Genomic DNA, 144179 nt, shown 5'->3' with positions numbered 1-144179 from the left:
GAGAGCTGTCAACAAATCCAAGCAGCAAAAGGGATTCTGCTGATAGAACTAATCTCACGAACGCATAATGGTACAGAATCAGATATGGCTGTAAAATATACATTTCAATCAGGAGAGACAATTGAATGAAGCAAAAAGAATTCTTTATTATACAGATGATACTGATTAAGTCTTGTCAAAAGTCTTAGAATCTACATTGAGATTTCATAATTGAGGGACATCAGTCCTAAGCAGCAGCAAGATGAATCCCCCCATGGAGTGCAGACACTGGTGCTGGTGGTGGCTGATGACTTCTGCTGAGGCTGATAAGGCTGATGAGATTGATGAAGTGATGTACTGATGAATCTGCGAAGAATGAGCGGTGATAGGGAGGTGGTGGGGCACGCATAATGGCAGCATGAAAACACCGAGGCAGAGAGGGAGAAAACTATTTAAAGAGACTGCTGCAAGATGATAGGCTGACAATGAAGGTGTGTCACCACGCTATTGGTTAGATGTGACCAGCTGATGTGAACAGCTGACGTTTCAATTGATGCCCCCCTGGCAATGACAGCGAGGAAATTATGAATGAGCAAGCATGAGGGATGGGGATGACAGATGGTTGAGAATTAAAGCTACAGACCTGAGCATACAAAAGATAGTCCTGACTGAACTTTCACTGAAGCTCCATTAGAACTTAAACAAAACAACATATCAAAGCTTCAGTCACATAAAGATGAGGTTAGGATGGTCTCACAATTCCAGTCAGTCAGATTATGTTAATTTTGCAACATTTTCCTAATCCTGAAATATTCCTGTACACCAGAAAAGTCAGGTAGGAGGTCGGGGTGGATGGATGAGCGTACAAAGCTCAACACCTGGGATCACATCCTGCGTCCCACATGTTACTTGCGTAAAAAACAGTTCAGCAAATCCTGATGACAGTTGAGATTGCTCAAGTTAATGTTGAGCTGTGCGAGTCTGAGGTGTGTCATTTTTTGCAAAAGATTAACACTTTGCCCAGAGCTAGCAAGCTAACAACTGTAAATTATTCTGACAGCGTAGAGGAGTGGATGTCATGTCTATTTACAACATTCTCTTACACCACGCACCAAAAACAGATGCACGCAAATACACAAGACACTCACACCCAACCCGATTCAAATGAGGTGAGAACCACTTTATGCAAAGTTTACCTGTATGCTACAACAGTAAGTGACAGAAACTGTTTTAGTGTGAGGGTGTCAGACAGAAATGACAACAGTGTTGGAACAGTGGATGACAGTTGACTCAAGCTTATTGCACTCGTAGTTATTACTGCTGCGGAAAAGACATGTTGATAACTCCAGTGGGGCAGTGCAATGCAAGGCAGAATGGAGCTTGTCTGATTTATTCAGAAGGCCATATGTGAGGCAGATTAAAGTACCAAAACCCCAGATTAAAAGACTGTCATCCTAGCTATAGCCAAGCCCTAATGAACAAAATGTGACAGCTTCTCTTTTTAAAGAAATTGAGTAATATGTTCCAAGCCCCTTGACTTGTCATCAGATATGCATGATACAAAGGTTAATGGTTTCAGGGAAGATTTCTAGTGAGAAAAGGAACCAGGGATTGTAGTCATAGGGGGATTTAAAGTAGTTAAATTAATTTTTGGAACCCCCTACTAAGGTCTATGGAGCAAGGATTAACCAAAATGGCTTCCTTGAGGAAGTGACAAGGGGAGGGCTGTAGTTTGTTTGCTGCTTTGGCTAAGCCCATAATATGTTCACAGTGGTTGTCAGTGTTGAAGACTCACAGGGGTTTTGCAAATCACTACCTGTTGTGCTTAAACACAGTGAGACATATTGAATATGGCTCACAAACTTGAGTGAATTAAGCTGCTGTGTCACTTAGAGGGTTCCTCAAAGCTTCAACGCAGTCCTCTGTTCCTGTGGATGAGCACTGAACCTGAGCCAAATGGTGAAAATCACCCTTTAAAAGTTCCTCCAAAATAGAACAGCAAAACCAAAACCACTTGACTGTAATATATTGCTAAAATAAAGTGAGAAAATGAATACTGAATGTTAATTGGTAGTCTGCCTACATTAGGGAAATAAGTGAAGATAGACAGTGAAAAACAAAAGATCTGTGTGTGCTGCCCACGTGTAATTGAAGAAATGGATGTGTTACGATTTAATTGCTGGGGATCTTTATCCATGCATAGATAATAAGATCATCCATGGTTCGCATTACATACGTCACTTTGATGTCAGTATCGCTACTGAATCGTATCAAAGCATGCCATCTTTCACAATAGCAATATCTCCCATCTATCTAAGCTGCTTTGAAGTTGCACCACATGCCCTGTCTCACTGATACCATCACACCGAGCTGTTGCTGCTTTTTTAACAGCTGTCATGTTCCCTTCAACCCTGTTTTCTGTGACTCCCCGAACCATCACTTAGACCATGGCCTACAGTGAATGTAGCATATAACACGTCAATGGAGGCACAACATGGGACACATATCATGCTATGGCTATAAACTACCAGATGGCCCATCTTTTAGAAAGTGACATGAACGTCTACTCAATGGAATATCAATGGAATATCTCTCAGGACAGGGTATAATCAATAATGCTCATTTAATTCAAAACAAGTCACTTTCTGATTAGAAAGTCATAATTTCTGTGGACAGGTGTCTCAACCTCTAACTCAGTTATTTCTGAGGTCCAAACAGAATCATAAACCTGTGCTTTCCTGCTATGACATGTCAAAATGTCTGCAGTGAAAAAAAGATGTTTTATGCTGGACTGAGAGGAAATTGAAACTCAAAGTACTCACTCTGGTGTTAAACATCAAAGTCAGTTGATTCATCGGGCAATCAGAAAAAACATTTCAGACTGCAAGAAGCTTTTACTCTACTGGCTGACCTGCAACCTATACAGAAGTAGCAAGCTGGTCCTAGATGGGAAGATCAAGACCACACACAGTGTGATGCAGTGACTAACAAGATGAATTAGGATGTGTTTTACTTAAGAAAAGGCATCTTGCAAAGAAGTTACAGTTGTAATTGTGCACAGCTCATGAAAAAGCAACTGTTGTTCAGTTGTGGAACTATAAGGTAAGAGGAGCAAATAGAGAACAGATGCCCAAACAGCAATCAAAGCTGAATGAAGAATTCAGTTTAGTTAGTCTAAGTGTCAACAATGACAATCACCAGCAAGTCATTACCTTGGCAGCTAGACTTCATAGCAAACTATTAACTTAGTTAGCAATTCCATTTCATTTCATGTTCTTCTTGAAATCCCATCTTGCAGTCAACAAAAAGAAATTGTCACTCAGTAACACTTCACACTTAATAGTTCTTTATAGGTGTTGGGGACACATTTGTGGAAACCCAGTTAAGCAGCCAAATTACCAGTTTTATTTTAAAAAGTGTTAATGAAAATATGTTTTTGTCAAACATGATTTCCACTTTCTTCTGAATGAGGCAGGACCCCAGAATCACATTTCGTGCTACCCAAAATACAAACAGTGGTGACAACCTAGGTGTGTCTACTACCTTCTCCACTTGCCTCACCTACATCTAGTATCAGTGAGTAATGTCATATCTTCTCATACATGAATGTGTTGCATGTTGGCAGCAATAGTAATGGTGATGGTGATGACAGAGTAACTGCAAAAGTATGAGAGGAAAAGGACAGTCATGCATTTTACTTAAGACAGAATTTCTTATAATTGAATTTCATTTTGGGTCACTGAGGCTGTACCGAGACATTAGATTTATGCTGCTTCTGTGTTGGATTTCTTCATGTGAGAAAATTATGAGACTAGAAAGACGGCTTTGCTCTTTGATATCAAGGGAATGACACCGAAGCCTGACGTTTACCATTGATGTTACAGACAACAGAAGATATGTTGGTTTTTTTTCCATTAAACTCTATTATTGATACACCCACAAGTTTTTGACATGACATCACTTTATGTTTGGTTATTCTTCTTAGTGGAAAAAAAAACAACATTAGATAACAAAATAGACCTATAATTTGAGGGTACTTTGCCAACAGCTGTATTTTACCAGTGCCAAAATGTTTCACAGCAGATTGTTCATTTAGACTGCATCAGGACAGGGCAGATGAGATGTGTGTGTGTGTGTGTGTCTGTGTGTGTGTGTGTGTGTGTGTGTGTTTGTGTGTGTTTCCATAGTGTGTCTTGGCTGGCAGGAGGAGTTGCGTAACACTAACACAAGCAGGCGGAGGTGCCCAGCTGGGAGCACAAAAGGATTAGGAGAAACTCACCCTACAGAGATCTGGGTTAATTAAAACTGTTTTGGTGAGCTTGGTGACCTACCCAGCGAGATGCACAGAGATGCCGGCTCCATCTGTTTATGCAACGATAAAGCTGCAGTCCACAGTCAATGACTCGGCTCAGAGCATCGGCGTACAGTTAATACACACTGGATTGTACTGTTTTGGCAACAGTTTTACATCATGCAGTTAAGCCTTGCTCCTGTATAGTGTGATCAGCATATTGCATGGGGTTTTCCTCATCAGAGTCAGGATCTAAGGTTAGAGGGTGCTGAATGTTGACAGATTGTAAAGCTCTTGAGGCAAATTAGTGGTTATAGGCTACATAAATAACTAACAAATGAAAAATACTTTATTATTAATAAATAATAATGAATAACATTGACTTGACTTGACATTAAGTACAGAAGTGTTTGTGGCATGAAGAGATAGCTTACGTGTGGATTGCATTTAGACATAGGTGATACATACCTAGTGGGGTAGGTATATACTGATATACTACTAATGAAGGAAATATCTGCCTCTTGAGATGCTAAAAATCCCCTATATACACCAGCTAGTTCATTTTTGTTTGTCGCTTTGTGCTGGGCAAGTAGCATAGAGGGGTTTATCAGCTGCCTGCTGTAGGAAACTACGCTGATGAGAGCTGTGAGACTAAACCAAGTGAGCAGTGAGAGTAAACCAAAACAGAACAGTTGCAGTCGGTAAATTCAAAACAGTGAACTAATAAACTCAACAAAGCTGAGGAGAACTGCAGAGTGATCATTTTTTGTGGGTTTGTCTCTACTATGAGTGACCCCATAACATTATTCAATTTTATTCATTCAGATAAAAATATTGATTATAGCAGCCTTAAGACCCTGCACACCCACACAGGTGTTTCAGTTTCTGGCTAATTAGACCTCTACTCAGTTTGATGTTGGGCAGAGCTGTGCTGGTAATTATGTGTTATCCACAAACTCAATATACTGATAAGAATGATCTATATAAGATAAGAGTGTGAGAGACGTCAATCAGTCACACACCCATACAGTCCTGAGAAGAGCGCAAAAAATGAAAATGAAAACACCTGGTGTTAAAGTAATGTATCAAAGTATTCATTATGCAGAGTTATTATATAAACTACTAATTGTTGATGCCTTATAATTAAGTGACATTTTAACCTTTTACTCTCACTATCCCACTGATGATATGAATATGTAATAAATGTACTGAGACTCTTGTCTTTTGAGTCACTATGGCCATATTATTGAATTTTCAATTTAAACATTACCATAGCATGTATTGATATTTACTTAATTTTGATTTTAAGTACTTTGTGATACTGTTTAAAGGGTGTTATATAAACAAAAGACTGTTCTGTTATAAAAAATAATCCAGGTACAATGAGCAGCAGAGAGTACAATTAAGACTTTACAAATATGGTATCGCCATTCCTTCAAAGCAAGTCCAACAAAGTAATACATTATTGAAAACTTAATTTGCAAAAATCATTGCAAAGATTCATCTATCAAAACTTGTATTATTTATAATACAATTTGTTTTTTATAATATATTATATATAATTCCACCAAAAAGAAGGTGAGTGTGGTAATGACTGTGTGAATGTTAGCTGTTTGGGGTTGCTAATTTTAACTATACTGATGGGTAGTTAACAGCATTACTTTGCAGTATAAGCTCATTGTGTTTTATATGTAAAATCCTGATCTGCAAAATAACTAGTACAATATCCCCCTATGAAATGTAAATGTGGATTTGATGTATAAAATTGAAATACTTAAGTAATGTACAAGTACATCAAAATTGTACTTAAGTAAAGTGCTTGAGTAAATGTAATTAGCTTCTTTGTGCACTCCCTTGAAATTGAGTAAAAATAGAGAAAGAAAATGGATTGATACGTGGGAAGTAAAGAATATGCTCTTTGAGGAATGAGGTTATGATTATGGAAGGTATTAGGGATGAAATGTGGTTGGCCTTTTATATGATGAAAAGAAGGTTTATTTATCTAAATCTGTCGATGCTTGCAACATTCGAGAATAGAAATATGATGGATCTTGTATTCCGCCCTAGCTGAATTTCCACTTTAGAAGCAGGCTTAGGCATATATCTGCTGGATCTCTCTCTCTCTCTCTCTCTCTCTCACTCTCTCTCTCACATAAACACGTTCCCACCTTGCATCATTTTCCCTATGTCCTTCAGGTTCGCTTGCTCCTTTCTATGCTGCTCTGCTACCTCTCCTTTCTCACGTATATCCTCCTCCCTGTCAGTTGGCCTCCCTCTCTCTTCCTTCGCAGCACTCAGTGTTCTCTCACACACATTCTCTCTGTCTCTTTCTGTTTCTCTCTCTGATCTCTAGCCTCCTGAGCATGTCTTGGAGGCGGATTGGCCACAGCCAGCCAAGCAGCTGTGTGTTGTTGGTCTTATGCCACCACAGAGGCGCTTTGGCTAACCCGCTATCTATTTGTTTAGAGGAATTAAAGGATGCACTCTCTCCAGGGACCTCTGGCCTCCGAGTCACCAGAAGGGGCCCATATCAGAAATCGCATTCAGTAAACACACACGCAGACAGAAGTAGATAGACAGAGTTGGCCTCACATAGAGGAAAAACTGATAATCCATCACTGATCTTTGGAAGGATCACCACATCTGATTCCCCACCACTGACCACTGCATCATGTCACGGGACAGGGGTGGGGTTACAGATGTGGGCTTTAGAGGTAGTTCTCACGGGTGTCATTATACTTACTACTTGACTGCTTTCATTTTTTTCTCTATGTGCTCATGGGGGAGCACAGGAATGATTCAATATCCATTCTGCCACGCAGTGTGCACTGCACGTTAATGCAATCCATTTTCTATTTTCTCCAAGCGCTTTTAGTTACGTTGCAGTGGGGAAATTGGTTTCCCTTCAAGCTGAATCATAGACTGTATATGCATATGTATAACATGTCATGACATAAATATGATTTGTGTAAACTTAAGTGGGTGAAAAAAGTAGTTCTGTGCCATATTTGTAGCTAAATGAGAAAAATGAAAGTGGCAATCAGATACCTAATATGCTTTGACGAGGCTATGGGCTTGAAAATTGTCTCACCACTTTTCCCCACTTTAACTTAGATGGCTCTTTTGAAGGCGTGCAATGTTTGTTTGTTATTTTCAATGGACTAAAGCTCGCATCTGTAATGAAAGGTATAAAACTTGCTCAGTGGGAGGGGAGGACATAATTTTCTCCTGTCCGTTCACCTTGACAATCACATTCAATGGGCTAAGCAATCAGCATACAGGCATGTTATTTGCTTCTCCCATGCTGTGAGCCATGTATGCATTGCCTGCTCAGCTGCTGGTGGGCAATGAGCTGAGAGCACACAGGGTGATATCTGCTTGCCTGCCAGCAATTCTTTTGGGAATTGCATCACTTGGAGACTAGCGAAGGTGAGATTTAATTCAGACAAAAGACTAGCAGAAACAACAGTTGTATCCTCAAGAGTTCTCTAAAATTTAGCCAGCCAATGTGACAAAAACATGTTGGAAAATAAAGCTGCATTTTACATGTAGGGCAGAGGGTAATAGAAAACATAGCTACAACTAATTAGCTGTTGCCTTTTTCTTTCCAGAAACTATGAACATTCAATACAGGATCCTGTTTCTTACATAAACTAGAACCCAAGGCTCCGGTGAAGTAGGCTAGTGCAAAACTTTCTTTTCACCACTTGACAGTTCACTAGAAGTAATTATGTTGTATATTGGTAGAAAAGAAACAGCCATCTATATCCATACAGCTGGAGAGAAAGGGTGAGACAGAGTGCTCGGCACTGACTAATCATTATTGATGGAGATTCACTTTCACTTAGCAACCGGATGGCTGGCTGACTGCTGATGCTCAGAAGGGGAGGACTGAACGTGAACTGCTATTGGCTGGTTTTCACGGCCTATTGAACCAATCAAGGTGACAGTGTGAATGCCTGCTACTGGGTGCCACCAAAACCTTTGCAGAGTCTTGGGTGAAATTTGGTCCAGTTCCACTTCAGTCATATTCCCCACACTTCAAAGCGGGGGGTGTTTGACTAAAGTGCTGAGCTTAAACTCTGTTATATCAGCATTAAACCACTCCAAGGTGAAGTGACTAACCATCACAGCACTGGACATTGCTCATTTTTAGGCATTCCTATTGTGTTCCTTCAAACATCTCAGTGTTTTTATTTTTTACCTCACAAGTTCCATAAGTTTGTCTCTGCTCTTATTGCCAAAAGGAAAAGCCAATCTCCACCCAGAAAGCATGTGCATAAATCATGTGGATGTATTTACAGTGATGTATTCTCTTGCTTGTGTTATGTTCACGCTTCACAGGATTCTAGTGTGCAGCAAACTCGTGAATATTCATGACTTATTCTATATTTGATCTTTATTAACCCCGTTAGCTGTATGTACAATGCTAAAAAATTCACTCTCCTCTCCCCAATTTGCTCACACATAACTATGCACGCTCATATTGTTCATGCAATTATTCTTATGCAGAATGTTTCTGTTTTTGACTGTATTTTTGTGTATTTATGTGTTTGCCTCTGCTCCCATCACACTGGGTACAACATGTGCCTTGACTGTCAGACACTTTTTGTTCACCTGTTGTATGCATACTGTGATAGCCAGTGTGCGTGCTTTGCCAACATCAGCGTGCTAGTTTGCATGTGTGTGCAGGCCTGTGTATTCTCTGTGCACCAGAGCATGATAGCATGTACCAATTCTAGTCATGCCTCAGTCACTGGAACATCCTTGCTTTGAGTCATCCATATGGGTGAGACACCCACTGTGGTAGGTCCAGAGTCCAAGTTGAAACTACTGTACAGGCTTTATGCATGCAAGGTACAGTACTGCAGCCAGCATGTCGCATGCAATAAAGATCCTTCCACACGATATAACATTCAGCCCAGAGTCAGCAAATTCAATGTTTGAGAGAGAGAGAATAATAGAGGACAATGTATGGTAACCTTAACTTCTTGAAATCTATTGCATTGGGCAGCAAGGCAGTATCATTTCATCATTGAATAGGATTACATCAAAATTACATCATAATGGGAAATTCTATTTTGAATATTTGTGATAATACAACTTATTTTGTATTTTTGTAGATATTATGATGGATATCAATACTTAATGTTTCTTGTGCTTGCTGTGATATCAGTTTTACTGGTATCCCCTAGCCACACCTACTGTGTGAATTTTAAATTTCATAGACAGTAAATCAGTATTCATAAAAAAATATATTGTAAGGGTATGTGGCCCCAGAAAACATTCACTTTCTTGCCGTTGATGCCATTCACTGTAAATATGCAGCTAGAGACAGCAGCCATTTAGCTTAACTTGACGTAAAGACTGGAAACAAGAGGAAACAGCTAGCCTGCCTTTTGTGGTAACCAACCAGCACCCCTAAAGCTCATCATTTAACACATTACATAACTGTTTACTCCGAGCAGAAATTTTAAACTAACAAATTGTCGTTTTACAGAGAGGTTTTGTCCTGGACTGTTTCTTGGTCAGGATCACTAACCTCCTGGAGTCTGGTTGCCTGGCAACCGGCTGGTTCCATATATTTCTAGTCTTTATGCTAAACTAAGCTAACCAGCTGCTGGGTGCAGCTACCGTGCAGACATGATGGTGGTATCAATCCTCTCATTTAACTCAAAGTAAGAACAGGAATAAGAATATTTCCCAAAATGCCCAATATTCCTTTAACATCTGCACACTTCTACATACTACCTTTTTCCAAAAGATAATTGTAGCATTTATACAGAACATTAGGGTTGAGGTACTGCACATTTAAACATGTTTTTGAGCTGTTAACTAAATTATCTGACTGTACTGTGATGAAACACATCAATGGTGGTGTTAATATTGACATTGACACCAAATTTGACATTTCATGGACTGAAAATGGCTCAACACACCACCTACTGTTTTAAATCGGTATGAACCTTGCATGGCCAATGCTGACATAGAGACGACTGTTTGGGACTTATCTACGTCATGAAATTTACATTTAAAAAAAGAACGTTAACGCCCACCTCCCCCAGCCCCCAACCTTTAGTGTGAGTTTGTGAAACTGCACTCATTTTAAAATATATGCTGATCGAAACACATCATTCACAGGAGTTTACGCTATTTTTTGCTAGACTCGCTAACCTTGCACCTTTATTACATTTTCTACCAAGATGTATATTCCTACCTACTTGGTATTTTTTCAATTTTGGCACAGTGGTTTGGACTTGTTCTTTTGATGACTGTAGAAGCACCGCCGGACTGCATTCATTCCCTTCAGACCCTCACATGGCTCAGCAGATGGCAGGATGGTCCCTCGATAGCAACACCACTGCTGTACATTTGCAATTTGCATTTTTCACGAGAGTGCTATTCCTTTTTTGTCACATCATGACAGCTCACTTTTTGGGAGCTGTCATGATGTCCATATTTATATACAGTCAGTGGTGTGACCTGATGGGACGTATTATAGCTGATGCTAATGATACAGTAAACTATCTGAAATCTGTAATGTTAGCTAATGTTATTGTCTTGCTAACTATCCAAAATTTGTATGCTGACAAACGCACATATTGTAATAATGTACAGCAGTCCCTGCCAACAACAGTATGTGTTCATAATTCTGTTCATTCTATACTGTTAACATTGTCATAATTTTACCCTCTAATTAACATTATGCAAGCAAACACTGACATTGTCATTATAACATTACAATATGCAAAATGCTGTTACTGTGCCCATTTCATGAATGGTCCAATAACAACATACTCTGGTTTCCAGACCTGTGTTTTTAGAGAGGTTGTCAGATGTCAGACTGCCTGTGAGAGTAACTTTGGAGTGAAAGAGACTGCATGTCAAACTTGTCCAGTAGGTCTGCAATATGCCACTGTACAAGCGAATGTGAAGCCCTACAGGAGAAGTAAGGGTGAGTGCCTACTTTGCTGTTTTGATTACATTTATCAGTGTGATTTCCTCTGTTTCAAAGTGGTATATGTGTCACTGGTCATTTCTATTAATTTCTCTGATATTGCTGAACATTTGTGTGAATAAAAGGATGTGTATAGCTTTAGTTACATGTTGGTTGAACCCTATTCTGTATCTGTACATTTGTGCCAACACTTGATGTGTATAATTGAGTTGTTGTGTGCACCTGTGTTGCCAATAGAAATTCATCAGAAATTGATGTATTAGACACAGACATTGTGTATAATTTATGTATTGTTTATCTAACAGCCACTCGGGCCAGGAGCCGAAACAAAAGTGTTGCATGTGACACCAGTTCTTTGGATGCTGCTCCATGGCAACCTCCAGCATCATCAACCCCAGTGAAAAGGCCCAGGCGTGAAGTGTGTGAAGATGACTCAAGCTTCTGTCCTGGGGTTACTGAAAGTACCATTGATGGTGAAACCAATTCCTGTTTTATTGCATTATAGATATCAACCAAATGTATGCCTTTGTCATCTTTAAATTTAAGATGAATGGCACACCTATTGCATCAGATTGGTTTGATTTAATGTACACAATTGTTTCATCTTTTTTTTCCATCTTCTCATTCATAGTACATCAGTTGAGACTAAGTCTCTCAAGATGAAGTTCATTGTATATGAAGACAACCTAATGCAACTTTTTCAGTGTTGTCCTCTATACACCAGAAGTTGCATTGTCAGCACAAGGACTGCTGGTTCCCTGCTGCATGTTGACCAGAGCTGCCCCAACTGAATATTCATTCCAATGGGATATCCAGCCCTCTGTGAATAGGTTCCCAGCTGGAAACCTTCAGCTCGCTGCAGCTGTGATGTTCACAGGATCCTCATCTCTGAAGGTCTCACAGGTGAGTAATGGGTATGAATACAAAAAATTATTTTAGCCTCATAATTTACTTCAGAAATTAAATTCTGCTCAGCTCATTAGACTCAAAAATGTGGGCTTAGTGAATGCAGAAGTGTTTTGAGAATGAAGTGAGACAATTCCATGCTTCATGCCTGAAATTGCAAACTGATCAGGCTAACTAATGCACTTTTACTGGAAAGTGTACTGTAATCACTTTAAACGATAAGGCACGATACATTGCTCACCTTATAACATTCACCATACTGATAAAAGTTAACAAAATAATTGATTCCTTGTTACAGCACCTAGAAAATGAATGAATACAGTAATCAGGAATTATGAATATACCTGATATTTTAGATATATGTGTAAAGTTACTGTCGTGATCCACAGCATAATTTATCTTCTTTTTAGTTCATAAAGGGATTCAACATTCAAGGAGTCAGTCAGTCAACTTAACATAAACATCAGAGAAACCTGCCCCTCCCTACCATCAACTGGCAGTGGAAGAAAGATCAAACTGACCTGTTCTAAGGCTCAGTGGGGATGTGGTTCTTGGTGGTGATATGAGAGCAGACACACCAGGTAAGTATTTATGTGATGGTGTGGTGTGTTACAGGAAATTATTATCTAACTCATTTACTGAAAACAGTAGCAAAGAAATGTTACGTACATTTCTGTTTTTAAAATTCAGGATATTGTGCTAAGATGGGCAATTACACTATTATGGACTTCAAGGCCATCAAAATACTGGACATCCAATTGGTGCAGGTAAGGCCAAAAGTTATTTTTGTAACATTGCTCACAATTGGTTATGGTTGTATAATACCTTCACTGCATTTTTTTCCTCCTTACCTTATAATGTAATGATATTATACATTTTTTTATTATACAGAGAAATGAGGTCAGAAACAGCCTGCAAATGGAAAAAGAAGACTTTGAGCAAAGCCTTAAATTCCCTGAATGCAACGGTGTAGCCATCAAGACCGTCGTAAGTAACAGACATACTGTGGTGCAAGAAGTTCATGAGAGAGGCCAGTCCTCACGTTATTCACTGTTATATCTTCTTCTTCTTAGTTATATCTATCTTCTTCATCTTGTATCCCAAGTACAAGCATGGAGATTACACTATGTGTCCTCTCAAGACCAGTCTCACCCCTGGTAACTTATTTTTGATAAATATCAGTGCTGCATGAATTTTATGGGTGGGTAAATTTTGTTATTTCCATGTTTTGTTAGAAAACTACTGTAGGTTATGTCAACACTCTCCTTGATCTGTTATTTGATCATGTTGTGGAAGGGCCTGATCCATATCAGGAACTGCTGAAGCCTACAACGGTGCTAGAGGATCTGTGTACCCAGTTTATCAGACTGGACAGTGGCTAGCTGCTAGTTAGCATGACAAGCATCGTTAGCATAGTAGTGCTGTGCTGTGTGCTGAGATAAGGTATAGCTGCAATGTTTCCAGTTTGACAGCATCATTCTGGGTGCTGTCGAATTCTGGCTCCCACCAATCCCCCCTTCCTCGGCCCCTCCCCTCCCACCCTCTTAGCCCCTTGCCACTTTTTAGCATTTTTCAAAATTATGCAGTGGGCTGAGTTAGGTTCAGACCTACCCTAAGTTACACTTTAAAGTGATACTTCACAAAGCATCAGAAGGGGGCTACAAAAAGCTTGTATTTTGCTCCTTCATTTAAAACAGCATCAGCTTGATTTATGTTATTTACATTGGATTCCAATGGTGGACTCCAACACATCCATAGAAATTTCTAAACCCACTCAGCATAATCCACTTTTACTCTATCCAGCTATGTCCTCTGTATATGCCAAGAAATTATCATTTTCCCACTAGCATGACTTTGGCGCTTCAACAGGGGCGATTACGATATGTCTTTAGCCATATTTTTGTCATAACTGCAACACACTGATGACTGCAACACACTGAATACTGATAGAGGAAAGTGAATTGAATTATGCTGAATTATGCTGGGGGCCTGGTTTGAGGGAACCCCGGCATTTCACACCTTCAAGCATCTTTAATTAGTGATGGCTGGTCAACAAACATCTCCCATAATGCTGCAAAACCTCAAACCCCCACCACCAGCATGACTTGCTACCCCCACCTCTGAGTCACAGGTAGCAACAATCTCAATTTACCTTTCCACTCCTGGTGGGCTAACTGCTTTCAGTGTGTTGCCAAATTAAGGACCTGGGAATTACTCTTGGCTTGGAATAATGATGAGCCAGCCTCTATCAGGACAAGGAAGTGTGTTTATAATGAGATCGTAAACATATGCTCGTGCCAGCGCAGCAGCTACCCATCAGCTTAATTGGCTCAATGTGGAATCTCGCCTCTTGTTGGTCCTCTCCAGGGGAGGAGGAGTATGTGGAGGAGGAAAATGCGGAGGTGTGTTGTGACATTAGTGTGACGTTAGGCTGGAAAGCGTTTTTTATCACTGAAAACATACAAATACAAGTGTAGAGACATCCCCACATACAGTAGATAATCCTGTATGATCCATACATGTAAGTATGGGGATTTGCAGACAAAGACACACATACACACAAACACATACACATTGCACTAACCAGAGAAGGCATTAAGACTACCAGATACAGTAATTGGCACCTGCACAGACAATATTGAGGGCAAACAGACCCATTGTGCATTGTACTTGCCTTTGTGAATCAATGTAATTGCTAAGCCAAGTGGGGTACAAAATATAATGAATTGGCCCAACAATTGACATATTATGATTTATGCATGTTTCTTAGCGTAATCAGTCTTGCTGAAGCTGGATTTGGTCCAGAGGGGAAGAGAATGAGCAGAGGTTAAATTGTGCTAACCTCTGTCTGCTTAGGAGCTAGTGGGAACAATTTGGTAGCCTGGAATAATATAAATGTCATTAATCATCACTGCTCATCACATACACGGAGACACACATGTACACTGGCACACAGGCATGCAAACACTATCTGTCCATCTATCCACAACAAGATGCTTAAATATCCATGAATGAGACAGAGGAAATCACATTTCCATGCTGACTGACTCAACTGTGTGAAAAAGATGGAAATATTAAACTTATAGAAATTGTTTATCAGCCATTCCAACATCCAATGCTAACATGTGTTATACTTGAGATATATGATACAAATTTTGATGTAAAATCAAAAAATAAAAAATAAATCACTCATTATTTGACACTTTTTTGTAATGTCACACTCCTATATCTGGTGAGCTTATGTCCATGTAATTAATGAGAATTATGGTGCCAAAAACTGAGAAGAAAATTAGAATTTACTCTCAGCCTGACAAATTAAAAATTCCAACTTATGCTGTCAGCAGATGGACCCTTTGCACCTTCATTGTTCATCTCTGGCAAGCTGTCCACTCTCTTGGTTTGCTTGGTGCCCACATATTCCCTGTCCTCTGCTATACCCATACAGCCTGGGTAATCACACGTGACAATGCTATATGCACAGTACAGTATAGACAGATTATGAATGTTAACATGTCATAGCTCCCTTGCAGTGGCACTTATAAGAGGCTAGCTCGACTAATATGTAGCTTCCAGCCATCCATATAGAATGAAAGCTCATTACAAGCCGAAAAGCCACCACCTGCTAGTATTGACAGAGATGTGATGAGTCTGAACCTCTAAGCACAATCTAAATTGTTAACTGCCTGCAAATGTGCCATGACGTTTTATTGCACATAAGCATGGATTTGGTTAATCTGACAGCATTTTTTTAATAAACTGGGCTAGAAATATATGCAATTTGGGCAGATGTGTTTATCAATTACAATTAGTGGTTAATTATTCATCAGGAGATTGTACCACAGAGATTTGTGTGTTGAGTGTGTGAAAGGATTTTCCTTTCTAAATGAAAAAAAGCATAAAAAACAATAAAAAACACAGTCTGTGAAATTACTGTATCATCGATTTTCTCTACCCTTCAATGTGTAAACATTAAATTGCTAAATGAACTACTGCAATAGTTGATAGGTTTAGTCACGAGAGCTGTAAATTCAATATAATGGCAATTTAGTGTGCTGCAGATGTAACCAACCATGAAGACTTGCCCTACTTGCTTTTCTGATACAGATATTATGTGTGACTATTTTCATGATATGTTTACACCATTTTACTGTATATGCTTATGTGAGCATGGAATTTAAAGTTCCAATAGGATGAAAAGCGATTTATGGCGATTTTATTAACAACACATTTTCTTGCACTTTCATATTCAGATCTTGTTACTTTTACTGTTACCTCCTGGAAAAAAAAGAAAATACTATTTTCCCTGCCAGGAGGTACAAATAAAACTTAGAACCAATAGAACAATCTCACATTTTTGTACAATGCTGCTCCTACACCCCTCCCTTCATATACAGTAAAACCTCCTCTCTCTCAGTTCTCGCATTGGTTTACACTTTGTCTCAAAATGACATTTCATTGAAATTTTAAAGTCCAACTGAAAAATAAATAGCTTTTTTTTTTTTACTGCAGCATACACATTTGCTCTGTAAATCACTTCTCTTGTATTCTCTTTTGAGAAAAAATCTGAAATACAAAGGGAGAACTTTATATTTTAAATTCTCTGGTTTCATGATTGTGCCCCCTAGTTTTTCATTAATTGAATAAATTAATAATTGGATAAAATGCCCTTCCGTAATCCACTTATGTAGCTGTACACCTTGTTTTGATACAGCAAATCAAATCTTGAATAAAGCAATAATGTGGTGTTCGATCACAGGCAGGCAGGCACACTAAGCCTGATAGCATCCTGCTACACAACAAAAGACTCTGAACAACCCACTTTAGCTTTCCTACTAAAGTCTTATCTAACTTACAAACATGAACACACATATCTTGTCCTGCATCTTAGCTTGTTGAACGAGCCACCAAACAAACATTCACCAGGGAAAAGTGCACCACTAAAGTCAGTTAGCAGGCTAGATAGCTAATAAGCTGCTCAGTTGCAGCACATTAAACAGCATGTAAACATACCTGCAAATGTTACATCAGTCAAATCATACAACACAGCAGTTTGTTTACTTTGTCTCTGTTCCTAATGGTCTAACACCAGCACTCAGGCAGCCTGCCAGCTACTGCCAAACAAAATAGACACTCTCCTCCAGTCTGCTGAGACAAAAAGGAGCATTTCTGATATTTCCCCAAAGACCTTTTTTCTTCATTTTAATGACTCAAAACTATTCCCATTATATTAAGAGAACATGTTGACATTGTTTTTTTAATTAGAAAAAGGTGTGGTTAAATGGGATTTCAGTTGGACTAAACTTTGAAGAGAATGCCAAACATATGAGACTTTACTGTCACAAGAGACAATATGAATGCAGAACTTAGGACATAAAAAAGGTGGCTGTATGGCTGTGTAATGAATAGGTAAATGAACAAGCTTGTTGTTTGCTTGTTGTTATAATGCATTTAGCTTGTGTCCAGTAATCACCCTGCTGTCAATGCCAATAAGGGAACAACTTCTACAACTAGCTGATAACTAATCAGATGTGGTAACAACATTATGTTGATACAAGCTACCAAACAAACAGAAGAAACTTGATTTGATGCACCAATGGTGAAATGAACAGCTCCCAGTCAAAAAGAGCACAGTAATGAAGTGTGTACTCAGTTCATTTGAAAGAGAGCCAAGTCATATGTTTAGAAACAACCAGCTGTTCACAGCTGCTGTTGCCCAAGAGCTTTGGACCTATAATATGCCTGTTAGAAAGTGTGTCACATTACCTGATTGGTTGGTTCATGTATTTTACAGATTCCATAAAGACATGAGAGCAGACTCAGATGCGTTTTTTGCATTTTTGATACGGTTCTTAATGCTGACATCCAATCCATTAAACGCACTACCCATTCTCACACTCTCAGTAGCCACTCTGCGGACAACTTCTCCTCTGTCTTTGAAGACTTTAGTAAAGATATGACTTTCCCTGTCCAGACCAATGACTAGCCTGCTCGATTAACAACCTCTGTTTATCAACCTTAAATTCGGTTGCTCCTTTTAAAAACAAATTGATTTGTACTGTCAACTTATCCCCTTGGATGACCAATAACATACATTGTCTAAAAAGACAGAAGGGTTGAGCGTAGGTAAAAAAAACACTAAGCTGGATTTTCACTTTAGGTACATGAAGGAACAAATTTCATCTTTTAATCAGAAAATGAATGAACTGCCAGTTTTTCTAACCTGATTCACTGTAATAACAAAAAATCCTAGAGCTTTGTTTAACACAATCAATAGATTGGTGAACCCTGCCCCTATCCCTGTACCAGTCTTTTCAGATGACAACTGTGAAATGTTTCTATCATATTTTGTGGATAAGGTCACTGACATAAGGTCTAAGATATTGCCTGTACACCTGGGGTTGACTGTCTAGCCTATGTTCCTCCATTGAGCCAGTTTGCATCCCCAAATGTGTTCCACCTCTAATCCTCTTGACATTGTTCCAACCTCTCTTTTTAAAGATGTTTCAGCTCCTTAGGCCCAATCATACTCTTCATTGTGAATAGCTCCCTTAGCTCTGGCTGTGTGCCTGATTACATTGAAAATGCTATTATTCAGCCAATCTTGAAAAAACAAGCCATGGCCCATTACTTCCCAGAAACTATAGACCTATATCCAAACTTCCTTTCATTTCTGAAGTCTTGAAGAAAGTAGTTTGTAAGCAACTCCTACATATCCTGGACAACAATGATATATTTGATAAGCAACAACCCTCTACCTACATAACAGATAAGGCAAACATGTCTTATATCATGGAGTTACAGGGAGAATGCCTTGGCTGTGTGGGATAGCCAGTCACCTGTTAGCTCTCTTACTTTAGCTTTGCCTCTGAAATGAGAAAAGTTTTTGACCACCCTGTAAATGGTAGCAATGCTAAATGCCTCCTGTTACTATGTCAGGGTTCCTGCAGCATAGCTGAATATTTAGTTGAGTTTAGGACCATAGCTGCAGATTTGGGTTGAAATGATGCTTCACCTCAGGGGGTGTTTCTCAATGGGCTATGTGATTCAGTTAAAGATGAGTTAGCGGCTAGGGATGACTCAGGCAGTTTAGCCGCTTTAATCTCCCTAGCCATTAAGTTGGATAATCATTCATGAGCGCCATAGAGAGAAAGTTAGCCGTCCTCCGTCTTTAGCCTTCTCTTGCATATCCCCTCCACTTCTCGTGAGAACTAGCCCTGGTTCTTCCCCAAGCCTCTGTGCACTTTCTAGTTCTCCTGTCTCCCTCTCCCCAGCTGAGAAACCCATGCAACTGGCTAGAGCCCGCCTCTCATTGGCTGAACGCCTCCAGAGGATGAAAGCGGGTTTGTGCACTGAGGCTAAGCCCGCCATTTCCTAGCCTCCTGCCCCCTTAGGCCAGAAGAGGAGGTTCATCAGTAAAAGTGGTTTTGTCCTCATACCCCCTTGGTCCTCTGTCAAACCTTGTTAAAACTTTGTAATCCCTTCATCAATTGGTCCACCAATAAAGTTCAGAGCTGGAGCTCTTTTTGTCATTCATCTTACCTAAAATCTGCCCTAGCCCCAGCAGAGGCTGCTGGTCCCTCATTGGACCTGTCATCTGTTCCTTCTGTTTACCATGACCTGGGAGAAGCTTTTAGTAAGCAGCAAGCTCTCTCTTTGCCCCCACATCGCTCGATTGCATCATTGATCTGCTCCCAGGAGGTCCCCTGCCTTCAACAACGTGTGCTAAAATTGTCTATCACACATTTTTAAGGCTGTATTTTTTTTGTAAGTAAAAATCGTAACAAACTTTTAAACACTTATTACACTGCTTTTTGAGCAGCTTTCTCTGGATGAAAGGTCTCTTTTACTTTTGATAGGACTAGTAGGGCAAATAGTATAGGCTTATTTTTTACATTAGTTAAAATTTGTTTAAACAAACTGTTTTTCATTTACATTTTGCTAATTTGCATTTACATTTCACAGCAAGATGGCCTACTTTATAAACATAAAAATATAATAAAATGGAAATAAAGTGTATAAAGTAAAGTATGGAAGGAGGTCCAAGATGGCTGGATTTGAGGAGCCACAAGTAAGCAGACTGGGCATGGATGAGATGTTTGCCCTGATATTGGCAACCTTGTCTATAAAATATTTATATACTGACTTTTGTTCGAAGTTTGGCTTGCAGGATGTCTGTTCCACCAATTTTTGGAAGCTTCCTCAGAGAGGGAAGGTTCCTCCTGTGGCTCTCCCTCCACATCTTAGTGGCAGCAGTAATGAGCTCCTTGCATTCCTCTGACCTTCTCGGTGGCACATTTACAGTAATGTGAAGAAGTGCAGAGAGCATATCATTCTTGATATGATGACTCCTTAGGCATGTCTTGCATCTTTTGACTGCACTTGCTCCTCTCTCTACCACTGCATTTGAAAGTGGCTGACATAGGCAAACTGTTGTCATTGCAACAATGAAATGGAAATTCACATTCAGAACAGGTTTTTCCCCAAAAACCCCAAATATGCTGTTGGTGAAATGCCCTCCCCTTTAAGGATGCTAGTTGGCAGCTCCCAATCTGCCAGCAGATATTCGAAGTTCTTCCATTCAGTGGCTTGGTCCTCATCCATCTTCAGCTGTTCAGACAGAACTCCTATGCATTGGTCTCCATAATCCAAAATATTAGAATCTGTGGGCTTAGGGAGGCAAGTTGGATTAAATGCTGAGAAAGCCTGGAGCACACAGCCGGCCTCCTAGAACCTATTGTCCAGCATATTCTCTATTGCGAAAGTGTAATTATGCACCAACGTTTCCAGGAACTTGGATACTTGAGGGTCACTTTCACACTGGAGCTACAGGTCAGCATACTTGCCACCAGAACAAGTATGCTCAGTCAGGTCACTGATAATGTCAGTTTTCTCTGATCTAGTTTGGCTTTAATAGAGTCATGGGTAGGCTTGAGACATGTATTGCAGCTGTGGTTTTTTGAGACAGTTTTGATGGGTTATTCAGATGAGGCAGGACTTTGTTTAACATATGCAGTACACCCAAACTTTGTATTGTTCATCCACTAGAGAAGGTCTGATGGAGTTGCATCCTTTTCTTTTAATTGCCTGAGAGTCCGTGGCAGAGAAACCAGATTTTGGCTTACACTTGCCACAGCTTAATTCAATTCAATTTTATTCATACACACACCAAATCACAACAAAAGTTATCTCAGGACATCTCAGTTTCGGTCATGCTCTTGCCAGCTTCAAGCTCTAGCATCCTGGAGGCTTTGCAAGACTTGACAAATGCCACTGAGTGCTTACTCCAGCCAGTTCCACAATTGCCTTAATGTGACCTCAATCGCTTCTATGTACTTCACAAGGTCATTTGTGTCCCCGCATGCTAGTGCTAGCCTATGATTAATACAGTGACTTCTTATCATAAGAGGCACCTACTCCTCCCTTTGAACCTGTCACTTCACTGGCACCATCAGATCCAAAACCACACAAATTCTCCAGTGGTAGGCCACATACATGTAACGCTTCAAGTATGACAGTAGTGATTGTTTTCACATTAGCGGAGTCATTTTGCTTGAGAATGTCTTTAACTTCAAGGAAGTCAAAATGAAATTCTCCATGGGCATCGGCATAACCAACATATATGAGAAGTTGCTCCATGACTGCAGAGTCAGTGACTTCATTGACAAGGATGCTATAATACTTTGCTTCCTGAATCTTACCAATCAGCTTCTCTTTAATCAGCTGCCTCAGCAGCAGTCTCATGCTTTGTTGGCTCTGGCTCCTTTGTTTAAAAGGTTTCATGTGTGTCAGTCCCAAATCTTCCTCAAGTTCAAGCAGAGGACCCAGATTGCGGTTGGCTGTATGTCGTGTATGTCACTGTATCTCTCACCCCTTTAGCTGTTTTGGTATTTAGCAGCCAGAGAGGACTTCCTTCTAACTCCTTTGAAATGTTTCTGTGTGCATACTGGATGCTTTGTTTGAAATTGATGGAGGCTGACTGATTATCTGCTTATTATACTTGCTAGATGAATTATGAATTCTGCATAACAGGCAGAACATACATCTTTCCTTCTATGTATATATTAGCCACCAAAGCTCTGTGTCATCTGAAAAAGAAATGCCTTTTTCTGTGAGCCAGCTATGTTTAAAACTTGTCTTTCCTTTCCCTTCTTTTATTTGTGATTGTTCTGTTACAGAGAGTGAGGAACATGTACTAGAACAAGTATAAATGAATGAACAGCATGCCTTTTCACATCCTCAGGAAAGTATTCCTGTAATAACTGCATGGCTACAGATGCAGGGACTGTTTCCTGACTCTGAGTCTGTGGGGTCCGACCTTCCATAGCACCAAGTGGCTTAGTGGATTCTTGTTTTTGTGTCTTTCTCTTTCTCAGTGGACCTCTCTTCCTCTCTCTCTTTGGATCTACCTGGGACTGTGTCTCTTTCTTTCTCTGTGGGCCTCCTTCGTTCTGTGTCTGCCTTTTTCTCAGGGGAGATCCCTGGTTGGTTCTAAAATTTTCTCCCTCCTCATACTCTATAAACACAAAGAAAATGGTCTGTCTGTGTGCATGTATAGCTATCTAGCTATCAAGTTGAATGGATAGAAATAGACTGAATTAAACAAAAATATTAAATAAGATATTGTAATATGGATGCCATTATTAAGTTAAAAGGTAAGCAATATATTTTTTGTTATCATTTTGTATGAATTGACCAACAGGGTTCCTAAAGGAAGACAGAGTCCTCTGAGTTGGGCTTGGTGGTGCTCTTTTCCTTTTACATGACATAGGCTTCTCTGTAATATGATAAAAGAATGAAGATGATAATACATGCAGTGAGAGGGATGAAGCAGCAGACTTCTGTGGGCCTACATCAACGTTTGATTTTGACTGACATTGTTATTGTCATTCCCACACGATAACCCCGGGAAAGAATTTACTTCACACTTGATCAGACTATAACCTAAGGGGTGCGACTTCTAAATTGGTAATATGAACATGGCTGTTGAAACTTTAAAGCCATCACATCCCTCCTTACATACTGTAATTGGCAATATAATGAAGGGTGTTTTCTTTCCTTGAAATTTTCATAGATTACGCTAAATCAAAGACTACACAGTGCATAGATAATTCCAAGTGCATTTCCAAATGGTTTGAGGCTATTTTCCTGCATAGTTTGCGCTATTGAACACAAACATTCATGGTTAGAAAACCTGTTTTGTCAATTAAATGTATATCAAACCTTGGAGTGCTATATCTCGCTTCGGTCAGAACAAGACTAGGTCAAAACCTAGTATATGGCTGGTATATGTATGGTCAGTATATGAAATTGTGGCCAATTTGTTACAGGGATAATCAGTGATTTATAATGTGAATTCCTGGATATTAAATGTTCATCTGCAATTTTCTGTAGTGGTCCCAGTAATATTTGCTAGTAAAATGTACTGAAGTACCATATCACATGACATGGTTAAGCTCCATAACAAATGAACCTGGTAATTAAAACCGGTAAAAACTCTGAATAATTCAGTGTTTCTCCAATGCTCTACGGTGGACACAGGACATCCAGAGGGGCTGTGAGCTGAGCTGTTTATTCATATTATACCTTTCAGTGGCATTACTGACATTAAAAGCAATATAAAGTAGACGGGCAAGACAAACGAGTTCTAAGACAACACTCCACGTCAATCAATCAGCATGATACAATCAGTGTGAAAAGCAGCTCACAATAACAAAAAGCCATGTGTCTATTTTGTTTGCTTGAAAGATTCAGAAAACCATTTGGGCTTAAGTTGGCAAACCCCACAAATTTGTGGCCTCATTACCTGTCCTGCCTACTCCTTGTGTGACTGACAAACACATACACACAAACAAGCAGTGAATGACAGTTTAGCTTTCACTTGATGACTCCTCCTCATGACTCCGCTCAGTTGGAGGCAAGGCACTTTACATCAATAGGGTGAGAAGCAACTAGCTATTAAAAAAAAAAAAAAAAACAGCAAGAAAGTAGACAACTGGAAATGTTTAAATGTGCAGCCTCCGGCAGCCAGCACTTATGGAAAACTCTGAACCACTCCAGGAAGCCACCATCTTCTACAAACTCAACCTCAGAAAACCCTACCACCTGGTCCGAATCAAGGAAAGTTGCCTTCAATACCCCTCTTGGCCACTTTAAGTATTTAGTCATGCCCTTTGAATTAACCAGTGCCCCCACTGTCTTCCATGCTTTTGTCAGCAACATCTTTCATGATCTTCTGAACCAGTTGCTTTTTGTTTATCTAGATATTCTTATCTTCTCCCAGAACATGGAGGAACACATCCAGCATGTGAAGCAAGTTCTCCAAAGACTACTTGAGAGCAAACTGTCAGAGCTGAAAAATGTGAATTCCATGTCAACTCTGTTGGGTTTCTAGGATATATCATTGAGAGTGGGCAGGTGAAGATGGATACAGGAAGTGGCAGAGTGGCCCATACCCATATTCCTGAAACAACTCCAGTGGTTTCTGGGTTTCGCTAACTTTTACAGAAGGGGACTATAGCTGTGTGGTTGCGCTCCTTACCCAACTCACCTCTTCAGCTAGCCCCTTTTCCTGGCCCCTGCAGCCAGTACTGCCTTCACTGAGCTAAAGAGACACTTTACATCAGCACGTGTCCTCATCCAACTAGATCCTTCATGTCAGTTAATCGTGGAGGTTGATGCTTCAGATACAAGGGTTGGAGCTGTACTTTCCCAGCGTTCAGCTTCTCAACAGAAACTCCATCCGTGTGCATTGCTTTCCCACCAATTGTCCCCCACTGAGTGAAACTATGGTGTTGGAAACAGGAACCTGCTCACAGTCAAGCTCGCACTGGAGGAATGGAGATACTGGCTGGAGGGAGCAGAACACCCATTTATTGTTTGGACAGATCACAAGAACCTTGCCTACATCCAGACCGTCAAACGACACAATTCCGCTCAAGCCCATTGGGTGCTGTCAGTGTAGAGTAGATGAGAGATTTATTTTTTACATATGGGTTGACTAAAACTACAAAAAGTTAGTGAACTATGTGACTTTACCATTAGCTACCAAGTAATGGACCAGGTGACTTCTAAGTCAAAGTTATTGCTCTTTGCTAACTCTCAAAAACATCGATCTGTTAGCTAAACAGGTCAAATATAACCAGGAACCATTGTTTTAATGTTAGCTACACTAACTTAGAGCTCAAAGGTAACATTTAGTAACATTATAACAAAGTTATTAATATCATCCTAACATTTGACTGCTAGGCCATAATATTGAATCTATTTAGGATTTCTACATAAAAGATATTAGCCATTCAGAATACCAAACTCATTTCTTACATATTCAGTTCAGGCAAAATATCAAAAATAAAATCATTGTATGCAGTATAAATGTACAATTATCAGATTATTTTCATGATTGAAAGTATGATTTGTTCTTTTAGAGCTATAATAATCAAAATTCTACCAGAATATTTGTTTTTTTGGTTCATTCTGGGCAGGCACAGTTGTCTTGCTCTATTTACTTTGAATAAAAAACAGTATTGGTGTATTGGTAGAAAAATACAAGGATTATAAAGACCATAGGTGTCAATTACAACATGTTTAAAACTGGACCCAGGCTGCCATATTGTTCCGGCTCAGAATGGCAAGTCATTATGACATGTCACATCTAGTGTTTTATATCTATGGTCCCAAGCTAAACCCCCAAGCTTACATCGTCCCTCATCCACCTGTCCTTCTCAGTTCAACTCTGCTAACCACCATCCTGCTCAGCTAAGCTCTGCCATCCGCCATCACCTTTCTACCTTCTGCTTTGCTGGCCATCCTCATTCCCCTTTATTTCTACAATAAACTCTTTTTATATTACAATATATATTACAATTCCATTGTCTGTGTCTGCCTTTACCAATTGTGACAAGAATTGTTTTAAACATATATTTGGGCAGATATTTGGGGTAAACTTAAATGCACAATATGTAATTTCTGCTGCTAGGGTTCTCTCAATCAAAACATTGTGAATTAGCATGGGATCATGGGAGTTGTTGTCTTCATTGTTAAACAACCAGCTTCTCCAGGAAAGGATTACTTCAGTGTTCATCATTCAGGATGTTTTTACCGGGAACCGAGTCCACCTGACAGTCCAACACTGTCCGGTGGACACAGGATGTCCAGTAGGGGCTGCGAGCCAAACTGCTGTTAACATTTGTTCAGCTTGTTTCTCTGACAACTTAAGATACAGATGTTCAGCAGGTCTTTACCAGGAGCTGAATTATCCACAGAGGTCTCCTCCTCTCCAAAACAAACACACACGGATTAACGCTGGTAAAACCACTCAATAAAGCAGTTTCACGTTAAAAATCAGTGTTTCTCTGACACTGTTCAGCAGATACAGGATGTTAGGAGGGGCTGTTAGCCAAGCTGCTGCTAACGTTTGCTCAGCTTGTTTCTCTGTAAACTTAAGATCTAGATGTCTGATGACTAAAATCCTTCATCCAGTTAAAAGATACAGTTAAAAACGACCAAGATCTAAAAACTTTATGGTGGGCAACCACAATGGCAACGTATTATCTTGTAGGTGTGTACTCTTTTGTAGATGCCATTGTCACAGACAACCACAATGCTGTCGAGGTATTATCTTGTATGTGTATACTCTTTGGTAGATGCCACTGTGCCAGACAACCACAACGCTGGCGCCTGCATCTGATGTGCGTATACTCTTTGGTAGAGGGGCATGATGCCATTGACAGGCGACCAAATGAAACGGGCCATTACCTTGATTAAAATTACGGATTTCTCTGGGTTTGAAAATTGTTGGAAACTAGACTAGTTGTTTTTAGACATTTTAATGCTGAATAGTTACATATTATAGCTTTCAGCAAAAAAGTCGGAGAACATCTGTGCCAAAACATTTTGAAATGTCACATGTCTGTAAAACACCTGTGCCTCTGGCCTGTTGGACGCACACAAGGGGGGGAAGAGTGGGAGTTGTTGGATCGACATCCATTAAGTGCTTGTGTGTGTGCAGGGTTTTTTATTTTTTCGATCACCATTTCATTTGTCAGTCAGAAACTTAATTGGCTAGCCACTGATGGTGGCTGGGAGGTGGGGCGCTGTGTCTTAATCAATTCGAAATGGCCAAATCGTTGCTCTCATGCTTCTGCCATTGTCCTCTGGACCACAGGAGCCCTTCTGCCTGACTCATTAGACAGAGCGAGAGGGATTGTGGGAGTTTGTTTGACGAAGGAAAGGACAGAGGGATGGATGGGGGAAAGTGGAGTTACATGCTGAAGGTTTCAGGGGGAGGAAGGGAAGATATAAAGATGAGAGATGAAAAATACAGAAAAAGAAGTGGAGGAAGGAGGATGATTATTATAATGAGACCAAGATGATGAAAGGAAGGGAAGGGAGGAATGACCAGAGGCTGAAGTCAAGTTTTGATAGAGAGGGAGAATATTGCAGTAGTGGCCACATGTAATCTGACACACAATGATGCATATCACATGGTAGCAAATGCGCAATTTTGTGAGTTAATCAGTTTAGTTATAATGTTGTAATGTATCTGTAATATAGATAGATTTGATCACATTTTACTGGGGCAATTAAAAAGACAAGAAAAATTTCCTTGCCCCATAGCAAAGGAAATGAACAATTCATCTGCAGGGACAGAGCAGATTGCTGATAAATACCAATGACTCAATTAGTTTGTAAAATTACAATTGTACTCTATTTAACATTTATGGTTTTCAAAACTCACTTTTCAGCAGTCTCTGTTCTGGCTTGGAAGACAAACTGCACACATCTACCTACATAACTCAACTACACTGCGTTTCTCTCTAGCCAAAAAACACAAAAACAAAGCAAGATACTTGGGTATGTTTACATCATGTTACCTCCTCACTAGATGTTTTGTTGGCCCTAATTAGGCAGCTAACGCATGTCTAGTAGAATCACTATTTCTTTATTTCTCTGATGTGAAAACATGACTATACTGTGCATGTCCATAACAGGATTTATAGTTTAGTCACGTAGTTTGGGCTGTGTAGGTACCTCCAAACTTGAGTCTAGAGAGTAACACTGGAATAATTATAGACTAATTCTGTGTTTAAATTAATACATTGCTAAATTAAAAGCAGAAATTATATTTGCATTGTATCAATACATTAAAAACTCAAATATAATATGCAGTAATAACAAGGTAATCACATTTGCCAATTGATATTTCTATTTCCTTATTCTGTTTTATCCATGTTATCCATCCAGTCACTTTGGTCCAGATTGAAATATTTAAATATCCTATCAAAATTTTACAGATATTAACAGCCCCCTAAGGATTAATCCGACTGACTTTGGTGATCTCCTGACTATTCCTCTGGAGGTTCACCTTTGGTATTGAGGAAAATGTCGCATCAATTATTGGTGGGATTTCTATGAAATTCGGTACAGTCATTCATGTTGTCCTCAGGATGAATTGCAATCATGTTGGGAATACATTGCTTTGGTTTAATCAAATTCCTGTAAAACTGACATTCCCTACATCTGCCTCAGCTATGCTTTGTGTTTAGTGCTAATTAGCAATTAAAATCATGCTAACACGCGAAACTAAGAAGGTGAACATGGTTAACATTACACCTGCTTAACATCAGCATGGTAACATTGTCATTGTGAGCATGTTAGCATGTTATTGCTAAATTAATTGTGAAAACATTTTTATATTTTCCATTTACTATTTTGTCCATTTACTAATTTAAGGGTACCCTGTGGAGTTTTGTGGTAAACAAACAGCTATGTTTAAATCCAGAGAGTCAGAAAATGATGTTAACATCAGCCAGCAGTCTTCTTCTCCCCCACCTTTTGCTGGGCCCTTCTACATTTCTTGGCATTAGTTACCACCACCCCCAACTGGTAATCAGTGGATTAGTGTGAAAATGTTGCCCCCCTGCTTGTGCACATGTACACAGAACGCTAAAAACAAGCACTCATTCATCAAAACATTGCTCCATATAGCCTTTCTGATGGAGTGAAACTTCACAGGGTACATTTATCATTTGATATATATACATTTATTTATAAATTGATTAATCAAAAGTTAACACTGGACTGTTTCTTATGGTCCCATGACTCTCCAGCTGTATTGATGTTTCTGAAATTCTTGCTGGTCAATAAAGCTTCATAAATGTCACATATTACTAAATGCCACAAATAATCTAATGGAAGAAGCCCATTCTTTGCAGCCAGCCTGCTACACTTCGATCTTAGCTCAAGCCAGGTGAGCTGGGACTAACTCTTGTGCAAAGACAGAATTTCTTGATGCTACATTACTTGAGACTGTTAAAGCTGATTACAGGCATACCTGACATGCTGAAAATGCCATCAATGTGTCAAGAACAGGCCACAGACGAATACTTTAAGAACATGGAAGTAATGATGAAAATTGGCCCCAGGCTACCCTGTAGGCAGGAACATCAGACGCTGCATCTACAGTATCTCTCCCATCTCGTTTATCTATTGAGATGGGAGAAGGGCAGAATGGTGTCAGGAGAAAGGAGTGGGGGGGCTTCTCTTGGATCAACAGTGATTGACTGACTCATATGTGACTTATTGCTTGGATGGTTAATTAATGGGAAAATTGAATAATTGATTTCTGGAGTAATTGGTTCATACATTTATTAATGATGTGATGTTTTTTCAACCACCATGGAGTGAAGAATGTTAACCAAAACTACATGAGAAAAGCATTTGTAATCTTCTCTCAGACAAGCAGGAATAATGTTGAGATATGCATGACTGTGGCTTATGAAACGATATGAAAGAAAGCTTCATATGCTGTCAGATGTATCACACCTTGACACTCAATACCTCTCTTAGAAATAGCTACAATCTGACAAACCTTTTTTTTCATCCTACACCTAACCCTTCTCCTCCCCTCTGTGATGAGCAATGCAAGATGATGATGCATCACTTCGACACATCACAGAATTTAAAGCCTCTACTTTCCCCAAGCTAAACTTTGCCACAATATGTGGCCTGGTATTGTGCCAGTTGTGCTGTATACATACAAATGTTCACAGTTTAGCCCAAGGCTGGTAATGAGCTAGTAAGCAGCGTAATCCTCAATGGAGAGTGAGACGAAGATGAATCCCTGGACTTCCACATGGCTGCTGGATAAACCTGGCCTTGCCGAGACTGAGAACACCCACTCACATCTGCACCATCTGCTTTGTGGCTCAGTGGAAATCCCTCCCACCCCCCTAGCACTAGCACGCACTCACACACATACACCCTCTTCCTCCGCCCACCCTCCTCCTCGTCTCGCCCATGCTTGCACACCCACACACTCCTGACACTCACTCGCACACCACTGATAGTGTCAAACGCTTAAATGCCAGACCACCTTCCATCTACCGGCTGTATCCCACATGCATAGAGGAAGTGAGCAGAATACAGATATGCCATCCCCAAACACACATACACATGCATACTCACACACACTGGTGCAGACAGACATGTACACCATCCTGCTGTGCTGGAGGATAGGGTTAATCCCCTTCTCTCGCTGCCTCAGATTGTTCTTCAGCTCAACTGCTTCTACTTCACTGAAGTCGAGGCAAAAGATGACCTTTTAATCCGTCTAACTTTTTGTCAGGTTACTCCTACATGCCACAGCTTAGTTATCCATTTTAGACCCATTGTTAACATTTCACCAATGCTGGATTGCATGAATGCTCCTGGCAAATTTTTTGTATTTGCAAGGACGTTGCTTTTTAATTAATGAGCTACACTAGTTTAAGTTTCTCTTTTGGGCCTATCTTTAAAATTTCATTAAACTCAGCAGTGGATGGTCTCAATGGGGGAATTAGGTTTTTCTCCCATCTTTTTGTAAGATCATATTTTTTGCCTTATTTATTGGGTAGTGACAGTTGATGTAGAGATGGGAGAGAGAAAGTGGCCTGACATGCAACAGAAGTCCCTGGCCGGAATAAAACTGGGGGCATCGCAGTTATATGGTATACATCTTAACCACGATGCCGCAGTGCTTCCCTCCTTATTTTTCTAGCCATTGTGGTCACGACTTTCATGCATTAATTTGACATGTATTTACAGACATTTATTATTTTATTTTAACAGAACCCAATTAATATTCTGGAAAAAAAAAATCACAGTCCTGGGAACAATGCAGACAGTTGATTTTTTTTTTCCCAAACAATTTCAAATGCTTACAACATTAATATTTATGGCCTTATGTTCTACTAACACGTTATTGAAAGTCCACCACTGAAAAGAATGAAAAATGTATGGATTAGAAAACAGTGAAAGTGTGGAACATAAAGGAAGCATGAACATTAGACAAATACATCAAAAATGTGTATTGTATTAGGTTGGTGCAAAAGATATGTATTTTGTATATGCAATGTACTGTGTAACAATGATAAAGATATAAAAAACATAGTGACAACAAATGAGAACTTACAGCATATTGTGTGTGGGATGTACTAGAAGAGCTACTTGTGAAAGTCATGTTACAAATGTGTAATTAGTGAAGAAACACAGCTCAAATTGTATTTTGAAGTTATTTTATTTATCATTGGTAAACCTTTGTATTCAGTGCTGTGATGTCTTTGTTATTTTCTGCACATGAAGTTTGAGTTCCAATAAGCGGTGCTCATTTTTTATCCTTTGTTTCTGGAAAATAGGAAATACATACCTTCCTCATTTTTCTTGTAAACACAGAAGCATGGAGGTATTAATATGGAGGATATGGCATGGCTAGTTGGCCTTATTACTAGTTTGTGCCAGCTGCCAAACATGGTTCTGCAACAAGATCATCCCCTGTGTCCCAAAGAGCAGTTATTGCAATTATCTATGGAGTTTTGGAGTTTTTGGAGGTTTAGGTTAACTGAGTAATCTGGGTAACTTATTTTAGTAAAACCTTCAAATTTTCTGTTGGTGTTCCTGGTGTGAAATGGTTCCAAGTTTTACTCAACCAGATAACATATGATTTGGTTGGAGCAGGGCCCAGGTGTACAGAACAGAAAATATAAAAGGTTTCCTGAACCGGCCATTAGTTGAATCACTATTATGTTATATCAACTGGCAACAGAAAGAGGCAAAAGACACATTCATTTATAATCAAGAATAAATAAACAAATGTAATACATTCTGGTACATGTGGCAGCTGATAATGGATGGCAGGGAGGGACTCATTTCCGCTAGGTGTTACAATTGATGAGATTAGCGAGTGTGTGTGTGTGTGTGTGTGTGTGTGTGTGTGTGTGTGTGTGTGTGTGTGTGTGTGTGTGTGTGTGTGTGTGTGTGTGACAGAGGGAGGGAAAGGGAGAGACAGTATAAGAGGTGGACAGATTAGAGAAAACACTGTATACTTTTATGTGAGATTGAGTTAAGAGGGGGAATTGAAAAACAAGTAGGTGAGAGGGAAGTGAAAGAGAGAGAGGCCCTTGCTGAGCCAGACAGGCAGACAGCTTTCTATACCTTCCTCTAACACCACCTCAAGGTCGACTGAAGTTGGGACTGCTGAGACTGGAATATGTGTAGACCGCAACTGCCTAGCCAATATCTGCTCGGCTTTCTGTTATTTTTTTTTCTATCAGCGCTGTGCCCCACAATCCTCTGTAGTGATTAAACAACTGAAAGGGAGTGTGAATTGGGATGATGGGATAGAGAACGAGATGAATTTATGTGTGAGCGTGTGTGTCAGTGAATATTTTGAGGCTATGTGTGGAAAAAAAGACACTGAGGCATATCTGGAGACAGAGACAGATGCGACTCAATGGTCGTGAATGCCTCTGTTTACATTTAGAAATAGTCTTGCGCACCTCAACCACACCTCATTGCTCCTTCCCACTGGAGTTCCGCCAACATCAGGTGAAATTTCTAGTGCAGGTTCTTTGTCAAGGAGAAACACAAAAGGGGGAAAACAACCAGAAAAGTGCTTAAACACATTCTGTCTAGGATTGTCCCTATATGTCATTGTCAAATGAACTGAGATAATAACCACTGTTCAAGATTCAAGATTCAAGATTTAGCTTATTGTCGTTTTCTTGTATATTTCCATACACAAGAAATGCTGTTCTACCCAGCCCACAGCAGTGCAACAACAACAGAAAGGAAAAAGATAGATATCTAAAAATTTCCTTGAAAAATGATAAAAAACATATAAATCCCAAGAAAAACAAAAACAAAACAAAAAACAAAAAGTTAGCAGTAAAGTGCATTAAAGTGCATTTGGAGAGAAAGTGCATGTTTCATTTCGATGTTGACAACTGGTGCAGGGGGGGGGGGGGGGGGGGGGGGGGGGTTATATAGTCCATTTTGCTGTCCAGAGATCGAACATTAGCCAGCATGATTGTTGGAAGAACTGCTGCTTTAATGACATAGACATAGATGTAGACATTGACAAAGACATTGCATAGTTGGAACTAGGAGAGGCCACTGCAAACATTGGCCATGCCGCAATCACACCAGCTCATGGAGAGAGAGATAGAATGCCATCAACAAGGACCCCTTAATTTCGCTTCTTGTCTTCACAAAATAACTCTTCTGTTAGCTTCCCCACTGCATCCTGTGTGCCCTTTGGGTTCCTTTCTATTATTATGCACTACATAACACAACAAATCAGCATTTAAAGACCCAAGAAGGCTTTTTTTTTTCTTTTTGTTTTTCTTCTTTTTAAAAGGAGAGCAGGATCAGCTCCAAGGAAGTATCCCTTGGAGCATGTGTTTCTATGCTGATGTTATTGAATGAGTGATTGAAGTTCATCCATCAAATGCAGTGCATTACAGCATAAGGACGTCTAAAAGTTTCATTGGCTATGGACCAGGCAAAAAAAGTATGTTTAATAGGTCAAGTTCTCATTGAATGGAGTTATTATAACTAAAGTTCAAGAACAAGCCCCACTCTCTCACTAATTAACTAACTAACAAACACCTGTGCCTCCCTAACCCAAGTCATCTGTGCCACACTAAGCCAATCACCCGTGCACTCATATATAGGTGTGTCTAACCCTTCTCTCTCCCATTTGTCTCAGTTCTCATGACCCCCCCAAACCCCAAACCCCATTATCCTACTCTCTCTCCTCTCAGTGGGTGGCACGGTAGCTCAGTGGTTAGCACTGTAGCCTCACAGCAAGAAGGTCCTGGGTTTGATCTCAGGTTGTCCCAGGTCCTTTCTGTGGTGAGTTTGCATGTTCTCCCTTTGTTTGAGTGGGTTTCCCCCGGGTGTTTCGGTTTCCTCCCACTATCGAAGATATATGTGTTAGGGTTGATACTTCCATCTCAGTAATTCTGCTTCTCCCTCTTTCATTATTGGAACCACTGGGGATGATGAAGCTGAAAGCTCATAGAGACACTCCTCCACCCTGAGTCTTGATCCCCAGGTTCCTAGATGCTCCAGCCCCGTTCATCCCCAACCAATCAACCCCCTTTCATCCCTCCCCTCGTCCCCTATCATCCCACCATACACAACCCTGACCATTCCCCCCCAGTGATCGACCCTCTTCGTCCCTCTCCTCTACCCCAATCATCCCCCCGCAATCGACCCTCATCCAATTCTTCCTGAGTCTTCTTGCCAAAGCTAATAAACTTTTCTTTTAAATACCACACAAATAGCATGGTCTTTGTTAGTGAAACTATGTTGAAAGTACATGAGACATTAGTAGTATTTCTCTACTAACATTTGTAGTATTTCTCTATACTACTATAGTGCTCGTGTGGGATGGTGGGTCTTATTCTCGGGGAATGTGGCAAGATAATCAGAACTTCAACTGTTTGAGATGACATTATTCACAACCCACCACTTTTCCTTAGTCAATGTTAAAATGTAGGTGAAATGTGATTTGATGTCAGTCATGAATAATAATACGGTTGTACTTTTAAAGACTATATTTCAACTTGCAATAAGAACTAGATGACAGCTTTCAGCTTTTCAAGATTACTTTTTGACAAATAGTGAAAAAAGGGGGGAAAAAAAGGTTCACTTTGTTGGTGTGACAAAAGGCTTGCTTTGCTACTGTGTGGCATATATTTCATGTTTTCATAGTATTTTTCTTCTTCCATGCTTCTGATGTGTAACTTTCCAATCTACAACTGAATAGTACTCCTCGAGTGGTCCAAATGAAAACAGGACCCAGATCACAATCTTCACATTAGTCCAACAGGTCCTCCAAATTAAACGACCAATTAAGTGATTTGACCATGCTCTCCAGAACAACCCATAGGAGCATTTTCTATAAGACACTTCTATCGGCAGGACAACATATTTTTTAAAAATGAATGATGCTTTATGGTGTGACAACGCCCTGGGTAGGGTCTGGTGAGGTGTAAGCACAAAAACCAGTTGGTTAGCGTTAGGAAAAGATCACGATTTGGATTAAAATGATCACTTGAAACGCGGTGTGAGTTAAAGTTACTACTTCCTTGAAGTTAGGCAACCTTCATCTTCATGGCAACAGTAAACACCACAACAATCGTAGTTACGGTTTTTAAAAAACTGTCGCCACTCACGATTGGAAACATGACACTCACATTTGGAAGTGGGACATGAACAGCAGTCTACTGCAGCAAAGTCCAAAGTCGACTTTTTGTAAGTTAGCATCTAACCAGCCACCAACCCGCCACCTCCAAATATGGAAATTTGTGTTATATAGACGTCATTTTAACAGCATCCCTTCTCCAGGTCATAATTTCTACAGCAGCTAGATGACGTCTGTCACTCAAACGTAACTATAGGTCATTTTTGGCAACTGACATTACGACCTATAGTGTCGTTTTGTCACTATGTTGATACATGCACTAAAGCCTTTAGAACATTGAATCCATGCAACCCAATCGCCAGAACAAAATGTTGGTATTGAACGTTGAATATCTACCTTTCAACACGTGCAATACGTAGCATATTAACATTTCAACAAAACATATCATATCAACATTTCTACAAAACGTAGCATATTAACATTTATATCCATTGAGTAATGATGTTTCATAATGAGACAACGCTGCGGTTAAGGTCTGGTTAGGTTTAGGCACAAAAACCACTTGGTTAAGGTTAGAGAAAGATCATGGTTTGGGTTAAAATAAAATAAAAACTAAAATAAATGTCCTGACGTCTCGCTAAAAACACGGGCGGGCATTGGTTTCGAGGTGGTCTCAAACCGTGCTCTGTGCCAACTTTCAACATTCTGCCATGAAACTTACTAGCCATCCACCGACCCCTCCTCCACCCAATAGGAAAGTCAGCTCATACAGATCGTATGTAAACTACATCACCTTAGAAATGTTGATATGATACGTTTTGTTGAAATCTTGAGATGACACGTTTTCTTGAAATTTTGATATGATACATATTGTTGAAATGTTAATATGCTATGCATTGCACGTGTTGAAACGTAGATATTCAACGTTTCTGTGGTTTGCAGAAATGTACAATGCCACCATTTTATTCTGGCGGCCAGGCTGATCCATGCTGTAGTGCATTTTGTGCTGCTGCAAAATGGAGTTCTGCACACAAAATATCTTCATCTGACATTTTGCCATTACACCTTTGAATCACTTTTGGAAAGTTTTCATCATCACCATGCTAGAAGTGGGATAAAACAACATTAATATAACTGAATTCACATTAGCATTATTAATACGTGCAGTAAATTCAGCACATGCAGGATTTGCATCACAAAGCGATAGATCTCCTATGCAGCCTTCATCTGGGAACAATGCACTCACAGCAGAAAGTGAGATCAAGGGGTGAGTTGGCTGTAATGCCCACATGGGACACAGAAGACTGAGAACAATGGGTGTGAGGGAGGTCTAAGGAAGTAAAATTGTTTTCCACAGACAGATTTGTAAACCACTGGAGCAGCTTGTAAGCAGCTTTCACTCAGACAAAACAATTCCATCAGCAGCGAATGCCTGCCTGCTTTTGAGACGTCTGCTTTCTATGGATGAATGTGTTTAACTTACAGCTTATATCTGGTTTATATTTCCTGATGGAAGCAAAGCATCCCTGCAAGCCTCGTTTTTATGTACAGTATGTGCCCTTTACTGCTCACTGCAGCCTACAGTGTGTCTCAAGGCAGGGTGGGTATTAGCAGAGAGTTACTGGAGGGGGGTAGAGGAGCCATGTGGGACAGATGAGGCTATAATGATGATCTTCACCATGAGTGATAATGAGTGCTAAGGTAATCCTCGCCTAGGACCATGTGCAAACACAAACTAACAAACACACGTTATGCTCGCACACTCTCATGAACAAAATGCCACCAAGAAACACACACACACATACATCTTGAAACCCCCCACACTTCGCCTGTGTCTTATCAGTCTGGGTACCAAGCTTGCAGGGAAATCAGAGGTGTCCAATCTTGCCCCCAGGAGGCGAACTTGTGGCCCCCCAAAGGCTGTTATGATGATACTCACCCTCCTCCTCCTCCTCCTCTTCTTCCTCTCTTAACAGCTTTATTCCTTTATCACACAGGCAATCAGATAGATAGCACTGCTCTGAAACCCTTCCTCCAGCTCAGTGATGGGAACTGTGGACCAAGGACCTCACTAATGCAACCTCCCAGCCCCGGGCTTGTTAGCTGGAGCCACCTCTGAAAGAAAAGAAGGGGAGACAGAAGAAGAGTAGGGGAGAGAGAGGAAAGATGAGTGCTTGAGGGGTGTGTGTAGAGAGACGACAGTAGAGCATAGTGTGCACAGTGTTTTTACAACTGTGTGTGTGTGTGTGTGTGTATTTGTGTAATGTGTGAGTGTGTGTGTGTGTATTGTGCGTGTAGAAGAGACACTGTAGTATTTCCACAGATAAAAGAAAGGAAAAACGAATCTCTCTCCCATGCGTCGTAAGTCTGCCCCTTTGAATGAGAGTTAAATCCATCAAGTCAAAGTGGAAGAGCTCTCTTTCTCTCCCTCTCTCTCTTTCTCTCTCTCTCTCTCTCTCTCGCTCACCCCCCTCTTGCTTATTCTCTCTCTCACTTCCTCTTCCTCTTTGATCTGATTGTTTCTCTCTCGCTGGACCAAATCAATCTGCCACCCACAGATCATGTCATCACGGAAAGAAGACAAGACCACGTGTGTTCGAGCCAGCCCGCATGACACTTAATGGTTATTTGCGCATGCTCTTCTGTGTGTATGTGTGTGCGTGTGTGTGTGCGTGCACAGCAGCGAGCATGTGTGTGTAGCCTAAGTGTCCCATCACAAGCACGAGAGCAGTCTTCCTGCTATGCTTATGAATAAAGATATTATTAATCCTTAAAACATGGAGGAGGGGATTACTCTGTTTACTACAGTGCATGTCTGTGGAAATGGAGTGCTCTCACCCAGTGATGGTGGCATGTTTGGACTTCCAAGAAGCTTTATGAAATGGCAGAAGAGAGAGAAAAAGAAGAGAGAGAAAAGAAGAAAGAGGAAGAATGCAAGAAGCAGTGTTATGTCTCTCTGTGTGCACACACTGGCTGTGTGTGGGTGCGTATCTGCCATATGTTCTTTAGGTGGGCCTAATTTATGGAAAATAAGAGACATGTTGGGTATTATGGCTCTATTTTTAGCACCAATGTTCTAAGACCATTGCTGGTGCTTCCATGTGTTTAAATCTGCCCCAGCAACTTGCCAATATTTCTTCTGCCTTCTCAAAATCCTGATCACGATAAGAGAGAATATAGGGGGGGGGGTGAGTTGGGGAGAAAAATTCAGAGAAGCCAAGCAACCAATCTCCCAAAATAGGTCAGTTTGAAAGCACGATGAATTTTCATACAGCCTTTTAAAAGGGCTTTTTAGGACTGAGGATTGTGGAGGAGAAGATGCTGCTGAGGATCTCTCTCTCACACACACATACACACAGCTGGGTTGAGGTTCATGGAAGGGCCGTGAAGACTACTACTGCCCCCTGGTGTTTGCCACCAGGATGACACATTTTTCCCACTTGGGCTTTCATCCAGAGGCTCACCTCGACTAAGCATTTGGCGAGGCAGAAACGTGTGGGTTCAGTTTCCTCATATAGGCATCATGATAGCGGCTTCAATGACGATGTGGGTGTCCAAAACGCCGAACAAGAACGGATGAGATGTCCATATTTTTCCCCTTCACACGCCCGCTTTCTGTATCTCAGAGTGGGGAGCCTACACAAACACAAGGGAGAGGGAGAAATCAATGAAGATGTGCCAGACTTGGCTCTCTTATCCGGAAAATCAGTGCTCTTATAGGCTGTAGCCTCACGTTCAGCCTCAGGTTGTGTAAGAATAGGAAGGCACTCTCTGACTCATCATCCCATGCAATTATTCATATCCTGTTTGGAGAAGTGATCATATAAGTTAATACTGCTGACATGGCTCACAGTTCACCTCCAATCACGCTTCTTTTCAGCTCTATTCAATACATCTGCTGTAGGCTATGTTCTCTATAGAATGTCTCTTCATGCCAAAATCTGTTCACAATGGGGCATGTGATTTAAGCGTCCTGTGTTAAATTTGTTCTATTCATTCAGCCTTATTTAATTCATTAATTTATTCATTGTATTCTGGAGAGAACCACTCCATCCATCACTTTTATAAATGCTATTCTTTCTTAAGCTAGTTTAATGAACAAAGGTTGTCAAATTATTCAGATTTCACCACAGGAGGGGAAAATGCTAACGGAAATTGTTACTATAAAATCAGTTGACATCATGTTCTGTGGACTATCCAAAATAACTGGGAAGCAGTTTTGGCAGTGAGATGTTTCTGTTGAATTTTTGAGTATAATTTTTCAACAATATGTCTCAAAACATGGGCAAATAAAACTATCTAACCAACTATCTGAATAATATGCACCTATGGTGGAAAATATTTGGTACTTCTTTGTGATTTGGGTGAACTGACCCTGTCAGAAAAATAGGAAATACAAGGAGTCTTAAAGAATAGGAGTCTAAACCAGATATGAAGATAAAATAAATGCCAGTGAGAGAGAGGAAGAGAAGGATAGGTATATTTTGGAAGTGGGTCAGATCCATAAGGTTCGGTTCAACATTGTTTACTTTGGTTTAGCTGTGCTGCCTTCACAAAAGCACCTCAGTGCTATCTCTGACAAATCCAAACACCAATCTGGTCGATCACTGTTTGTCTGCTCACCGCAGAGTAGCAAGAAAACCAGCCTGGCTGCTGCTCTCTCTCTGCTTTCATCTCAGCATCACTGCTTGGGTAAATGTTTCTTCGACTGTTCTGGCATGACAATTGGATCCCCAAACCAGAGAGCACCATGCCATGCCATGCTGTTTGCCTGGAAGCATGCTGCTTTCTATAGGCACACACACACACACACACACACACACACACACACACATATCCAATAACACATGCAAAGAAACAGACAGATGCAGGTGTTTGTGTGAGTAAACAGCATAGGGGAAATAACATGTTTCTTTCTTTATAGAGAGATCTTCAACAATAATTTGATAGAAAAAGAATCAAGTTCAGATGACAAACAACTGTTTATGAGACTTTTCTGACCTGCCACCTTTATAGTGGTTTTAGTCAATTCAGGTAATTAAAGCTAATTGGTTAAGGTTATGAGAATATTGCAGTCATAGTAAAAAGAAAAAAGAAAAAATAGTGTTGACTATTCGTGCACAATGAGATATGAACTGCCAGTGACAAAGTCATTTTCTATGCCAAATATTTCACCCTGACTTCCTCCAGCACACAATGTCTACCTATTTTCTTCAAAAAGAGGTCATGATTCAAATGACCACAAGAGGTCACTTGTCAGGAAAATGTTAAGGTTGCTTTAAGCATATCGACATATGATTGATACTGTCTTTCTATTAAATTAAGTTGATTTTACAAAGTATCCGGTCATTTGACCAAGAGTAAAGCTCTTGCATCTGCCAGGTTGGTCAAATGATAAGTTTGTATGTTTAATAGGCCTACAATTAACACTGTAAAATATTTGTATTATCTTTATCATGGTTATATTTCAACCGTGTCACCAGACAAGAACGTCAGTTTGGCAAAGATTCTGTTGAAATCACGGTATGGCTGAGGTTAGGGAAATGCCATGACAAATAAACTATGATTAAGGTATGGTTAGATTTGGTCACCAAAACACTTGGTTAAAGTTAGGTAAAGACTGTGGTTATGCTAAATAAAAATGTAATTAGCAGGGCTGTGACAAGACGCTTATTCCAGTCCCCAGGATGATAGTTGGACTCCATCCATCTTTTAGCCCCCCAGTACTACATAAAGGATAAACTACCTCTTTCATTGGTACTGGACTTAAATCCTAAGGATACACATTCTTGCAGGTAGATGATTTCTGTCCTGTTTTTGATAAACAGATTCCAGAGTTAGCCAAGTAGCTATAAAACTATGACACGCAATTCCCCTATACGTTCTTTTTAACCAGGAATAAAGAAATAATTCATTCAATATTTGTAATGCTCCCAATCCTACATTGGAGCTTACTGTTATCATAAACTAACAGACAGTGAGCCATACTGTTGCTTTTGTGTCTAAGCTAACACTACTTAAAAGTTACATCAGCCTAGCCAGAATCTCTTGTAAGCAAAAACGCCAACTTCTGGTTTAATAGTAGCCTAACTTAAAAGGGCTACTGAATTATAATTAAGTTAGAACATTGCTATATACAGAAATTAGTAATAAAGAAATACTTACCAAGGGGCTAAGATGGTTTTTCAGCTGTAACTGAAAAATAAAGAATCCTGAAATATACATGGCATAGAAATAATGGCTTGCACACTCTATAAATTGATATATTTTCACGCCTGTCACCTATATGATCTTTGCACTCCAAGAGGATTTACGTGTTATTTATTTACAGGCTCTTTTTCTTATATACAGTGTATGCACAAATAGGCAGAGTGGATTTCATATGTATGTATGTATGTATGTATACAAATGCTGACACATATAAATAATCACTCATCCAAGAGCACACACACCAATATGGTTTTCTTCTCCCGGCATCAGGTAGCCAATCCATCCTGTAATGGAGAATTGTTCTTTTTCTTATTAAAAGAACAGGTGGCCATAAGATACCAGTCTCATTTTTCACTACTGCTGCACTCCATGAGTCCAAACTAATGATCAAAACATTGAGCTGCTCCAATTCATCTCTCACACCAGACTGATAGATATGGGAACTGATGGGAGGAGGAGAGTGCATGTATGTATGTGTGTATGTGTGTGTATGTGGATGCAGGTGTGTTTGTTTGAGCCTGATGATGTGTGACTGTGCATGGATGTTTGTTTCCAGAGCTATATGTTTTCTGTATGGTTGCATGCACATATGTGATTATGCATGGGTGCCTTCATGGGTTTGAACAGGCGCATGTGTGTGTTTAGGGCAAAGGTGGGAAATCTAGGCCTCCAGGATAAGTGTTGGAACGAGGTTGTTTGGCCAGCGGCTGTGACGGATCCCTCGCTCTGCTCCTTTTCCACACTGGTGGCAATCTCTAAGCAGTTTCCTCTTCGACAGAGACCCCCTGTCTGTTTTTTTTTTTTTTTTTTTTTTTTATGGTTCATTCGTGCAGCACCATGCTTATCGCTTTCAAAGGGAAAACAGCGTGCATCTCAAAGAGAGAAGATGAAAGCGGTTTAATGATCTATAATACATGGGCGCCATTCATTGGCACAGAACAAAAGGTTTGGGTGTTGGGGGAGAAACAGCAGACTGTAAGAAATCTAGACAAGATTTGTTTTTGTCATCCACCTTTACTGGTGACTTTGAGGGAGAGAACTGGGAGTCACTGTCATTGTTTTTTTAATTCTTCCTTGACAGCTTTACTCGCCTCCAAATGAGATTACTAATAACACAAACCAGTCAGTAATGAAAGACTGAGTGGAAGAAAAAAATAATAACTCAGGGATGTGTGATATGGGTGTGATATGTTATTTGCATTTGTTCAACCCTCCCTGTTACAAAACCTGTGAAAAGTGACAACACTCCGCCACACACATCCACTCGGGAGATTTGGCAGATGATTTCAGTGATTTGTGTTTGATAGCACAGTGATGACACCGATGTGACGCTTTGGTGTGTGAAATAAAAGTGTTTTCCGTCCTGCACACTTGACAGCGTTCAGGACGGAAAACACAAACTTTCCATTTCTCCCCTCTCTCCTGCTCTCCCTCGGCTTTTGATCATTTGTGCAACGTTCTGCCTCTCTATTTGGACCGATGAGATTAGTCATCGCCTGTCCCATCTGTTGTGTTTACGACTCATTTGTTTACTCGCTGGTTTACATCAGAGCTCACTGTGGCTAGGGGGATTCCTTCAGCTCAGGGCTGGGTCTGGGCTCAGAGGTCAAGTTAGCTCAATGATTCTTCACATTTTTCACTAAGTAGCTGTGATGAACAAAACAGATTCCCTTCAGTTGTGACTGTAATGACAGGAAAAGTAATCAAAGATGCCATCTGAAAGAATCCAAAATGAGAACTGTAGACAAAATGTACATTTTGACAGGTCAACCAACTATTTCACTACCTGTAGCTCTACCACACTGTTAACCAGGACTCACACATGCTCATTTACTTGGGGAGTTTTGACAAGTCCAACAGTTTTGCTGTCGACAGCTGTGTGAACATGGCTTGACAGGACAGGTGGTGATGTAAAGCAAGCCTGCATAGTTTCACATTATGTATAGATGAGCAGGTCTGACACAGCTGGAGACACTCATTCACAAGTGAAACTTTGCTGAAACCCAAAATGATCCACTGTAATGTTTTTTTTAAGATAGATTGGAATTAGCATCCATCACTACATCCATTTGCCATACCCACATATGTTAATCCTGGATAACTGGAAGTTTACAGTATTCATAAATTGTGTTGTATGACAAAATCTCCAAAGATTAAATGCTTTTACAGTTGTTATATCTAAAAATATTATTGATGAAAAGCTAATCCTTTATCAAAGGTCACATTCTTCTGTTGCAAAACACTCAAAGTTTCAGGTCAGAGTGGCTGGTTTGGACCCCACCCCCTTCTTCACACAAAACAGGAGAGAAAGCAAACACGTCTACATGAGCAAATAATGATTCATACCTACATAAATTCATAAATAAATGATGGAGTCACAGAGTGTTCCTGCTTGATTAACAATGTACTACAGTACTCATGCATTTTAATTTTTCTGCTGACAAGTTTTAAATTTGAGTTCTCTGTCACAAAATGATTTGATTAGTATCCTGCAGTCTTTTTTATGTAATACATTATTGACTTTAGTGTTCCTAATTCCTAATTATTCCTAATTATTCAGGTACTAATTGTAAACTCTTCTTTTTTGTGTATCTCATTGTAATGTGTTACCAGTTATTTTACTGGGGGAAATGTCAGTGTCCTGCAGAAAGTTAACAACCCTTTCTCCTTGTTAGACATTTGAGCCAAGTTAGTCTCAGATGCTATAAAATATTGACAACATGTCTTGCAGCATTTTCACTGATGCCAATATACTGAGTTATACTGTGCTTGTCATTCTGTCCGGTCATGTAGAAATTATGTGGAGATCATGTTGCAATGTCACGAAATACAGTCTACTGTTTACTGTTGAAGGTCTTCTTTTAGCATTTTCCCCTCTATTTCTACTGCGTTAAAGTTATATTTGTACAGAGGAGCAAAAAAAAAAATTCAACTTGTCATAGGGAATAGTCCTTGGAGCTGATGGGAACTGAAAAAGCAGCTAAACTGGATTTTCCTGTTGTGGTTGAAGGAAAAGAGCAGCCAAAGTTCAGTCGGCAGGCGGTTAGTGAGTGAGTAGTACTAGCATTGCCACAGTCATACGTAGGAGTTGACTCTTACTGATTATTCATGTGTGGTTCTGACTAAAATGGTGAATACAAGGATCAAGTCGCTGATGTAAATGTTAAAAGTGATGTTACGCAATTGTGGCGACAGAGGACAACTCCCTTAACACTTTTGCAAGATCAAATCATCCTTCTACTGTATATTGTGAAATGATTTCAGTAACCTTTCTCAGCGCTCTTGGAGTGACATAAAGGTTTAACATCTACTCATTACAGCGGATAGAACTCACTATGCTTCGGCCTAGTTTTCAGTTTTATGCACAATGAGCCAGTAATCTCTCAGTTTGCTGTCAAAAGACAAAAAAAGCACAACACTCCTGGGTGACTCAAAGCCACCGCTCTCCTGTCAGTTCATCTACTCGCACACCAACTCCGATTAGAGATTAAGTGGCTGCTTGAGTGCAAGCAGCAGGCCAATCCAACCATTGTGTGACAGAAAAACAAAATCTATTCAACTATCCAAACCTGAGAAACGATGCTCAATATATTTTCACATCAAGGCCTGTCACAGCATATGTAGCTGTGCTTTGAAAAGCACCGGACTGCTGTGTAGTCCCATTGAGACCCACAAAACCAAGGGCAAAGCCGAACAAACAATCTAAGACATCAAACCATGTGGAACTAATGCCAGAAGAGCCCAACAAAATCTGTTACATATGCCATCCTTCATGTCTTGCGTAACACAATGTCAACATCATTACATAAAGTAAATTAGCTCCGGCTGCCTCTATTACATGCCTGTGTGCTATAATGTCGGGAGAAGTGTCGATAAGTCTCAAAGAATATGCTGAGCCTGTGCTGGTTTTGACTGACTTGAAACTTGTGTAGAATTTTCCACACTATAATGTGTCCTCTAAATTATCTTTGCAACTGAAGCTAACCAGGAAAACTCCAGTGCCCTGTAAGAAGGGATTTGTTGGCAAATGTATACCCGAAGGCACATCTTACATCAAAAGTGGACTTGATTCTTAATTAAACCAGAATACAGCAGCAGTGACAGCTCTGTGGTGCTTTGCCACAGTAAAACTTAACAGCCACTAAAGTTTCTTCTGAGTAATGATTAATGCATCCAATTTCTGTGATCTGTATTGAGCGTAGCATCATGGGTAATTAAATGGTGGTCTACAGAGCACTGACTGCTCTCATAAAATGACAAGGCCATAATTATCATGAAGCTTGGTTACCCTCTGACTCAAATACTAATTGTGTATCAATAACCGAGTGGAATATGTCACAGAATTAAAACCCCAAACAATCTAACCTGTACAAACAGCTCACGGCAGCAATATTACAGTCAATAACATTCGGTTTGTCTTTTCACAAAATTGTGATGTAGACTTTGGATATTCATAGAGCACATATTCATTTATTGAGCAATTTTACAGGTCCATAAAGTGTGACCTACAAATTTAATCACCTGCTTCAAACATATGTACAGACAGAAATGCATAATGTTAATCCATCATAATGCAATAAGACCCAAAATAAACCCTCTAATTTATTATTCCCTTCTATATTAACTTGTGTCAAAAAAAAAAAAAAAAAAAAAACCTGTCAGGCTTGCAGGTGTCTGTATGAAAAGGAGATTCACTCACTGAATACTGAACACTGTATGTTCTCTTGTAACATCTCGGTGACCAAGAATATAGCTTCCCCCAGTAAATACTATAACAAAAGCATCCCACTCTTATGAGAAGAGGGATGTGCTGTGAAGAGCTGTTTATACTTTCTCACTGATTCACAAACAGGCATCATTTTTAAACCAGCTATGCAACCTCAAACACAGCACACAAATATATAGAGAAGCCTCCTCGGGGTACTGTATGGCTGTCCATGAGTCAAAAAAAAATAATATAGGAGGGGAATATTGATGTTTCCTTTACTACCATTTAAATCAAGCCTGTTATTTTTATTATTGTTGTCCCCTTCCAAGATAAATAGGGTGATAAAAAGAAACGCCCGCCCTGGTCTCGTTGACATTTTAGGGAGTCCTTTTAGAACAGTAAAGATGCCCACTTGATGGATACCAGAGCTCTATAGACAACGGGAAGACAAAATGAGGAATGCTTATGGATACAGAGGCGGATAAAGAAAAGAAATAGAGAGAACATGAGCAGAGCATATAAGAAGCTGACAGGGGTGAAGGTGGGCGACATCAAGGAGGAACAGAAGGGGAACAAGCAATGGAGAAAAACAACAGTGAAACACAGAAAAGAAAAAAAAAGGACAGAGTAAGAGAGTGACATTCAGAATAGTCCATCAACAAGAAAACTCCAGGACAGGGTAGAAGAGGAGACATATATCCAGAGAGAGCTGAACAGAGGGTGAGATAGAACAGACAGCCACAGTAGCAGCCATCAAGCAGAGAAGATTTAAAAAAAAAAAAAAAGAAACTCGACATGTTGACACACTCTTCTCTCTGTCTCTTCTTCTGTGCTTTCAGTACATCGGTCTGTAGAGAAGCTCCCCGGAGGCAAGTCTGCGTTTCAGCTCCTTCCACAGCAGCTCCCTCTCCTTTTGGGCACCCTTCATGAAGCCTCGGTTCTCCTGGGCTCTCCGAGACAGGTAGGGCATCACCTCATTCACTGGCCCATAGGGGACGTACTTATAGACGGGGAAGCCTGCCTGGCCTGGGGTTGGATTGCGTGGGATGGGAGACAAACAAAACAAAAGAAAAAGGGGCTTTGTAGCATGACATGATATGGATGTAGATGATACATGTAGACAAATTGGATCAATGAGAATATTCTTCAATTTGTGTACAAATAAGATCAATGCCACTTCAACGTATTGTGAAACGTTTGGACTAGTTAAACTGACTTCAGCATCTACAGCAGCATCTTTTTTCCAGTCTATTTTAAACAAATTCCAGTCATCTTGATTGGCTTCCCTCTCTGAATGATTAAAATTCTTGTAATCAGGCAAGTTTGCAGGGTGCACAGCAACCCTCAGTTTGCTGCATTTGAATTAGAGGATGTGCTGTTGTGTGCCAGTTAGGCTTACACACTGCAATAGTTTTGCCTTGGCTAACTCTAAAATAAATGCCCTTTTAGCTAATCCACAATTATTTTTCAAAACATCAAAACAGGTTACAATTAAAAAAAAAGTCATGAAAACAACATCCTGAGTGAAAAAAATAAAATAAAATCATGAAAACCGAATAATATGGCAGCTTCAAAAATAGTGATGGACAAATAAAGATCTCAACTCCATGTTCTGTGTTACATAAAACAACTGCTTTATTGTTTCAGGATTCAAAGACACAGCACTGACTGCTCTATCCCTCGAGAAAACAGCAAAGAAACAAATGTGTGTCTGTTTACATCGGTGCTGGTCAAGGCCGTTTCAACTTGAGCCTCACACTGACAGACAACTGCTTGACACCGCTGTATCTGTCTCTGACTGACAAACAAAGTGGTAAGAGCCGGCAGCAACACTTCATTAAGACAGCTTGTCAATACTGAGGTGTGTTCGTGTGTTCTGTGTTAATACTGTATGTCACATTATGGGCCGCAGACTGACTTCTACATATGTACCCTGTGCAGTCCATGTGGTCTGCATGGAGTACATGTGCGTAGCTCAAAGGTCTTAAGGGACACAGTTGAGAGAGCTATAGAGGAGGATAGCCGACATTGATCCTCAGAGGCTGGGCTTTAACTGTCAACCCTATGTAGGGCAGGGAAAAGCAGTACCTAGTGTTTCTATGGTTAGGTGTAAGAGCGTGTGAGTGTGTGTGTTTTTCTCACCCAGTGGGAAGCTGATCTGATCACACATGCCCAGTAGCTGACCAAAGTACACCTTGTTCTCTCTGGGCAACAGACCTAGCTCATTCATTCTGAATGAGAGAGAGAGATGAAAACACAACTTTGTTTATATGGATGCAAATGTAGAAACAGTATAAAATCCAAGCCTGTGTTTTCAACCGTGTGTAAGGAAAAGAATTTAAACTGTACCTCCTCAAGGTGTGTTTCACCGTGTCCTCATTATGGGAAGCCACCATAACGTTAGCATTTCTTTTGAGCGCAATCTCATCCAGCACGTAGTCCAGACACCTTATACAAACACATAAAAGGAAGGCAATGTGAAGTGAGAATAACCACAACCATTTTTCTCTTAAACTGTTGAAAATAAAACGTTAAACTATATGTTATTTAGTATATTGTATGCATATTGTGGCTTACATTGTATCATCCAATTCATCTTTCTCATTACCATATATGATTTATACCATTGAGTGGTGTAGGACTATCTTTACACAACTAAACAGTAAAAAAAACATTCTTAAACACCGAACAAACCTTGCCTATCATCCAGATGTTGTGTCTTTCCTATGTTGCTGTTTACCTCAAAGTATAATTGAATGCTTGAGGAGGGTGGCCTTTACTCTTGTTTGCACAAAACATCCCCACAGGCTTATTTCTTTCAGCTTGTCTTTATCTAGGAATGTCAGAGAATTGTTACGACACAGCACCTCAAGAGTTGGATGGTTTCTGTAACTTGCACAAGGACAACTCAATGTGGCGGGAGCTTGCTGACACAAGATCTTAAACTCAGATACCCTGAAGGACATCTTCTCTAGATATTAAATCCCTGTGCTCTTCCATTGCCATAGGCTTGTCAGTAGAAGGCTGCCATTTCAAATCTGTGAACCCCTTGGGAGAATCGGGATGGTGAAAGTAAAAAAAATGAGGTGTCTTTTTGCAAGATGAGTAACTCTAAACTGTTTGCTGTCCAATAGCATAAGAGTAGAGTAATAATGGACAGCCTCTCAGTGTGAATATAAGGGTGCGGAGGTTGGGTTTCAACAGCTCTTAGCCCTTACCTGTGGTACATCCTATTAGTAGACTCATAGTCAGGGTTAATAGGGTCCTCATAACCAATCTCTTCAGCCCTCTCTCGCTCCTGATACATGTAGGCCCCACGCACCAACTTGGCAGCAAAGTGCCATCCCTCACGTCGAGACAATTCTACATCCATAGTCACATTGTCATAAGCCTCCTGCACAGCAAGAAAGGAGACGATAGACTCATTAGCAAGTAAGAAAAAAAACCCAACTGGAATCAAGTTTGGATACAATTTTAGAAGCAATTATTTTGTATATTGAGCTGAGCAGAGCAAAACATTTTAATTTTCATCAAGATCGAACGACACTAAACAATACAACACTTTATTCTTTCATACGTCTTTATTCTTTCATATGTCAAGTCTATTGTTTCTAATCTACCTAACCAAGCCTTGAACACATAACATCATTCGCCAACCAGACACCACATCTGTCTGAAAGGAAAATCAATGGCTGTGTTTTCACATAAATGACAGTCATCCTCATAGGAAAAGAAAAATCAACATTTTCTGTCTGCAGCAAAACAGTGGTGTATCATTATGCACAGCAACTAATTGGAACCAACAATAATCTATATAGTTCTAATTTATCCAACACATGGTATATGTTAATTTCTTGATACTGTATGATTTAGGTCATAATATGGTAAGCCTACTTACTTTTTGTAGAATAGCAATTAGGTTGAAAAATGGATGTTAGACAAGTGAATGTCTGATTAATGTTAGCAGCTCTTTCAGGACCTAAAAGGCTTCTCATTTGAAATTGTGTATAAGAAAAAATACAAATAATGTTCCCCAATTTCCCACCAACATTATCATATCATGTCACTGTTTCATCCTCAACTTAGCAGCCTCACAGCAGTCTGTTTACACTTTATGACAAGTGTCTGCATGCTTTGTGTGCATATTCATCATTAACACATCTGAATCAGTTTTTTTGCCACTTGTGTTCTGACCTTGAGGTAGCATTGATAGGTGTTGAAGATGACAGGTTTATCTTTGTTGTAGATCCTCTGCATCTCCAGTGTCAGTCTGCTGATAGCTGGCTGGAGGTAGGTTTGCTCTGCATCCACCATCAAGCGAACACCATTCTCTAAGGCATGCTGGGATACAAAAGATCTAATTTGTTTGTTGTAATAAACACTGTGTGTTATGCTACGGCTTAATTAAAAATATTTTTTATAGTTGAAACTCTCTTCAACTAAATACATTTGATCACAGTTTCTGTCTACACATACATTGTGATTTCGGACACTTTAATTCTACAATACAAAGAATACCTGAGGCTCATTATTGTGCTTATTGTTACAGGGTTTAGCAACGCTCACAGATTAAACATGGCTCTGCTGTATAATATGGCTTTTAGTGACTAATAAAGTATCTATTCATATTAGTGTACTGTATAAGCATAAAAACAAGAAAAAACAAGATACATTGCAAGGCGCTACACAGAAAATGTCATAGCAACCAAGAAAAAAAAAGCTTGCTATAAATTATCACTACTGCACCACCCATGCCACATTTAGTTATACCCATGCTTCCTCCTGCATTTGTATCATATATTTGCTACTACATGTGTGCGAGTTTGTGAATAGTAATCAGTCTCTTAAATGTATGCAATATTACCTTCGCTAAGACATCCATGCGCTGCAACATCCTCTTCATTTGTTTTTCCTCCTCTATAGTGAACTCCCCAAGTAGAGGCTCCAGCTCACCTAGCTGGGCAAACAACCCAGGAGATTGTACACAATGTCACACAGCATGACACCTATTAGTGCTTCTTACTTCATCCACCCTTCAGCTGTCTTTAGTCCAAGCAAAACAGATGCTGTATGTCTATGGTAACTTGCCCAGTTTCTGTAGACATGCAATCAACTCAAGCCTTTCCTTAACCCAGCACCACACCTGATATTGGAGCTAACCACAGCTCTAGAATAGAGACATTTTACACACACATTTACTCAAAGTTTGACATAACCCTAAAAGAATTTCTAAAAGAATCATCAAACCATGAAGGATTTAGAAGATGATAAAATAACAAAAGCTAAAGATAACAAAAGCTGTAATTGATGCAACTCTGACCTTATCAATTTCAAATTGTAATTACAGCAAGAGAACTTATAATTAATCAAGTTTAATAACAATAAAATAACAAAACTTTTTAAGTGTGTGGACAAAACACTTCATTTTTACAACTGTTCATTACCAACTTGATATTGACATGATTGGAGCCAATTAGTGAAGTGTTTTAAATTAGAGTATATTTGACTACATTTTTATTCAACTTTTTATTGTAATTACTTTCACATTTCCCTGAAATGAGTTTTTGTCCTGGAAGTATCAAAAACTTCTTTATATAAAGGGGACCTTGTCTGGTGTTTGCCTAGATTGTGGAATGAACCCTAAATACACTTGGATTTCTACATCACACGGTTGCTTACATATCTCTAGCATATCCTCTAGGTCGTAGCAAATCCTTACAATCGTTCTTAATAATAAATGATTTCGCATCCCTACCAGCCAACATTCTGGTTGAAGGCAGGTGGAGCTGATGCAAAACTTGGAACAACAAAGACCAAGTCAGCTATTGTTTCAGTATGTTTGGTCTTTGAATAATATATATATATCTAAAGTCCCCATCCACTCAGAATTGTGCTTTTTGTTGTTAAGTCTCTTAGATGTTTGACCTTCACTGTGCAGAATAATGTATGTGCAGTTTTGACACTAGAAAACTCTTGTTCACATTCATCTGCTGAAGAGGGAAAGTTTCTCTGTACATACCTTAAATCTCAGTTTAAGGTGTGTACATACAAACATGATTTTGGGGCATTAAAATGAATGAAATGAAATGAACAATGTTTGCATATTTATAGATTCTGGATTTTCCAATGAAGGGGAAGGAGGAGATGTAATTTTTATTTAGGTAATAGGTCTTTTTATTGAAAAACCTTATCAGATACAAATTATTATACCAAGCAGAGCATTTTTAAATGTCTTAAAAAAACAACTTAGCAACATTTTTAAAGTAATTTCATTATTTTTTTCACTGACCTCTACGTTTGGGACAACAAGCAGGTCCGATATCTTTGTTCTGTCATCTATAAGGCTGTTCCAGTCAAGCATGTCAATAGTTCTGTCGAGGCAGAGGATTGCAAGATATCAACAGGAACCAGAAAAACTATTTTTGGTTGCATTTCATAGCTTAGCCACTTTTTTCTTATATCCACATTTTCTTATAAATTGCTTTGAACAAAATAATTTTCCCCACTTCCTACACTGACATTGTGTGACAGATATTTCAGAGATATTTCTGGTCTATTTTGGTAGTCTGTGTTCATGCTTACCCTGAAGATTCCTCCTCTCTTCCAGTAAACCAGCCATAGAAATCACCTTTTGCACCCAGTTTGGTCAAGAATTCCTAGATGGATACAGTATATAAATCTAAGGTACTGCACTTTACATACTGAAAAAATATCTGTAGCAACATCTCTACACTGTGTGGGTCACAGACATCACCAGGTCAACAGAAGAAGAAAAACTCCACCTGCATCTGTTTTAGTTCCAGCCTCTGCCCTAAGGCCTCCATGCCATCTTTCCCCTGCTGTGATGCCAAGAAGGTGAAAAATCGGCGCCATTTCACCAGGACCTCTGAGAACTGGAGCTTTAAAAGAAAAAAACATGTCAACCCACCCCAACTCTGCTGCAAGAACATCAGCTAAACTGGTGCATTGACCTCCTAATCACCCCTTAGTGCCTACCAGAAACTGAGGTCGTCCTAGAGCAGTCATTTTGATGGCAGAAAAGCCATCCATTGTACTCCCACCTAGAGGTAGGACACAGGTACTTAGTTTTAAAATAAATCAAATGATGCATGCATTAAGAGTGTGCTGCATGTAATAAATGGAGTGTATAACAGAACTGGACCACATGTCCATGGGTTGAGGGATGACAATATTTGCAATATTTGGTAGAAAATACCAAAAATGACAATATGAACCGGCAAGATTTAGAACAGATACAGCTGTAAGTGCCAAAACAGGGAAATTGTATTAATGACTTAATTTAACTTTTGTTTACTTACCAGACGCTTTAATACATTTGATAAAGGTGTCCATATGCTGGTCACATTTGGCCTCATCAGCATAGAAATATGTGCGGGCTCCAGTCACTCCCCCACGTCGGTCACCGAATCGCTTGTGTGCTTTAAATTTTTTCTCACTGTGGTCCTTGCCTGAGGGTGAAAACAAATTTGCATCCCTATTACCTCTAATTACATCATATACTGTGTCCACAAATGAGGAACAAAACAAGGCAGCTTACCTATGCTCTCTTTCTCTGCAGCCGAGATGGATGAGCTAAATTGGAGGAAACACAAAGGGATACAATAAGTTACCCTGAATTTAAGCATCATTAGAAATGTAAGTTGCATCGGGATTTTAGCAAATATCTGGCATTTTAGAGTTCAATTTGAGAACTTGAACTCTTTCTGTGAACATTTTGGCCTTATTGCAGTGTCATGCCAGAGGCTGACCTTGTGTTTAGTGATCCTATATGTGCTGAATAGTCTCGCTGTCAGTCTGCTGATCCTCTGGTGAGGGCAGTTGTAGCATCACACCACACTTGACCTATTCTACCCTCATCATAGAGCACTGGGCAGCTCATGTAACCAGACAGATGACTGGACATAAGGGACGTCAGTGGGAAGGCAGCTAGGAGTTCTTTTGTTTTAACATTAGATGCCATTTGGCCGGCACTTTTATTGTAGAAATCTGGATGTGATTCCAATGCAATCCATTAAACACCAGCTGAATGTTTATTTCCTTAAACAGATGTTACTTAGTCACTGAGGCCACTTGTTCAGTATTGTTTTATGTACTTTCATTTTTCATCTAAAAATCAAAACCAATCATAATGTTTTCTGTAGCATTGAATAGCTGAGGTAAGTAACCCAGCTGTCAGAGGAAGGATTAAGTGTACCTTCAATTCTGTTGAAGATGCTTTCCGTGTTACACTGTGAAGCACTGATTATAGCCAATCTTTTAGCGTCAAAAGATTTAATTGAATTTGACATCTGGCACAAAATATTGGTTATCGGCAGCTTTGTTACAAAAATGTCAGTAGTGCCCTTCAAAAACCTGCATGAGTCAAATCCTAACTGTAAAATCAGGGATTATATTTTTAGTTAAGATGGCCTACGCATCTGAACCCTGGCATTGTAAGTATCATGCTCTCAACATCAAGCCAAGGCTCTCTTCTGTTCCTTATATCTCTTTCTGTGGCAAGGAACAGACTAATGTTCTTGTTGCTATCTTGACAGATCATTGGGGTGCCTGTCAAACAGTGCTCTCTGAGATCAAGCTGGCTTAATGCACCTTGTCGTCCTGCCTTAGGTTTTAAGGTGTACGTTCGCCAAACAAAAGCTTTATAGGCTGAGATTTGATAACTCGTTTGATGTTTCCAAGCAGGTATCCCCTAGACACAGTATATCAAAGCTCTGCAGTGATATCCTGTTACTAGTGATATGGTATGAAAAACTTACAAGAAGGGTCAAAAAAGTCATAGCAAAGGGCTTGCCTGGGAGCTTTATCATTGCACAGAATGTGATAACACAATAAAACAATAATAAAGGACGTTTGGTCTGGCACACGCCGACATTGCAGTCAGCTGTCAGTCTGCGTCAACAGACTTAAACACTGGATACTTACTGCCTAGCCACCTTGTTTATTCACTGCACCTGACCTTTATAAAAGTAGAGGTGTTGTGTGAGAGAATAAAGGTCAGTCTTCTTTGGCTGAGCATTATGCTCCTGATAGGTAAATCTGACAAATGCATTTGCCTTTTTCACTTGAATGAAACGGGCATCAAAAAATATTCACTTTAGCGATGTCACTGATGTGATATTCACTGATGTGACTGTGAACCAAATCCTAAATGAGCCAAAATGTCCAAATTTAATTTTGGACGAAGAGATGTCCTAATTACTCAAACTGCATGAATGCCCAGAGCTACAACTTAAGTAACATTGCTGCTCCTGCTGTCCGGAGAGACTGCTTGCATAAGGCTTGCACTGTCATCCAAGTTTACATCAGCTCATAGCAGCCTTGTGCTTCTCATGTGACAGGATTCCTAACAAGTGAGAAATTCTGTCCAGACAGCCAATCCAGAGTGAGGGGCCATGTCAGAGCCAACAAATCAGGTTTTAAAGGGTGTTTACTTCCTGGTTGGAATAAAAATAAATCTATTTTTGGCATCAAACAAGAGGAAAATACTCTAGGGTGTACAGTTCCATTTACAGTGGAGAAATGATATTTGTAACTTGATGTCAGTTTTTCTCAGTAAGTAGTCCCATGATTCCTCTTACTTTGATATTAATTGTTGAACAGTTTACATGAAACACTGACCACACCATCTTATGAATTTAATATCTGCTGAAATGTATGGTAATACCGCAACTTTCATACTCCATATCTTTCTGCACAGCCTCCTCTTGGCTGATGTCTTCCTCAACACTGTAGTCCAGGACAGAGCCAACACCAAAGGCCTGATTCTTCTGGATCAGCGGCTTGATGGCCCGGTGGTCCTCACCAGCCACAAACTGCCCATAAAATGTCATCTTCATGAACTGGTTGAAGCCTCTCTGGCCCAGAATCTTATTACCTAGATCCATTATCTAAACAGAAGGAGAGAAGACATTATAACCAGTTTTGATAGGTATCTATAAACTCATTAATCATTTAAATCAATTCCACAATGTAATTTGGCTGAGATTATGTAAACTATGATGTCCCAGAAAAAAACAGGCAATGTCTAGGCATGTTTTAAGGCAACAGGTTTTACCTGACAGACTAAAAAAAGACAAAAAGCAGCAAGTTGCTCTTTCATGAGCAAAAGAAATACAAATCTTGTTGCTACCCTCAAGCTAGAAACTACACAGGGCATGTCAGACTAAAACAATGACAGAGGATAACATGTTGCAACTCAACTGAAAACCACACTAACGTCAGATTAGATCACTACTTCACATTCGGTGTAGCTTCCGGCTTTACATTTATTTCATTGATTACATGAAGTGAGATGTGATAATTGCTGAAAGAATTAACCTGCAGTCTATTAAAAGACTCACAACATGGGCTGAAAAGGATATATTTTCATGAATGTAAAGTGTGTCTTGTTATCACCAATCAATTCAATATGCTGTGTATAAATATTACACCACAGTAAAAACTAGCATGACATCGAGCTGAGGATGAGCATCATGGGCTTCAGAGGGGTTCACTTACATGCTTGGAAAAACAGGTTGTAATTTGAGAGATGAGTGTTACACGTGAGCCTGAGGCGCAAACAGTTGGGCCTGTGGGTTCAGACTTGACATATAACTGACTGAGGGTTTGCATTGAACACAACCTGAGGCCTTTCATGTTATAGCATAGACGCATCTTGTTATCAATAAGCTGTCAGTACTAAGACAGGTTGTTTAAATGTGCACACTGCTATGTGATAAAAGTTGATAATGTCTCTAGACTCCCTTGTCTAGTGCCTATATAACTCAGACTTGTTTTTTGGTTGATAGTGTTAACAACCCCTTTTCCCCATTGTGCTGTATGAAAATGTCAAACAATTATGCTGACTTTTAATAGCCTGCAGTGTCATTATAAAGTCACCTGAGGAACAAAAGGCACATTAACAAACAGATTTTATCTTTATGCAGGTATCACCTCGTTACCTCTTTATTCTTATCAACCAGGAAGTCATAGGAGCAGAGTTTGAAAACCACCAAACTTCTCAGCAGCTCTAATGAGTCTTTGCTCTTATAAGCCTCCTGGCTCTGGTCAAAGTCTACGGTGATCTCATTAGCTGCGTTGGTGGTGCCGCATCTTCCTCCTGTACCGGGCTGTCCGGGTCCGGATCCGGGGGACTCCGACCGTGCCGAGTCATGTTCAGCGGTGCCGCGGCTGCTATCGTCCTGCTGCTCCCTCTGGGTCGCCGAGGTGGAGGTGACAGTGGACCGGAGTCTTCGGCTACAGAGTACCCGTTTAAAGGAAATATCCGCCCCTGCCCGTGTCAGGGTTGGCACGGTTTTGACATAAAACATTAGCCTGGGAGTGTAGGTGTCTGCAGTGTGGTGAAGTTGCACAGACCATCTATCTGTGCGAGCTGCGCGCGCTACAGTGCTAACAGTTAGGAAGCCAAACAGGTGGACAAGCTGTGACGCATTACTTTTGTTTTTCACTCCCAAACTTTTTTTTCACATCACACGCCCCACACGAGTGCACACCTCGTTTTGAGTCGTGTTTTAACCCGCTTTTAGCAGATTGCAGCGGTGCAAATAAACTAAGAATTTAAGAGGGGTCTGCTCATGTAACGACGCACATTATTCTGTCATCCACAGGTGAGGCTACCATCAGGCTAAAAGTGACGAAAGGTTCTTTTGTTGTTCTTACTTAAAATTTTGACCTACTTAGCTTATCCTATACTTTACATAGTTAAACTCATAAGGCTATAATTTACTTCTACTCCACTTAGAAGTAGCCTTAGCCTAAAGTTAAGCTACTTCACTGTATTTATTAAAAAGCTGTAGGCCAGTTACTTGCAGATTCATATTATCATCTTAAAATATGATACACTGCTATTGATTTAATACCAGTAGCCTATATGACTTAAAGTAGTTAAAATGAGCTAAGTACATTTCAAGAGTTATGTAATAAACATTTAACTATAACAGCCTAACACAAATGTGGAAATATAAACTAAACTGAATATAGTCTATACTGTACAAGATGCCCAGTAATAACATACTGTATGTCCTTGCAAGTAAGTAATCCACTAATATTAAGTATTACTCTTAAATGGGGTGTTTTAGGTGCCCTATTTCAGAGTAATGGGGTAATTAAAACCCCATTACTCTGAAATGGGGTACTTGGTTGATTGATTGATTGATTGATTGATTGATTGATTGATTGATTGATTTTATGAATTTAACAGACACATAAAAAGACAAAAGTCCAAAGGATAGCATGTTAAAGTAAAAACACACATTTCCAACATGGTCCCAAGATGTTCAAAGACAAAGAAAACATAAACATAACATAAAAAAACCACAGACATTCAGTATAAAAATTAAACAATACAATCCTGAAATCCAGAAACACATCACCACAATTTAAGAAATAAAAAACAACAGATGAAGTAACAGTGTCATTGCAGATTTCATCATAAATCTTTTACCCTGTTCCATAAAAAAGTCCTAACCTGACTTCTATAAGCCCCCCTCATAATAGAAAGCTGTTCCACAACATTGCACCGGTGTAAAAAAAGAAACTTCTGGCTACATTATCCCCTCGCGGCACTTTACATGAACACACACTAGCCCTGGTATTTCAGTTATGCTGAGTATGGACTATTGTTATCTGAGAACACAAGTATTGAGGAGCATACCCATTGATAATATTTATGCAGCTTCTGTTGTTCTGAGCTGTGTCGGCAGCAGTCCTACCCTTTTCTGAATTCATCACTACCAACATGAGTTTGAGAGGATGCATTTAATAAATACTGAATATTTGCATCCCCTGCAGTTTGTTCCTAAGTTTAGCTGTCAAACCACTGTACCAAGCAGAGCACGCATAATCGAAATGACACTGTATCAATGATGACACGAGAAGTTTCTTAACAGAAAAGTGGAAAAGCCGTATTCTGTGAAACAGGAACTTCAGTTTGCTGGCACACTTGAGTAAAACCTTGTTCTTTTACTTGTTATTGAGTAGTTTACCATTAAGGCATTGCTACTTTTACTTAAATAACCTAAATACCTCTTACACCACACCCCTGATTGTTATGACACAATCAGTAACATTTCAGAAACTTTTCTTACAAGGAAAATACCTCACTACTTTGCACAGCGCTAAAATGGAGAAGGATTGGTTGATAAAATTGACATGATGACTAAAATAAAAAATAAAGAGTGCTACCTTTAAGCATAATTTGCAACACAAATTATCATATGTTTGACTAATATTCAAGTAGGTCTAATTTAAATTTGAGTAAGACTCACAAATTACCCTTGGAACATTTGTATCGTAATTACACATATTTTTGACCATATGAATTACCATAACAATAATTGACAGTATTATAGAAGAGCAGTTGTATAATGTTAAGCCATTTATAAAAGTCAATCAATCTGCAAATTGTGTGTCCTGTTACTAATGTTGACATAGTGATTATGCCAGTAGAGTAAAATTACAAACATGTCATAACATTTTGTAGAAGGGTAATGAATAACTTGGGGACCTGAACTCTTTTAAAGAGATCAACGGTGCTCCTGTGAGAAACCCTCCAGACCCCAGGCGCATGATTGTGCAACTATGCACAGGCAGGCAATGGCATTCAGTATTTAGCTCAGGGGGTGCCATATGCCAGTATCCCTTCGTCCGTGTTAACAGATGGGGGAGCCATTGTCTCACATGTAGTTATTGAACTGCTGCCCCCTCCACCCCCACACAAAGACACACACACTCACACATACACACACACATTCTTCTCATCCGTCAATTAAAAACTAAAACTAAATTAAATCGATTACTAAATCGCCAAGTTTGTGTTGATCTACATATCTGTTATTTTAAATCTAGTTCAAGATGATTGACAGATGCTTAAAATATGCAACTTCTAGTAAGGTTTATGAGAACAATGACAACGGTGATATTTTTCATTATATAAAATATAACGATCCTTTTTCACCGAAATCGCATACAATACACTTTTAGTTTGTTTAAATGCCAAATTAGGCAATAAGTTATAGGTTGTTGTTTTTTTTATCCAACGACACAAAAGCAGACCCTTCTGCACACAGGCCTATGCAAATTTGGTGGCGCACGCATGGCGCACACAGCCAAAGATAGAGTAACAAATCAGGAATTTCCCTCCTGCCACTCCTGGGAGCGCAAGAGAGGACAAAAGTTACGGATTAAGCACTTCTCATCAGAGAGGAAAAAGCAAAGGAGAAATCATTCACTTTTATTTTTGGTCAAGATTATTGTCAATTGACACGTTTCTAGACGCACTGAGGACATTACATGGGCAAAAGTTGTTTTAATGTCATTATGAGTCTGGACCCATCTTTGCGTAATGGCCTCTTTTAGAAATGTTTGTGGAATTAACGGCGCAATGCATGAGAACGGCGTTTATCAAGATTACTGTGATTTGCAAGAGTGGGTTTTATGACTTTTTTCTGGGATTGTTGTCGCAGGTCACTTTTTTGCGCTGCTGAGTTTTATCGATGGCGTAGGACTTTTTAAAAACCTCTTTTGGACAAGGATTTGAATTTCTTACAGCAAACTCATCTGGATTATGTGCGTGAAAGAAATCGGAGTGTTTAAAATCCAGTGAAACTCATCATCTTTACTTTTGGAGAAGGGAAATGTGGAGTACAAAAGGCGTCTAGAAGGATGCTGCTGCTTGTACAATGGAAGTGAAGAACTCTTTTGCTGTTGTTGCGGTGGTTTGTCTGTTTTTTTGCTCCTGTGTCAGCCAAGAACTCAATCCTAAAGGCAGAAATGTATGCAAGGCATCTGGGTAAGCATCATTGCAAAAGAAAAAAAGAGTTATCCCGCTGGTTGTTAATGCAAATCAGCTTGTTTCTTTTCCTTGTGACGTTTTTTCCCTCATTCTCCCTTGTTTCAAATAATCCAGTCAGAGTTGCAGATAGCACTGAAAACAAGTTGTATAATCACATTCCTCAAGCATTTTTTTTATTTTCTTTAAGAACGTGGGGTTAAAAAACGAGCACGACAGTAATAACTTTATAAAATTGCAGTTTTTTGCAGTGTGTGCGATCCAGTGTGATCCAAGTGGTCATATGCACGAATAACGGTTCTCACTAAAGTGAAAGAATCGCTTTAACTATTTGAAATCCACCATTATCTTCATTCTTTAAACTTTGCTTTTATGCTTTCATCAAGAAGTGGTAGTAACACTATAATTCACCATTTTGTAATTTAACTTTGACCACTTTTTCTGCGTATAACATGTTCCCTGTCCACCGTAGCAGGAGGAGGAGTCCATTGAAGAAAGTAGCTATACAGATGTGTACATCTGGAACACGCAGTGTTTGCGTTGCACCGTAGGGGGCGCTCTCATTGACCTTCACAGCATTCGTGGCACCATAACACGCTGGGGTTGATAATGTACTTAAAATTCAATATGGGGAAGTTTTGGAAAACTGTTTGAGTGGTTTGAGGAACTTGGTTATGATTACGTACTTCAGAGTAAAGCCTGATACTGTGAAAAGTGTATTCCTAGAATCCACATAACCAGGCAACTTTCAAAGGTGAAGATCCAACAAGCTTTTTAATGACTCCAGGATTATAGCTGTGGATCTCTGGTTACAAGTGTAAAAGAAAAACATCCGTGTCCACAATTGCTGAGTGCAGCATCCACAGTTGTTGGACTGATGTCGAAGAATTTTGAAATTGTGGTAGACAGCAAAGTCTGTGCCTTATTCTCCAATATGCTATAAAAAGCTGTATGACAAGGAATAATGTGTTCATAGTATGTTAAAGTATTTCTTATTTAATGAAACACATTTGACTTCACTTGCAGAGTTTGGGACAGATGGGAATAAAAAGTAAAAATGTGTAGTAACAGTTTTTATAGATTACAATACAGATTACAGCCAAGCCATACTTGGCATTTTTTCCAATGTAAAACAATCAAAAACTGCTCTTCAAAGTTGATGTTGTTTGTTGTCTCACAGATTCCTACTTTGCTTTGGTGGGCAACAAAATATGCATCATTTACCAAAAAAGTTGCTAATTTTAGTGCCTTTAAAAGTTGTCATTGTGATATATATATAGTGCTGGCCTTCACTGCTCTACAAGTTTGACATTTTGCCCTTCTTTCAGTATCTAACAGTCATTGCAGTGCACTCTCCACTCACCACTTACTTGTACCCATTATGTTCTTATTTTTTTCTGTCTTGAATCATATGAATAGAAGGAAGTAGATCAGCATTTATCATCGCTAGTCAGCATTTGCTATATGCGTCCTTGGATTACAAAATCAACGGCTGAATCTTGGTGGAATGGAAACTAAAATGTTTGATGATGCCATCAACACTCATTGTTTTCTAGCATCAAGTATTCTTTAAAAAAAAAAAAAAAAAAGGTCTGGGAAAGTTGTTAGTCATGTGATGTTTTCAGCATTGATGCAGAAAAATGTGTTTTTGAATAAGTGAAAGAGCAGCTATTGATGTCCTTGGCAAAGGTAGCTGGTACATTCCTTATGCAATAATGGAAAGCAAACACGAGTGCAGCTATACTTCTAAACACAGATTTAATTCCACAAAACAGTGAATGTAATCTTTGTTCCTGAGTGCTGACATGGATTGGCTATGTCTTGAAGGTCAGCAAGGGTCAACGCCATACATGGATTTTGTAAAAAGTTGAGGCAGCACAGTTGCAAAAAGTTAAATCCAGTGCTGTATTATGTACATAAAGTGGTAAAGACTTGTTTCTAAATCATTCTCCTTTCATACAAAGTGAAAGCATACAGAGGTTAGACGAGTGATCTCTACCACGCGCCTATTTTGGCAGGATAAAAAACAACGTTGCTCCCTGCTCATTGACTGAATGCAAACTGCCATCTTCAAACATTTTAGGGGAAGCTGACGTGTTGCAGGGGCCCCACAGAGGTCACAGGCGTGGGAGGGAGAGGAGACGCATCCGTCCTTTCCTGACAGGCTTAAAACTTGGCTGCAAAATGTTGTCTCTGAATATTCACACTCTTCCCGTCTTTCCGCAAAGGCTAGGAAAGATTAAAGAAGCTGATAACCTGAGCAGATTCAGGGGATGAGAGCTTTTGAATGTATGTACAGTATACGGTTAGATGCGAATGCCCCACATTCAGATAATTATACAATCATCTGTTAAACATATGTACCATAGTTACAATGCCCTGCATACGTTTGCAGTGTTGGGCATCAGCCACATCAGTGAAAACTGTGAGATCAAAGAGCCGTGAGTTGGGTGTGGATACTGCAGCTTTGATATGTGTTTGTTTTACTATGTTTTAGCTAGGTGCTTCATCTTTCCCCTCTCATTTTCAATCTCATAATTTCTTTTCCAGATCATCAGGATCAGTGTGCTGCAGTGGATGGGGGCAGCTAGGGGATGAATGCCCGACACGTATGTACCATACAGAGTGCTAACATTTATCAATACATGTCACATTACATATTGTACAAGCCAGTTGAATAATGTACCCTATTCTTGTTCACCCAAGCTCTCTGTGAAGGCAACTTCACCTGCAAGGAAAATGAGGTGTGTGTCAGGCCAAATGAATGCCGCTGTCGTCATGGATACTTTGGAGCTAGCTGTGACACTAGTAAGGGACTTTTAATTATTTTTCTGGCATTTCTACCAATTTTTTGACTTTTTGTTTGTTTAAAAGGTCAAATGAAGAAAAAATATTTCACCTTGTAAATACCAATTTCTAGCTTGCATTGAGAGCGTCGAAATGTATCTTTTCAAGGATATTTGACAAGTCAGAAGAAATTATGCCTATTTCCTGATTACTGCACTGTCTTTTAACAGAATGCCCTGCCCAGTTCTGGGGTCCTGACTGCAAGGGTAAATGTAATTGTTACCCCAATGGCCAGTGCGATGACTTGACAGGCGAGTGTACCTGTAATCACAATCGCTGGGGACCTAACTGCGAGAATGCATGCTTATGCCAAAAGGGCAAATGTGACCAAGAGACTGGCAAATGCACATGCCACCCTGGCGCCTGGGGTCCCCAGTGCAACAACAACTGCTACTGCAGCATCAACTCGGTGTGCGATGCGATGACAGGACGTTGCCAGTGCAACCCCGGCTGGACGGGCAGGAACTGTGCAATCCAGTGTAACTGTAACAATTCACCATGTGACCAGTTCACGGGACGCTGCCAGTGCCGGGAGAGGCTGTGGGGCCCAAGGTGTGAACGATATTGCCAGTGCATCCACGGCAAGTGCAACCAGGCGGACGGCTCGTGTACTTGCACACCAGGGTACCGTGGGAAGTTTTGCAGGGAACCATGTCCTGCCGGGTTCTATGGTCAAAACTGCAGGAACAGGTGGGGGAAATATCTTGGCAGAGAGCAAATGTACCATTTCAGAAACACAGGAAACATGCAGTTTTACAGATGCCTAATGTTCAGTTCCCCTGTCTGATCCATATTATGGTGTGGTTTTGTGGTTTTGATAGGAAATAAGATTTGATATATGCTGCAGCTGATAACCCTTAAAATATCTGAATAGGTTACTTAATGGAACAATAATAAAGTGAGATATGGGAATTGGTATTCACATTATCCCATCATCATCAGGCAACATGTAAAAGCAATTCAGGTTAAGTGCTTTACCTTCCATGGACTGTGTCGTTCTCACACGATTCAGTTGCTATAAACCAAAAAGCACACAGTTAGACTTCAGTGTTGTTTATCTCCCCTTCAATGATGATTAGAGCAACAAATCAAAGCATACAGATGCCTCACATCACGTTTCAGATCCTTAATCGTTTTAGTACACTTAAATGAGATGGAGGAATTTCTGTGTAAACAAGATAAATGAAGCTATTTTTCCTCTGCTCCTTGACTGATCCCAGGTGTGGGCACTGCAAGGGCCAGCAGCCCTGCAAAGTGACAGAAGGACGCTGCATCACCTGCGACAGAGGCTGGAATGGGACACGGTGTGATCAGCTCTGCTCCAAAGGCTTCTTTGGTGAAAACTGCCAGGAAGTGTGTCCCACCTGTAAAGACGGTCACCACTGCGACCCCATTCATGGCAAGTGCTCACATTGTAACCCTGGCTGGATTGGGGACAGGTAAGAAAACATACGCAATACAACTTGGAAATGTTAAAAGAAGAATGTTAGATGAAAAAAAACATGCTGTTTTGTTTATATTTTGTTGTTCAGTCAGCCCTGGTGCTTTATCGTGTCCAACATTAAAAACATAATGGCAGTGACTTTAACTAGTAGCTGCTGTAATACCATTTTCTGCACTGTGATAATGTCTATGACTCCTACCGCTAAGCTTGATAATGACTGTAATCATTGCATTCCTTCTCTGTGCGATAGGTGCGAGGTACGCTGCCCTAACGGCACGTATGGTGAAAACTGTGAGAACAACTGCAGTCACTGTTACAACGGCATCTGTCATGTTGTCACCGGAGAGTGCCTGTGTGACCCGGGATTTTATGGAACCTAGTAAGTCATAAGACACCTCATACCCAAGAAAAACCTGTGTTTATGCTCTCTGCAACTTTACTGTACACTGTGAAAAAGCTTGATGGCTCTCATATTACATTTGTCACACACGTATATATATCTTGGGAATTGAAGGAGCATGCTTGTGTTTTGAGGCACATTTTACAGCAACATCCTGGAGTATAGAATTCCTACAAGTGAAAAAAAAAACAAAAAAACTTCTATCACAGGAAACAATTTACTTGGAACAAAGACGTATGGAGAACTGTGTCCCAGTTTATGCATCTGTCACTTGGAATGAATATTAAACAAATGTTGTTTTTGTCTCTTCTTTCTCTACTCAAGCTGCAATATGACCTGTCAACCTGGGCAATACGGAGTTAACTGCAACAAAACCTGCTCTTGCCATGACAAGAACTGTGATCCTGTGTCTGGTGCCTGCTATCTCCGTAAGAAAATATTTTTAAGAGCAACCACATGCTTTGTGGTTATGATGTTTTTTTTAAAGGGTTTTCAGCAAACAGCAGTGAGTCAGAAACCAGTGTTTTTCTAAATAATGTACCTTTACTGAGACAAAAATGTTGTTCTCGTGATGCACATACAGAAAGAATTATAACCCTCCAAGCTGTTTGTCGAAAATGCCAGAAGCAACTAGTGCTGCCTGTGTATTAAATGTCTAATAGTTGGCTGTACACACTGAGTACCAACAAACACATCTATTCAGGTCAGTGTGTGTAGTGGGAGAGTTAACGTAGCGAGGCCTTGATAGAGTTTCCAGACCCAGACCGGTGTCCTTTTTATGGCTGTGTTTGTTGGCTCTGTTCCTGTCCAGCCAGAGAGAGAGGAAGAGGGGGAGAGAGAGAGAGAGAAAGAAAAAGAGAGAGCAAGAGAGGAAGGAAGAAAAAATAAAGAAAGGGATAGAGAAAAGGGAAGAGAAAAAGAGAACTTGGAAAGGAGACAGAAAGCAGAGGAAAAAGTGGACGGTTTGATGGAGGCAGGCAGGAAGAATATTGTTTTATAGGAGTCAAAGGTAGTAGAGATTTTGGCCTGTGGACATTATGGGCGGAGGCAGGCGGGATAGTGATATCATAAGACCTTGTCACTTTTACCTTACCCCCCTCCCAAACCATTTTCCATCCTTTATCCAGCTGTGAGCACAGAGAAATGACAACACGCCACACCCAGACTGCCCAACAATCCATCTCAGACTTATGTGACAGTGTAAAGACCCGAGGGACACCACCATTTAGCCTTTAACTGATGGTTTGCTTCTCTTCTGGTGGCATCTGTCCTTGCAAGTGCTAATGCCGTCCATACTTATGCAATACAGCACTTATTATCTTTGGGGTGTATCCCACATGAAGAGGGAGGGGTGCTAATAAATCATTGATGAGTTATGATGAGGGGTGTGTAGTTAAGGAAGGATGGGAGGAAGTTGTTTGCAGGAAATCAGAAGTGAAAGGGTAAGTGGTCACATGTCTTGAGGGAGATAAAATTAATAGTGAATTTCACCCTGATGCATTTCCTCAGAGATGCATCACATGTCAAGCCGCTAGTGAAAATCAATCATTAATGCAACACCATGATTTATCTTCATTATCACATTAATAAAGATTACATACAGTGATCTAAACCAGCTATTTAAGTCATTTGAATGCAGTGACATAGTCCATCATAATATTTTACTGTTATGCCAAGGTCTTTAGTGTTAGTGATGACAGAGAGAGAGATTTTGTGAAACTCTCATTCAGAGCTTCGCTGCGCCAGTGTGGCACACCCAGAATTCCCTGCATCTCGTTTTTCAGAGCCCAACCAACGGATGGGTGTGATCGCGGCTGGAACCCTGGTCTCCTTTTTACTGATTGTCCTCCTCTCGCTGCTGTGCTGCTGCTGCCTCTGTCGACACAAGGACGACCACAAGTGAGTGACAGATAGGTGTCTTCACCGTAGCAGTGTGTGATGGGGGCTCAGTTTTGTAGTAGGAGGGCTTGCCCTGGTTATGAAAACAGGGGAAAATGTTTTGTTTTTTTCTTTCTCTCATAGGTGCCAGGTTGTTAAATGAATAAATGCATACAAATTGTATTCTAAATACTTTTATACATTGACATTACAGTGTGAGTAGCAATGTGAGTAGCCCCTGAGCCCTCAAAAGAGGCTAAGGGCCAGATTTAATATGCCTCTTTTGAATGATTCATTTGGATTTCCATGGCGTCATCCCTTTTCAATCCTAACCAAGACAACTCTACCAACAGCAAAAAAGCCAAGCGGATCCTGTGTGGACGATTCAGCCGAATCAGCACTAAACTTCCCCGTATTCCACTGAGGCGACAGAAACTGCCCAAAGTAGTCGGTAAGCCCTAAAACTCCTTCTCATATCCCACCGCAGCGCTGCCAGAAGCTGCTATGTTTTATGTAATTGTACTCTCTGGTGCTTGTATAATACAGACTGCTAAAGTCGCATCATTCTTAGCTTCAATATTAGCCGTGGTGTAACAAGCACAGGTCATGAAGATTTTTGATTCACAATTTGGATGTTAGAGACTATGAAAACTGTGGTTGCAGTGGCTATCAGTGCTTTTAAATTTCTTTAGCCTAACACCAGAGACTATGACAGCAATGAATGGCAGTCAGAGTGAGCATTTTCCTTTGGTGCTACCTTAGTCTGCTTTTTAGATGATGAATAGGGTTGAAAAGTGTATGGTGGCTGCCAGGCGAGTATGGGGTTTCATTTGAAAGGAATGCACTGGTTTTAGAGCCCCTTATTATTCTTGGCACCCTCAAATGCCATGTGTTCATATTATTACAACCCTAAACTGGGGCTTTTTTTCGTCCCATTTTCTTTACTCGTTTCCATCGTCTTCTTCCCCAAGACAATTTTTCTTGGGCTGAGGAGGAGACTGTGTTATTAAAAGAAGGCCAGTGGTTGTTGGGGGGCCCGGGTGGTGCTGAGTGACGCGTTATCAAAGGCCGCACTGTTTGGGTGGACGCTGCAGCTCTCTTGCTCCATGTGGAGGTCTTGTGGTATGTGACAGATCTGTCTGTGACCCCGGTCTTTTTTATAGTAGGCAGTGGAGATATGCTGATCTTTTAAACCTCGATAAGCGGTTAAACTTGGTTGTTTTTGTTCAGGGTCAGTTTAAATATACACGCTTAATTACCTCAATCTTTTGTATAAGCAGGCAGCGATCATTTTTTTGTATAAGCAGGTAGTTCTCTTGCCCCTATTTGTTGTTCTATATCACTATAACATGATTAATCTTCACTGTGACAATACCGTCAATTGCAGAGGTAAATGTATTGTCATGTGCTGCATTTCAGACCACAACAGTAGTATTTTTCTGTAATTCTGTACAGACCCACAAACCTATAGGAGCCTAATTGTATTAATTGGGCTTCATATTTTAATTTACTTGTCAAACTAGGAGATTAATAATGTTTAGCTAAATACACAGACAGAAAATAGGGATGACATTTGCCGTAATGTTAAAACAATCAGTCAATTAATCAGCTGACATAAAATTAATATACAGCAATTTACTTCATTGATTTATTGTTAAAAACCCATTTATCAAGAACAAATGCCAAACATTCCCTGGTTCGAGTTTCTCAAATGTGAAGATGCTGCTTTTGTCCACTTTATGACATTTTAAATTAAATATATTTGGTCTGTTGGTCGGACAAAATAAACCATGAGCTTGGGCTCTAGGAACTTGTTCATACATTTATAGATAGAATGATTTATTGATTGGTTAAAAAAAACTCTCTCTATTCAAAGCGATGCAGTGCTTTCTAACTTTGCTGGGCTTAAATATCCTTGTGATACATTCTAATCTGATGCTTTTAAAAGGGGTTGTTGAAGTCAGTGTGGTGTGGAAGGAGTTAAAACATGATGACCTGGTTTCTTTTGCATGTCTGAGCAGCATGTGCTTCCTCAGTTATCCAGCTGATTATTTAAGCTACAATCTGTCTCCATTATGCCCTAGTTCAACATACAACACAGGGACAGAGTTGCCTTTGTCATCACAGTGTTGGACATGAATATGCTTGTTTGTGAAGAGCTTGAATTTACCATGTGAAGCCACAAGCCAGAGGCATAAAAAGCAGAATTGCCTTATTCAAATTCCTTTTGAAATGAATAATCTATTTCATACTTGTACATAAAGATACTGGAGGCTTTTTACACTGCAAGCAAAGAAATAAATGTTTAGGCTTTTACAATCAAGATTTCTAGCCATATACTTTCAAAACAAATAAGACTACCACACACCAATCAAATTTAAGAACAGATCTCAATACCCAGTCAATTATTACAACTGGTCGAAGTCTCTCTTGTCCTTCCTGGTTTGTCCTATCCAAATTTTTGCTAGTTTGCTTTCTGTTGGGCTACCCACAGAAGCATGGTCTGCCAACATTTAGAAACTCTAACTCTGACTGGGGCTACAGAGTCCTGCACACACACATTCCAGAGGGGGCCCGATGGGGCTGGAAACAGGAAGTGGTCAAATTTACCCCAGCCCGTGTCAGAACTGTGATTTATCCACACCAGGGTCAGTGGCAACAGATGTGGCAAGACAGAATGAAAACGGAAAGGGGGGGGAAGTAGGAGAGGAAGACAACATTTACTCCTCTGTTAGCATACTTAGCCTCAGAGAAGTAGCTACAGGAACACTCTGTCACCTATTCCCCTCTTGGCAAAACTAAGGCTGTGTTTGTAGTTTGGCATTCCATTCTAAGCATATTTACTCCACACCCTACAGATTCAAGTGTGTCCAGCATTCCTTGCATCCTCTGTGTCCAAATGCTTCGCCATGGATGAGTGCTGAGAGCAGCACCACCTGCTTTTTTCATCTTTGTTTATCCAGGGAAAAGTTGGCTTGGATTGCAGATGTGTTTCCAACAACATTCTGTTTCACATTCATGCAGTTGTTAGTTGACTAATAAAATGGGCAGAAAGCATTCTCACACCCTAAAGTAACTCTCAAGTGCACGCAAAATAAAGCTGTTCGGGTTTTAATAGTGTGAACCAATGTGTGCAATGTTGCAGTAGTCTTTATCAGTAAATTCTTGGTGTATTTGTTAATAAATATGATCAGTGATTGGTTGTTAGACTCTGCAGTGACCATGCTAAATGTCACTTTATGCTGTATTTGTTTTAGACTCTGTATGCAATACTGTAACCCTTGCAAAGGCTATTTCAGGCTGAAACATATTGATTCTTATTATTATTAGCGAGTATATTCCCATTCTATGCCCATTTTTCCACGGTTGGGCAAGGCATTTGAACTAGCAGTTTTCTTGTCCCAGCCCAGTTTTCTAGCCTCTAGACTACCACTGCCCCAGGTCTGTAAATGTGTCCCCCCACTGAGCAACTGTGGTGGTAGAGCTCTGCAGCTGGGACATGTCAATAATGCCCTGTTGTGCTTTGGCCTCCATATAGGGAGGGATCACAGTGGCGTCCATTCTGCGGAACTATCTGCCCCTCTAGACCCGTAGTCTGGAAAGAGCAGCTTTCAAGGGCAGCAGTTGTTCATTACTGCACAGAAGTTATGTCGCAAAATGCCCATGTGTTAGCCTGTTGACTAACATAACTGAAGTCTTTGCATTGGTTAGCTGTTTTACATTCCTCAGTTCCTCTGAGACTCTGCCTATCTGTGTGCTGCTACACAGTAAGGACCCTGTCCATATACATACATATACAGAAGGGTGAGAAATTAAAGCAAAAACCAACATACAGTGTCTTAGTTAAGTGTTGGGCCACCACATGTTGCCAGAACAGCTTCAATGCACCTTAGTATTGATTCTAAAAGTCTCTGAACTCTACTGGAGGGATGAACACCATTCTTCCAAAAGATATTCCCTCATTTGGTGTTTTGACAATGGTAGTGGAAAGCGCTGTCTAACACGTCAGTCCAAAATCTTCCATAGGTGTTCAATTGGGTTGAGATCTGGTGACCGGGGCATTGTCATCCTGGGAGAGACCACTCCCAACAGGATAGAAATGTTGCATCATAGGATAAAGGTGATCACTCAGAACAACTTTGTATTGATTTGCAGTGACCCTTCCCTCTAAGGGGCCATGTAGACACAAACAATGCCAGCAAAATGCCCCCTACAGCATAACAGAGCCAACAGATCCCTTCACTGTAGGGATCAAGCATTTTACTGGGTTCTGTATATAATATTTTGTTATTAATCTACCATATCAACACAAAGCTGAATTCCTTTTCACAGTTCATCCAACTAGAATAGTTAAATCATGTTGGACTTTTGAATCATTTGTATTGTGTCGTAAAACTTTAATTTAACATCTATATGTCAATTTGCTATAAATACATTGTGCATGACTTCATGTCATGTAGTCACAATGGTCAAACACTTACTGTACTACACATACCTATGTGTGTGTTTTTGGTTCTGCTATTTTTTTTACACACATCTGAACTTGCTTACTGTAGACATTTTGCCCCTGTGTTTACATTATCTGCCCTACAAGTAACACACAAAGACATCTGTTGCTCAGAGGTTTAGATTACTTGTTTTGGGTAAATGTAAGAAAATCTTTTTAAGAAGAGATCATTGTTACAGTAAAGATTAATCTGCATCTTATTTCTTAGCATGCTAGCAAGACAGTTAAACAGATGTTCCATCTGAGTTATTGGTTCAATAGGTAGTAAGTAACAGTTAAAATCTATAATTTGGAAAACTAGATAAAAGTCAGCATGGAAAAACAAATCAAACAAATCTGGGTCCTTGAAAATCACTTTGTACAAACATGTCAGCACACACAAAATTTCTGCTGCGACTAAATCTGGTTGTTGTTTGAGAAAATGCTGGAAGTTGAAAGCAAAAAAAAAGGCACTTCAGAAAGTCGTGGTATGAGGCAGAGGGATGGACACGGGAAGCAAGGGAATAAACATTAGATCTGCTTATGATGAAAAATAAACCAGACATGTTTAGTTTACACTTTAGGGTGAGGGGAACTTCTAAACTAATATTATATTCTCAAGTTATATGTATCAGTAGTGCATGCATATCAAAAACAAGCGGAGGTGCATTGAAAATATAAACAAATCTATATAAAATCTGAGTGGCAAATATTACTGCTGAAATACAAAATCAGTGCTGTTTTTTATCAGATGCTTCTTCTAAACACCACGACGTCAACAAACACCGGCCGCAGATCTCTTTAAGTAGCTCATCTTTTTTATTACAGTCAAACAACAACAGCTAAGGAGCAAAGATTTGTTCCTGGCCAGGGTCCTGGCACAGTTGGAGGATTCCTTCCATGAAGGGTTTATCTGAGGACTAAACAAACGGATGGACCCATGTGTCATCGGGCGTGTAAGCAGGGGCATCTGATGTGGTCGGTCATGTCGAGTTAACGCCCAGTACAGTTTAGGCCAAAACTGCACTGTTCACGCCAGATGGGAAGATCAAGCACAACCATCCCTCAGAAACCACAGCTGTCCTCACAGACTGAGGGGTCAGCAAAAAGGGAGGAAGGAAGATGGAGAGACGATGACAGCGAGAGAGAAACATGACTTGACCTACATATCATTGAGGGATAGGATTCAATTGAAAATTATTTGTGAAAGGTGTTGCTCAACACCTAAACACTGGGAAAGACTAGAACAGGAGAACGAGATACAACATGTTAGTTGGTGTGCTTTAGAAGTTTTGGTGGGAATATTTTTTTAACTTCAAATAGAGCCAGGCGAGTTGTTTCTCCTTGTTTCCAGTCCATATATCAGGCTATTCCAGCTCTGTAGTCAGTCTCACAGATATGAGATTGATATCGATCCTCTCATCATCTCTCAGAAAAAAAGCAAATATGGTTACATTCCCTAAATACTGAATAATCCTTCTGAAGAAAACTATTAAATTTTACTTTCCTTTTTACTTTCATTTCAATTACAGTCAGAGACACTTACATCAAGGATTTAACGATTTATAGCAAATGGTTAGAGTTAGATTTGGCAAAAAACTCTGCTCTTTGATGGTGCTCTCAAAGAATCTGAGCAAGATTCAAAGAATATGAACAAGGATTCTGTTATTACTACTAATCAACATTACAAGGAAGTTGGAGTGGTGGAGGGAGCAGCGGCAGGAAACAATGTTGGCATGAGCGTAGCAGCAGAATAACAGTGATTAAGCGACAGATTATAATGTCCACAATGTACACCTGCATAAATATGATTGGATGTTACTAGTCACACAGCTGTGAATGAGCCAAAGATTGTAAATCTCATATGTAGCTGATGCCAATCAACCAATACTAGCACCACTTCAGTGTTCCACCTGAACTAACGCTATACTTCATTTAATTGATTATGAATCTTTACTTTAGCGTCTCATAGATCAAGAAAATAACAGTACATAAAAGCTCACATAACCTCAATTATTTATTAATTCATAAATTAATGAATTGACGATCTAGCAAATTTATATCTGTACCTTAGTGGCTTTATGTGGTAATATCTACAGGTACACAATAACTCTTCAATATTGTGTAGGGTGCTTTTTTGTCTATTGGGCTCTGTGTTCACATTATTTATTTATACCTTATTTAAAGGACAAATGCAACCCTGCCTTTCCTGTACAATCAGAATGGTTGGGGTCAACAGAGATCTGGTGATGGACCCAAAAGAAACCCATTAAGTCCTCTTGTTGGCAAATTGAGAACTTTAGTCTCAAATATAGATCTAAATGAAAAAGTGAATTTCTTTAGGTTTGGGTGTCAAAATGTAAAAATGCTGAAAAGCCTATATATAAAAATATCAATATTCACTTTGAAAAGCCCATAATGTTGGGGCCTTTGTTAACTCACAAGTAAATTCAATAAAACCTAATTTTGTCCACAGACTCACTTAAACCAACACTTTCTACAACTCTGCTGCAGTTGTGAGAGTGAGTGAGAACAGACTGTTGTTCTTGTAACATGGTATAATACCCTCCAACTGACCTTTTGGCTTCTGCGTTTGTTTTCTGTTCTCAGTAGCCCACCACGACCCGGAGAACACCTTCAACTGCAGCTTCATCGAGCCCCCCTCAGTGGCTGAGCAGCCCTCCCCCTCCTCATGGTCATCCCAGGAGTCTTTCTCTTCCTTTGAGAGCGGAGATGAGGGGCCAGTTTACTGTGTGCCCCATGAAGGTGAGTCATCGTAAGAATAAATAAACTGTTTAGTTATCTTGAATGACGCACAAAAAATCCGTAAATTGGCATGTAGGAGCATTAACACACAGACACGCTTGCTGATATTCATACGTTTCCAAAGAACTCAAGATCCCATGTGTGACTGTGCAGTGACTCACCCACTTCTGTAAATCTCATTACAGAGATAGTTGGCTGCTATCTTGTGCCATCTAGGTCCAGGTTTCTCTATGAGAACAAGGAGAGTATAAACAGGAAATGGAATGGTCAAGTCAGCATATGGCACAAATCCAAACTGTGACTAACTCCTTGAAGTTTGGTGGAAAACACCCTTTTCACCAGTTTCTATTCTGGAAATCAGACAGTGCAAGTCAGGTTTTGTTTTAGGGGATTTTTTTTTTGTCTGTTTGATTGACTGACTTCAAGTAGTCTCTCAGAGTTTAGTTCCCCCCATGAATGGTTCAAGGACTTTGAAACAATTGATTGTGAGTTAAAAAAAAAAGCCTTGAGCACAAAATAATTACTGTAAACATCATGAGAAGGTTTTTGAATTAGAGTTGTGCTGATAATATCTATTGTATTGGAGCTGCTCCATGCTCCAGCTCTCAAGTATGTGTACACAAATTACAAAAATGACGTAGAACAGAAATCAGTCTTTGAATAACCTGTGTGCCTGTGTGTTTCTGGTGGGAATAAAAAAATTTCAACCTTGACGTATTTAGTTCTCAGGGAACATTGAGGGTATACCCACATTTACCATGTTGCTTAGAGTACAGAGTAAAATACACCTAAAAACAACATTGAGAAAACAAACAAACAAACAACAGATCCTACATTTACAATGTTACCGAGAGCACAGAATAAAATAAACATGAAGAAAAAAAAACACCCAATGAGAAAACAAACAACAACAGTTTCTGTGTGCAGCACAGAAACTAAAGGCAAATTCAGTGTTTGTACACAGGACCTAAAGCACTAGCTAATCACTTGAATGAATTGAATAGTGACAATAGGACTGATTTAATGAAGGAGTAACATATGATGGCAAGTTGTCATTTCATACAAGAAGCAATGATGTGTGGAATAACTGTCACTGTAATGTGTCTTAGGGCAGAGTGATAAACTGAATCAAGCGGTTTAAGAGTGGAGGCAGAGGCGTGTCTATAGATAACATCACCATAATCCAAAACAGACAAGAAGACAGCCTTGATTATCCGCTTCCTACTGAACATAGGAAAATTAGCTTTGTTTCTGTACAAATATGATAAAAGATTTCCGCACACTTAGATCTATGCAGTATTTCACTACTGCTCACTTAGATCTATTTTTCAGTATTTCACTTTGACTAAAGTGAAAAATCTATTCATGATGTTGATGTTTCCACCACATTACAAAGATTTAGCCAGGTGGAGTGGTGGTCATCCTACATTTCTGTACAAATATCCCTTTTTTGTTGTAGCTTGCTGAGAAGTGTGTCAAAACAAAGTTTTTGATCCAGCCAGATAACAAGATATTTATACTCTAAGACCCTCTCAATGTTGTGTCCATTCAGGGTGGTAGTATGCTAACTATTGTCTGCAATATCTCTGGCTCTGGAGAATTGCATAGTTTTAGTCTTGTTTGAATTCAGGACTAATTTCAAATTAAAGAGTGCATCTTGAAATTTGTCAAAGGCTTGTGAAAATGAAAAAAATGTCCCCTTACAGATGAAAATAATGTCATGCTGCTACTTTTAGCTATGTAGTCTTTTTTCTACTTTATATTTTATTTTATTGGAGAAATTTTGATGGATTGTCAAAAGGCTTTACAGTCTGTATAATATATGACACCCTATATCCTTAATTCAAAAATTCAAATAAGAAAAATACTCCACAAAAAAACAAGATTTATAGCAGCATCAGTACATGTTTTTGTAAATGTTTCATAATACCTGTGGGCCAGCACAAGTTTCCAATAATGTCTGCTAAAGTTGTTCAGCAAATCAACTTTTGCTGAACAGTGGCCACTGTGGCCAAATGTGGTAATTATGAGATAATAGCTTAAATGCTAAAACACAGTGTAATAATAGCACAAGTAGAGAATCATCAGGTCAGCAAACCAAATCAGTAATGTCAGTGACACAAGCAATATCTACTGTATCTCAAGTTGGCTAACATTAGCTAACATAAAAACCACCATAGGATATTGGTCATACCAGACCAAGTATGGCGGTATTAGCAAAATTCCCAAGTGAATAAAGCAACGATTTGTTTATTCCTTATGAATTCAACTTTTCATTTGTAAGAGGAATAATGAGATTTTTTTGCATGAATATTCATAGTGTCTGATCTGATAAAATGGTTTGTCAGAAAAGGATTTTGTTGTAACTTAATTTTGAACCTTGACTAATACCTGTTGATGTGCCAATGATCCACAGAATCTGTGAACGAAAATAAGGAAAAACGCTGTCCCAGCCCAGCAACAGAGAAGCCAGAAGCTGTCCCTAATGATGACGATGCAGGGGAGTACACCTCCCTCAAAGACACCAGCATCACAAAACAAGAAGGCAGTGAGCAGCCCCTGCTGAAGTCGTCCGACAGTGAAGGCTCCACCAGTGGCTCTGAGTCCACGACTGCAGCCCTTTATGCCCGCATTGCCCGCCTCTCCAAGCAGTCCAAGGAGGATGACAGCAGCGGCAAGGATGGGGATAGCACTCCTACCCCAGAGCCCAAGCGCAATGGAAAGCCACCGCCTTCACCTGGCAAGCCCAAACCACGCCCACCAGACCCATCCACTAAGCCCAAAGTGTCATGGATCCATGGAAATACTACAGGGTCTTCCCAGCCAGATCAGCAGGGGCAGGGGGGAATAAAAGTACTTGCAGTTCCAAAGGAGAAAAAGAGGAGCTCCAGCGATGGATCAGCCAAGAGTGAGGAGCGGCAGAAAATGAAGGAGAAAAGCCGTGAGCAGCAGAAGAAACAGGAGGGTAAGGAGGCAGACGTCAATGGCTCCCCCAGCAAGCACAAACCTCTGCGAGGCAAGAAGTCTGGGGATGAGCACAGCAGTCCCAGTCATATGGAGCACATTAATGGTGTGGTTCAGAATGCCCTCAAGAAGATTAGCAACTTCCATAGCTCCTCATCTGAGAAGAAGAGTGCCGACAGTCCAAAGGAGACCCCCAAGGAGCCGCCCAAGAGCCCCAAGGTCATCCATCCTCATATGAACTCTGAGGCTGCCACACTCCTGGCTGCTCAGCTCAAAGAGAAAACCCAAAGCATTAACAGGAACGAGGGGACAGGCCTGACAAAGACCAATGGTCTATCAACACCCAAGGGAAACCGGGAGAAGCCCACACCTCCACAGAAAGCCAAGAGGGCCCCCTCCACTGGCTTGAACCAGCAGGGCTCCACCAAGCCCCTGCTGCCCACCTCAAGCAGCCTCCAGAAGATGGTGGCGCCCGTCACCACCGACCTCGGGACCCCTGACATGAAGAGCCCGGAGAAGCAGGACTTGAACGGCTCAAGGGCAGGGGACCCAAAGTTGGATCCTACACCAAAGAAGACTCCAATAAAAAAGCCACCAAGGAAGAAAGGCAAGGAGGGTACTTTGGATACCTCGGAAATTAAAACACCCCAGCAAAAGACAGCCATTATGCCACCACAGATGGTGAAATAAGTGTTTTTATAAGACAAATTGCTGAAGTTTGTGATGGATTCCAAAGAGACTAAAATGGATTTGTTGGAAGGTGAAGCACATAGCTTTTCAATCAAGGAATTTAAACATTTTTCTTTGAGTGTGCTGTAACTCCAGGACCAGTCAAGAGTGAGAAATGCTTTTAAACCGAGGGTGCACTTGAGTTGTATTGGTGAGTTGTATTATAATGACCTCTATACCATTGTATTACACTTCAAGAATCATTTTTTGCGTAACAACTATGTATCAGTCTCACACCACAACCTGTGGCTAAGCCGGACACAACTGTGAGAACAGTGGCGCACAGACATAATCCATAGTTCATTCATCTCTATTCTGCAGTATGTCCACCACTATATTTATATATGGATTGCTTTTTAGGTTTCATAACTGTAATTTGCTATACAGGTTTCTGGAAAAAGATATTTTTGTGTACGCTTTCCACAAGTACTGAAGGTACTAAAAATTAAATCCTCTGAGGATTGCAAGCTATTTTGTTTTGGGGTTTTTCACATTTCAATGGACGAACATGCACAAATACGGTTCTATACCTTAAGCTTTAGAACAAACAAAAATCTCCAGCAAAAGAAGCACACAGATTTTTACTTTTGTCCTCTTTTTTGCTACCAGGAAAAGTTTCAGGTTGATATACCATGTTATTAGGAAAGTTTTTCTTTAATCAAATAAATTTGACACCCCAAAGTATAGAAGTTATGCTACATTAAGGACTTAGCTGTTTTCTGCGCTTGTGAGTCACCTTTAATTCCTCACTTATTTCTGTATAGCTCCTCCATACAGAAATATTATATTTTTGGATTTAAACACTTAGCTCCCTTTTCTCCAACTCTGTCAGATATGGTTTGTTGAAGCCCAAACAAGGTCTTTGATCTTTGTTCCAAAAGGGCTGTTTTAAACCTCTTTCATACTTCTGCTAACACCAAATCACCAGAATGTGCTCTTACTGTAGGTTTTATTCAGTCAGCTAAACCACTAAACCAAAAATGAAATCCCAAGCTATCCTATGTCCTCACTTTATGGCATGCTTATAAATCACTTTAAACTCCCTTACTTTCTCTGTAATGCTGCAACATCTGCAGTTTGCCAATGCTATGTTTAAAAAAACATACTGCAGGACAATCACACTCCCTGTAAATCATATGCAATAGATAGTTTTGTTGATGTAATGGCTGTTAGTGGCATTCTCTACAGATCAGTGAACATGATTAGGCCATTACCTTCTCTGGCAAACATATTTTGAGGAAGACTGCCATGTCTGAAAGAGAGAAGACTCTTTCAGTTACATAAAGAAACTAGGCCAATATCACCATGTGAGTTATTCTCATTTCACAATAATTTGTTTATGCCATCAGGGTATTGTTTAAAAAAAAAACCTTGTATCAGAGATGTTTTGTCCCTTAAGGATTCTCTCATAGATTTATGCTGAAGTAACAAGCTGCTTTTATTGCATTGTTTTAGGGTTTAAGACTCTGTAAGACTAAATGGTACCATGCCTCCAGTGTTTAAATATGCCTCAACTGTGGATCGGTTTAAGCAAAAGAAGCTATGTTTGCCTACATATCTTTGCCAATTTTAATTTTAACTGTTATCTTAAATGAACAAACCAAAAAAAGTGGAACCAAAGATACCTAAACTGGACTGATTTAGTTTCACGCTTGTCAAGAGGAAAAAGTTTTATTCCAGTTATTGGTGGACAGCTATATTGAAAATTCTTGGTGTTTTTTTCAAGGTACAACAAGGTTCTTTGGTTATTTTTTCAGCATTTTCTACTTGTATACATTGTGTACTTTTTATTATCTTTGTAAGCTGTGCTTATATGACCTCTTTAGTTCTGTTTTTCTTGATGTCAATGAACTGGCTTTCATGTTGTATTTGCTTTTTTTTTGATATGTTGCTTATTTTGGGCTCTGAAGCGAACCTGCAGTATGAGTACTTTCCTCCTGTAAAGTTTACATTGGCATTGTAATTGTTCTCTGTTGATGTTATTGTTTCTGTAACACTTAACTGCATGACGCAGAGTGTAATTATATGGCATTAATAGCTGCACAGGAAATCTGTAACCTTCTTGTTCCCTCCAGTTGTTGTTATTGCCTCCCATAAAAGATAACTCACAGAAAGGATTGTACAATACTTGATATGATACCACTGTTGAAACAGTTGCATATACGTAAAACCATAACATTGTGTAATTATGAAGTGGCAATTTTTATTTGACTGGCCCTTTCCTGTTTTTATAGGCTTGCAGTGCATTTTTGTAAAGAAGGGCCTAAAAAGCTGCAAAACATTTACCAACTGTAAGGTATATTTTGTCTTTTGTGGTTTGTTTTTAGCAACTTCGATTTCCTTTTGTGTATGGTCATTAAATTGGTGTTTCCTCATTTACTTCTCTGGAATAAAGAAAGCAATACATGTAGCTATAGTGAAACCAAAACTTAAAAATCAGTCCTCATTTAATCGATTTATAGTTATCAGATTCTAATTCATGGACATCCTATTATTTCTCATGGGGGCACGTCCTCTCCTCAGCTTCTTGCCAGCATCTTATTCTAGTCTACACTCAACTAGAACAACAGTGAGGTTAAAAAGTATGTATTGAGTAATAACCACATAAATCTCCAATTGTATTCTCTAAAGAGATTCATGTGAATGCTGATTGATATTTGACCCTTTCCTGTGACTCTGGGCTGCTGAGTCTCGGGGAAGAGGCGGGAGTCCTGCAGAGTCGTTCGGTCACAGCAGCTCTTCAAAGAGCCCGAGGGAACCAGGGGACTGTTCATTTGGTTCCTTCAGGATGGGGGACAAGAGCTCCTTTCATGGGGAGAAACAGTGGAAACTCTGTGCTAAGGAGTTAATCACGCGCTGCATATGTGTCCTCTTTTAGAGGGGTGAAGAGGGATATAGGCAGGACTGGGCCACAAGGCAGTGAAGCAGTGAAGGAGGATGAATGGATGGATATAAGAATGGATGGAAAGGTCATATCATAGGTAATTAGAACCAGAAGGCAAAGCAGCTTTGTTTTGGACTCTATTCTTTTGACATTGTGTTACTTACTATGTACGTGTGTATTGAATGCATGTATGCATTTTATGATAAAGTATGGAGTTTCTCAGGGCTATAGAACATCACTCTGGTCTCAAATCCACTTTTGAACTTCTCAGGAACCCGCATCTATTATGATCAGCCTTGACTTGGTCTCAAACACCACTGGATGTTCACATTTAAACAATCTAAAAAGATAGAAAGTACTGAAAGGTTTTTACCACATGGTCCTCCTTTGTTTTCGCCCAAGCGTGCAAAATAATTTCAGCAAAATTCTTTTGTTTATTGCCCTTTTACGTCTTCACTATTTCACATTTTGATCTGGATAAGGTCTTTCTTTTGTCTGGCCCCGTTTTGGACTTGGTCTCAGGTCAGACTCAACTACCACAACCTTGATGTCTCCAAATCAATCTTTCCTTTAAGTATTTTTTACAGACCCACACTGGAGTCTATACACCCCCAAGCCACCCCCACCCCCAAATCATCCAGTTTTTCATGTGACAGTGGCTCAAAGTCTGATTCAGTGCCAGGATGGAGAGGAATGTTGACACAACTGCCTCCATCTGCCCATCCTCAGTCTCAGCTGAGCATACCAACACAATGTTCTCTTGCTTTTCATCAACATGTTGTGGGAAAGTCACAGTTTGGAAATGTACATTGCGTGTCACCACTGCACAGCATTTCAGGATAAACTGGGTTGATTGAGCATGTGTACGGCTTGTGATGGATTTCAGAGCCTGCTGCTTTTTAATTGATTGAAATGAGAGAAGTCTGTGTATGATTATAAAACTTGGAATTCTTAAATCCCCTCTGCAGTCAGCTAAGAGTAATATTTTGCTGTTTTTATTGACTTGGTACTGAAGGTCGATGTGTGAAACATAAATCTGTTTCGGCCTGCAACACAAATGAATACAAAGGAGTGACTATACAGGATAACACAAAGCATGGTCGAAGAGTCAGGGTTAGGAGTGTGGGAAGGGGGTTCAATGACATGTCGTCTGCCAGTCTAAACATTAATTGGAGCTGTTGCGCCCCTCAGTGTGCCAACTCTATAGAAACAGCAACGCTTTAAAACTCAGGCCCTATGAGTCAGCCAAAAGCCCTGGACTCAGAAAACCTATTCCAGTCCCTGTGTTTCCATAGCAACGGGAACAGATTGGAACCACATCTGGTAGCCATTTCAGTCCCTGCAAGGAGAGGAAGAAAGAAATTTATGAGTGAGGGGGAAAAAGACAAATATTTTCTGCAATGCAAAGCAGAAAGAAAGTGGAGTCGAGTTACACTTGAAAGGGGTTGAAAATATGAATTCTACTGTGGACTGAGTCAATAGCCATTTTCTGGTGCCCATGTAAGTTCAGGATAATAGATTAGGCTTTATTCCATCTGAGTTGTAATCTTGTAAAATGGCATTCAGTGTGAAGCAGCTTTTATTATCTGCATGCATACGTATGCTCAAGAAATAAAGGAAAGATTTTATGGGGTCATAGAAAGACATTTTTCTAAGCAAATCCCTTTATTTGTCTGGAAAACCTGTTGAAAAAACCCCAAGAGTCTGAGGTTTTGACATTTTCAATTGAAAATTAGCTTTCTATTCTATTGTTCAAACGACTGACTGGCTGCCTAACATAAATGTATTGCACTACGATTTCCTAAAATGCAGTCATTTCCCTGGTTGATTCATTGCATCAGACACGACCGGAGGAGATTTGAAAATGCTGTTTTCGTCTCTTATCCCTGTCGACGCGCTGTCTGCGAGAAACACTGTCTAATTGCAGTCCTCCTTACACGTTAAATGTTGTTTCTCAGCCCTGTGGAAATGCAGTAACTATGAAATGACATTTACTGGAAATGGAGCTGGTGCTTCTCTTGAGCCAAAACCACTGAGAACTGAGGTCAGCACGCAACCAGAATGGGGGGGGGGGGGGGACAAAGCCAGCATCGAACGTGTGTTTATAGATTTCCAGTGACATCTACTCATTCTGTGATTTAAGATAGTCGTTATAATAGACCCGAAACTTCTTCACAGTGGCACCAAGCTGAAATAGGCCGCTCTTAATGCACAAATTAAGAGCAACTACACAACGAGACGACCTCCCAAACAGATGCTCAGACAAGCTGGTGATGTGCTAAAACTAGGTCAAAAGAGCTGCTTCATTGAGATTGAAGGAGTCTCGGTTTGGGATCAGTATTACACTTAATTAAAATCAGTGTATGAGTCGGTAAAACTACTATTTAGCTCAGCACACTTTGATGTGTCTGTATCAGCTCAAACCGATGCATCATTATTCAAGCTGTGACCAAACAGTGCTTCTGGAAGACACGAACAGTACACACAGTTTTCATCTTGACTAGTTCTGCAAATGTGGAAATACAAATGAATATGAATTGCCAGAATTGTAATAAGGCCACAGTCGCTCTCTATCCAGATGGAGATTTTCTTTTCCTTTTTTCCCGTTTCTCTCACATGGAGGGGTGTGCAAACTGTTGTCTGGGACTTCAAATTGCCCTGGATTTTTCCCCCTTTGTCAGCATAATTCTATGGAACGAGTGTATTATAGTATTTGGATGGCTAATAGAAAGCAGATCAGTCAGATGCTCTCTCTTTCTGTTCCTTTCTTTCTCTCCTTCCTTTCCTGTCTTTTAAACCCTCTCTCCCTCTCTCATGTTTTTCTCTGTAGCCTATTTTCCTTCTCCCTCATTCACTCCTTCCTCCTTCTCCCCCCTCCCCCTATCCTTTATTCCCTCACACACCCATCCATCCGCTATCTGTGCAGTAAAGTGGGACTTCAGACTTCATAATGTGGCTTGAGGTTTCAGCTTTCACATAATTCCACAGGCTGACCCAAAGTTTTCTTTTTTTTTTTTTTTTCTTTTCTGCCTCTCACTCCAACCTGGAGCAGCGGAGAGAGAAAGAGAGAGAGAGAGAGAGAGAGAGAGAGCTGCTGCCTTATTCCAGATATTAGGACGGAAAATGATCACAAGACCAAATGTGCCTGCCCAAACCCAGGGAAAATAAGCAGATGTCTTATGTTTTTATGCACTGAACCCCAACTGTATCGACAATCAGTCCTGTCTGTGACCGACGAACTGTAGCTTACAACAGCTTTGTTGTTTGAGACGCAAACTTTCACTCCAATTTTTTGCCAAGACCAGTCACATAAACACATGTCGATGCAGCATTACTCGCCTTTAGCCTGGAGGAAAGTTTCCCCCATTATTTCAGACCACATCGGGTTTGCTTTATCACATCTTTGTGACTCAGAGGCCAGGTCTGAATTATTCACACCCTTCTTATCCATGGTTTATTTGGTCAGACACAGTTTGATAACTTAAAAAAGGGCAGAGAAGTTGCCTTTACTTGTATATTAATGCCAGAATACATTTACTATATGTGGTTGCAGTGCACTGGCATGTGAAAGGAAGTGTTTGCTGTATATTTACCATCACCGTGGCTGTGTGCTGGTGTGTACACGACCCTCACAGCCCTGTTCTACTTCACAGGACAACACTGGAGCCATTATGGGGAGCCATGTGTTTCTGATTACACAGGCAGAGATTAGAGGGAGGGGAGCAGCGGTTGCTGTCTGCTTGCCCCCCGGCTCCTCTGATGTGGCCAGCAACTGGACATCCATCAGTGCAAATCCCTACGCCGCCCTCACCCCCTTCCCACTTCCACGCCAAACCCTCTCCCGCATCTGTCATGATGTCATTACCAGGCCTATCTGTCACCTTATCCTGTTCCACATTTAAATATGTAAACACTGGAATCTTTGTCAGTGAAATTATTCCTACTTGACCCACATATCGTGTTGAAAGCAACAAACTGTCACTGCCGAATTCTTGAGAATGTGCTGTTATTACTAAGTCATAAACACGGTCGTGGCTCAGGACAAGAGTCTCTTTTGATTTGCCTTTCCTCTAGAGAAGTCAGAGGCCAGGGTCAACTACAGAGCAACGTCCCAGAGTGTGTGAGGATTCACGATGATTACCTCAAGGACTCTTCAGCAGGGTAAATGTATACTGTCACAAGGCCTAAACGCAAATTGTGAGATTGAAGGAATACTTTGCCAGTGGCCACCTTGCCACACGAAAAGCAGATAATTCCTCACATAGATTGTAATTCTAGACTTGTCATTAAAGCAAGTCGTATTTAATTTTATTTTAAAACACTTCCTCCCAAAATTGTGATGTGATAATCCATAAAATACTAGTTTTGTCATCTTACTTGTCAGTCAGACACTGTTGCCAGTAATTTGAGTTCTTTCTGTTAACATTTTTTCTGTCAGTGGAGTTTGAGCTTGTGCAGGTTTACCTTTTTAGAACAGAAGTGTAAGAGCTTAATCCCTTCAGCCCTCTGGATATACAGTAAATTGTGTCAAAATACTTTTTTTTATAAAAAACTATGTAATGTACTACTCACATGTCAAGTACCCTAATCTTTCCTGAAAGAAAAAAATGACATAAGGGCAGAAATAAGGGAAAAGCAAGCAAAAACTATCTCCAGTTCAAGAGATCAATGCAAGTTGCAAGCTGAACCACTGCTGTGTTATTTCAATCAACATTTAGAGTAGTGCATTGTTTCAAAAGAAATCAGTTGTTCCAGGAGAAGTCAATTTCCCATAATTAATACTTCCCCAAGTGTCAGATACTGTATCATATGCTGTAGATACAAATCTGAGTGAATAGACCATAATCTTAGTAAAAAGCAGGGGTGTTCTCTCATCTTTACCAACAACATAACAAAGACACTGCAAATAAGGTCACTGGCAGCAAATCATCCTCGTCATCCGTGTCTGTACAAGACGGATTCTCTGCCAAGGCCAGCAGCGTCTCAGAGCCTTCTGCGGCCTCCCTATGTGGGGAAAAATGGAGCCACTTATTTTAGGTCGTAGGTTCAAGCTAACCACAAGCTAAATCAAACTCGGTGACGTTGTCGTTTACTCCATGAGCTGTAAATTTGCTTACAGTTACCGTCACGCATAGACATTTTCCTCTATTCCCCTCTGTCCATTGCTTAATTTACTATGATTGCTCTTTATTCAGCTTATAAGTTATCTCATGAACAATACAGGAGCATCATGACAAACAAATGCAACAGACCAACAATTTATGGAATGAAAAAAAGAGTATTTTATATGTATAAGCTTCCCATAAGAGAACAATACAAAAACACAGGAACTGGCTTTTCCTGTTCATTTTCCCACCCAGATGTGATGTTATTTTATGCATTACACTGGACAAACAATTTTTCCAAGAAAAGGAAATAATATTTTGCACCTTGAACGTGAACTTTAATGAGGTTATGTCCACTTACTGTATAATAGTACGGCACACTCATTAGCATTGTACTCTCACTGAATGAAGCCCTCCACATGGCCTGCACTTCCTTCAACACTGCCTCTCTTCTTTATGACCAGGCTGGAGCACAGCAGGCAGACAGGCAGCAGGCTTTCCCACCAGTTGCCCCGAGGCTCCAGACAGACAGACACACACACACACACACACACTTATACACACACACACACACACACACACACACACACACACACACACACACACAATAACTATTTATACTCAAACTTATATTTTTATTCTTCTCCCTTGCTCATCCTTAAGCATACAAACAATTGAGAGAAATAGACACTAGAGTTAATATACTTTCACTCCCAAATGAGTGTGCACATCATAGACTGGTACAGTAGAGAGCACACACACACACACACACACACACACACACACACACACACACACACAAACTGACATGCCCCTAGCTGGTAGGCAGCATACGGTGCTTTGGAGGAACAGGAAGTGTGTGTCTTTATAACAAGCTCACTGAAGGAGGCAGAATTACAGTGAGGTGTTTTAGCGTTTGATCTTTTGCCAGCTGCAATTGTTGTAATTTGCAAAAACTCCTACTGGAAAAAGTTGCTCACCACAAATTTTTAAATGTTTTCATCGACTATGTCTCTGTTCCATAACCCTCTGGTTATAAATGACTGCATTTTCCACTTTGTCAGCAGATTAATATAACAACGTCTCCTTTTGGCAAGCACCACGTGATGTAAGCTGAAACATGCTGATTGTGAACACATATGGTATGCATCCACACATATAGAGGACTCTGCGCACAGCCATGGCAAGATCACCCCACCCCCACCGCTCATTGTGCTCTTTCTTCGTCTTTCTCATCAACTTTCTTTTGCCGAATCAACAATTTAAGTTAAGTTGTCCAAGCTTCGTGCAGGGAAAATCCACTTCGTAAGAACTTTTAAGACGCAAACGTAAAACTTCAGCAAGGGGAGCGTACGGGTCTGCAGGTTTACAATGGCTGCCAAGGGGAGGAAACCTTGTTAAAAAAAAGGGGGGGACTGTTTTACTGCCATTTGACACATAATCTCAAACAGCACATGCAGAGCACAGGACTCTGAGCTTCAGCCTTCTGTGTCTGGAAAAGATAGAGACAGAAAGATGGTTTTGCTTCAGCATTCCAGGCAGGAATGGTTTATTTTTGTTGGAAACATAATTGTCTGTGGCTAGGATTTGGAAGTACATTTTACCCGCCAAACTGCCAGGAAGTGTAAATATGGGTGTTACTGCCCTCTTGTGGTGACCTAATGTAGTTGCTTTTTCACAACACAAAAGTTGGGTTAACTTGGAAGGGAGAGATGTTTTCCTCTTTCAGGGTGTTAACACAGTGCAAATGTGTCATGATGTCATAAGGTCTGATTTCAAACACGAGTACACAATGGAATTAAACATTGCTTCTCATGCAACTTCTAGTAAGAAAGATACTGGAGGCTTGCCATGTAGTAGTTTGATTGTATCTGTGTGAAGATTGTGTTTTGGTTTGCAAAACTATTTTAGGATATAAAATGGTGAGACAGGGGATATTAATAAATAAGGATCTGCATACAGAATAAGAGTTAATGGTGATGTAAAAACAACATTTTGTGGGTTTAGAGAGAGTTATCGAGTGTAAGTCTTGATGAACAACAGTTTGATGAACAACAACAGTTTATCTTTCTGCCTACTACTTGTGTTACAACCTAACTGTGACCACCAGACTCCGTGAAGTCAGTATGGCTGGCTGTTATTTGCTAAGAAATAGTACAGTGCAGCACGTAAGCCAAAAACCACAAATCGTCCTTTGATTTCTGTTTGTGTATGGATTACACAAACAAGATACAACATGTTAATCACTGAGCTTTAGAGGTGTTGGTAGATGTATTTTTGAACTTTGGAGTGAAATAGCATATGAGAGTGGCATTGATCTTCTCATATTACTCTCTGCAAGAAAATGAATAAACATATAGTACCAGTCAAAAGTTAGAACACACCTTCCGATTCACATGAATGAGAAAGTGTGTCCAAACTTTTGTCTGGTACTGTGTATTTCCCAACATGTTAAATAATTACATTTATAAATGAAAATATACAAAACAAAAAAATAAAAAATGTAAAAATGTGTTCCACAAGTCTTGCAAAAAAGTGACAGTTTTTGGGGCTTGGCTGTATCAAAAAATGATTAAGGAACCGAAAATGTTTTCACATCAGTTGAGGAAAGCTTGACATTTGCAACGCTGATGTTCCTGATTTTTGGGCATAGTTCCCTAAAAAAAAGTCTTAAAATATACTGTACATGTGACTAGAAATGATTTGTTAAATTCCCCTGTGACATAGTTTTGGTTGTTAACAACTGGTGAACAGCAAGTTTAAGTCAAAGAATGTAGAAATGTCCCCTTCACATATATAATGTGGATACTATCCTACGAGAAATCCCAAAACTCCTTTCTTATTTCTAAATAATTATTTTTAAGAAAAGAGATACATGAGGACAATTGCAATTCAAATCTGGCTCAGCTGAAATTTGGCTTTCAGCAGCTATGAGTGCGTGGCTGGCTCTCAGTGGTCATCAACCACCTGCGCGTTTGCTGCATGGGAAAAACTGATAAGAGCACAGATGTTCCATGGTTTCTTTGGACCCCCAATGACATCTGATGTGGAAGAAACTATAATGCCAGGGGCCTCTGTATAGCTTTTGAAAAATCAAAAACAGCTAAATAAACAAGACTACGGTAAAAAAAAAAACATCTGTATGTAGGCCAGTTTGTTAAACAGTGACACACTGCTTAGGTTAAGCATGATATGATTGAAAAACAACATGAAACAGAAAGAAAAATCTAACACAGGTAGGCACTGCCCCCCCTATGGGAATGTGTCATGGGCTTGTCCACCCTGAGAAATTGCCCATGCAGATCAAAAGGTTAACTATTCTGTTGGTAAGAACTTAGGCAGAAGCACTGTAAGACACTACTCTGTCATAAAATGTGGGCCTTGTTGGTGCTCACTCTTGCCCTTGTCGTTGGCGCGTCAGAGAAAGCCAATGACACGGCGGTTGAAGAAAAGCTTGTTATAGCCAGAGGTAAACTGTTGGTGAGTACAGATGGAAGTGTGTGCAGCATGGATAACATCAAGATTTCATCTGGATGTTTTGTAATGTCCATAAATTGTGTAGGATTTTGTGATATCAGAGCAGATATATGAGCACTTTAAAAGTCTGAAATTAAATATGCACATGGCGGGGAGACATAGTAATAGCATTCAACGAGCAACTGGGGAAATGAGTAAGACGAGGGATAAGCCCTGTGCTGTCATGTCAGTTTGTATTCTGCTGAGATACGAAACCTATTTCTGGCACCTTTGATCACACAAAAGAATGAAACGTGCACAATGCTATTTGTCATGCTGTTCTAACAACTGTCTGTTGTCATCCCCGCAGGCTCCTAGTGTGGTCGGATGAAGCATAAAGAAAATGCCCGAGCTCCATCATTTTCTCTTGGAGCGATGGGCTTTGTAGTATCCTTGTGTTCTTTTTTATTTTCCTCAGGCTTTTTGGTGAGATGTGACCTTAACAAAAAACACCACAGACTTTCTCATGACCTCCTTCATAAACAAAACAGTGTTCTTAGTAAGCTGCCAAGTCCAGTGCCAGCTCTATGAGTGCCTCAAAGCTTTCCAAAACTCCACTCTTCCAAGTTGAAATCATGAGGAGTGAGTCTAAAAATAGCTAAACAGATGGATGTGCCTTATTCTTCACAACACTACCTACCTGTTTTTTTTTCCCTTGATCCATTCTTTCCTGTGTAGCCACAACTTGGAATATGATTCATCGGAGGAGAAGAATCCCCGTCTGATATTCTATAACGAAAAGGACGAGGTTGTAAAGGTGAGATGTGAGTTCAGGGATCTTTTACGTATCCGCCTTGTGATGGGGCTTATCTGGAGAGCACCAGAAAGTCAAGACACATTCATGTAGGGAGGTTTTAAGACTGCTGCATCTGATATCAAATCCTCTGTCACACAGACTCACGCAGATAGAGTGTGTTTGAAGGAGCAAGAAAGAGGTACAAAAAAAAAAGAATCGCAAGAAAGAGGGAGAGTGAGATAAGTATATAAAGGTTTCTGACAGCTGAGCAATATTTTTGTCCTGAAATAGGATAGTTGGTACCAATGTTGGTAGATTTGAACCTTTTTATTTCCCCCAAATTATAAATGTTCAGTTTTTCCCCACAGACTTATTTTTGTTAAGAAAAGCCCCTGAACCTGCATTTATACCAGCACGGGACAATAAAACTCTCCACTGAAACTAATACTAATGAATTTCTTTAGCATAACCTTCCTCTGAATGCATAAAGAGTCATTGTTCTGATATGAAACTGCTTCCATACTTTATTGCTTTCCTAGGGTATTTATCTTTTATTTTCCATTTTATGACTTATGTGGGAGTTTTTATTTTGTCTCATTCAGGTTATTATGTTTGTTTTCATTTATTGTTTCATGTGAGACCGTAAATTGACTTTGAATTAATATTTTTGGCAGAGACTATATTATTGAACAAATAAATGAAAATAAATTAGCAGGAGGAACCATCATATCAGCAGCAACAGAACAAATTAAAGAATACAGATATTGGCAAAACAATCAGCCTAACCTAACTTGAATCAAAAGATATTGTATGTCTGCATGCATATACTTGTGTGTAGCTATATACGTATCTCATTTATAGAAACATTACATTCATTATTTAATGCCTTTAACCACGAGTCCACATGTCTCTCTGTGATTGTGTGTGTGCTTCCCGACACTTCAGACTGTTCGTGTGAAGAAAATGAAGGCAGACGAGATCAGCAGCCTGTTAGACTCACTCGGTTTCTACAAGAGGTCCCAGAAAGGGGAAGAGGTGCCAGAGGAGTTTCAGCATTTCCCCATGCATGCCCCCAGGGACGAGCTGTGATGACACCTTGTGGCCAAACTCTGCCACTGCACCCTGGCCACATTAATGACGAGTGGGGCCCCAAGGCCAAAACGATAGGCCAGGCACCATTCTGAGGACTCATTGGCCGGGTGCACTGTGCAGGGTTATAGACACTGCTGTTAAAAAAATTGAGTTTTGAAACACTACAATAAATGTTGATTGGAGCAATGCATTTGATGAGCCTTATTTTCCTTCTCTCACCAGTTACCTTGAATTTTGGACAGTGTACATACAGTAAACTGAATCACATATCTGTATGGAATAATTATGTTCTTGCCATCATATTTTATAGTTTTGTCTTGTTTTATTTTGCTGCCTTTGTGAAGCACTGTGTAATTTGGATTTTGAAAAGTGCTCTATAAATATATATTATTATATTATGATTATCATTTCCTTTTTCTTTATTTAACAGGCATTGTTCCGGTTTTCATTTTGTGTCCTTATTTTTTTCTCTGTAGACTTTAAGAAACACATTTTTTCTCTAATTAGATAAACAAATTTACTGAGCATAATAAATGGCCACTAACTGACTAACAACTGCCATGCCACTGTTTCAGCCTAATCCTCAACCCGCCTCCTTCACTATAATCTGATTAACAGTAGCGTCTGCCAGCATGCGTCTGTGTGTGTCCATTTGTATCTCTGTGCGCATGCATTTGTGCATTTGTGTGACTTAAGACAACAAGGATTAGCAGACATAGAAACACGAACACAGTTTTGGACGGTTACACTTCCTGACTTCGCAGCTTGGTCATGATCACCATCTCTACCCACAATGCCTGTATTTTACTCGCCTGTTCCCGAGAACCTGCAGATGGGTCTGGCCTACATGGGAGGTTCTGTGTTCACCAACAACAGGACGGCAGATAGTGACTTCACCAGGGAGCAGGAGGATGTTTCTGGTTGGTTACTGGCAAGAGACTGTTTGCAACTGTTGTATAAATGTCTAGTTTAATATGCTGTAACATATAACATAGTGATGTAGAATACGTCATAATAAAATATAGTAAGGACATGGAATACATGTAATTATAATTTAAACAAACTCACTTCAAGGGGCAGACAATATCAGTTTAACGGAATAAACTACTGGGCATATTCTGAAGAAAATTAATCACCATTGTAAACATTAAAGGTACAGTATGTATAATACACTGTACTGAACATAATCAAGGACCCCCTCAAAAACAAGATGGCACATCTCAAGGGGTTTATCCTTAAATTTTGAAATAAATAATATCTCTGATGGTTAGTTTCAACTCCAACTTGTAATCAGTGCTGCTGTTTTTCAGTTATTGATGCTCCTGTATTGTAGACACATACAATATGTTTGGGTTTCTTTAAAACTTAGCTGTTTTACATTGCTTTATACAGTCATAAAGTACTGGCACTGACCAAATGTAATTAATGTAATTGTCTTTCAGTTGTATGAGAGTTAAGTCCTTTTTCATATGGTGTTTATATTATTCTGTCTGTTGTTTGTGTTGCTTTTAATGGTGTCTTGATGACATTGTTGTACTGTTGTTACTTGCCTTGCAGTGGTCAACGAGTTGGTTTCTCACCTTCCCCTTCAGATGCTCCTCTACTTCAACATGTTTTATTTTCCCTGTTGGTGGTTCTCAGCGGTTTTCATGTTGGAAGTAAAGGTTAGTTGGGTGGAAGAGAAGTGACACCAAGCTTACATTTTTATTCATAACATAAAATGAAAGCAAATTCAAAATGAGAGTGATTGGATCAAATGACAAATTACAGAGTTTATTCTGGTGACTGATAGCTTTATTGCACTTAAAGGCTTTACCAAAGAAAAAATACACTCAAGTATATAAAACATACTTAGTATTTAGTGTGTAAAAAGATGTGTTAAATCAAAACCACTTAAAGACAGTGTGTCAAACTGGAAAACTTGTAACGATGGCACCCCACAGTGGTAGCATCAAAAAAGAAAGATCCAACCCAGAAACACTGAGGTGAATAAAGTAGACTGCACCACTTTTCACTAGGATTATCTAATCTTTCTGAAAAACAAAAACTAATGCCATCAGAAAATTTTGGAAGATTATAATTTCATTAAAAATTATACACACAGTGGTTTGGAGTTGTACTTTAGATGTGCTGAAACTTAGTGAAATCATAATTTTTTACTGTGTTTTGGGTATTTTTGGCCACTAAATAGTAGTCTCTTTTTAAGTATCAGAAGTCCATGTGAGGAGAGGATATTTCCATACCTGTTCATGTACACTGACATACTGAAGTTACAGCTCTGCTTCATTTCCAGTTCTATTATCTGCCTGGGTACTACCAGGCTCTGCTCATAACTGGGATGATCCTCTTCACAGTCATTGAAGTGGTCCGACTTTATCTGGGCTACATTGGCAACCTTAAAGAAAAGGTAATTCAAACCAACATCCTCTCTGAACCACAACACAGAGCTCTTTTATGAACTCGTCTCCTGAATAACAGAGCGGAGGAAGTGGCTGCTTAAGTATTCTGCCTGTGTGTGTAAACAATCAACTCTTGGCTACAACTGTCTATGGAATTCGTGTGTGTGTGTGTATATAGGTGTGTGTGTGTCCATGAAGGTGTGTGTCTGCACTTTTATGTGGATACAACTGAAGCACTCGATGCCTGACTGCTCTATCTTTGCATCGCCTCCATCTACCAACCCAAACTCTCTCTCTCTCCTTTGCTATCATCAGACGCCAGAGCTGGCAGCCTTCTGGCTCCTCTCTTTTATGTTCCAGCTGCCAGTACTGCTGTTCTTCCTGACCGATGAAGGAATTATCATCCTGCCTCTGGAGAGAGCTGTCCACTCCCTCTACCTCATCTTCCTGCTCACCCAGATCCTGGCCTCCTTCCTGGCACTCAGGACCATGACCCAAAAGCTAACCCTCCTCTTCCATCTGCGCCAGTTTGGCAAGGTGGACAATTTCCGTCATACAAGGATGAGTCCTGTGTACGGGCTGTCCTACCACCGCAGTGTGCTGCCCATGTCAATGTCACCCACTCGTGATATGTACCATTGAAAAAAAAATTCAACTTCTTGAATGTGTGATGTCTATAGCTAATTACTGCACATTTTTGTTCATCAGATACCTTAACTCAGTATGGAGAAATTTGTCCATGCCTCTTTTTTTTAAAGATCTCCTCCAGTCCTGTTTTATGATATATAAAAATACTCTGCTTGGAATAATAAATTGTGTCTGACATGTTTTTTCCACAAAAAGTTCCTTTATGTTAATGAAAATAGATCTACTCCTTCTCCTTCATTAAAAAATCCAGAATCTATGAATATGCAAATATTTTTCATTTCAAAAGTTTAACTGCTGGACGCAAGATGTCTCCTACTTCACTCAAAAGTCAATTCTCAGTATATGTGCGCTGGAGGCTTCAAGTTTCCACATCACACTTGTGTAAGTTGCATACTGGACCACGACTGGCTCCAAACTAGTTGTGATGTCACAAATCATAATTGTAAGTACACGCCTTAAACTCAGATTTAAGGTGAGCACAGCAAAACTTTTCACATTCAGCAGATGATTGTGAAAACAGCCCTATAGTGTCAACTTCTGCACATACATCGTTCTGCACAGTGAAGTTCAAACATCCAACTAAAGGAACAATAAGTTAAGCCAATTTTTGACTGGAGGGGGACTAAGTATATTTTTGGCCATTTTTGCATTTATTAGACAGTAGATAAAGTTGATCTGACAGGGAAGAGCGAAGGGTTAACATGCAACAAAGGTCCCCTGCCGATCTTAAACTGGGGATATTACGATTACATGGTCAGTGCCTGAAACCTCTTGGCCCCATGTCTACCTCTTCTTCCTGTATGATTGCTGATCACTGGTGTAAAATGACATCTCTCGAAACAGGCCTGACTATTTGATTAGGAAAAAAAACACTGATGTCAAATCCTGACCTATGCTGTTGATGTTTCAAAAAGGTGAAAAGCATCATTTTATCCCCACTATAAATGTCAAAACCCAATGTCATGTCATCCAAACTGTCATGGGTGACATGACTTTATGGAGAAATAGACAAAAATGTACAACTAAACAACAAAATGGGTTCAGAAATACAAGGCAGTACATTGCAATAATGTCACAGTGGGGTTTTTTTTACCTTTTCTTTGATGATGATGGATGATGGAGGCTGGACACACTGGTGTTGGCGGAACAATGTGAGTTGTTTTGGCAAAGCAAGAATGAAATTTTTCGTACACGAGACAAAATTTGTTTTTCCCCCCAGGTACAGAGTAAACTGTTCTTTCTTTTCTGGAAGGAACAATATGATATTTTTTCCAATTTGTGCTCAAATTGTACCTACAGTGTAAAATATTACTGTGACTGTTGAAGGTTATCAAATTTGTTAAGGCTTATAAAGTGAAAGAGTCTCAACCTGACTGCATGAGAATTGTGTTAAATATTTATGACCACACAGTGGCAGTCAGCGACCAAAAGAGGAGGACTGTGCTGCAAAGTCCAACAAGAACAGATTATCATGCAGCACATGTCCTGATCAGGAAACCCTCTGGCAGAGGAATAAAGGTTAAGGCTGTCCACCCTTGAAAATGATACATTATTTGATCATCTATAACTTTACTTGGAAATCAATTTTATATTGTGTTGTCTGCAGTTGTTTACCTTTTTTGGATATGACTTTGTTATAAATTTAACCACTACAGATGTCGTACTTGCTGTACCACAAGCGAACAGACAGCATTTTATGCTCCATTATTTCTTTGTTGGTGAGAAATTAATTAGTGTGGTACACAGTAGTCAACAAGCTGGGTGTATGAGCTACAGTCTCTGTGATACAACATACTTATTCCACTCTACTTTACATTCAAGAACCAACACAATGCACTGTTTGCTGCTCTGTTCTTAGAGAACAGAAAATGGAAACCTCATTAAGTGAGTAGTCAAAAGACACTCTTAACATGAGGACACATTTTGGGGAATTAAAATGTAGTGTATATGTGTGTATGTATGTATGTATTTATTGTTGATAGTCTAAAATCTAAAGACTAAATCAAGTGTATGTGGACTAAACAAGCTGCTCCAAAAACATGTTGCCCTTTAACCTCAATTAACAATACACTGGATGTTTTGAATTTTACCGGCATGACCTTCAACCAGCAGGGCTGTTTTGCTGAAATGGAAGAAACAGCACTAACAACTAGGCAGCTCGGTTAATTAGTGCTTCTAGGGCAAAGATAAACTGAGAGCAACCAATGCCAACAACAGGACCAAATGTGCAGTTTATTCAGTGTGTAAGTGTTTAGCATTGTGTTGTCAGGGTAGCACAGCTTTGATACAGATATAGTGATCTAATCTACATTCACATATGGAAATTACCATGATTACAATTTATCCAAGAATAATTGCAACTGGGATTTTCGGGAATTTAATTGCGACTGGGAATTAACTATTTATCAGAAAACGGTGATATATTCATTTGGCAGGAAATAGATAAAATTATACTCTATTAATCCCAAGGGTAATTTAAGTGTTGAAAAACAACACAGACATTTTGCGTCAGATCATTTCCAATAGTTGGACCCTGTTATTCCTCTCCTCTCTGGGTTTCTTCTTCAGTTGATCATCTGATTTTGTTCACCTGCTTGTCCAGCTGCACTGTGTTAGTCATTAACTCTTCCCAGTTTATATATAGAGGGGAAATTTTCATTTGTTGCTTTCAAGACTGTTTTTGGTTTATCTGTACCTGTGATGCCTGATTGTCATTGTTTCATTTGGCTACCAGTTCCTGCGTTACCAGAGCAGACCACTTATTATTCGTTGACACCTTTAACAACATTATTAGTTGCCATCTGAAATTGACTGATGATATGAACACTTCCATGCTATAACTATGCAAAACATGTCCTGGGTTTGACTATTGCCTTTAGTGGCAGAGGGTAAAACTCTGAAATCACTATGTCAAAGTCACTTTCAACATGTTTATCCTCTTCAGTAAAGCCAATGAGAACACAAATGCATGCAGTGAGGCATCAGAAAAAGGAGACAATTCAGAGAAAAAGCTCTAATAAAACTGCACGCATCTAATGATGGAGCTACAAATCCTCTCTACCAAGCTCTCATTTGCTGGCAGTATTAATTAATCTTGTTGCCATGTATTGATTTGTTTTAAATGCTACTCAGAATCCTTCAATATTAAATCTCTTCTCTCTTCTAGCCAACGTTCTTTATGGTCGACTGAAATATGGTGATCATATTGCAAAGATGAAATAATAGCCCTGTTGTTGAGCATCAAAAACTGACATGTGCTCTATGACGTGTGCCCTGTGAACTAGCATTGCTTTCACACTCCCCTCTCTCAAGAGGGTGTTGTATTTTCACCAGGATGCTCTGCCCCATTCAGCTTCCCCTGTGTCCGGTTTTAATAAGTATGAACTCTATTAGGTGATGGAGAGGAAGAAGATTAACCAGCTGGTGGTGAAAAACAGAATAGAAATTCCCCTCTGAGGCACAGTGGTCACATCTGAGGCAGCTCCTCGCTCCTTTTGTCTCATCAAATTGTCTTTCTTTGGTGGAGTGCAGTGAATAATAGCCTGGTATAGTCTGGGGACATAATGTTCCCAATTTCACTAAACATATTGTTTCCCTCTATGCTTATTAGTATCCTTTTAAAAACTTCTGATCAAGTTTTCTTCTTTACATCTTCTCCACAATGCCACGGCATAGCATCGTTAGCTGGGCTTTGGTGACTCTGGCATCACCTTAATTATGATTGGGTGCAGCTCAGAGGTATTCAGAAAATGTGACTGACGAGGCTGTGTTAAGCACCAGCGGGAAGCAATATCCAAGACATCACAGCGACATCCTCATCCCTTATTTCAGTAATCCCTCACAGTGGAGAGCCCGCCGGTCCTGCCAAGACAACTGGAAATGTTCCCATCCTTTTAATCCCAGGTGGCTACATAATGAGTTTTAACTCTCACAAACTATTGTAGTTCAGCTTCATTCACAAACTGTGATGACAAGTTCCTTATGCACAACATTTCAAGGGTTAGTTCAGTCAAAGCACAAAATGTTCTCACTTAAGGGAAAAGTCTGGTGATATTTCATAATTTTCTCTATTGTCAACAAATCCAATGAAAAGGTCCAAACATACAATGAACCTATTATCCTTGATCGTACTAACAAGTACTGTCTATGTAGCCAAAGCTCATTCTACTGGGCCATGACACTTCATTGTTGTCCAAAAACTATTGATCAGTGAGCCACAGTATTGCATTGGGTGACATATTCCTTCAATAGCATTAACATGGGCACTGTATTTATTTTGATATATAACCACATATTTTCTTGTGTTCTCAACAGAGCATGAAATCTGGAGCTGAAAATAATCTCCAACAAAATCATGTTTACTTCTGTTTGACATTCGCTAAAAAAGTATAAGGTAGAAATGTTTTGGATATTATTAAACCTCTTTCAAAGTTAAACTGTGTATTTGTGACCCGTTTTTGATCATTTATGTCTTCAGTAGAAATTAATGGGCTTGGGGCTGAGAGCCACAGATAGGTTGGGGAATTTGGCAAGTATTGATAACAGACATGCAGGCTTGCAGGGAGTGTCAAGCTGCAAGCCTGCTGCAAATCCTCCAGGACATTGTTCAATCTTCCTTTCTCATTTATCAAGATGTGGCTGATAGAATAGGACCTGGCATCTGCAAAGAAATAGCAATATGATTGTTGATAGGAACACATGTATGGCTCCATTATTTTGATGCCTTTCCTATGACCCAAGTGCTTCCCCACTCAAATCTGAATGAGTGGGCTGCCTTTTAGGGGTACAGGATACATATTGCACAATTATGGACTCTAAATGATATTGGGCCATGAAATTCAAATCTCATTCATAAGCCAGTTATATTGTCTCCACCTTTATAGCCACCAGGCGCCGTAGAGAATGTGACATCATACTGGCAGGCAGGGAATATTGAAACTCAGACTGAAATTGGCGGCTGGATATTTTCAATTTGGGTCTGATTACCTGGGTGAGGGGGAATGGCAGGGCAATTCACTTCTCCCTGTGGTTTAAATGGCCACTCACCATGCAGTACTGTACAGATGAATATTTTATCAGGGGCGACAGTATTAAATCTGCAGAGCTTGATGTCATGGGGAAATGTACTGCCTAAAGGCTGTTATATTCAGTTTATGGGTTTTTTTTATTTTTGATATAATTTTGAGAGGGTTTTGAATAGAGCCATGCATGTTACCCGATTTTGCTCTTTACATAAGAGGGAGGTTTGTTTCACTCCTGGTGCTAGAATTCTAACAAATGTTATTATACGCTCAGACTGGGTTTGCCGAAGTGGTATATATGTATATGCAGAAAAAGGAAAGCAGAGACTTTCACCTCTAATGCACACTTTTTTTTTTTTTCTGCCCATGTTTTACTAGAAGTCTGGAATGCTGCAGCTATTTTTTCCCACCCTTTACTATACTGGAGACTATGTAAATGTTGACCTCAAAAAAAGGACAAGATTTTAATGATGGCTGAGTTTTGACTGGCGGCTGGTGAACATAATGCATCTGTAAATGGTGATGTGCAAAAATATGACAAATATACATGATACAATATAAGATTTTTAATACATTAACATCTGCCTTTTAACAAAGAATCAGAATCAGTGACCATTAAGGACCAGGGATGGAGCCCAAATCATATATATATGGTATAGTGCTGGAAGCCTGGCTGTTGGTCTTTAATAGACCAGTTGTCTTATGTTTTATTATTTATTCATAAAATGTGTACCCACATGACTGCCTGGAAATAAAGTAAACCCAACTGAAACTGCTCCACACATAGGTGAGTGCAGAAACAAGTATTATACATATTGATAAGGACCTGGTATGTGTGGAATTCTGCTTATTGCACCAAACCAGCTACCAACATGAATAAAGAAAATGAGGGATTCATTTTTAATGGCATACACAAACTGGCAAAACAGAAAAAGCATCTCACTCTAGTCTGGTTAGAGCCAGAACTAGCCAGAACTCTTGCCAGCAAACATAAAAATCATCCCCCACCATTACAGATAAAACCTAACTACACCATAAATGTAATCCATCGGCCTGTCAGATCCATTGTCCTTGGTGATTTCTACAAGTAGCAATTATTACTGTAAACATTAAATGTGTGGAGAAATGTGTGGAGAAACAGGCCTATGAGAATGCATACAGCTAAATGAAAGTATTATAATACCCACTCTACCTACAAATTATACATATTTATTTAGTTTAAAATACAAAATGTGCAATACATTTCATTACTGTATATTTGAACAGGCTGTATATACTGTACATGACCACCTACTATATGTATATAAAGTAACATGTCTTTCTTTTTTTTTTATAATTTTTTATTTATCTCAGCACTTTTCACTTCTTTGCACTATTTGTACACAGTATTTGCTTACAGTTAACAGAAACAGTTTCACCCGTGTATATAGTCATTCTTTTGTATATTTCTGAAGACTGTTGTCTTTTTGTGTAAGTACATTGAGAGCCACTAAACCAGAGTCAAATTCTTTGTATGCGCAAACATACTTGGCCAATGAAGATGATTCTGTTTCTGATTCTGATAGTAGCTGAGGACACTAAATACATTATACAATCTGAGACACAGTAGCTGTAGTGTATATAAAACCTGTGAGCCTTCAGTTAAAGGACAATTACATTTACCAAAGTAAGATAAGTTGCAGAAGGCAAAATTATTGTGTAACTGGATCCTACCTACTTTGATCATGATGTCCAACTGACAAAAACATCCCAACTCTATTAAATGCAGCCCAGTAGAGTAACTATTTGAAGCAATGTATCAAGGCAAAATAATGCTCCTGAACATCTGACACCAAGCAGTTCATTCAAAGAAACCTTTTGTCCTTTTGGCTGTCTTAGTCATACAAAGATCCCAGCCTGGCCAAGTTGGTAAATGCAAACATGCTGTGTGCAACTGACCAACATTATGACATGATTTCTAGAGACACTGAATTCCAAAAACTGTTCTCAGTTATCCTCAGCTTTCATTCAGAGTCACCAGTCTGTGATTTGTTGCTACTTTTGCCAAGACTGCTTATCTAATTAGTAGACATGTCAATAATCCCAGGTTTGCGAGACAGTCGTCACTCACAGTGAGTACGGTTCAACTTATAATCGAACAGATGACAAAAACATTGTATTTGAGCGTGTGTGAATTGCGGTTTAACCATTTATCTGATGATCAAAGGGTCTGTCATTGAGTGAGCAGGTAGAGGTTACTACTTGACACTTGACGGATCGACAGTAACCTCAGCTGTTGCAGCGACTGAACACATGAATTCTTTCATCACCTTAGAAGTATCATCATTCCTGCTTCGGGCAGACACAAAGGTCACAAAGAAACTTGTGCACACTTTTAGGAGTTTTAACTGATGGGGTTTCTTGTTTGCTGGTTTTTTATGTAGCAAAGTAAGTATTCAACAGCTGATTGAACTAAATGCAGCACAATATTTACCGGGACTTAAATTAGAACACATATTTTAAAGGAAAAGTATGTAATTTTCAAAGAACAAAACACAATCTTCCTCTTACAAATAAACATTGAAATCATAAATGATGAAACATCCTTTTCCTCAAACTCAAACAGTCCGCTGTTTTGCTTGTACAGCCTTACTTGGTCTGGTATGAACAGTAGCTTATAGTGGCTAATATTAGCAAACTTTGGATGGATGTGTAACTCAACTTGCTTTTTAACTTGGGCTGTTGTCACACAACATTTCAGCATGTCACAGATATACATTTTAATAATTTTATTGTAAAAGTCTTTAAAAAATAGTAAAAGCACTGTACCTAATCTAGCTGTTATATGTGTGTTTGTTTCTTCTTGCTTGTAATCCCATTCCACTCACTGTCGATCAAGTCGCGTACTGATGACATCTTTAGAGCAACTGACCCGAATATCTTGGGAAATTAAAGGAAATTTAACGTTGCTTCTTCTAGCCAGAGTGGCTGCTCTTCAGTTATATAGCTATAGTTATAAGTTATATAGCCATACAATAAATTGAGGTGTGGTTGGACTATGACAAAAATGGAAAATGATGCTGTAGTTTGTCTTGAAATGAAAAGATTCCAGCAGCAAATTTATGACGTATCATTTTTCACAATTTGGTTCACTTTGAAAGTTGTGAAATTGCAGGTGTTATGTACGGTGGCCCTGAGGTGCAAAACACAATGACACAATATTTTCTGAAATGTTGTGTTTTGTGAAATGTTGTTTTGTGAATTGTTGTGTTTTCCGAAATGTTGTGTTTCCTGAAATGTTGTTGTGTTTTGCACCTCAGGGCCACCGCAGTTATTGAACAGAAGATGCTAAATCAGTTCTGATGTAGTCACATTATGCAATCTAATTTGTATGTGTATAATATTTGTGACATTTGCTGTTAATTATACGGGGTCAAAAGTCATTTTTCATTTCATTGTAAATAAGTTCTCAAATCTCACATTAATATTGCACATAAAGTCACAAGTCCTCAATTAAATCCACTGTTTACTAATGCTTTCTTTGCGCTTAAAAGAAATCTGATTTCCGAGGGCTTATTCGAGCCCTTCTATTAAACAACAGAGCAGCAGAGCTCCACTTCCAAGTTGAGATGAAGTAGTCATGAGCCTGCCAGACGTTTGTTTCAGGCGAGGCTCTGATATCTGTTTGAGGTGTGTTCTGACAAAACTATTAAAGCTTTTAGTGTGTGAAATTCCTGCTAATTGATCTGTAAGATGCAAGCATGTGGCATGTGTGCCAACACTCAAAAGTGATAATTATTTGAATAACAATAATTAATTCAGGAAAAATAAGACTCATTACCCCCAACTATCTAAAAAAATACTCTTTTATGAAGTATTATGCATGACTGGTGTGTTTGTGTTTTTGTCGGGGGCAGCGACAGCAGAAACGGAAGCCACAGAGCTTCTGAGAATTCTCCTCAGGGGCTTATGGGAAAACATGTTTTAACTGTGATAGTTAGTCGGATGATCGAGCTGCCTTCAAGCTGACAAACAGCTGAGGGAAAACATGGCAGAGAGTGATGCCAGGCTTTTGAGGAAAAAAAAACAAAAAACTCAAAAGTCCTTTTCCAGCCTGACAATACTGTATGTGAAGCCCAACACATCAAAGAGAAATAAAAAGCGGAAAATATTTGACAATCAAGATATAGAGATTCAAATTTATGATCAGCCATATAGGCACAACCTCCATCTCATAGAGCTGCATTCATCATCACATTTTTCATTAAATATTTATTCAGGCTATATAGTTTCTAAAGTAATGGTTTGTTTATATTCAATCTGAAATCCAGTCACATGTATTCTGACTAAGAGAATGGGTACTTACAGATAGCCTGTAAAATAAAACATTGATGTATTATTGATATTCAATGGCTATTAACCTCATTAAAGGCTGCAGTTAATGCACCTTGACTATCTCATGCATATTGTTAATGCTCTGCTTAGTATTTTCTACCCATGGGCACTGATAGACTCCTAGGGAGAGAAAGGCTTCAATTCAATTAAATCTGGAAGTTCGGTGACTCTTGATCCAATCAAGCTCCTGGCTCCGGTCCATGACCATGACGTGAATGATAATGCCACCAAAAACAATCTTGGAGACAGACAGAGATATGACACACTGGAATCTGGCAGGCAGGACCGTGATGGAAATTTATAACAGTGAGATGAATTAAAAACAATGAGCACAAGCATATGTCTATAAGTCACTGCAGCATGATGACCAGATGTCTGGAGATTATAATGATGTTGTTTCAGTTTCAATGCTAGAAGAGAAGGTTGAGCAGAGGGAATAATAAATCTTCTCCAATGCTGCACCGTGCGCTGCTTTGTCAATCTAATGGAGAAAAGAAAGATAACATTAACCAATGGCAAAATGAAAAACAGCACTGATGTGACTGAAATTTCAATATTTACTGTACTGTGTAAATAACATTTCAGAAATGTAACCCAAAACAGCCAAATGAAATGGCACAACAAGAAGAGAAGAGTCATTAAGTCAATGTAATGAATAGGTAACATTAGCCAGCATAAGCTACTAGTCATACCAGACCATGCTGTAGCGGAAAAGTAGAACTGAATCATAGTAGTACTGAAGTATTTATTATTATAATACAATCGCTCTCAACTTTACATTTCAATCTCAAGTTTGTCTAGTTTGTAATTAGTTAGTTTGTTTGTTAGTCTCAAGTTAGTCAAATTTGCACTATTTGGAAGGATTTCTGTTTAAAGGCCCTGCACATTCATGTAGATGTTTCCAAGGGTTACCCCTCTGCTGCTCAGGTTGATATTGGGCAGACCTATGCTGGAGATTGTGAAGTGATCATGGTATACTGTATGGAATGAATGGTAGAAGAAATGGGACAGATTCCCATGTTTATGACTTGAAAACATACACGTCATTAAACAACACAAGATAATTGTATGATTGCATGTGAGGGTTAAAAGTACAATATAGCACCATAACCATTCGATTTAGGTTTAATTACCTTGACTGACATGACGCATCCATGTTTGTTTGGATAGCAAAAGATATAATACAATACAATAGCAACAGAGAAACAGCTATACAGGTTGCTGTAAGTGAACTTACATAAATGACATTTCTTAAATTAGCATTTTCTCAGATTGTTGTGAAAACATTAAATGCTCTTAACAACTGCTATAGCACAACTTCTTCTTATGACATAGGCAGGACATATACAGTACTTCACATGTACAGAAATAGGCTACATGAAAATGATGTCAGGCTGAATGAATGAATGAAGAGAAACAAAATGGTAGTCTGACTGTCAGGTTAAGTATTTGGAGTAAACAAAAATTTAGTTTGTTTACCACTTTTGCAACCAACAAAGCAGTTAATTCACATACACCATTCCTGCTTTTTTTGCGTCAACGTAGATATACTGTATAATATTTGGAAAAGTGAATTTCTCATTCCTCTTAGATGTTGACAGTTATAAATAACTGTCTACTTTGTTGAGGTGGTAAAGATATTCAATATATTTAGGATATACAGTATCCAGGTTTAAGGAATAACCGCTATTCTGTGTGAATTTGTGGAGGAAGCTCACACAATACAAAGCCTAGTATCACTCTGTAATCCCTCAGTACCTTGTGTGACCTCCTGCAGCACCACTGCCTGATACTCCTGCAGCACAGAGCCTTTGAGCCTCTAAATCTGGAGTTGTGCGGTATTATCCAAGCAGAGGGGCCTGACTGGGTTGATGGCCATAAGCAGGCAGAGGGTCATGTCTCTGAGTGTTGAAACCCAGGCTCCCTATATTCAAGACATTAGAGTGCTCATGAAATTGACTATGCAAGACCTTTGGTTTGCAATGACCTCAATTAAGAGCATTTTAAAAGTGAAATGATTAGGCATTTTTTCCAACTAGGTCTCATTAGGTACCGGAGCACTTAATAACCTTTTGTGTGAATGGAAAGTTACAGTGCCTCATGCTCAAACAGTGCTGCTAGGGATTACATCGACTTTTGGTAAAATCACACTATCTTCAACAGGCCAGCTTGTACAACAGCAACACTAATCTGAAAACAAATCTACCCTTTTAGACCACACACTTGATGTAAGTGAACATGCACTACATGTGTTTTTTATGTACACAAACTCTTTTTGTGTCATTCACACACACACACACAAACACAGGACTTCAAATGCTATTGTTGGGTCTTTTTACTTTCTCTTGTTCTCCTTGATGGTTTTCCCTATTGTTTTCTTGCTTAATTATAGAAAAATGGGAAAAAAGACTTCTAAAGATGGAACCATATATGCTCAAACCAGTTCAAAGACAGCACAAATTCAGCCAACATATCACAAATAAGGCATAAAGTGGTCCAAAACATATCAGCTGTTATAGAGGAGAAAACAGAAAACACACAAAACACTGCTTTTTTGCATCACTGTACAGTAAGCAATCTTTGTTAACCCACTGCAGTTATTTTTTTTATTGCTAAGTACATCAGGAAGAAACAAGTAACATTCCCTTTAACAGTGTTTCATACAGAATCTAAGAGTAATAAGCCCTTGTGGTCTATATGGAAAGCTTCCTTTCATCAGCAATCTTTAATCTAACGAGTGAAGGAAATGTGGATTTTTTTCAGTAAAAAGGATGATAACCATTTTTGAACTGAATAATCCATGAACTTCAACTTGGAGACACGATATACATTAATTCAGACTTCAAATAGTTCCCTTTGCCCCCAGATGTCTCAATAACTGTACTGCCCGGAATGGAGGGTAAAACTACAACCTCTTCTGTCCAAAAGAGGAACAGCAAGACCTCCTGTCAAAAAAGAACATGCATGAATTAGATAAAAACATCAATAAATTACTAAGGATAAGAGAAAATAAAACTCTAAATCTCTGGCAGCTGCAGCTATCCCAACATCAGCAGCAAGTGCTCCATCTGCTCCCATCAAGTCCAGCACTGATGGCATTAAACAGGTCTTCACTCACATAATCAAACTGGCCTTGACCTCAGGATCAACTTGAATGACATCTCTTCGAGGCAAGAAATATAACATTGTTTGACTTCCTAGAAGTCTGTTGATTGCTATTCATCTCCAGGGCTGTGAACATGCCAGACAAGGCACAGGGTGGGAAGGAGTGGCAGCCAGAGCTGGACAGATGTGTTGTTCCAGTGATGGGTGATTTCTAAGTGGAAGCTGGAAAAGAGCTGCTTTCATGCAGTTTTAGTTCACACTACATCTGGCAAAATCTTTAGCAAATTAGCAAAATGAGATCTTTAAGTGTGTGTGTGTGTGTGTGTGTGTGTGTGTGTGGCATGTTTATGGCTTCTGAAATATTGCTCGCCTTGACTGAAATGTATCTGTGTGGGCTGGACATGCGAGTGTGGGTGTAATATTGAGAGGAGAAATTGTCCTAGCCCTGATGACAGTCCATTTGGAAAATCCTCCACTTGGTTTCACCTTAACCAGATGAATTTTGTGTTGCTATAATTAGAATTGAGGTTAGAGATTTAGATAAGGTATAATCATTTTAGTACTTAAGATTTTCAGGTTCACTTTAGTTACGATAAGGGATCAAATTAATGAGTTAATTTTGGGAAGTGAGGGTTAGATTGGGCATCTAGAGAAAGTTCAATCCAATCCTGTTTACATGAATGTTCACGTAAACAGACTCAAAGTAGCAAATGCCTTCTTTCCTCTCACAAGTATGTTTAACATTAAGTATGTTAAGCACAATATACATGTTTGGCTCTGATTGGACAGACATTTCCTCCAAGTGACACTGTACTGATGCACAATACAGTAGTTCATTTCCCAAGCAATGTGTTTCCACATATTGTATTTCTTATTCAAATCCCTGCAGCTAGTTTAAGTTCAGTCATACTGAATGGGGAACATGTCGATCTGCTTTTCTAACACCTGTTTGAGGTGCTTTTACATAGAATAGAGAGGAGTAGAAATCAGGATGTGTAGAAAACACACTCCTGTGTGTTAGGGAACGCAAAGTTAAACCTTTCTCAACCTCTCCAGCTTTTGAGTCTTGAATAACTGAAGGAGGTGCCAGGATGTTGTTTGGAGGTTCATCCAGTGTTTGAATCCCTGTGTGAACAGAGCATAACCCTTGGAATCAAAACCCCAGTGCAGTGATCCAACTGGATGATTGAGATGAAGCTTTACAGACATTATGGTGTACTGTGGTATGCAGTGTGGTGGTATTGCACAAAATACCTGCCCTGAGATTTATAGTTGACCCTGACTACGGATGTTTAGAGTTGGCTAACCATTTAATTAGGATATCCGCTTGATCCTCTTCACAGGGATCACAATCATTTGTCTAATTAACAAAGCATGTTCTACCCAAGATACAAAAACTGTGCCTTGTGTAGGTCCAACTTGTTTCCAGTATTGCTTTAAGCTATCACTGCATTATGTGTTCAAACCCACAGAGGAAGTGTTTGTCTGTCTTCATGCTTACTTTTTGGTTGTTGAGTTTTAAGAGACTGAGATGTTACGTGATGGTTTGGGTAAATATACATTTGAGAAAGGCTGAGCAATGGCTGGTGTACATTTTAAATTTGTAGAGCAAGCACAGATACAGCCTGATGCATCTAGTGAGAGGAAAGAAAAGTGAATCTATTTTACAGAGATTCATTTGTGACTCACAATAACTCGGGTCAATTTAATTGATCACCTTGAACTTCCCTAAATGGCTTTAGTTTTCAGCACCTTTGTTTTGCTATTGATTACTCTGGCTGATGTAATGACTTCAAAAAGCTCATTTAAACAATTGTAGCTCTGCCCTCATTGAAATTTGAGATTGAAAGAATAAATCATTAATAAGTACAGATCCATAGTTTCATCTGTGGAGGCTAAACAGGCTCATCAGTAATGGATGAAAAATATCTCTTTTTTTTTCTGCCGCTGCTATGAGAAGCAGTCCTTTTAATCACTCGCTCTCTGTGGGATTTCATAGTGTGGCCTGATGTGACTACTAATGTCCCCATTGTAGACAATGTGATCTGATGCTGAAATATGTACCATTACAAATTACAGTACTCCTGTTCCAGAAAGCTTGCCACATATATAAATTACAAACCAGCAATTTGTATGCAGACTGGGCGGTCCAAATTGATGGTGATTGGCAACACTACAGACAGTATCTTGACAATTAAGTTATCTGGATAGAGCAAATGTATTTAGCACCTTATTGGGAAATGATAATGATCTGTTCTCAGTACTCTGAAGCCTGGGAGAGCAGGAACGATTGAAAGAACTGGTTAAAACAAGAATATGCAGCCTTTATTTCCGAGGCTGAGCCTTACTTAGAACCATTACTTTGCAAACATTTGCATGCACATTCACTATCTGCACACAAATACACATTATGCACCTGACTGGCAACAGTCAAGCAATTAGCAATTTAATATTCAATGTTTTCCTGCATGAATATCGCTGTCCTCCCTTGTGAACATTTGCCTAGATATGTAAATATGTTTTTTATGGATTCGGAGATCCCCAGAACAAACTTATTTGCTCTCTAATGTGCTCCCTTCCATAAATAAATTTGATTACCACTGGTACTGCACCATATCGGCTTAGCTCTAGTGCTTATTTAGGTATGGTAGAGAGGAAAACATGCTCAATTGCCTATTTTGTTTGTGCAGCGCTGATGAGATTAACAAAACTTCCTCTAAGGGTTTACATAGCTCGTAGGTATTATCTTGGGTATTTTTGAAACATCTCATGTCCTTTCTAGGACTGAGACGGAGGCAACACTGTAGCATACCACCACCTATTGGGCTTTTGCCATCTCGGGATTTCAAGTCATATTAAGAACCATGTCGAACCATGGCTTGTTCTTTTGAAACAGCATCAAGATTTTTTTTTTTTTTAATGAAAAGCCTTTAAGCTTTGCCAAGGAGGGAGATCGTTCCTGGGTGCATAAAGCCACTGGTGGTACAGTACGCAGAAGAACTTCAGTGAAAGCCCTTTACGGACTGATGCAATACAGTAGTGCTCTTTCTGAACCTTGCAGTTGAGTAATAAAGTTACTGTGAGTCACTGATACCACAGAGGAATCTGAGATAAATCTGGCTCTCCTGTAAAAAACAAGGCTTTCAACTTTGGTGCTCCACCACCATGTAAAAACTGACAAGTACCTCATCTTCTTCCATTATGATTTATCTGTTCATGTGGAACTTCAGTTTCTGACCTCCATTGATCATCAGGTCACTGTAATGGTTCGCTGGTCATCAGCTGCTTGCTGCGTTTTTTTATTTATTTATTTTTTGTTGTTGTTGTTTTTTTCTCTGTCTTGTGTCTCCAAGGTTTTTACACAGCACACAAAAAAGATGAATGTCATGCCAGTTATTTCCTTTTGATTACTAGTGTTCACCTTGAGGCATTCAGCAACTGATTAATGTTGAGACAAAAGAAATGAAATACTTTTCCCATTTCCTCTCCCTCTGGGAATGACAAAACCGTTATTCATTCTGGCAAGGGCTTGTACCATTGGGAACATTGTAGAGCATATTTGGTTGGCAAAATGTGTTAAAGGACATAAAGAATAATCATTATTAGTGACCCACTCTTAAAATGGAACAATGCTATACAGTTCTCCCTCCAGGAATTGCAATTTCCTTTGCAACTCTAAATATGGTATTGACTTATTGCATGAATTTGTATCTTTCATATTCTTTTCTAGTATAATTCATGAGGACATTTCCACGGGGGATAAGGAAATCTTCAGTTGCTACTGTTTCAATACATGTATAATGTGTCTCTCAGCATGCAGATATAGTTTCTTTAGGCTACTTTTGTTTGAGGCGTCAATAACACGCTGCATCGATCATTATACTGCTGTCTGATTCCAGGGGAATGTTAGTCACTGTCTCTCAACACTATGAGTCCCTTTTTACATTCAATATGCAGAACAACAAAGATGTGAACTCTGAATAATATCTGACTGGATTCACTTGTTAAATATATGATTACATATTGTACACACACAACATAACACTCATAAGTTAATGCATACAGTCATATACAATACATGCAGTACATTACATCTGTTGCATCGCTTATCTTGTTGTTTATATTTATGGTCCCTGTAAATGAACTAAAAATAAATAAAAAATGACACTTGAGAGATCTGAATGACTTGTGTGGCTACTGGCTAAGATAGAAAAATGCAGCACAACGCCAATAGGAATGGGTGGAAATTTAGAGACAACCTTTTTATATGAATAATTCCACAATGGCATTTGTTTGTTCAGTAAAAGATTCATCACCACCTTAATTTTTTATTTAACAATAGAACAAAATGACCAAAATTCTGTGTGTATAACACACAGTTACATCCAATTGCATTCAGGATGTATTGTTTAGCTGAATCCCAGTTTTGGTAAAGAAACTCTCTGCCTCCTGGCAATTTCAGACACTCCTAATCTCCTTTCCCACCTACTTGCATTTTCAGCAGCTAAAAGACAGAGCATGGTGCTTTGAGCAAGAGGCCAGCATCATAGCAGTATATGATCAAAATAAAAAAAGGCTGAGATGTTTCCTTCTCAAGCCAGAAAAACAAATGTCCTTGCAGCAATATGTTTTCAGTATTTGTATGCTGATATAAAACTGCCTCACAAGATGAATCAGTGACATCTGAACTATTTTACTGGCCATTACAAGCTGCTGTAGCATGAGGGAATGGGAAAGCTGTGGGGAATGCCTCAGTCTTTGCCTGTCACTGCATCAGCCTAAGTTCATAAAGGTTAAATTACCTACCTTTTGAAATTATAATAATAGCAAGTGTCTGTCTAGATAACTCGGGTACCAATTATATACAGCACATTTAAATGAACATTTTCTAGCTGGTAATTCCTCCCAATCTGCTTTAGACAGCCTGACCATTGCTAGTGGACATAAGAGATATAATAAGTGATTTTGTTGAGGTAAATGTGACAGAAGGGGCCCAAAACACCAAAGGGCATCTCAAAATGGTATAACTGAAGCTTGAAAAATCCATCACTTTCTATGGATTTCAATCTAAAATGTCAGGATGTCAATCAATACCACTAAACTGATCCTCAGTATTTCATAGAGTCATCTCAAGCTCTGTGATTGAGGATTTGACAAATCTAAAATTATTTCACACACACATAACGTCGTCGTTATATGATTTTTATTCATGTGAAATACCATTCCACAGACACAGAAGAGCATCGGGGTGGAGTCAATGAACATATATCACATGGTCAATAAACATTTTTTGCAAGATCCAAAGACAAGTATCAAAGTACAGTACAATGGAAATAGAACATTTAGTAGACTATCAACATGTTCATACAGTTTTTTTTTTCATCTGTAAAAAGAAAATAAATATTGGTTTGTACATTTTTCTCTGGTAGTAAATAATGAACCCATGGTTAGTGTATTGTTATGTGTATGCACAATGCCAAAGTGTGTCAAAGAATAAGGCAACAATTCAAATAATTATTATCATAACTTTATTCCCCATGAAAATGTTCCCTCAGTAACGATATAATAGAAAAGGAATGAGACAGTATCATTTGTCAGTCAGTTAATATTCTATTCCATCACATTCTTATCACAAAAATAGATACATCTATGGTAAAGTAATTCTTTATGCCTAAACTATATCTTGAAATGGATGAACAATCATGGCGGTGAGTTGTTGTTGTGCGCTGCAGCGCCTCTTAAAGTGCAAAATGGAAACAAAGGTATTTGTTAAAAACTGGGCTCTCCACAGAGTTGACACTTATGACAAATTGCCTGGGCGCATCAGATAATCGTTATCCTGCCTGGCTCTGGGCGATAGGGTAATCTAATTTTGTTGCCTCTTTGAGGCACTGGCATGAAATCTAAGTTTTAGTTTGGGGAGCTGCCAATAGCGAACCAAAATAGGGGTATTTATATTATGTGAATTATTTACATCTCTATATTACGATGTCTTATTTTTGAGGGCATTTTGAAGGGTTTTGACTTTCCAAAAATGTATTGGCCCTTTCAAAAGATTCAAATTTTTAAAAGTTCAGGTTCAATCTTTCCTGACGTACATCGACTGATCAGCACATTGTAACTACATACTGCGTGGGTACTGCAGGATTTCCATTTTCTCTCTAATTCTAATTTAAAAGCTGTCAAACATTAATTCAAGACAATGTATAAGTTGGCCCAGTTTTGATGTCACAGACCCCTACAAAGCTTTGGTTGAAGTTGGTATATAGTATATGTACAACTCACATTTATAGTGACAGACATTACTCAGATGCATGCACAACAATCCTAAACTACACCCAATCAAATTCATGTGGTGATTCACAGATATTAATGTTTTATTGCAACAGTTTACACCATTTGGCCCTTGTCATACATCAACACGCTGGGCAGCTTCTGACACACAGCTTTCCACTCATCTGTTTAATCTTTGTATCTCACTAAATAGGAGTGATAGGTTCCATGTTTGAACATCAGAACCAATGTCTCTATTGTATTGCCAAAGCCTTAATTTGAAAAGTGCTATAGACATTTTTCTATTATTAAAGACCTCACCAGTTAGTAGGTCCATTGGTGCTAATGTTTTCAAGGATTCATATCTGTTCAAAGCATTGTGAGATGTCTATTTTACATACATTTATTGCTCTATAGCAACGCATCCAGACAGAAAACAACTGAAAGAACAAAACAGATTCCTGCACATTTGTATCCTCACTACCAACCAGATCAGTTTTGATGCATATTCTTTAAATGGTTGAGTGGCACATATCTTGAAGTTGTTCGCTATGCGGTGGCAGTGAGAGATGATCATCAGGTGCCCGGTGAGGCAAAAGGTCCATAGCTCAGAAACCCCGGAAATAATTTTTACGAGCGTGTACTAAAGCAGCCCTTCTTTTTCATGCAGTTGTATGCTTTACTTTTGTTGTGATTGCTGATACCTCGCACCACACACAATTGCTCACAGTTGTCATTTAGTAATTGGAAACAGTTCTGTTACACAGTCATAATGATTAATACATTGATAAGAACTTTTACAAATGTGTCAAGACAACTGTTTAAATCCATGCATTTCATGCATAGATGATGGTCATCCTCTGAGGCCTGCAAAGCCCCGCTGTGGAGACAGAAAGAGTCGAGTGTTTACTGCATGTCCAGCCACTTTCCAGCCAGTTACCTGTCCATTCAGATCTAAACATCTTCCTCCCAAGAGCCGTTAACCTGCTTCACCCTACTCCATCTTTCTCATACTGAGTCCCCACAGACTATGAATGAGTGAAACCATCCATACAATCACATGCACCTCCCTGCAAACCCCTCCTATTACCTCCATTTCTTACCAAGCTATTGTTATTCCCAAGTGGTTCTTCAACAATGTTGCAAACTCCACAACACTGTGCACTCCTGACCTTGAACATGACAACACCTTCCATCTTAAGGAATACATTTCCTCCAATGTCCCTAACAATATTTCACAGATTTCTTTCTACTTGTTTATAATAACCGCATGGTACACTGGACAAATACAAAACTGGACAGTCACTACACTTCTTTCTATAGCTGCCACCATATTGAATGCAACACTGCTCAAATGCACATAGCTAATGAATACTAAATGTTGTATTATGGAGAGTGATATGTATAGTCAGCTGTCCAATTTAAACACTCTGCCTCTTTGTTTGTGAGGTCCTGTTGTCCTTGAAACTCTGCAAGTTGTTGTCATTTCTCTGTCACCAAGACAAATTCCTGCACATGTCCTTGGTGATGTCAATTATTCAGCAGTCATATGTCGGCCTGTTTTACAGCTGTGTGATTGTCTGTTGTATTTGTTGTTGTTTTTTTGAGCTTAATCTCCACAGTCATTTATCTGTAAGGCAGCCTTTGGGTGGTGGTCAAGGCTGAAAATGCCGCAACTCCTATTTCATGCCACTCCGCAGCACCTGATTGGCTGCGATGAGCATTACACTGATGATGAAAGCAATGGCGAAGGCGCATATCAGGCTCTTGCGCACGCAGGTTTGCTTGACTTGCTGCGTCGGGCTGGAACCTGCAGGGGAGAAGAAGAAGAAGAGGAGGTGGGAGGGAAAGAAAAAGAGATTACTTGAGGGCACGTTCAAGATATTTGATAATAATTTCTGAATGAAAGAGCTCATCACAATTACATGAACACAATCATAAGGGATGAACGCTGCCAAGAAAATTTGTTTTCACACCTGTATGGTACATAACTGCATGGAGATTGAAATGTTGATTGGAGTTTTGGAACAACAGACAAATTTATTAGTGCCTGACTGGCATATTAAACATGCTGATCAAAACACTGGCACTCCAAGAGAAGATATAGTATACCTGCAGAATCATCTGAAGAAAGAGCTAAAGCAGTTGAGGCAAAAAAGAGGTTCAAACAGAAACTTTGTGAAATTTAAAAATCCTTGAAATTGATCTTGCGTTTGATTTATCTTTATTTCCTCCAGAGGTCATTGCTGTTCGTGGAGAAAAACATCTCACATCTTCAGAAACAATAAATAAAATATTTTCTTATTGTGAATCATGTAAATTTTAATGGCTGCAGCAGGCATTAAATCTAAATGCCATATAATCCACCTCAAAGCAAAGCATCTGCAATCACAGCCCTCTGTAAATTAATCATCAATATACATTTCCACTCTTTTGAGATACCATGGTGCCATATTCAACAACCATGAAAAGGTGTAATTTACTTTAACCCTGTGTGGACATTTTTCCAAAACCTATACCTACACTTCTAACTCAGTGAGGGATTTCCTTTGTTTCTAGGTGGACAGAGCGTTAGCATTAATACGGTCATTTTTACAAGTGAGGAAAAACTGAGAAGGGAGAGAACAATGCTATGCTTTGCTGTGCACATTTGCTCAAATTGAAGAAAAGCTGAACAGGGGCACAGCGTTTCATATACTGCTTATGACTGGCTGCACAAGTACATTATGATCTAGTGAGACAGCTAATAGGAGAAATTGGTCACTCTGCTGTTCCTACAACACAGTTCTTCTTCCCCTGTGATTGCTGGATGTTGATGCAAAATGGTGAGTAAGTAAGAGGAGCCCTTACTTTTCTTATGTTATCAATCCATCTACAATTTTGTCATCCTGTTTTTCCATGCTGTATTTCTGTACTTTTGCTATCTAATTTTGCTATCTGCACACAACATCTACTGCATCTCTGTCCATCTTGAAAGCGTGATCACTCCTCTGTTGCTCCTCTTGAGATTTCTTCCATTTTTCCCCGTTAAAGGGTTTATGGGGGTGAATTTTTCCTTATCCGTATCTAAGGAAATATTGTTTTGCTCTACAGATTGTAAAGCCCCCTGAGACATATTTGTGATTTGTGATACTGGGCTATAAAAATAAAAATGATAATTTAAAGCTTAAATCCAAAATGTTTTTTTTTTTCTTTTTAACTGTAACAATATAATTAATATATTGTGGTGGAAGACAACAAATGATGTTTGCTGGGTTGCACAATAATGTCATAACTCCCTTAAACAATATATTCATAATCACTTGATGCAAGTTGCAAAGATGCAACTACCATCTAAATAATTCAAACAAGTAAGGTTAGTAATTCCCAAAGCATCGAGAAATAACAATGAAAAAATATCTTGCCATAAATAAAACTGAAACTATCTGCATTTCTATACCCGTAGGGTGTGCAATGATGATGTAATGAGATGATATTGTTTTGTCTGTTTGGCCAATCATCCATAAGTATGTAAACAATGTATAACAGACAACAAAACTGCCCCAGAAATGCAAAATACATTGTAAAAAGCAGGATTCTGAAGTGTTTTAAGGTGAATATTGGAGTGTGTTCTGTTCAATCAAGTATAGAAGGATCTTTCTTACTGTCTATATCCACCTGGCAGTCCTCAGGGTTCTCTATGTGGTTCTCCTCAGTCATGATGATGTTCTCGATGTCTTTCATGGAAAGGTGATCGCAGAAGGTGTCGTACAGAAGCCTCTTCAGCTCCTCCACCGTCAACTTCTGCATGTCACACTGGAGATACACACACACACACACAAACACATATCCGAACATTAATATAGACACGAGGCTGGTGTGTATGGAAACACACGCAAATACAATACACATACATGCAGACAGTATGTGCACACTCACACAATATCACGCAATAACAGCAACTGCATTCAAAAGTCTACTTAAGTTAAAATACAAATGTTTTATAAGCACAAATCATGTAAAATCTGATTTGTAGCTACAGCTGTCAGATAAATCTAGTTTAGTAAAAAGCTTTAAAATTGTACTAAAGTATAGGTCTTCAGTAAATGATCTTGGTTATAATCCACTGTGGGAATTATGTAAAGTTGAGGGTAAATAAAGTAAAGACTCTGTGAATGAATAAGACAAATCTAAAAACAAAATCCCTGCAAAAATACCAATCCATGATGTGCGCCTGTTGGAAAGCTCATCTGTGTTACTCATTTTCAGCTCACCAGTGTGACCAGAGGCTCTGTGTGATCAATCCAGCAGCACATGCTTCATACTACTATTCTGTTATATAATGTTATGTGAAGCTATGCAGCCTTTGCAACAGTCCCCTGGGTTTCTTGTCTCTCCCAGCAGGTGTCTGTAGTTGTGATTCTTTTTTCATACACGGACTGTACCAAGAATTCCTATAAATCCCTTCTCTTTCACACTTGATTTTGAGCCTCACTTTCTGACAGCCACTCTAGAGCCGTTATCACTTAGCTACAACAAAGGCGGCTTTGACGCGAGCTACATCCCATTAAGTTCCATCCCACTGTCAAAGTGAGCAGTTGATTATCTAATGAGATGTCTGTATATAAATTAATATGTATTTTACATAAAAATAGACTTTAATGTTCTACGTAATAAGACGGCCGCCGCACACACAGAGGCTGAGATATCAACTCAAAGTCTCGATGTAGGACACAGTTCTTAAGGGAATCCTAAACCTCTCCGAGAATTAAATCCCTCATTAAAGAACCAGTGGATGTGGCTATTTAAACTGGTTTTCTTTTAAAGTTGTACAGCGGCAGTGCCTAAATGTTTCTGCGCTTGGAGGTTTGCAACAGCGGCATCTCTACTGTCTATCTTTTCTCTAATAGGCAGGAAATGAGTAACTGAATGAGCACCTTCCAAAAAACGGAGTCAAAGTCAGTGCCGTTGAACTTATCTGGCATCCCAGCTGCCGTCAGCTTTGGGCCCAGAAGAGTGACAAACTCCTCAAAGTCCACCTGGCCATCGCCTGCGGGAAAAAGGAACAGTTGGCATTTACTGTAGCTGGTTTTACTGCCTAGTACAGTCCAGTTTTGTGGGCACATAGAGAGCAATGCTTCTGTGCTTGTGTGAGTTAAGATAAAATCCAAGCTGTAGTACCATGTGTGTGTGTGTGTTTGCCTCACCATCCATGTCCAGTCTCTGGATAATGACTTCCAGCTCCACCTCATTTGGCATGTAGCCCAGTGAGCGCATGGCCATTCCCAACTCCTGCTTTGAAATGAACCCGTTCCCATCGCGGTCAAAAACTTTAAAGGCCTCACGGATCTCTGCAGAGAAGACACATACACAGACGAGCTGCTTACGGCAGAGCAGGATATGAAAATGGGAAATGTTCCACGCACCAAAGACACATTTGTTATGCCGCATCAGTGCTTGAGTCATAGTTATATGGGGGTTGGCAGCTCAAAAGCATAAATTCCACCAGTAAAATTACAAAAAAAGAGCCAAAATAAGATAAAAAACCTGCAAAAAAAAGTGGGTAAAAATTGAACAAAGAGCTGAGATCAGAACAAATTGTCAACACTATAGTGCAGTTCTTCCTCACCTCTGTGTATTTTTACATTTCATGGGGATGAGTAAAACTTCCTTTCTTGCCACAATCTGAAAAAAGCCTTGATGCCAAAATAACCTGGTTGCATTTCCTGGATTCCCATCAGTCTAATAATTTCTTAGAAAGCAAGACAAATTAATGTCAAAAAGGTTAGAAGAAAATGCCCACTATTTGAAACAATTACTGCTATCTAAAAAAGATCGCTGACATTAACATAAAATCAAATGCCCCCCTGTACTGTGAAAAGATTGCTAGTAGTGCCACTGATGAGCTGTTTTTTTTTAGTTTCTCCACAGCACAAACTTACTATCAGAAAATGATAAATATGTGAGTGCTTAAGATAAGTCAATATTTAGAGAGCCAAATGTTAGTTTCAAGAGTTAGTGGACCAAATTTGAACTAAAATCAAGAGATTATCAGCCATGCATGTAATGCTTGTGTAAAAGAAGACCCCAATAGGATGTCCATCATGTTATATATCTGTTAGTTATGTAGAATAATAATAAAAAGAAGAAGTTTTATGTAAAGAGCACTTTTCTGAACAGCAGTTACAAAGTGAATAGCAAAGAAGTCCGTTACAACATAAAACCAGAACAGGCAATAGGCAATAGTACAATGAATACAGTTTGAGAAAATAACTCTGATGATAGTCATCTCAGCAAGACAACATGTTGTTAGCCATGCTAGCAAAATGACTCCATGGATGTCAGTGTCTGTCTGTCAGTTTGTTTGACAGTTTGTGGGTCCACCACTGTGGTCCAGACCAAAATATCTCAACCACTGGATAGATCACCATGAAATTTTGTACAGACATTCATGATCCCCAGAGGATGAATTTTAATGACTTTTCCTATAGCACCATCATGAAGTTGACACTTTAGTTTTTTTAGTCAAATGTCACGATAACTATTACATGGGCTGCCATTAAATTTTGTGCAGATCCTCAGAGGATGAATTTGAATGACGCTGATGATTCCTTGACATTTCTTCTAGCACCACAGGCAGTTTGCCATTTGTGGTTCAGAGTGACATACCTCATTGGATGGATTGCCATGCAATTTGGTACAAACATTCATGGTCATTGTGAACTTTGGTAATACTATGCTACCGAGTTGCATCATGGCAAATATATGGTTCAGTGTTTTTGAACTTGATCCATAAAACCCCTCTTGTCTTCCTTTAACTTTTGATCCATTATTTTTGTTGAAAATGTTAGAATTTTGCAGTGATAGGTCTATATCCTTTTCTTGATCATGTGTTGGTGAGGCGCACTGAAAGGGAATCTTGTTAACAGTGTCTGGTGGAAGTTTGACGTGTGCGTTTGATGAAGCCTTTGATTAGACCCTCCAGGTTGTCGAGTGCGTTTTCTGGCATACCAGAGAAGATGAGGTTGTCACAAATGCTTTGAGTTTGGGTTCTTTCATCAGTCTATATTCTTCTGGGACGGTTTCAGTCTGTTCGCTGGATGATTTAACAGAGGATTACAGTTTGCTTTTTCAACAGATGATGTTATTGTGTGCAAATTCGAGGTCAGAACAGAGGTCTTTTATTTCTTTGTGAAGTGATGCTAAAAAATTCATTTATTTTAATTGATACTCGCTAGGAGACCAACCTCCGTTTGTCTAGTTTGAACATCATCTGTGTCTGTGGGAGAGTTCTGTGTCTTTCTTTTGAATGGTTTTGGTGTAGTGTTGGCAGTGTTGGTATCCATGATGTGTAGTAATAGTGGTCAATGAAAGCTTCCAAGAATGTTCAATCTTTAAATCGAAGGATTGCAGGTGTGGACTGGTCAGTGCTTTTTAGTTTTAGTCCATAAAATAAGTTTTCAGTTTGAATCAGTGCTAGCTATTCTGTCTTTAGCAACAGGATGCTGCCCTGCTCTCATGATCTAAAGACACTCAACCTTGTGATGACTGAGATTGATCGATACATAAAGATCCCCTCCAGACATATTCTAAGATGTATATAAAATGTTCTACTTTGAATAATAACTGATGTCTAATATGGTTTTTCCACAAAAAAACGTTTGTTAAATTATTAAAATGACATCTTAGGGCGGCTGTGGCTCAGGAGGTAGAGCGGGTCGTCCACTAATTGGAAGATGGGCGGTTCGATTCCCGGCTCCTCCAGTCCACATGTCAATGTGTCCTTGGGCAAGACACTTAACCCAGAATTGCTCCTGATGGCTGTGCCGTCAGTGTGTGAAAGTGTATGAATGATTATATTTCCTCTGATGGACAGGTTGGGACCTTGCATGGTAGCCCCTGTACCATTCAGAGTATGAATGTGTGTGAATGGGTGAATGTGATTCGTAGTGTAAAAAGCTCTTTGAGTGGTCGGAAGACTAGAAAGGCGCTATACAAGTACAGTCCATTTACCATCTTCTCCTTCTTAAATATTTGAGAATATTTAAATATGTCAATATTGCTGCTGGCCAAAAAATGTCTGCTACTTTACTGTAAAGTCCATTCTTAGTATATGTGCACTGGAGCTTTCAAGTTTCCACATCACACTTGTATAAGTTGCATACTGGACCATGACTAGATCTAGACTAGTTGTGATGTCACTAATCATGCTTGAAGGTACATGTCTTAAATCCAGTTTTTGTGGTGAGAACAGAGAATTTTCTCTTCAGCAGATAAATGTGAAAACAGCCTTCTTCAAACTCTACACATACATCATTCTGCACAGTGAAGCTCAAACATCCAACTGAGGGAACAAGAAGCAAAACACATTTTTGAGTGTAAGGGGATTTTAGGAACTCATCGTTAAGACAAAAACTATCTTGGCCTTCAATACCGATTTAGACCATACTTTTTTAATCTGTCTGTAACTCCCTAAGCTCTATGGAAGCGCAATACTAAATTGCTGGAGTACCCCTTTAACATAACTCACTGGTACTTTATGTTATCAGCAGCAGCAATAACAGAAGACTAATTCAGCAATATAAAATCCAGCGCGTGTATGGCCCCTGCTGTTACAGAGCCACAATCGCTATAGGAAAACTTTAAGCAGTTAATTCCTCAGTTCAGCCATACAACATATTTCCTCTCATTCAGAAATCTTCTCTGCTTGTTAACTCCTTATTAGGAACTGAATCCCTTCATTTATATGCAATAACATCCACAACCAAGTCACCTACTATTTCAGACTTGTCACATCCTCGTGTCACACGCCTGATTATCACACAAAAGAGCAGAGCAGGAGATGAGTCTTAAGATAGAAATGATGCATAAAGTAAATCTCCTGAACATTACATGTAATGTGTATAATCTCTCTAATCTAGCATTTGCTGGAATCAGGAACCTTAAAATGCATCATTACACGTGCATGTAAGAGTCATAATTTTTTTTAAAATAAGTTTTATGGAAATATGGTGGTTTGCAGACGTCTGAGAGATAATTATACATTAGGTCAGAGAAAAGATAAAGCAAATTTAAGTTTGTAAATGAGAAAATGTAGAGTGAGGTTTGAATGATTAATGAAAACAAAACAAGTATTGAATCTCGTTGCTAAATAATGTGTAACTTGTCTCTGTTATACAATTAACTGACAGTAACAGCCTTCTAGGTAGAGAAATAAAAAAGTCCAATGTGACTTTCCCCTCTCAGTTTACAGCCAATTAGCTTTTGTTAAGTTACTGAAGTGTAATACTAAACAAACTTTATCAATCCGCTGCAAAGCCTGAAGTCGTGTAAATGGGAATTGCTGCTCTGGTGATTTACCGGAGTGTCAGAACAGCGACGAATGGTCAAGCCTCGGGCTAAAATCCACAGCGTGACATTCTGTGACAAATATTTCAGTTGGAAAACAAAACATGAAATATCGGTGATGGCAGGAAACTGTGTGTCATTCTGTGTATAATGTGGTAGCAGGGCTTCAGGAAATAGTTTGTTGTAATCAAGTACACATCCACAGAATAGAAACTGTGCCACAGGGACAAGGGTACTTGGCAAGCATGTATTACAATAGACTACATCTGGGCATGCAGTTTATAATACCAAGCAGAGTAACATTCGCAGCAGCTATTTTTCATATTGCTTTTCCCCACAAAATGTCTTACTGGAGGTATAGTTTGAATCATTGAGAGCCTCCAGCTATGCTTTTTCCTTCCCAGGGTGTGATCTTATTGTTTATAGAATAACAATACCTCAGTATCCACCTGAGGTCCTTGCACCATCTGTTTACTTTAGAAAGAGGGGCTTTCCAGCAGACCGTCACAGAAGAAAAACAACATGTTGCCGCCTCGCAGGAGGCAAACACACTCTTAAATAAGGTGCCAAAACAGTTTTAGCGAATACTCTATCTCCCCTGAAAGCTTTATTTATTGATCAAAGGTCAAGGTGAGCAAAACATCCCGTCTGGTGAGTGGTGTATATTATATTTGATATAAATAGTTGGTATTGTGTGATGAAATACGAGAAAAATTGTTGTAGGAGGATTTTATACTCTATATTCCCAGAATACAAATGCTTTGAAGCTGTATAGGCCAGAAATATAATGAATGGTTTATCAAGCCCAGTGAGATATACAACCTTAATGCTGGAATATATACAGCTATTACAAATACATTATCAAACCATTTGGCTCTGTTTGAAATCAGGCCAGAGTACTATTAGTATGAAATGGCAAACCTCTGAAGTAAAGCAGACCATACAAAATCCCTCCTCGAATAATTTATCAAAAGGGGCTGACTAATCATCCTCTAAAAGAATGAATTTCTTTTTGACCACACGCCATCCAGATAGAGTGTTATCTCTTTGAAAGTTTTACTATCTTCATTGTCCTCAGGAGAGAAAACTATATTTTCCCATTTTCATTTGTGAGCCCAAAATAGTCCAAATTCACATGTATGCCCCAGCAGTGACTCTACTGTAATTGACAAATAGCCTCTGTCAGAATAAAAAAACTCTCCCCCTGACTGTGAATAAATGCTCAGGCAAAAAAAAAAAAAAGAAGAATTCTGAAATTGCACAAATGACCTGACTTATACTGGCCAGTCAAAGAGAGGTATGTATATGCGTAGTCATATAGCCTTGAAATAAAAAGATAGAACTGTGAGGCATAGTTAACTAAAGCAACAGTGGGTCAGTATAACTACGATCCACTTTCATGTTTCCAACTTCAAATTGCTTGATTTGTCTGACCAACAGCCTAAAACCCTAATATATTCAACTTACAATGATCTAAAAACAGAGAGAATAAAGAAATGCTCAAGTATCATTTGGAATAGTTTTGTTTTATTATGTTATTAACAGATTTGGAATAAGCCCATAAATTTTACAAGTAGTCTATAAAATAATCAGCAGTCATAAAATATCTCTGCATGGTATACCTGAACAGTAGATACACAACAAGCTGGAAAGGGTCATCAATCTGGCGAGTAAACTAATCAGAGGGCCACAGAGCCAGTTGCGGGTTCCCTGGGAACGGAGGTGGACTGACTGAGGCTGACGAACCTTCACAGTCTCCATTTTCCAAGTTTAACAGGTTAACAACTCTGAGCTGGATGTTTATGGCAACACAAAACATAGAAAGTAATTTATTCCACAGGCAATTGGTCTCCTCAATCAAAAGTTTTGTGTGTGCTGTATTTTATTAATAACAGTGTTCATACTGTCAGTGTATATGTTTTAAGGTTTGTCTGCCATGTGGGACAATTTTCCACCTTGGTGGACAGTAAAGCTATATCCTATTTGATTTGAGAAGCAGGACTAAAGACTGTTTGTCATCCTTGCTTAATAAATAATTTATATGATTATCTATCAAAATTGTTGATGTCTAATATTCTGATAATGAGTCGACTGAAAGTTTTAGAAGTATTTTTTTAAATAAAAATGTATTTTCAAAGTCTTCATCTGGAAACTCATTACTATTGGTGCACATAATAGTTTCAGCATTATAGATTTTTAAAATAACCTTCATATTATAATAAAAAACGGTGACTTGAATGGCAACACAGTACTGCACATTACATTTTGGGGAGGTTTCAAATCAGAAAAACATTCCTTCCTTTTCTTAAAATAGAAATAGTTTCCTACTGCCTGAAATTTTTAGAATTGCTACAAATTCCTTCAAAGCTTTCAGGAAAGTGTGAAGCTGTTCAAAAAGCTGAGTGATTTTCTATGTTTGTTAAAGTTAAATTTTACCTTATGTGAACTGAAGTGCCGCTGTCTTGTACTTTTCCTTTGCTGCTGCAGCTATTATTACAGCACCTCACCTAATTAAATTACAGCAACTCTCACTTTCAGCTTCAATGACATTTCACTTTCCTTATAAAGAAAATTTAGCATTTTTTTTATTTTAGAAGCTGTTGATGCTGCATCTTCCACTCAGTCTCCGGGACCACTGCTACACCGGGGAGGTGTGAATATTTTTGTTGAAAGCGTGTGGTATTCGCTTTGATGTAGAGAGGTGCTTGTTGGCCTTCAAAGATGCAAAGCCATGCGGTCCCCTGTGGTATGATCTGACAGAGGATGAAAAGCCTAAGTTAAGATCGGGAGCTGTGAGAACCAAGCATCTAAAGCTGAACTCTCACAAGTGAAAGGTGCAGCGTACTCCCATCGCACCGTACTCCCTGTACACTATATCAATGAAGTGCACCGGATCCTGGCTGCAGCACAGAGATGCTGAACAGTCTGTGAACTGTACGCGGCACTAGACAAAGCCAGGAATCACTTGGAAAAGGAGCTGATTCATGCAGACAAATAGAAAACTCTTGGATCATGACAAAGGGTGTGACATCGACTTTCTATGTGGTGTGTTCTATTATAGCAACAATGGGGGGAAAAAACAAATAAAAAATGAGTGAAATGAACTCTCCTCATCCTCAGAGAACAGAAACACGTCACATGGGAAATATTTACTCGAGTTTTTTGAGGCATGCCTGGAGCAGAGCTTTACCCCTTTTCTGGCTAAATTTAGCATCAATGAAAACTTTTGCTAATTACGCACGGTTTACTTTGAGCAGAGCGAGCTAATGCTGGGGCTTTTGTAGCGGTGAAGAGTCCATGAATGTAATCCAGGGCCTGTTTTTCAGAGCCAGAGATCCTCTTCGCCTCTGTCAGACCTGCATCTACTTAGAGCTGCTTTGGATCGGTAATTGCAGCACACCCACTCTTTGAGTAAGACCTTATCAGTGTGAGAAAAACACTGCTTTGCTGTGTGCATGTGTGTGTGTGTGTGTGTGTGTGAACCTCGGGTGACTATTTTTAAACACCCATAGCAACCTTAATCCATCTTTAGCTGGATATGGGCCGACTTGGGCACCCAGAAGATTTTAATATTACCATAACAGGCTTTTAACAAGGCTCTGGAGTATTCAAAAGGGGTATATGGCAGAGTCTAAGTCATCTGTGTCTTAAGGAAAAAATCTCAGTTCTGGGTTTGGATAAAAACTCCTTCCTCCATTATGAAATTTGAAACGCTTTAACCTCGCCAGTGCAACACTAACACAACCATAGGGAGATACTGGGGGAAAAAAGTTGGAAAGGTCGAGTTGCTTTATCCTCAATAAGAAGAAATCCCCCAGCCAACTTCTTAAACCCCACTTGACCTTGAATGATTGAAGTCAGTGAAAGGCTGTGAAATTTTAGCCCGTCTCCGTTGCTTCTTTCAGTTTTCTTTTCCAACAGGGATGGGGAATCATTGATCTGTCTCCATTCTTTTCCCTCCCTCGCTCTTATGTTTTCAAAGCTGCAAGTTTTCATCATCACAGCCGATACCAAGCTGAGCCAGCGCCAATATCCACGAGGCGAAAAACCCCGTGAGAAGCACCTCAAACAGAGGTCAGATGTGAACAATCAAAAGCCTCCACTATGCATTACAGTCTATCCAACACTCCCTCAGTTCCGCCATGTTAACTGTATGCACTCGCTTATGGATAGATGATTTTTTTCTGTTGCTGTATTATGTTATTGTCTAGTGTAGACTTTGCAGTATTGTTCATCAAAAGTGAGGAAATATTACCCCGGAGAAAAAGCACTTCACCTTCCAGAACTCATCAGAGTTCATTTCACAGGTAATAAAGTCTGCTGGATCCACTCCTTCATGGCAATCGATCACAATGGAAATAAATGACTTAACTTTAACCAACCCGACAGCCGTAATCACAGCACTTCATGATATTCCTCGCTAATCTGCACCACGTTTTCCATCAAAACCCAATTTGCCAAGGTAAGATGTCATAGCAGATAGCAGCAACTGATTAACTGAAAATTTATGTGACTGTGGTTGTTGATGTGATGAGATGTCAAGTGAGTGAAAAGTAAAAAATGTAATTTTCAACTTTTTAGTTGATTTTCTGCTTAAAAATATGTATCCATTTCACAATAAATGCAAAGAAATTATCAATTTTCTTGTGTTTTTACATATTTTTTACTAAAATCTTAACCAATAATATCACAGATTCCCCCAAATCCTTTATATTTCTCTTATTTTACAGAATCTCAAATTTTATAACTCATAATCATGACCACAATGTCTTGTACACACTTCTAAAAGTGGTACTACTCTACAGATACGACCTGTGGCTCACCAGCTGTAGTGCTGGGTCACCTTACCCCCGAGAAATGGCTTGTTTCTGCTCACATCTTTATCACCATCTATGTCAAGTAGAGCTTTTTCATATGCCGCCTGTCTCATCCAGGCAGGTGATACATTCGAGAGAGCCATTTTGAAATCCATTCCTGCTTGCCTGCCTGCCTGCCTTCCTGCCTGCCTGCCTGTCTGTCTGACAGGTTGTGTAAGACGGCCCTCCATCATGTAGGTAGAGTAAGAACGGTTGAGGATGGAGCTGAGTGACAGGTAGACGTACAAAGTGAGATTTATTATTCTTGGCCTGATTAGATAGGAGGAGGATGCTTTTATGGGTGTCCTCTGTGCCGCACATCTGTAATGTCACGATCCATGTCCTTTTCCAAAATGGATGAAGTTAATCTTGTGGGGGTTTTTTTCTTTAGCCAGGTCTGTACCTTTTCTTCTTTGGTGGTTCTTAGTCAAAATCTCCTCTGAGGCTTTTCAGATATTTCACTTTAGTTTGCTACCTTCCCTCCACTCTGTAACATTATCTCACCATCCTGCATCACTGTTTTATTGAATAAAAAGGCACAAAGTCGAACATCACTAAAGCCAAATTCTGACAGAGTGAACTCTAAATAAAGCACAGGCTTTGTAGGCATTTAACTGTAACTGTAATTTAACAATTACAGCAGTCAATGCTGCTGATGCCGCATGTCTTTCTTCTTTGTTGATCATTAACAAAAGCCGTCTGACTTATAAACTGATATTTGCAAGACTTGTTACACTGTCAAAAGGATTTAAAAGGCAGAAAGTGGAAATGCAGTGGTGTTGGCACTGGAAAAACATTTAATTTGTTAACTTGATTCATTTCTTTCTTCAATTTTGCTTCAATATTGTTTCAGGGAGAGGATGCTTTGATTAAGAACTTTTCCTCTAGGAAGGTATGAAAAACTCTCTTCTATGCAAGGGGAAATAAACAGTTTGTTTAGGGTATCCACTTAAATGATACCATGAGGAGTTTTTCTCCGTAAGAGAACAATCATTGAATTAATTCTGGCTTCCTGGGAGAGAGCTGTGCTAATAGCAGTCAATAACTGAGAGTGAACAGGAAAAAAAACAAGTGTTGGTTTTTGGTAAACACATCTGGATCCTTTCCACCTCCTGAAAATGAGCCAGCATATCCGCTACCGTCATGATTGGTCATTTTATTATGTGTTGTTCTTAGCAGCAGATGCTTTAAAATGGTCTCAGTTGACCCCTTGGAAGTACACCCCCACAACACCCACTGATTCTGCACCAGCAATACGTTATGTGCATAATTTCTGTCTTGCCAAGCAGATGCCGGTGTCTTTAAATATCTTCATTTGTATTCATGTAAGTATTTCCAAAGGAATGGAAGTCAACCCTCCACCGCGGGGCGAAGGAATGAGTCAATGTTTTCTGCTGCAGCTACAGTAGGAGTTAAGCAGAAACATCAAGATCGCCTCACAGGCAGTTTATGCCATTAGGAACACAGTAGTGTCAGTGTTTTTGGAACAGCTGTCAGTCAACGTGAATTGCAAAGTCCCATAAATTCTGCCAAGGGAACGACTAAAAATGTTGAAGCCCCAATAATGTTTTACATTTCTACTACTGAAAGCAAACTACTTTGAAATATAAAATGCAGAATGGAAATTAGAATCTAAAATGCATATTTATGACTCAAAGACAAATCGTGAAAATACTTGCCAGCCATGTCTACAAGCCAAGAGTGCTGCCTTTCAGAGTTTCCTCATTCAAATATGTAGACGTACCTACCGGAGTTTTGCTGGGTGTTGGGAAGGTTTCTTATTCAACTTAACATCTCTGTCCCTACAGAGTTTCTTTTTTCAGACACAAACCAAACAAATGCTGAGCTGAAATTAAGGCATAATGTGATTTCAATTAAATTAATTAGCTTTAGGAGGTTTGTTGTGATAAGTGATCTAACTAAAGATACTCAATGTCCCCTTTGGTAGACACTGATTTCATTAGTCTCATGTTGTTGTAAAGGGGAATTATAATTATGTTTTGGTGTATTTAGCCTACACACATAGCTACACCATAGCTGACAAGCACCTCTTCAAAAACGTTACTCCACTTCAGGGCTATGGCAGCCTCAGAGACACAGAGACAACAAGAACTGATTGATCTGCTTGGGCTGCTTGTGTTTTCTCCCTACAAGTTTCCAATGCTGTAGTGCTGGCATAAAATGAACGAACAAATCAAAAGTGCAGATTCATTTGTGGGTTCAATATGTATTTGGTCTGTACTGGTAGCCAATTACTCGCAGTCTGACACTTAGAAAAGCCTTCACCTTCTCCCGCATACTTTGTTTTATATGTCACCAGACTAGCTGCATGCAGTAAAAATAGAAGCATTACAACTTTAAACTGTGTTCAAAATGAGAGCGAAATAACATTTAGCTCGCTTTAAGCAGGCATTACGGTAGCTGTATTCACTCACCTCACTGCTGTGCTGAGAGCGTTCAGTACTAAAAACCCGTAAACTAGACTCCACTCGACTTAACTACCACTTGGTACACACACATCTTGTTAGAGTAACCTGCATGATAGTGGCCTGAGAGGTGCACAACACCCAGTACTGAAAAACTCGATACATTTAGTCTGGACTTGAGTGTAGGTGGTGACAGTTGATGTGAAAAGACATGAAGCAAGTGGACGAACGTAATTTTCTCCTTTTCAGTAACACACATCTAGCAAAGTAATTTCCACCAAAACTTCTGCTCATCCCGATTGTCGCTCTCTGTCAAAGTGAATGTTTGCATGGTGATAGTCTTCTATTCATTAATGATACAAGTAAGCCCTCCCGCTGTCTATATCTCAAAATTAATGAAAGAATGTAAACACAATTACTATAAATCCAGCTTTACGCTTTAGTGTCCTTGCTCTTGTTATTCCGATCACTTCCTGTTTGCTACTCGCAGCTTCCTGTCTCTGGGGGAGTGACAGCCCCGTCTGTGTTTGATCTGAAACGAGGAAAGCCCCCTCATTCCGCCACTAGTGTGAACAAATGGGGAGATAACTGTGTTGGCTGCGTTGATTCCGATTACTGCAGACAGTTACTCGGTGAGTTTACAATGCTCCTTGAGAGATTTGTCCCCACTGGGGCTTTGTGACAGGTTTGGCTCAGGATACACTTTCATGTTTCTTTGACAGTGATTAAGGGAAGTCTTTGGAGCTTGGACATTGGAGCTGGAACTGAGTATAATTAAAAGTGTGTGGATTTGAAAACATAATTTTGATGTAAATTGACAGTTTTGTCTTCGGACCATGAGATTTTCCTCTGATTCCACCTGCAACCTGGTCCGAACATGATGTCCATCAAATATGACTGCCGTGTAAATGAAGTAAATTCCCCTGTCTGCCTGTCTCTCTCTTTTTTATTGTAGATTAGTAATGTCTGCAAGCATATGGTTGAGACTGTAATTTGTATTGACATTTTGCTTCTATATCATGTGGATTGTAATGGTAATGCAATGTTTAGCTTTTTGTTCTGAATTAATTCACAGCTATTTTTTTCCAATAACATGCAATTATAGTGTTTCTGTTAGCATATAAAATTCAGTCATTAGACTCGAGGTGAATTATCCTTTTGTTCAGCTCACTCATGTATGTCAAATGGATTAATTTACCATAATATCAGAATTTATTGACTACTTATGAATACATTCTATTTTCACACTTTGTCCCAAATGAGTAAAGGCATTTTGAGGTTTATGAGACAACTCTCCTGAGAATCCATCAGCAACAGAACGAATTTGGGCCAAATTCTTGAAATGAATGACTTCCCTCAAACAACATTACTATAATCACAAGAATACAGGGAACAGGGAACTGGAGGAAGACTGAAGGAGAGAACATGTCTAAATATATTTCGGCAAATTTGAACTTGTCCTCAATTCTACAGGTCTAAAAATGAGAAAAGTGAGAAATGATGAAAGAAAATCAAGAGTAGATTTGTACTGAAATGACGAATAAATTTCACTTTGCCGGAAACATGCAAACATTCTGCTCCTGTCTTATGTTTTCCTTGTGTCTACAGGAAACTGCTGGCATGTGTTTACATGAGCCTCACTCTGGGACCTGTTACAAATGCTTTAAGCTCAGCCCTGGGACTATTTTGAAGCTGCTTCCAATAAGGTTGTTGTTAGGCAGTGTGGAAATGGGCTACCCACTTAATTCCACCTGCAGTGATATTGACACTGAGCTGTGTGTGTGTGTGTATGTGTGTGTGTATGTGTGTGTGTATGTGTGTCTTTTAGTGGTGGAGGAGGTCTAAAACTATATTGAGCTCCTGTAATATGACCAACTGTTTTTTCATCCCTCTTGTGTGGGAGGGGAAATGGAGAATATGGAGTCCAATTCAATTTATGCTCGCATCAATGTACATTAAGGCACTTGCCACCACCACCCCACCAAACCTTCACACACACACACACACACACACACACACAAGCTTATTGAGCATCAAAAAAATAGCGCTTTGTTCCTATTATAGCTTTGACAGCCTTCTCAGCTGGAAAGTATGGTGTCATTGGTCCATTCCCTGAGGTGTCCAAGCCAGTAATTGAAAATCAAGTCCTTGGCTATGCGTGCCAATAGGGCTTGAGCCTCCTGTTCCCATACATGCACCCGCACACTCATATTCACTAATGTGCAATTTTGTTTCGTGACAAAGCCCTGTCTCCCTGATGGCCAAGCTGATGTATGTGACACTTCAGACTACCAGCCAATTCGCGTCCATCTCTCAAGAGATGAGAGCGGTGATGAGACACAGAGACTGTCGCTCGAGCAGCACATTTCTCATCAACAAGTCGTTTATGAAATGTAACCGCTGTCAAAATCTGACTGACAAGTACTCAAAATTGTTCAATGCATATTACATTTGAGATCTTATTGACATTTGCAGTATCTGCAATCAATGAACTACAATAAAAGCAAAGATCCAAGAGAAACATCCATTGAAGAAGTAATATATCACTATACAACATAATATTGCTTGAGAGAAAATTGCATTGTGATACTCCAGCTGCTCACTCGTAGCGCTGACCACCATCTTTGAGCAGCTGGAAGTATGATAAAGGAAAAGGCAAGCCCTGTCACATTTATGTTACTGTCATGTTGTGCTATCTGGCAGGAAAAGCTGTGAATCTCAATGAATTCCAGTTTCACTCCTGACAACAACAACATTCAATCTCTTCACAGACACCACCTTTAAAGTCTGCCTCTTTTCACAACCTGTAAGACATCCCTCACATGGGATCACTAATGCTCTGCAACAGCTGAAAAAGGCTCTGTCACTTTTGTTAACTGTGCATTACCCCGGGCTCTCCTATCCTATCTCCACGAAGCATCCCATTGCTTCTCCAGTCAAACTGCCACTATAAGTTGAGCTGTAAAGCCCAAACGGCTCACTTTGTCTTGCAACAGAGACACTGCAGCATGACAGTATACAAGTGAAATCATTAGGCAAAGTCAAAATGAAGTGTTTTCTATTTATTGCATCCAAAGCTGACTATAAATTAAAGTGGGAGGACAGAAGGAAACAGAGATTCCTCAACAAACAAAAGCTTCTTCATGTAGTCGATAAAAATGACTGAAATATGAGACACCAGTTCTTTTTTTTCTGTGCTGCTGCTGTGCGCAGAATATATTTCTGTCATGCAAGGTCTTTTTACACTGGAAATCATGTTTGACAATAAAGCGCATGAGTGATGCCATGCTATAATCATGGGGATGACATCATGCTAAGATCAGTTTTGGAACTGACGTGTTGATCTTTTCTTTTATCACAGGCTCAGTTTGTTGAGTGCCAAAGCAAAAAAAGGGAACAGAGTGTAATAAACAGGAGGGAAAACAGCACCTTGAACCAACCTGGTCTATCCTGGAGGCATTTTTGCCATTTCTGGATGTCCACGGATGGATGGAGTCCATTCATTGAACACTAATTGGGAATTGAAACCTATTCATAATTTGGCCTCTTCCAGTCCGCATTTCTAATTAATAATTGACCTCAGTACCTCAGTGCCATTTCACTGCCAACCTTATTGTGTGTGTACGAGTTTGTCTTTGAGTGTATTACAGAAGCAAGCCTCTACATGTGTGTGTGAGACAAAGGAGTGTGATTGTGTAGATTCAAATTTGTGCAGCTCCAGGTTCAATTAACAATTAATTTGTCATCTCTCCTCAGGACATTCCACACCAGCACTCACTGACAAGATTTCTCACAAGACCCAGCTTGTCTGTAATTCACACATATGCATTTCACTCATAGCCAAGTTAGATATGTGTCATCTTTAAAGACACACGTGCACACTGATCACTTCTGAATCTGTCCAACAAAGATGTCCAGCATTAAACTAACCTAAACAACACAGTTTGAAAACCTGCTTTTGATAAGAAATGTCTATGCTTTGTTTTCCCTACAAAGTGTATATTAATAAGGTAACAAGAGCAAGAGGTGCAGTGAACAAATCATACGTCAGCTACCTTACAGCATCACCACACTGAAAACATGGCAACAGTGCAACAACTTACTGTCATCAGAACAATGAACCCAAGAGCTCCTGCATGATAATGTGCAGATGTCGCAGGTTCAATTACAAAGACCCCAGGCATGAATATTCTCATGATACTGAAAAACAAATTGCTCAGAATAGTTGTCATGTGTCAGTATGCTTGTCGGGGGATGGCGCCTCTTTTACTATTAGGTGCCACTGCAGTGCTGCAGGATGAGTGTGTATAATTATGTAGATAAGTTTTTTTTGTTTTTTTTTAGTCAAGAGCGGATTTACATTGGATGTTGGCTGAACTGTTCAACAGCTGTGGTTCAAAACATTTTAAGATGGATTTATGAAAGACTCATTGGACCTTCTGACCGCCAAAAAGTCTGAGGCCAGACTTAATTAACTAGTGAAATCAGAAGTATATTTCCACCCAGGATCTTCTGCTTCTAGTTAGAGCCAATGCATCATCTCTGTCTCCAAGAAGCAATACTTATTGGCAAAAATAATGCAGGGATGCCTAATTGTTTTAACCAAATCAACTCCACACAAAGGGGCACAAAGAGGCATATGGTATGTGAGCAATCTTCTGAATAAGCTCCAAAGGTTGAATCTATATTTTCAAGAAATGAAAATAAACTGAATCTAGCTGATCTTTGAGCAACACTGATAACAAAGTGGGTGGTTATTTCTGCACATTCTGTTAAGCGTTCATACATCAAGATCAGAGAAGGTTGGATTTTTAAAATAGACTCAAAGGGCTGAAACAGGCATCAAATTTCAAATCTCTATCCGCGTGCTGAGCGCTGTCCAAGGTGCTGACCGCGCGTCTGTTTGAATGGGCTCCACCGCAGGAGCTGACCAAAGCCACATACACTGTCACTACATGAGCCCATTATGAATAAACACCCCCTGTGATGCTCGGGAGCCTTGAACCAACTCAGCTCTGCACGAACAGGTAACATCTCACCTTCAACTTCGTCTTCGGGCAGGTTCACCGGGGCGCTGTATGAGAGGATGTCAGGGATGGTGCAGATTCCCCGGTACATCAACGTGGAGGTGACTGGATGCATCGGCATGGCTGCGACCTTTGGCTACCACCTGCGCCCTCGTCATACAGGAATATCTACAGAGAGGATCCCAACTTCCCCCCACGGTCGCCGAGGGAATGGAGAAGCGAGTCCATGGATGGGGGGAAAGGGGTGAGGTGGGAAACGGTGGATTCCGCAGCGTGTCCGCCGAAATCTTGCTTTTGGTCAATGAGCGAAGAGCATGAAAATGTGGGGGATATCTTACCTCATTGCAGTTTTCTATTTGCTTTTAAAACAATTTCCTGATTAATACACAATGTCAATTAGATAGAAAACTACCTCAGACCGAGACAATGCGCACATACGTGCATCACCATCAACCCAGACAAGCTTCACATCTGAGGCAGAGCTAATTGCTGCAGCTTGTTTGTCTCAGTTGTAAACTGAGCAACTGATACAAAAATAGTAGGTTATCAATCCACTGAATATTTGTGTTTTTAGTCCCAGGGTTGGTCTGGTGCGGGCAAATTCATGCATCCACTTGTTGGATACGCGCGCTCACTTTGACGCACTCCGTCCTCAAGATCCAGCCAGTTTCATATAATCCACATAAACGACGCGTTACACTGGATGACAGAACAGACTAAAATTGTGTCTCTTGAAAACGTGAAAAGATATCAGGTCAGCGCGTGTCTGGATCCTCAAAGACTATAATTGCTCGCTCTTAATTGGTCATAGGGACTGGGGCGCAGTGCGATCCAGTTGTTCCATCTTCAGTGGAGAACAGAAAACGCTTTTGTGAAAGGAAGATATGTAGTCAGTCTCCTCTCTCTCGTCTCACCCCCGTCACTCTGTCTCTCCCATACATACGTCTGCACATACACACTCTCTGCATGGGCAAATCCGCCACGTATAACACACAAACACACCCAACACCCTCCCTCCATCCCTCTCTGTCTTCCTTTTTTTTTAATTCAGTTACTCTCACTGTGCGCATTTCGGTTACTCATCAACCTATCCTTTAACCATAAAGTGTGATTGATGACGATGGATGGTACGTGTATGATTGATTTCCTCTTGTGCCACAGCTATGTAAGGAATTAATACCTTGCAACGCCACTTGTTTAAATTATAATCCATATGGCGTAAGAGCAGATAATTAATGTGCATTTGAAGTTTTGCTATGACGCAAAACTGCACCTACCACTGATTTAGCTGGCTTGAATGAGACTGGAGTACATAACAGTGGGAAGTATTTTGTACAGTTTGTGTGTGTGTGTGTGTGTGTGTGTGTGTGAGAGAGAGAGAGAGAGAGAGAGAGAGAGAGAGAGAGAGAGAGAGAGAGAGAGAGAGAGAAGCAGAGTTAAATTCTTCTGGCTTCCTGTCTCATCATCCCCAATTGTATGCTTTGCTGCACCACTATCTGTGCAGAGCCAGCCTTTGAATTGAACTGTTGTACTTTTTGACTATTTGACATGGTTGGCTAAGCAGTTCAGGGTAAGGTGTAGTAGGCCAGTGCTGAATGGAGCCACTAGGTTTTTTTTTTTGTTTTTTTGTTTTGTTTTTGGTTTGTTGTTTTTTTTATTATCATGAGCTGTCTTCTTGGTAAGTCCCTGAAATGTATCTCTCTTTCGGTAGAAACCTGCCAGATAGGTTTCAAACATTTCTTTTCTCCCTGTCTTTCTTTTATTTCAATCAATCACAAGGCCAGCCACAGCCTTTTTAGGCTCTAAAGTGAGATTTGTCATTGGGGGGACTCGCTCCTCCTGTGTTTATTGTCCCTTTTGTGATTTTTATAATTATCCACTTTATTGATGTCACATAAAACTAGGAAAGGCAATAGTTGATCATAAACTACAGTGATGTACAGGCTATATCTTGGTAAAGCATGTTATTTGACAGGTCTATGGGTTTGTTTTGGGGGAACGTAGCAATAAAAGTGGCTTAATAATTTGCAAAGTGGTTATGGAAACACTTGTAAAGTTGATCTACTACCAAATCCATCTCCTCTTCTCCTCACACTTTGCAAAAATAGCTTAGCATATAGAGGCCCCAAGGACAGTGTGTTGCCTTGTTTACATACCTGATTAGTTATAATGTGCAGTTTCTGAATTGGTTCAAATATAACCCCAGAAAAACCTTGAAACCTCTCCAAAATCCCACTTTTACTCAGCTCAGTCACTGAGTCCGCACATAAAAACATTCACTGTGTTGGCTGCCATTTTCCAATGCTCAACAGACCTTTGGTCAGTCTGAGAGTGTCCCCAATGACCAGCAACCGCTGGCTGGACACAAAAGGGCACCACCAACTTTGCATCCTCGGGTGACATGTGGCAACTTTTTATTTTCACAGAAAGAGTCCACCTAAAGCCCTCTCAACAGGGGCAAACTTTGAAGGTCAGACTACTTTCAGAATCCAATAGCCACGGTGTTCAGACTCAAAAACGTCACAGGACTCTTTTGTCACTGAAAATGTTTAATGATTACCCCCTGATAGGCTGAGGTCTCTCAGGTTCTGGGTATGAGAGGTGGACTGCTGTTACTGCTGGCACTAGATGGCAGCTGATTTTACCACCCCAGTGTCTCCTCACACTGTTGTTTAGTCACTAAATGCCACTTGCATACAAAGTGGTGTAAGGATAGTTAACTCTAAATGATATCTGCCAGAAAAAAAGTGACTTGTGAATTCGAATTATATCCAATTTTGTAATAATGCCAATAGAGAAAATCCAAGAATAGGTTAGTGGGGAAAAAAACTCAAATTTCATCACCAATTCACTCCTGAGTGAATACAAAGGAAAGTGAAGTTTTTAATGTCTTCAGTAACACAGCAGGTGCAAGTCTGAGTCAGCTTAAGTGGATGTGAACATGGTCGTCGAGTCGACTTCCAAAAGTGCAAAAATGATCCCAAACAATTCTGCAGCATAATCCAAGTGCTCTGAAGCCAAATGATTGCACTGTCGATTCAAGAGTCTAATATTTCCCTCATTAAGTCCTAATTTTCCTTCATTCATCATGCATCACCCTACAGTCTGGCGCAAGAGTCCCGCTGCCTTCATCTGCTAATAAGCTTCTCATTCCAAAATTCAAAGTTGTAAAATGTAGCCTGAAACTCATTGTGTGTTCAAGTGCTTTTAGTCTCTGAATAAAGCTACTTTTGTGTCATTTTATTATTGACAGAGAAGTGCAGAACTACTTGTGCTACAGTATAAGGAGAAATTGTGCATCATTTTGTAATTTATTTCAGTAGAAGTGTGCATTTTGTGTCATAAGCAAGATACCAAGACCAAAGCTGTCTCGCCTGACTTGAAAATCCATCTTCTTTAATGTTTTTCCTCTCTAATAAGGAACACAACTTAAACCTACCAATCTTGGTATGGTATATTTCAAGTAAAACATACTTTCCAGCTTTCCACTAAAGTCGTGTTGATTTGAAAGTGTGTAGATATAGATAATGTCAACAGTTTTTATTATTGGGCTTACTGACACTTAAAATCAGGAGGATATGTTTTTCCATTAAAATGTGATGTGTTTTATTTCACTGAATCAGTAGAGGCTGTTCATTATGATAATAACCACTTAAAATAAAAATGCTGCAATGTTAGACTGAATTAAATTAGGGGAATATGACAAGGTTGTACCTTTATGCCCCTCTGATTCCTAATGACAAACTAGCTTGACGGATTTTAAACCCTTCATTCTCATTTTCAGCTCATCTGACAGGAAACCTGTAATCCTCAACCTCTTGTCTCTTCTCTTCCCAGTATCCCATCCTAACATGAGCAAAAAGAAAGGCTTGATGAGATTGTAGCAAGGACAGAGTACAGATAAGAGCCCAAGCTGCCTGATTGAGTTGTTTTAGATTAAAGGGAAATAAAGAGAAAGACTGCAATTTCATGTCAGGCTACCTGCCATAAGTTATTACTTCTGAAGATTTACCACATGTCAAAATAAAAAACAACATTCAAATAGCCAGGATAAGAGGTAAAAAATGAACAAAGCTGCATCTTGCTTGAAAATATGTGAACATTTCTCTGTGTCATACAGAAAGAAAGCTATAGAGTCCATAAGATGAGGGCTTGTTGTGATGCTGCCCATGTGGTCAGATCCGTCTACCCCCCTGGAACAAATAAACCTTTTCAATTCTACTACGTCCTTGGCTATTGACCAGCACAGAGAAAAAGTATTGGAGTGAATAATGGCCCATACTGTGAGCCCATTGAGCTGCTCCAGGATTATAAGCATGGAGCCAGAGAGAGCTGGAGACTGAAGGGGATAGATGGAGATAAAAGCTTTTCCTCTCTGCTTGGGTGAAACAAAGACAGATGTGGTCATTTCACAGAATCCCAAACAGACTTATGTCATTAAAGCACTGCATTACAATTAGTTAATGTAGTTAGGTGGCGCATTTACAAAAACTCTGCATGACAAGAAGGATGTTTGGGGGTCTGAACTGCTGACAAAAGTCTGACATTACTGACTAAGCGCTACCTTGGATCACTCCACTGCCCCACAGTCCCATTACACATCCAGACATCCTCTGTTGGAGAACTGGCTTCATCCCTCTTTTCAGATTATGCCTCTCTCCTCTACCAAACATGGTTGGCCTGATGCTGCAATTCTTAAAAGTTTCTGACTGTGGGAAGAGGAGTTCCAGTCTATGAGGGGAATTATGGATATGCCAGTGGGCGCCTGCGCTGAATACGCCTCTGAATGAAGCTGCAGGATCAACATAAGCTTCACTGCAAGCCCAAACATGTATTCCCTAGGTGTTTTAGCTTGTGTTTATCTCTACGATACGCCCTCCTCTCTCTATCCTTCCGCCTCTCCTTACTGGGCAGCAAAAAGCTGGACCCCGTCAATGGTTTTCAGAGGATGTCAGTGCCTGTTTGAAGTACTGCTTTGCTATTTAGGGAGTTTCCGTCGGGAGGAGGTGTAGGAGGAAAAAGAGATTGGATTTGGAAGCAAAGAAAACCCTCTTTTTTTTAGGGAAGAAATGAAACAGCAACCCCTGGTGGCAATCAGATACAGACTGGTTTCTCCCTGTAGTAACATGGTATTTGAAGTACTGTTGTGAGAGAAGGACAAAGAGAGTTTCACAATGGCTTCATTCAAAATATTCTGTGTCTGCCATTGTGTCTTGATATTTATGTCTGGCAAAATGTATTCCAGTTTTGTCATTCTCATACTGGGGTCATTCTGTGTCAAATCAGAGAGAAACCAGGAAATTAGTTGCAGTTGCAGAAGACTTTGTCAAGTTTGTTTATGTAATGTTTGTCCAAAACTAAAGCCTGTAAAATATTTTTGTTCAGTTCCAATGTTTTTATATTTTTTTGGCCCTTGATGTTTTTTAATTTTTACTCTCTCAAACGCCTTATCTGGGAAGCCATGTTTGGGCAATAATATCTTGAAAAGTATTATTCCTAGCCTCACCAAATTTTGTAGGATGGAAGACAAATATGCTCCCAGTATGACTGAACCATTAAAAGTTTGTACTCATGCCTTTTGATTTTCTATAAGGATTTGGAAAAAAAAAAGTGCGAAATTCCTAAACAAGACTGATAGTGATTGTATTATAAACCCATTTCTTTGCTGAGACGGTGCTGCAAAAACCTTATCTGATTTGACACAGAATGACCCATTGGGCATATAACCCATGCAAAACTGGAATCATGTACATTTATTGCTGCTTATATTTGCTAAAGAACTCCTTACTTTGCAAAAGGAATGTTTATTGTTTTCAGAAAATAAAACTTCTGCAGGTTTTTCTCCTTGTGATGTGTTCCATTTACAAAATTTATGCTATGATGATGCTATGATGATTCCTGTTAACTTGCATTTATTAATAACTGTAACCACAATCTCTCCCTAAGCTTAATAAAGTGTTGTAGTTTTCCAGCCCAAACCATACTTTAAGCCTAATTTATCTGCCATAACCATAATGTTTCCCTAACCTCAGATCTGTATCAGCAGATGGGTTTTTTTGCCACTTGGGGGCAGTGGAAACAAGCTGTAAACACAACAATTACATATTATAACCTTTTAAGTTTATAGTGTCAATTTGTCAGCAAACATTTGCTTATTACACATCCATCATTTGGAGTAATGTTTTTGTCCACCTAGCAAATGCAAGTCCAATATTCACTCCCTTTTTCCTCTGTTTTGGCCTCTACCAATTGGAAATATCTGGTTATTTATCTGCAAAATGCTTTAACCATAGCATAGTTTCCATGTGCATATATAGTAGAAAGCAAGACCTATTAAAAACCTTGACATTTTTTGCAGAAGCGGCCAATTGACCCTCTTGATCTTTGCAAAATATGGTTGGGAAATAAGACTCCCAGGGCATGCAATAATTACTTGTGCCTCAGTACAGTATATAGAAGCTCTGAAAAAGTTTCTACAGCTTACCATGTCTCATTTGCTGTATACTAAAAACTGCTTAAGTTTCCAGTATTTGATCGATGTATTATTAATTTTTGATTATTGGACTAATGAGCACTTCAGCACTGCAGCTGTGTTGAGGGCAAATGAGCCCAAGCTAACTGCAACAGTGCTATGTGAGCAGTATAATATGTAAAGACTGTGCATATGTAATATATAATGTGCATCAATCAGATTTTAAATGACTTGGATGCCCATTAGTTCTCACAGAGCCACAGTACTGAGACCACTCCCTGTGTACTGATATTGAACAGACACTGGAGACATCCTCTTTTAAAAAGCCATCACACATTCGCCCCCAGCTTCTCCCACAAACCCCTGTGATGTCAGACTGACCGCGCTACCAACAGCCAGAGGCGTCTGAACGGTGACAGAATAATCCAAGACACACTCAGGACTTAGAGCAGAAAAATTCCTGGTAGACTTTTCTGCCTTAAGCTCCTAATTTGAGGGATATCAGATGAACATAAGCACTGAGCTCATGCTCCCCCCAGAATGTTAATGCCATCTCCCAAACATCAAAGTTGTGGAAACTAGGCTAAGAAAGCGGCGTCATGTTTACCTCCTGAGTAAGCTGCTGAGTGTTTACACACCTTTTCTACAGGAACCGTTTCGACACATCAAAAACGCCCGAGTCTGTTTTCCTTCTCATGACCCAGAAATGAAAGACAACACCGAAGGCAGTGGAAAGAGAAACCACAAGGGAATTTAGCCTTTTGAAAAAAGTTAAGCAAACTCCAAGTTCAGTAAGAGTGAGGTGAAATCTGATTAGATAATCATGACACTGGTGAAAATGTTCTTTCTTGTCTATTTTGCACCACTGTTCCTAAGGGCAGAAAATGTCCCAGTGGAAGGCCTCAAACATGAAAACATGTTTCTTAAAGGTTGCTGGTGTATATCATCTGTTTGGTATAATACATGCCTAGTTGTAGCTCCGCATTTATATATTGGCATCCAAGTCAACCCATACAGAAAAAAAACATAACATTTTGTTCAGAATTTAATAAAATTTGGCATTATTTGCTAACATCCTTGGGGAAACATCCTAGACCTACAAATTATACTTTCTCAAACTTTTCCAAAGTATTGCAAGTATCAGTCAACTATTGAATCACCTCCTCAAGACTCCCTCTATATGGAAATCGGAGAAAAATGCAAACGTCTCCTTGGTTAAAATCAATTATTCACAGTCATCTCCAGGGATGTGCAGGCCCTGGCAGTTGAATTCCCTAAGAAGTGTGTGTGTGTATGTGTGTGTGTGTGTGCGTGCATGTGCGTGTGCGTGTGTGTGTGTGTGTGTGTTTGTCTGAGTATGTGGAAGTTTCAGGCTAAACCCTTTAGCATAATGTGGGTAACATTCACGATGAAGAGTGTAGCCAGGCAAACCATAGCTGCCACAGCCGTGTCCTCCATGACAGAGCCCCACTGAGAAAACGGGCCTCTCAGACAGGCCTGCAAGAGCAGATAGGAAAAGGTTACAGTGTCTCTTTAGTGTACAGTCTTGCTGGCTATCCCACTACTGAGAAGCACTGAACATTTTAAAATGAAAGGATGTGCAGTGTTCCTTTCCAGCCTTTTTGTGTGCATGCATGTGTGTTGCACTATATACTTTTTTTTTCTTCTCTTTTTTTCTCTATTATACTTTTTGTTCACATCAAGAACTATTAACTCATGCCCAATAATCTCAAGGTGGAAAAGTAAACAATTGTTGCAATTGTTACAATTGTCAAATTACATCCTTATGTTCAATATGTGCACACATTGAACATCCTCCTGGGGTTCAGGTCAATTTATAAAAGATGTTGAAAGTCTCTGTTTAATATTTTATTGGTAAAATATACCACATCTTAAGCCATTTTTGTTTTATAAATTCTATTTTGTTGGTTTTGTGTTTGTTGCCATCCTGCTCTATATTTAATGCTTTTGTTGTAAAGCACCTTGTAACTATTGTATTGTAAAAGTTATATATAGATAATTCTTTACTTACTTATTCATTTTAAATTCCTGACCAATTGGATTAAGTTTCAATCC

At 39.5% G+C, this 144179-nt stretch overlaps 5 protein-coding genes across 6 annotated transcripts; 3 read left to right on the top strand and 2 right to left on the bottom strand.

Annotated features, from left to right (window-relative positions):
- Nucleotides 1-46259: 46259 nt before the first annotated feature.
- On the bottom strand, nt 46260-58145 carry prodhb (proline dehydrogenase (oxidase) 1b). Of its 2 annotated transcripts, XM_042421314.1 has the most exons (14): nt 57481-58145; nt 56219-56427; nt 54078-54112; nt 53839-53988; nt 53516-53580; nt 53302-53418; nt 53102-53175; nt 52809-52890; nt 51384-51476; nt 50714-50860; nt 49738-49913; nt 48869-48967; nt 48662-48750; nt 46260-47545 (listed from the first exon to the last, which is right to left on the bottom strand). In XM_042421314.1, exons 1-14 carry the CDS (start codon nt 57847-57849, stop codon nt 47355-47357), a joined length of 1896 nt encoding a protein of 631 aa, XP_042277248.1. In that variant the 5' UTR covers nt 57850-58145; the 3' UTR covers nt 46260-47354. The 2 variants fall into 2 exon arrangements, with proteins under 2 accessions (XP_042277248.1, XP_042277249.1); XM_042421315.1 differs by lacking the exons at nt 46260-47545; nt 48662-48750; nt 48869-48967 and adding an exon at nt 49269-49352.
- Nucleotides 58146-59643: 1498 nt separating this feature from the next.
- On the top strand, nt 59644-81252 carry scarf2 (scavenger receptor class F, member 2). Its single transcript, XM_042421313.1, has 11 exons — nt 59644-61328; nt 63879-63937; nt 64035-64136; nt 64346-64865; nt 65396-65614; nt 65870-65998; nt 66344-66447; nt 67804-67918; nt 68251-68348; nt 74994-75149; nt 77566-81252. The coding sequence occupies exons 1-11, from the start codon at nt 61219-61221 to the stop codon at nt 78801-78803; spliced, it is 2850 nt and encodes a 949-aa protein (XP_042277247.1). The 5' UTR covers nt 59644-61218; the 3' UTR covers nt 78804-81252.
- An 8951-nt stretch (nt 81253-90203) lies between these two features.
- selenoe (selenoprotein e) lies at nt 90204-92325 on the top strand. Its single transcript, XM_042422277.1, has 4 exons — nt 90204-90311; nt 90658-90734; nt 91026-91104; nt 92029-92325. The coding sequence occupies exons 1-4, from the start codon at nt 90204-90206 to the stop codon at nt 92170-92172; spliced, it is 408 nt and encodes a 135-aa protein (XP_042278211.1). The 3' UTR covers nt 92173-92325.
- A 643-nt stretch (nt 92326-92968) lies between these two features.
- Nucleotides 92969-95216, top strand: zgc:112294 (transmembrane protein 17A). Its single transcript, XM_042421178.1, has 4 exons — nt 92969-93095; nt 93733-93839; nt 94469-94582; nt 94890-95216. The coding sequence occupies exons 1-4, from the start codon at nt 92969-92971 to the stop codon at nt 95214-95216; spliced, it is 675 nt and encodes a 224-aa protein (XP_042277112.1).
- A 19259-nt stretch (nt 95217-114475) lies between these two features.
- On the bottom strand, nt 114476-136300 carry LOC121904300 (calcium-binding protein 7). Its single transcript, XM_042421971.1, has 5 exons — nt 135644-136300; nt 119182-119325; nt 118912-119024; nt 117640-117790; nt 114476-115805 (listed from the first exon to the last, which is right to left on the bottom strand). The coding sequence occupies exons 1-5, from the start codon at nt 135750-135752 to the stop codon at nt 115675-115677; spliced, it is 648 nt and encodes a 215-aa protein (XP_042277905.1). The 5' UTR covers nt 135753-136300; the 3' UTR covers nt 114476-115674.
- Between the last annotated feature and the right edge of the window lie 7879 nt (nt 136301-144179).

The sequence above is a fragment of the Thunnus maccoyii genome, chromosome 9, assembly GCF_910596095.1.
Source record: "Thunnus maccoyii chromosome 9, fThuMac1.1, whole genome shotgun sequence".
NCBI classification, from domain to species: domain Eukaryota; kingdom Metazoa; phylum Chordata; class Actinopteri; order Scombriformes; family Scombridae; genus Thunnus; species Thunnus maccoyii.
The sequence above is the reverse complement of the archived record's forward strand: the minus strand, read 5'-3'. Positions and strand labels throughout refer to the sequence as shown.

What these genes read in the sequence shown, in the direction of transcription:
- zgc:112294 (XM_042421178.1), top strand. Translation starts at nt 92,969, where the DNA reads ATGCCTGTATTTTACTCGCCTGTTCCCGAGAACCTGCAGATGGGTCTG. An exon ending in TTTTCATGTTGGAAGTAAAG is followed by an intron (nt 93,840 to 94,468) that starts GTTAGTTGGGTG and finishes CTTCATTTCCAG; the next exon opens with TTCTATTATCTGCCTGGGTA. An exon ending in TTGGCAACCTTAAAGAAAAG is followed by an intron (nt 94,583 to 94,889) that starts GTAATTCAAACC and finishes TGCTATCATCAG; the next exon opens with ACGCCAGAGCTGGCAGCCTT.
- scarf2 (XM_042421313.1), top strand. Translation starts at nt 61,219, where the DNA reads ATGGAAGTGAAGAACTCTTTTGCTGTTGTTGCGGTGGTTTGTCTGTTT. An exon ending in AGGGGATGAATGCCCGACAC is followed by an intron (nt 63,938 to 64,034) that starts GTATGTACCATA and finishes TGTTCACCCAAG; the next exon opens with CTCTCTGTGAAGGCAACTTC. An exon ending in CCTGGCTGGATTGGGGACAG is followed by an intron (nt 65,615 to 65,869) that starts GTAAGAAAACAT and finishes TCTGTGCGATAG; the next exon opens with GTGCGAGGTACGCTGCCCTA.
- prodhb (XM_042421314.1), bottom strand. Translation starts at nt 57,849, where the DNA reads ATGTTTTATGTCAAAACCGTGCCAACCCTGACACGGGCAGGGGCGGAT. An exon ending in GCTGTGCAGAAAGATATGGA is followed by an intron (nt 54,113 to 56,218) that starts GTATGAAAGTTG and finishes CCTCCAATTTAG; the next exon opens with CTCATCCATCTCGGCTGCAG. An exon ending in TCAGATCAGCTTCCCACTGG is followed by an intron (nt 47,546 to 48,661) that starts GTGAGAAAAACA and finishes ATCCAACCCCAG; the next exon opens with GCCAGGCAGGCTTCCCCGTC.
- LOC121904300 (XM_042421971.1), bottom strand. Translation starts at nt 135,752, where the DNA reads ATGCCGATGCATCCAGTCACCTCCACGTTGATGTACCGGGGAATCTGC. An exon ending in TTGACTCCGTTTTTTGGAAG is followed by an intron (nt 117,791 to 118,911) that starts GTGCTCATTCAG and finishes GTGTATCTCCAG; the next exon opens with TGTGACATGCAGAAGTTGAC. An exon ending in CTGCCAGGTGGATATAGACA is followed by an intron (nt 115,806 to 117,639) that starts GTAAGAAAGATC and finishes TCTCCCCTGCAG; the next exon opens with GTTCCAGCCCGACGCAGCAA.